General features: G+C 43.1%; 4 protein-coding genes and 1 long non-coding RNA gene across 10 annotated transcripts; 1 reads left to right on the forward strand and 4 right to left on the reverse strand.

Moving 5' to 3' along the window:
* Positions 1-459: 459 nt before the first annotated feature.
* SPEN (spen family transcriptional repressor) lies at positions 460-40,470 on the reverse strand. 5 transcript variants are annotated; one of them, XM_072155306.1, is made up of 15 exons: positions 40,182-40,470; positions 33,745-34,065; positions 30,287-30,760; positions 14,844-15,001; positions 14,531-14,731; positions 14,204-14,355; positions 13,530-13,655; positions 13,053-13,166; positions 12,332-12,445; positions 11,330-11,430; positions 3,032-10,760; positions 2,486-2,854; positions 2,132-2,326; positions 1,823-1,981; positions 460-1,661 (listed from the first exon to the last, which is right to left on the reverse strand). In XM_072155306.1, exons 1-15 carry the CDS (start codon positions 40,262-40,264, stop codon positions 1,530-1,532), a joined length of 10,428 nt encoding a protein of 3,475 aa, XP_072011407.1. In that variant the 5' UTR covers positions 40,265-40,470; the 3' UTR covers positions 460-1,529. The 5 variants fall into 5 exon arrangements, with proteins under 5 accessions (XP_072011407.1, XP_072011406.1, XP_072011410.1 ...); XM_072155305.1 differs by having other exon boundaries at positions 14,844-15,004; XM_072155309.1 differs by lacking the exon at positions 30,287-30,760 and having other exon boundaries at positions 14,844-15,004.
* A 14,465-nt stretch (positions 40,471-54,935) lies between these two features.
* On the forward strand, positions 54,936-106,413 carry LOC140134753 (uncharacterized). Of its 2 annotated transcripts, XR_011856399.1 has the most exons (5): positions 54,936-55,657; positions 87,536-87,618; positions 95,822-96,035; positions 105,120-105,195; positions 106,296-106,413. It is a non-coding gene; the product is annotated as an uncharacterized lncRNA (long non-coding RNA). The 2 variants fall into 2 exon arrangements; XR_011856398.1 differs by lacking the exons at positions 105,120-105,195; positions 106,296-106,413 and having other exon boundaries at positions 55,010-55,657; positions 95,822-97,247.
* FBLIM1 (filamin binding LIM protein 1) lies at positions 73,981-87,157 on the reverse strand. Its single transcript, XM_072155310.1, has 8 exons — positions 86,999-87,157; positions 83,118-83,322; positions 80,619-80,827; positions 80,145-80,274; positions 79,611-79,780; positions 77,262-77,440; positions 75,062-75,179; positions 73,981-74,938 (listed from the first exon to the last, which is right to left on the reverse strand). The coding sequence occupies exons 2-8, from the start codon at positions 83,317-83,319 to the stop codon at positions 74,828-74,830; spliced, it is 1,119 nt and encodes a 372-aa protein (XP_072011411.1). The 5' UTR covers positions 83,320-83,322; positions 86,999-87,157; the 3' UTR covers positions 73,981-74,827.
* TMEM82 (transmembrane protein 82) lies at positions 92,473-100,467 on the reverse strand. The gene is made up of 6 exons (XM_072155312.1): positions 100,181-100,467; positions 100,010-100,082; positions 97,558-97,732; positions 96,504-96,912; positions 95,809-95,996; positions 92,473-93,818 (listed from the first exon to the last, which is right to left on the reverse strand). Exons 1-6 carry the CDS (start codon positions 100,260-100,262, stop codon positions 93,738-93,740), a joined length of 1,008 nt encoding a protein of 335 aa, XP_072011413.1. The 5' UTR covers positions 100,263-100,467; the 3' UTR covers positions 92,473-93,737.
* A 2,425-nt stretch (positions 106,414-108,838) lies between the features above and the next one.
* Positions 108,839-117,338, reverse strand: SLC25A34 (solute carrier family 25 member 34). The gene is made up of 5 exons (XM_072155313.1): positions 116,692-117,338; positions 114,795-114,860; positions 110,920-111,072; positions 109,977-110,111; positions 108,839-109,896 (listed from the first exon to the last, which is right to left on the reverse strand). The coding sequence occupies exons 1-5, from the start codon at positions 117,091-117,093 to the stop codon at positions 109,720-109,722; spliced, it is 933 nt and encodes a 310-aa protein (XP_072011414.1). The 5' UTR covers positions 117,094-117,338; the 3' UTR covers positions 108,839-109,719.
* Between the last annotated feature and the right edge of the window lie 4,700 nt (positions 117,339-122,038).

Consider the following 122,038-nt stretch of genomic DNA (forward strand, 5'->3'; position numbering starts at 1 on the left):
ATCCTGCGCTTAACATGTGAGGGGGAAGTGCAGGCTATGTTATATATATATTGGGCACACTGCTCACTATAACGTTCTCCAATAGTCAACTGGAGGAAATTCTGGAGAACTTTCATACCAACAACCCGGTACAAAAGTTGTTAAATCCCCTAACCACATCCCCTTTTTCGGGAAGTTTCTCCCACTATGTCAGTCTACCTGTTACCGCACGTGTAAGTTTGAATCACTGATCTGAAATCAATCATACAGTCAGCACTGATAGAGCTGTGTGCATGACGTCTGCAGATGTCACCCTGCGCATTGCTAGATACTGTTGACTTGGTTCGGCTTCATGCACTTGCCTCGTTATTTACATACACATAATACATTATATAAACTATATACATTATATCACCCACATTATACTCTGAGTAGAGACTGGAGCAGAACTTTTTTTTTTTTTTTTTTTAATAAAGTTTGTAATCCAATGGACACACAAAAAAAAATCCAGGATGGGAAAAGGGAAGAAAATCCATAAATTAAGAGGTGTTTTGAAGGGAAGGGGGAAAAAAATAAACGAAAGAAGGATAACGTCGGGGGGAGAGGGGGTTGGTTAAAAAGTCTTTTTGCCCAAGTGTATAACACTTCCTCACAGATTGCAATGAGCGGAGAAATGTCTTAATGAAAAGCACTTACAAATGAGGGACAATACGTCTGAGTATGAAAATAAGATTCTTTCTGAAAACACATTTTTGGCACAGATTAAAAAAAACGTTATGTCGTGGGGGTCTGATTTCTCTAAAGTCAGTATTATATATATATTTATATATATAATATATATTATATATACTTATATACACACACCCATGGAGAGTCCTAGAATATCCGAGGAAAGGAAAATAGATCTCCCTTTTGTATGTTTTTTTTTCCCCATGTAAACTGTACATCCCAAATGAAAAGGAGTGAGAAGTCCTCGGAGCAGATCAGACCGGCTGCAAAAGACGGCGGCGACCGGCCGCCGCCATTCTCGTCTCTTTGTAAGAAAACGTCCCTTGCGCCTTTTTTTTTTTTTTTCCCGGTCACGAGTCCAAATATTCACAAGTTTCTGCTCCATTGTCCATTATTTTCCAGGCTTCTCTAGATCACAGCATGTCGCTCAAAATATGACACACGCAAAAGGGGTCGGGACGGGCAGGGAATGCTGTACAAAGGTCCATGTCACTAATTTAGTGCAAAGGCAGGTTCAGCTTTTTTTCTTTTAAAATTAAAAAAAAAAAAAAAAAGAAGAAAAGAAAAGAAACAAGCACACAAATCGTAACCATCATCTTGGAATTCTCCACATTTTCCGGGGGAACGTGGAATCCAACACCATCCTCCATAATGTTGCATCAGGCCACCTCTGTGTGCGTCAGCTTGTCCATAAGCGAAATGTAAACATCCTGGGAAGCAGCAACGCCAGCTCCATCCGGCGGGACGCGAATCCTCTGCAGCGGAGCGGGACGGAGCACTCAGTCAGCAACTGGTTTCCTTAACGGTGATGACGAAGAGTCTCATGCCGATGCAATGACGATCATTAGATGAGGAGAGATGTTGGAGATGCTGGCTAGTAAGTCCGGTGCGAGACGAGACAAGTGACTTTCTGAAAATTCACAAGGTGGGAAGATCTGCAGGACGTAGGCCGGCTGAAACATAAAATTTAGTTACGTGAAACACGGTGAATTCACCACATGCCGCTAAATTTAAAGTTGGAGATCTCACCACAGACTGACAATATGCAAAACCTGGATGTTCTGCATGTTCTACATTAATAGTGAAATAAATCAATGCTTTGATATTACTGTACCTGGTTGGACCCTGGGTTGGGTACATTAATGATGCCAGCAGCCTGCTTCGCCTGTAAGTAAGTGATGAATGCAGCTTTCAGCGATTCTGTCTGGTTTACTACATCCTCCTGGTCACGGCCACATGGAAGAGCAAGTAACAAGCAGTAGTCACTCTCCACCTGTGAACACAAAGAAGGAACGGATATCAATTAAAGAAATTCTATTGAGCAATAAGCAATAATTCCGATTCCCGAAATCAAACAACGAAGGAGTGTTCAGTCAGATGCAATACAAGGGACAATGATACTGCTTTTTATGTGATCTCTTACCATCATGCGGCGAGCTACCCCTTCCAGCTGAGTGGCCTCAAGTCGCATTCGCTGTGCGATCCTCAGTGGGGGTCCTCCCTCCGGGGCTGGGAGAGACCTGTGCGCCAACACATTATTACCAGAAACAAAGTGCAACTGTACCGCAGCCGTGTCATTCTTCAGCGCAAGGAGACCCTGCCATACAATTGGGTATTTCTGAAAGGAAATAAATATCTCTTAGGTGGGCACAATGTGATGCTTTTCAGTAACCTAAACTACAGAGCTGTGGAAAAGTCACAGTAGGGGCATGAACCCTGTGGTTCAATCAAACACAGTATCACTCATGCAAGTCCACAAAAAGTAAGGCATACTAACCGTCAGTAGCTGCACCATATCCACTGATCTTTGCGGAGGTTCTTGTTTTGGAAGAGACTGGACATCAGACCTTTGGAGAGCGCTGGCTGTAGAGGACATGTAGGTGCCCTGTTTCTGGGACTGGTGAGGGGAGGGCAGTTCTTGTTTTATATTAATAGTAACAGGAGATGGATAGGAATTCTGCGATGTATCTACGGATGCTCTCTGTAGGTGCGGAATATGAGACTCCATCTGACCGCTATGCCTGCTTAGTGCTGCGTGATGTACCTCACTGACAGACGACTGCGCCACCTTGGGGTCTGGACCTATTTGCGGAGTTTTACTTCGTCCAGGCGTGTTTGAGTGTGGATGTTCACCGTCAGGACCACCCTAGTGTAAAGAAAAAAAAAAAAAAACATGTAAAATTCTGCAGGCAAAATACACAGAAACACAAGACAATGAAATGTGGAACCAATCCTCAGCATCATGTTATTAGATGTGCAGAACTATGAGTGTTTATTCAGTATGGAAAACATGAATGCACAGTTCTTACAACATGTGACGTACCTGCGATGGGGTCATACTCCGTGACTGCAGGCCCATAGCTGATGCACTGGAGAACTGAGGGTGAGACAACTGAGCAGCAGGATGATAGTTTCGGATGTCTGTGTACACAGGTCTATAGTCATGAAATGAGCTCCCGGCAGGATGAATAAGAGGCACGCCGTGTGACACTACAACGGGCTGAGACAAGCCCAGGCCGCCGAGCATCGTTTGAGATAGTTTGACATCAGGTTGTTTGGCCAAGTCCTTCACAGGTTGTGGCGTTTTACTGGCAGGAGGAGTCTTTACCGGACCTTCAGGGGTTCTGGATCGTCTGGACTCTTGGTGCTGTTCGCCAACAGCAGAGATGTGAGAGTGCATCATCATGTGGGGCAATATAACATCTTGTGGAACGCTATAAGGATCCAGGCGCATCCCTGGGGTAGGCATGCGGTAATCGCGCTGCATGACCAGAACTTCAGACTGAACGTGAGCTGAACCTCGGCCCACAGGGTGGTGATAATGCATGTCCTCATCTGCAGAGTGCTGGGAAGACAAGGTAGGGAGTACCACTTCTCGAATAGCCGCTGGCTGTGGAGTGCTGGACTTCTGAGGCCTGACATCCATCTGAGGCTGCATAGCTGCTCGGGGAGAATGAAGTGCCTCGGGTCGTATACCATACTGCATTCCTGGAAGCGGTGGGGTATTGATTCTGACATCGCCTTGAGACAAGTGCCCTAGGGACACGGGCTGCGTTACGCTGTGAGGCGGCATAATGACAGTCTGCTCTGGGTGCATGCTTGGGATGTATGGAGGCACTGGTATTCCTGGGCCTAGCATAACAGAGGCATTGTTAGTTAAGGCAGGAGAAGCTGTAACACTGGGGTGACATGACCTGGCAAACGGAGATGGTGAATGTCCAGCATTACATGGTGAGTGAGGGTCCTGTTTAATATTTAGATGTGGAAGAGCCCGGTCTGTCGGTGTGTTGGATCCAGAAGCCACATGATTTGCCTCTGGTGGGATCTTGCTGGATAATGAATGATGGGGGCTCATATTAGTGGCTTGAAGCACTTTTGACTCCATCACTTCAGTCATCTTTTTACTAGCAGACACCATCTGACCAGGAAGCATCTGGCTGTGCATTAACACTGGAGATGCATTCTGGGTCAGTACTTTCACTGCTCCAGCTTGCGAGGAAGCATTAGAAACACTCATGTGACTTGGTTCAGATTTCTCCAACGATGACCGCTCTTGTTTGATGCTTGAGATGACTGGTGATGTGTTGTACTGTTGATAACCCGAGGGAGTCTGCGGGCCCTTTGGCAACATTGGAGATGGAGCAAGTGGCTCCTGTTTGATTTGAGACTTTGACACCGATTGCTGAATCTCAATATCAACAGCACTCGCAGGGGGGATCTGGCTGATTTTTGCGCTGATTCGCTGTGGCCCCTCTGTTTTCTGGCCTGAGTAAGTTAATAGCATTACTCCTTGTGAAGTGTTCACTCTCAGCCCAGGACTTGGCCCAGTCTCGGTGGGCCGTTCCTCTATGACGGTCATTGTGGGCTTTATACAGGCACGACTGTCATTAGCGTTCTGTCTCACCTTGATCTTCTGAGATGGGATACAAGGTGGGGCGGGCTGATGTTGTGCATGCTTGCCCGAAGTTATCCTCGGCAAATCGTCAGGGTCGTAGCTTGGAGGCAATCTACTAATAACGGAGGTCGGCTTATGGGCCACTATTGTGCCCTTCTCTTGAAAAGCTGGGGCTTCGGATGCGGGCAAGACAACCGTGTTGGTTTGAGGAACTGCAGATTTCTCTTCAGAGACTGGCTTTATAGCTTCCACTTGTGGATGAATGGGTTCTTCTACATGGGATGCAGGGACAGGTTCAGAGATAGATGCTGTAACAATAGTTGGGGTGTTGCTGGCCGATGACACATATTTTGGTTCCATTAATATTTTCCTTAAGGTGCTTGAGCTTGTATCAACATCAGAGGCCTTGGTATCAGGCGGTAATGCAGGAGGTGGAGTAGGAATGGAAGAATTCTCTTCATGCCTAACAATCCAGTCAGACATTATAGCTGGAGCTGAATGAGAAAGAGGCGATGCAGGGACAGCAGCTCCAGTTTTCCCTGGGGTAGCAGACAGAACTGTAGTCGTAGGTGCACTGGGTGGGGTAACTGGGGCACTTTCAGTACTTGAGCGTAGCTTAAAGCTGCTCTGACTAACGTCATCAATGTAGAGTGGTTGAGGAGAATCACTCAAATTTGTAGCACCTGACATCTCTTCCTCTTTTAATTCTTCATCTCCTTCCTTAGAAATAGTATCTGAAGAGGAATTCAAGCTTGTATCCATTGGTGGATTATCAGGGATGGAAGGAGCAGACTCGTCAGCAGGCTTTTCCTTGTGACCTTCGTCGGAGGAGACCTTCTCATTTTTTGGAGGAGATTTGCTTTGATTAGTTTCATGTACAAACACATTACTCTCAATGGTGTCGCGGCTCTTGCCACCCCTTCGCCTTTTCTTCTTCGCACGACCCTTTTGTTTTACAGGAAAGTCGCGTACAGCTTCGCATTCCTTGACAGGATTTGAAGACTCTGTAAAACGAATGTCCGACTCTTTGTTTTCTATAGTTTCTGGCTGCTCGGGTGCAGCAGGTGCCGGAGCTGCGTTGTCAGAGCTGGGAGTAGCATCAGGCTGTAAGATTAGATTTACCGCTTGGTCTGTCTCAGGCTGCAGCTCCTCAGTCGGAGGAGCAGCAGGGGCAGATGGAGTTTCAGAGGGAATTTCACCTTCTCTTTCTGCTGGATAAGTTGGAGCAGGAGTAAAACTTTCAGCGTCCCCAGAAATGTCGTAAATAATAGACCCGATAGCTGCTGCCAATTCTGTTTCGCTGGCCTGATGTGCAGGTTTATCCCCTTCCTCTTCTGGTGGAGCCTCTGATGCTTCCCCACTTTGAGCGTCTTTATAAGGTGGAACAACAGAAGTTTCAGTGATCTTCTCGATGTTTTCGACAGCTTGTTCCAATTCTATCTGTCGTGCCAGTTGTACGGCTTCAGATGAGATCTTTGTTTCCTTCACTGCATCTTTATCAGGAGTTTCAGAGAATACAGTTTCAGGTGGATTTGTAAAAGGTGGGGAAACATTATCTTCTTTCAGAGGACTTTTGATTTTGACAGGTGAAACAATTATTGACTCTGTATCATCATGTGGTCTCAAAGCATCCTTCACATCGGCAGCATTCAGGCGAATTTCTACCTTCTTCAAATGAGGAATATTTCTGGGGTTTTTGGGTCTTCCAACTTTGGATTTATTAGTTTTCTCCAGAGACTGTTTTTTGTCAGGCAACTCTGCTATAGTTTTCTCAGGAGATTTCTCTTGTTCCACATCTTTTAACTCTGTATTACCATCACCAACTTCTTCCTTGTCTAATCTGGTCTTGCAGACCTCTTCCATCTGTGGCTCGGTTGTCTCATTACCATCTTCACTTGTCTCTGCTGAACTCTCTTGTGTCTGTTGTGCCAAGTCACTTTTAGCTTTTTTACCCTGCTGACTACTAGACACAGGAGAATGAGACAATTTTTGAGATCTTGGAGACCGCCATCCCTCTACCGGTTTTGCATTTTCAATAGGTTCCTTCATTTCTGTATCCTCGTTCTCTTGTTTTAATGGCTCTGCTTTGATGGGAGATACATCTTTCTTGCGAACCTTTGGTGGCCGACCTCTTCTTGGGGTTGGAGGTGCAGTAACTGGGGCATCTGAAACATCTTTTTCTGATCTCTTTCTTGTAGATCGGGAAGTCTCTGTAGGTTCTTTGACTGAGGAAACTCCGTCATTATCGCCTGTGGTAGCATAAACAGATCTAACGTTTCTTCGAGTTCTAGGAAGAGCGGGCTCCGAGACATCAGGTTCGGTTACTGCACTTGGAGATTTTGCAGAGCTCCTGGAACCTCTTTCGTGCTCAGTTTTTACCTCGAGATGCTTTTGGGGCTCTCCACGAGGGGAGGATGACCTGTTGCGCTTCTCGCGGTCAATTCTCACACTTTTTCTGGTTGCTGGTTTATCTGAAGCATTTGATCTTTTGCCTTTCGGTGCCTTTTTGTTTTTCGCTGCATTAAGAGGTTCTACCTCCAATTCATTTTCAGTGATCACAGGTTCAACTTCATCTGGGACTGTGTCTGGTTTCTGGCACACATCTGTTTCGCTGCTTGTATTAACAGGTGTTTCTTCTTCAAAGGTTTCATCAGGTTCTTCTATCTTTCTGTCTGGCTTGGAAGGAGAAACTGCAGGTGAATCATTTTTGGGTTCAGGCACCGGTTCAGCATTGCTCTCAGAAAACGAGGCTCCCGGTGTTGGTGGCTTTGTATCCAAATAGGAAGGTTGCTCTGTATTTCTAATCTCTTCAACTACATGTGGGGTAATTGGTTGCGTCTCTGTTTCCAAAACAACTTCAGTAGCTTCTACTGGGGGAGGTGGTGGAGGGATTGGCGGAGGAATAGGTGGTGGGATCGATGCAGGGATAGGAATGACCAAGCAGGGTGGTTTAGGCTCTTCAACAACTGGTTCACTAGGTCCGGCCGGCTTCTCTTCGACTATCTCAAGAGAATGGGGTGGTGTTTTGTCAGTAGAGACTTTATCTGGGAGTGGTGTGATAGGCTCTGGTTGAGGAAGCGGTGCTGGTGTTGGCACAACAGAAACTGGCGATTTAATCTCTCGCTCTTTGCTCTCTGGGGCAGGTTCTGGAGTTTTTGGCCGAATCTCTTTTTCTTCTACTTTTTCTACTTCTTTCGGCTTCTGCTCTTTTTCTTTCTCTTTCTGCTGCATCTTTGTGAGCTCAACGAATCGACTGTGAAACAGGACCACAGGTTCTTGCACAAGGTCTGAAGCGTAACTGATTCCGTCAGAAGAAAGCTGTCGACCGTAAGGACGAAACACACCTATATCTGTGTCTTCCTCTTTCTTTTCCAGATGTTGGAGCCTTTTGGAGTCCTGTTCAAAGATTGAACTGTGGAGAAAACGAGAGGCAAACAGTTCTTGCTTTTCTTGCTCCTCCTCCTTGTGGTCCTCTTTTTTGTCATCCGATTTACCATCAGAATCTGTTCTGATTTTCTTTTTTTTCATGTACCATGATGGTATAGGTCTTGGAGCAGAGTCCACTTTCTCTTTGTCTTTATTACTTCGAAAATTTGCAAACCGGGAATCCCAGTCTAAAAAAGACCAATTTTCTTCACGGGAGGAAGACAGTGATTTTGCTCTCTCTAGTAAGGCTTTTGTATCTGGGGTGATCGTTTTATCTAATGCAAATGAGTAAAACTTATTTCTTTCTAATGAGCCAGATAGCCGATCTTCCTTGTCTCTTAACTTATCATCTCCATCCCTTAATAAAAAAGAAAACCTTGAACCGTCTAATATAGAAGAGACTTTAGGGGACACCGGTTTTTGATCACTTTCCTCATCTGAGTCTGATGGAACTTCTCCGGGTTCTAGATCTCTGGGACGCTTCCGAATGGCCTCCCTTTTGATAATGTTACTAGGAAAGCTAATGTCCACCCTGTTGCTTTCTTGTTTGATCTGATTATCCCATTTGCCATATTCCTCTTCAGGACTCAGAGCCATAATTTTACCTTTGGAAGGGTCAGTCGGGTTTTCCTTTTTGATGGATTCGTTGGGCATTAATTTATAGTGTTCATCTTTAAAAGCCACATTAGGAAACACAGTCTTTTCATCAACATGAGGTGACTCCTTAAATTCCTTAATAGGCATCAGCCCTGGTGAGGTAACTCTATATTCATCCTCAATGAATCCAAAAGGTCGGATGCCTGGAGAAGCCATCTTCTCAGACTCATCACTAATCTGGCGAGAGCTTCGATAGTGTCTTTCAGGTTTGGTGATTTCATAATCCAAATGATCGTTCTTTTTTTTTTTAGTTGGAGGGGAGTCATCGGTGACGTCTTGAGGAGGCTTCCCCACTTCATGTACCAGGCTGCGCCTTTCATATTCCTCTGCTTCTTTGTTAAGACTTCTGAATTTTTCAGACTTTATCATCTCCAATTCCATCTGCTGCTTCAGCTTGCGGTTTTGTTCCATCTGTTTCCTGTAGCTCTGAGTGTGATCTATGTCAATTGCAAGTTTTTCTTCGGCTTCTGATCTCTCCAAGCCCACAGTTTCTCTTGTAAGATGACCATAGATTTTCCTGTCATCTTTCGACGAGTTGTCAATATCTTCTGACAAGAGTGGATGCCTCTGAAGGTTTTTTACAAAGGACATCTTCTTAGAAGTTACTTCTGGAGATTCAAATTGATCATCTACCGATTCTCCTAAGCGAAACGGAACATCTGAATTAGAACGTCCAGAGACACCAACGGGCAACAAATCTTGGCCGTCCTTTGGGCTGTTGATGGTGAAAAGTCTTTCAGATTTGCTTTTTCTACTCTCTCTTTTCAAAAGATCTTTCCTAGAACCTTTTCTATCAAAATCGCCCTCCCGGGCAACAGCAAAGTCTCTTGAAGAGACAGGCTCTGGTGGTTTCCTTAAGCCCAAGCGGTTTTCCTCCTCTTCTTGGATACTCCTTCGAACATCAAGTTTTTGACGTTCACATTTTAGATTAGCATCAGCAAATCGTCTTTTACGGGCTTCTAACTTGTCTAGGTCAGCAGAAGTGGCGGGCTCTGCAGGCTGCTCCGGCTTTAAGTGCTTTTTAAGTTTCTGCTTGCCCTCTTTGTCCACGACTTCAATGTGGCTAGATAGTAGCTTCTCTTTTGGCAACTTAGTTCGTGTTGATTCAGCTTTCACTTGCTCAAATTTGGGTTGTTCAAGTCTTGAAATCTGAACTTTCTGATCGGATGAAGGCGACTTTATAGATTCACCATCTAGCTTGTTTTTTGAAGCCTTTTCTCCCCCAGGAGCATCATAGACTTTCCCTTCCTTTTCATTTACTCTTGTGAGAACCACACAAGGCATGAGGTCCAAGCGGTTTTTAGATGCACAGTCCTTATCATTTTTCTCTTTGGCCAGCTGCTTGGCACTTCCTTTTTGCTTCTCTAAACTGGGCTCCTTTTCATTATCTTGATCTGTTTCAGAGGACTGGGAACTTGTTGAATGATTTTTGGACTTTCGCTTTGACCTATCGGATTTGTCTTTTTCGCCTTTCTCAGCCTTTTCCTTGCGCAGGAGACGTTTTTCTTTATCAGATCGATCTGAATCAAAGGTCCGCTCCTTTTCTGTTTTGTCACTTTTTAAGTAACGATCAGTCCGTGCTTTGTCAAGTTTATCAAACCTTGAAGGGGAGACAGAACTGCAACTTCCGCTGCGGTCAGATGAGCGACTATAAATTCTACGTTCTGGGTCGCTGGTAATCCTTTCAGACTGCGATGGCGATGCAGCAGGACTCTGAGGTCGTCTTGAATGGGTTGGACTTTGGCTACGTTCTGTCTGTCTCCGCTCACTATCACGCTCACGATCGGTCTCAAAGCGTTCTCGTTCCCGTTCTCTTTCCCGTCTGTAACTATATTCCCGGATGTCCTGTTCGTATGGGTCTCTATAGTCTCTGTATTCTCTTGATTCATCATAATATCGCTGTTCATAATAATCGCCTTGGTAGGATTCCCAGTCTGGGTAGAATTCTCTGCTTCGAGCAGGGTACTCTCTTCTTGTTTCCTCTTGATATGTCCCCACAGTCCTGACAGTATCATAATAAGTCCGTTCTGTGGAAGTAAATTCATGGTATGATCCTCTTCGGGTTTCATCAGTTCTGGAAATAAGTAAAACAACAGGATGTTAGCGATTATGTACATTTTCCTCACCTGAATATGTTATTTAGCTAATAAAAATCATTAAACATTCATAGAAGTGGATGACATTACAAACATAGTATTACTTTAAATGACCCCTGTCAGCATTATTAAGCATGCAAAATTGCTGACAGCGCTAGGAAGGAGCCCTGGAGTGCTATTTAAGTAACCTATGTGGGTGGCTGTAGTAAGAGAATTACACTGAAAGAGATGATTTAATTTAGCACACACTGCTTTTGCAAGGTCCCAGAAGATAGGATTCAGCAGCACAAAGTATGGACGTTGTGGATCAACTCCCTGTAGGGAGCCCCTTCAACACATTGGCACAATTTAGGACATTTGCAGGGGCACCGCACTCGGCACTAAAAAGTCTCTGCTAAAGTAAGGCCAATACTACTCATTCAATGCTCACATAGGCATGTTAACAGTTCTACAGTGCTCCTACACAGGTTTTATCTGGGTCACCAGTCCTGACCAACTCCCTTTAGTAATAATCTTGTCCTATACTTATATTTATTGTTATTCTCACCTTCTTTCTGATATTATTTCATAGATATCCCGAATGTCCTGTCCGGAGGACTCCATTGATCCATAGAAAGCTAATTGGCTTTCTTGGTTTGCAAAATCCACCTTTAGAAAAAGAAAAATCATAAATTAGCTTGAACTGAAAGGAGGGGTGTGTGCCATGCAAATGTACTTATCTTTAACATGTCTTCTATCTATCTGGCATTTATACTCATGCTGAAGAAAATTTCAGGTTCAGATGCATGCTAGATTTTAGGTCCACAGTTTAATATTAGTTACTCTAAATATTATTATTTGTAAGCAGTGCAGTTTATTAAAAAATATTAGGCCATAAAAAATCCTAAAGTAATTATTTTTCTCATAACAGAAAACACCTGAGGTCACATGCAAGTGGCAAAATGCAAAAAAAAAAAAAAAAAAGTCTCCACATCACCAGTAAAGGCAGCAGGTACTATGATACCATGAGATCGCTACAAGAAGACATTACAGGAGGAAGGATAGAACTACAGGGAAAGTGGAAATGGGATGATATAGGCAGGGGTACTAGACACTGGTAGAATGTATTGTGGCAGTGTGAGCAAGCCTATACATTGTGTGGGGACTGCTACAAATTTTTAATTAAAAACAAAAAACTAAAACAGGTCACTGACCAAACACAAATGTTAAGAAAAAGAAAAAAGGTGCAATTCAGAAACTGAATCATCTCCCTCCATAATGATCAGGGTTACCTTTGTGTAGAGATATAACTGCTTACCAGTAACAAGAGAGATTTAAAGAAATGACAACATTGAGGTATTCAGAGACACAAGGCAAACGATCCGCTACTAAAAGCTTCACGTCAGCCTGTAAGCTCTGGGAAAGCTGTCATTATAGAATAGCTTTCCAATGTAATGTGAATCCCCCTGCCATGGGTTTAACACAAAAAAAAAAATAGAACTTGCTAGAAAAATCCTACTAATTTCAGGATTTTAATTTTGATGCACTTATTAAGGTGGTCTCTGCACACCTTAACGATATTCCCACCAATCTTCCTCCCCTTGGTCTCTTTTAGAGCTGCTTGGGCAAATTCAATCTCACTGTAGAGAATCAGGGCCATGCCTTTAAAGCGATCATACACCACCTGTCGGGAAGAAAAAAACAAAAACAAGGAAACGTAAGAGCTGCGTCCACTGGGGACTTGATAAAAGATCATCTTGGTTCATCTTGTTTCAATGAGGGATTTGATTTTATGACTTTCCTGTATCCCATGTAGTAAAATGGAATCCATTACTGACTAGATGAAAGGCCTAATCTGCTTATTTGTCTGCAGTTCTCAAGGTTTAATAATCGAGCTTTTTAAGAAATATATAATATGCTTAGCATTTATTGTTACTGGTAAGACAGCTGTTGTTTTGCAGAGAGGTATGAATGGGCGCGGCGAATACATGGATGTACAATGTATACTGCGTCCTCTCCACAAACTGCTGTCAGGGAATAGCGGAAGCTCACACATTACCGGCAGTACAGATGGGTGCAGGCTTTGATCCTATACGTGTACTATTACATGACTATTACAAATATAGTCAGACCTGGTTTATTACAACTCTGAATTTAGGTTCTCTTCCATTCCCAATTATTTGTGTCTGACAATATATGTAATTGTAATTAAAAGAATGAAAGGACAGGAAAGAATTTAAGAAGATGCAGGATTAATAAGTGCATCAGCTAAAACAGGTTGGATAACATACCTTAAGCACAGGCCCGTAACGGCTAAAATGGCGTGTTAAATACTGCTCTGTGACACTAGATGATAGGCCATCTATCCACACGCAGTTTGTAGGCATACTTTTCCCAAAGCCGAGCTGTAAATAACAAATATATTAACACGTAAGCTCACTAGTACAGACATGCAAAGTACTCTTTGGTATGGGGGAAGGTCACCAAATTCATAAGATTTTTATTCAGCATGGCCTCACACGAACTTAATGAATGAAAAATGCTGACTCTATACAAGGGAATCTAAAAAATGGCTGAATGTTAATTACATTTATAAACCTAACTAGAAGCGATTCTATTAGTGAATCATCTTGAAGACTGAAACACTTCAAGAAATTCAATGTATAATCAGAAAGAAAGCGATCTGCAAAGCAATTACACAGAAGTCAGGATTATTTCACTCTTTTTAAGAGAAGGGAAAAATGTCGATCAACACTAAAACCATATACCTTTAACCGGTTGTTTCCCAGATACTCTCCGTCCATCTTCTTAATGGCTTTACAGACGCTTGTAATATCACAGTACTGCAGAAACGCGTACTGAGGAACACCATTCACCTTCTTAACGTCAATATCCTGGGTAGCAAAGGAGATGAATACAGTGAGATCAATAGGGATGTGGAACAAAAACTGGACTGTGAATCATCTAACACAAATAGATCAAGAGTAAAGGAAAAGCCCAAAAATCAATGGATGAACTTTTAAAATTATTGTAATGAATAAACGGTTGGCTTCAGTATGATCACTTAGTGTACAATGCTAAAGTAAGGGCGCCAAATAAATTTAGATGCTGAATAATATTCTAAAGGATTTAAACAGATGAATCCCTATTTTAGAAAAGGTCAAAACCCGTCCATTGGTTGGTCGTACCACTTCTGCCCGGATTTCACAGACCGGCCACAATAAAAAGGATGGGGCTCCTTGTATCTTATATCACCATGATGCCGAGACCCGTCAGCATATGTAGGCAGTCCTTAAAATCGGCCATACAGAAATGTGGCATGCACCCATGGTTGTTTGAATAAGCCCAAAGGGTCACTAATACTTATAACGACAGCTCACAAATCAAGATGCTACCAAAATAAAATAAAGCTATCTTCAGAAGTGGGTAGAGCCTAACATACCACAATCTCTCCAAATCTCTGAAAAACATTGTGCAGATCTAGGTGGGTGGTGGTTTTTTCCAAATTGCCAATGAAGAGGGTCCTCGTGGCCTTGGGATGAAATTCATCTATCCGCTCATCAAGAGGGCGAAATTCATTTTCACTTTCCGTTTCTGGTAAGGAGAGAAAAAAAACAAAGGGGACATTCTTTCTAAATCACTGATAAAGATGGAAGGTATATATTCCATACACTGCAGGCAGCGGTGTTCATTCATAAATCTAGGACAGACTTCCAAAGGACCACCACAGTGCTAGGTTGCTTCCATGGAAACAGATGAGACAACATACCTGGTCCTACCCATGCTGTCACTTCTATCTGCATTCCAAAGAAAAGTTTGCCTTTTGAGGCATTAAGTGCTTTTTCCTGATCTTCTTGCTGCCTGAAAAAGACCAGACCATATCGCTCTTCCGATACACCATGTATCTGTACAGATGTGACTTTCCCATATTTCTTGAACTCGTGAAAAAGTCCATCTTTAAGGCTTGTATCTAGAGAGAAGAGAAAAACCTTCATGGAGCTTCATAACTTGACGGAAAAATTACTTGCGTCTGTTCCATTAAATCTTAATGTTCTGTGATTTTCTTTTAACGTGTATTTTACCTGTCGAGCGTACGGGGAGATTCTGAACTTTGATCCCAAAACTTTTTCGAGGTTCATCTTTATCCAAAGATAAGAGCGGCTGGGAAGGAGGTGCAGGGACTGCTGCGGACTGCACGGACCTTGCTGGAGATTCGTCACTAGAGGTGCTGCTGGAATCACTGCTGTAACAAAACAATTACTGTCAGATTTACCACAGTATGAGGAATACAGACTAGAAACCAGCCATTTTTGTTATACAACTGACATACTAAACAGACTTCGTACAGCACGTTGGGTGACATTATCTCCCAATCCAGCACTAAACAAAAGTGGAACACACCAGATATATTAACCAGTATATTAAAGACAGGTGGCTTATAAACTGTTGTTAAAAAACATAAGCTGGCCATTCACAATCATTAGTTGAAAACAGTTATTGCTACCAAACTCCCCAACAGACTTGGACCGACAGTGCAGGTAGGTTTTATAGCAGTGAAAGAGGGAATTGCAGCATCTCAGAAAACACACTCCCTACTAAATAACACACATGACAGATGGTTTGGGGAAACAATGATCTATTATATGGGCATCTTGAGTCTAGATCAGTAGTTCTCAACCTGTGGGTCGGGACCCCAGTGGGGGTCGAACGACCAAAACCGGGGGTCGCCTAAAGCCATCGTAGCCGAAATTTTACTGTGTTTTTACTGCGAGTTGCATAGTTTGGGGTCACCACAGCATGAGGAACTGTATTACGGGGTCACAGCATTAGAAAGGTTGAGAACCACTGGTCTAGATGAAGAATATTTTTATCATAATGAAAATTCTATGAAGCTTACTGCAAAAGCAGGGAAAAACATTTTGGGCACTGAGGCAACTACGCAAATAAGAAAAAATTCACATCTAAATCTGATAATAGAAATCCAATTACATTTGGGAAAACTGCAACAATTAGAAAATAAAGGAAAAAGAAAATAAACAAAACATACATATATATATATATCAATGAATCCTTAGACTAGAAGGGAAGAGTGCTTGATCCACAGGGGGGCGCCCTACATCCACAGCAAAGTGGTAGAATACAGCTCAAATGACTCATTCCCCATCAGAAAATTTAGCATTCCAGAATGTTACAGAGTTGCAAATATTACAGAAAGAAAAAACTCAAATGGCAGAGAAGAAAACATGCAAAATGTAATAAGCTACATTAACAGCACTGTCCGGACACACTTTTTTTTGAGGGGGGAGGGGCACAGAACAAGGAGAAACAAAAAAAGAGAACATCCATATCATTGACTGCAGTTCTATTAGAATGGGACTCCTCTCATTACAGGCTTACGATATGCTTTGCAACATTAAAAATTCCAACAACAATCTTAGGCAATGTTCGCATTCAACATGGGAATCCAAAGCACGGACCCAAAGCTCCTCTAAATTTCATATTGCAGATTTGCAGTTTGAAGTATCATAGAAATGCCCACAAATTTACTTGGGCAACAAATCCGCACTATGACTACGTCTATTAGCACCACATCTCTGCAGGGATGAAAATAAAGTCGACTTTATATATGGTTTATATATGTTAAAGGTATTTTTTTTGCCCCTTTAAAAAACGTTGTTAATACAATAATGCACAATTTAGGAAATCAAATTGTACAATGAGCCCATAATGTGCTGAAAACCAATGCATGGTGCAAAAATTTCACCCTTCAGAAAAATTGATTTTTAGCTACAGAATTATCAGCAAGAAGTTAGCGTAGTCATCCAATATTTATGTTTCTACAAGTTCACCTGGAGTATTGTAGGAAAGGACACCATGTGATCATTCCTGAAATACAGGCAATCATAAAAATATATGCCCGGAGAGGCTGGAGCAAATGTGAAGAGCAAGGGTAAGATGGATAGATATGTGTAATAAAGTGGCATTGAACAAAGCATGGGTGGATTTTGCACTGTACCAACACATATCACTCTGAAATAATAAGCCATTTTCTCCGGATCAATGCTGCTTGACAGCAAATCCAGCAGTCAGAGAGGGGGGGGGGGGAACATATCATTGACAACATCTTTTTTTGATGATACAATTCATTAATACCAGCTCTGCACTTAGAGATTTGCTGCTGACAGTAATGGGAGGGGAATGATCAAAAGAAACACACACACAAAAAAGCATATTATAATTGTCACATATAAATATAACAAAGGGAAAAAAAGACACTATACAAATGCTATAGCATGAACCAACACTGTCCATGTATCACAAAAAACTGGACTCCTAGTGAGGCCTGCAGTTCCACCTTCTCAGATAAAGCAAGTGCTCCTTTAGCGGGGGCACCTGAGGTCACAACCCCTAACCTGCTAGATTGCTCCATAGTCAGACATATATTCTCTAGGCCAGCACCACACACACACACCATTTCTATCTACTGTACTCTAAAACACAAAGGCAAATTCAAAAAACAAAAAAAAGTAAGCACTTTTGCTAACTTTATTTTCCAACTTCTTTTTCTTCATTAAGTCTTATAAGTTGTACACACACACACACACACACTATGGAGACGTACTGGTGCATTACCTCTGAAATCAACATATAGATATGTAGCTATTGTATATCGTAAGGCTCCCACAAGAAGCAGGTGATTGTCTTATACATGTATTATTCTACCTGCAAGTCCACAGAAGATATGGACCAGTAATCACCAAGTCCGTGTCATACGTTGCATGGACTATATTTATTTTACACTCCTGCACGGATCATGCGACTGTGGGACCATTTTGCAACATTTACCAAGGAGAGACAAGGTGTTGTACATAAGCCCATAATACATGGATAGTACCAAAAGATTTAGCTGTCAAATCCCAGCCTTGCTTTCTCAAAGAATCTATAAAAAATGGCCTGTTGTGACACAGATGAATCACCAAAGTATAGATATGTCATGGGGACCTTGTACTGAGGATGTGCAGGTAGAGGGGTGTAGTAGGAGGGGTAATCAGTCTTCACTCTACACTTTTAGAATTAAGTCCTTTAAAAGCAAGTACAACAAAAAAAAAATGGTATAAAAGGAAACCTATAGAATGTTTTCTTTCTATTCATTTTTTCACCAGAATGTTACCAAATACTCATCATTCAATGGATTTAGTGTGTCCAATCAATCATCTTCATAAATGTTCGAATGTTATTATTTTTTTTATTTTAGTAGTTTCTTCCAGGGTAACGCCTTCAATAAAAAAAAGCAGTTCCCATAGTTAGGTCATGAACTGGCTTCAAATATAAAATTGCCTTTAAGACACCATCCAATTTTAAAAGGGCAATATTTCTGGTATGGGAGTGCAGAAAACAGGTCATCCAATCGACGCTGAAAAATATCAAACCAGTCTGACTGGTTCAGCTGACACAATTTGCTAGTGATTTTCCCTAGATGCATAACACCAGAAAGATGTAGAAAAACCAGAGGAAAGGACGGCCATGCGCAGAGCACTGCTATCCCCGGGGATCACTGACTGATCTAAAATTCTAGGCAGCAAGCGAGCGGAGAATGCTGGGAAACAACAATACTGCCAGCCTGAGCTTCTCTCAATTAATACAACGCACGTTCACATATTGAGCACAGAGAAAAACTAGAGAATCTCGGCCCACCATCACATAAAACTAAAAATACCAGACAACAGAGAAGGTACAATGACAATACTAATAGCATTCTGGCCCTATGCAGTGTACAATGCATTTTTTGTGATAGTCACTCATTACGATGCTATTAACCCAGTACAGTCAGTCCCCGGGTTACATAAAAGATAGGTTCTGTAGGTTTGTTCTTAAGTTGAATTTGTATGCAAGTCAGAACTGTATATTTTATAATTGTAGCTCTAGACAAAATTTTTTTGGCCTGACAATTTAAAAATTGTTGTCATAAGAACCAGGATTACCAATAAAGCTTAATTGCAGAGATCTTTGTTAACTGTTATAGCTGTTTATTGTAGCCCAAAGTTAATGTACAGTGAATTCCCAACATCCAGAGGTCCGTTTGTAACTAGGGGTAAGTGGGATGTTCTTAAGTATGGGATCGCCTGTAAATACTTTGTAGGGGAAGACAAATCCGCATAAATCATTATCTGGAAAGCAGAACCTTAAAAGGGGTTTTCCCACAAAACATGTGTCCGACGTATACTCCATGCTCGGCGATCTCCAGTTCCATGGAGATGAATGGGGCAGCACAGACATGCGCTGCCGTCTGCATCACCCATCTAGGGGAGCGTCAAGGAGTCCGGCGGAAGTACCACGGACGCCATCAGATCCTCCGTTCTCATGATCTGTAGGGGTATCATCACTAACTTGTTTCGTGGGAAAACCCCTTTAACTTAAATCTACCTTAATCTACACTAGATTTTACCCAAACAATCTTGTGACATTGATATTCCTTGGGGTCCTCTTAGTTGGGTGGCTTCTAAGTGGCAACTTTGATGTTAGATAATATATGAGCTTTGTATCAGGATATCCGCACAAGCACACCTAGCCGCCCAGAGATTAACATTCATGTTGTGATTGAAGGAGGGGGACTCCAAAACGATTTGAGGGTTCAGAGGTTTTCCCGAATGTGTGCAAAATATTACAGCAAGGAGAACCATTTGTTTCTAGAATATATCCAACTAGAATTTTTTCTACCTCAGCAGAGAACAAAAGGAATATGACACCAGTCAGACCTTTTCATAAAACAAAACAGACGGGGACTCACAAGCATACGCTAAAAATCCCTTTACGGCGTTGAAACGCGTAGTCACAATTCCAATAAAAATAATCAACAATACACTTTGGATGTAGCGCGTCTCACTCTTTGACCCCGTTTTTTCTCTATCTCTACACAACACATTTTAAATATTTATATAAATAGATGTCTGGACATTACTCCACAGCTTAACATGCAGGAGGCCTTCGCTTCCACTGACCACAATTACCAACATCACAGGATAATGACCCATACAAAATTTGGCTTATTTAAGATGATGTCATTCAATGTAGCAAACTCTTCCATGTTTTTTGGAAAACCAGATTTGTGCTGGTGATTAAACAAGTCTGTAATCTCAACTTCAAAAATAACTTAAAAAAAAAAAAAAAAAATTAGGTGTGAAAAGAAATCCAAATGACGAAGCCCTGTGCCCTGAATAATGGTTTCGATTACGCGGTGACAGGACTATAAAACCTCTAAACCGCCAACATTACAAGTCACAGAAAGGAAACGATTCCAATGTGAATATGTTCCGATGTAAATCTATAAGGAGTCATTTGGACACTAGCCATCTAGTGTGTACGGCCAGCCTTACAGATGCCAGTTGTGTAGGTTTCTTCCATTCGCTGTGAAATAAGTCTGAGCGGATCACACCATGGCCGAGTCTGCTGCTCTCACTTAATCACATTACTGCCTTCATTAGCTAAGGTAAGGATGAGCACAGTCAATGGGATATAGGTTACTGGTTGTAATCCTGAAGCCTGACTAGACCCATGCAGAGAAATTAATCCCAGAAGACTTACTACATAATAAGATGTCATAAAACTGTGATGGGTGGGGGGGAAAGACGGCAGAGCCCCATGCTAGCCAAGAGGTGGTCATACACATTAGGCTTAAGAAAGGACATAAAATCTGGGGAGCTAAGCTACCCACAGAGGTGTCTGGCAGCATCTGACTGCCCTTTCCCAATTGAAAACGCATGGGACACAGTCAAACTGAGATTGCATTCCCATGAGAAGTCCATCGGCAATAGCCATCACTGAGTTGAGCTTTCAGAGTGCGTTCACATGTGGCGTTTACAAACCTAATGCAAACACGCGGGGGCAGGGAAACACGTGAGATCGGTAGCCAGCAGCCAATTTAGTACAAAATCCAAAACACTGTGGGGAGATTTATTAATGTGTCCACGACAGAATTTTGTCGTAGTTTGCACTAAAAAAACTGCCTGCACCACGTTTATAAAGTTTTCTGGCTCTCCTACGACTAGCTCAAAAAAAGGGGCTTGGTCTTCTGCCAAAAAAGTCTGTGCGTCAGAAATACTGCTAACCAGACAGAATTCAGTATTAGACCTGTCATGCATGGGATGACAAAGAGATCCTGTATGTGTGACAGGATCTCATAAGCTCTTACGATGTACAGCCCTGGGGCCCTGATTTGACCTCAGGGCTGCCATTGCAACGATCAACAAAGCAGAGGCATTCAAAAGGTTGAACACTTCAACGGCTGACATCGCTTGTTTCAAAGATGCCGGCTCAGCTCCGATGACAAGCTGAAGAGGCATCAGCTCAGCAACGGATTTATTCATAACTGAACAGCAATTGGGAAAGATATTTACAAATAGATCCACACAGAAAGCAGATGATATGTAACACAAAATGAACCTAAACACTTAAAGGAAATCTATCAAAATCAAGCATGATAAACCAGGGGAACTTACTCATAGGCATTGTACTGTGGTATTTTTCTTATATTTATTATCCATCGCCTCCATCCTTTTCAACTTAGAGGAACTAGGGTAGACCCTCGGACTCAACGTCATAATTTTAGAAGATGATTTTAGAAGGAAGGAGGCCAGGGATAACAATTAAAAAATAACCATAAGTGTAAGTGTCCCTGGTTTATCATGCTCGGTTCTGATGGTAGATTTCCTTTAAGAGAGACACTAGGGCACCTTTATAAATACAGGCAGTCCCCGGGTTACATACAAGATGGGGTCTGTAGGTTTGTTCTTAAGTTGAATTTGTATGCAAGTCGGAACTGTGTACTTTATCATTGTAACCCCCAGCCAAAATTTTTTTGGTCTCTGTGACAATTGCATTTTAAAAATGTTGGATTGTCATTAGAACCAGGATTAACAATAAATCTTAATTGCAGACACCTTTAATAACTGGTATAGCTGTTTATTGTAGCCTTAGGCTAAAGTACAGTAAATTACCAACATCCAGAGGTCCGTTTGTAACTAGGGGTCATATGTAAGTCAGGTGTTCTTATGTAGGGGACCGCCTGTACTGAACCAGATAAAATCAGATAAGCCTAAAATCAGTGAATTCCCTATTAAGCACACTGCTACATCATTTGGTAGAAGTGATCAGTAAAAGTAGCCTATTCCTGCTGTGGGCCCTTTATACATATTATCCCAGGAATTCTTACTTTAAAGACCACAAATATAACATCTTTACATTGATGTCTGCTCACTGCAGAGAATGACTATGCATAAACCAACTTGAGGGGATAGACACTGGGTATGTATGTGTGTCCATCTGCATTCAGCTCTGTAGGTTGATGCACACATTGCAAACCAGGAAATAAAGATGTGCAGGTAAACAGATATTTGAAGTAGTTGTGATACCCATTAACCAAGAAAAGCTGCACTATGACAACTGAACAAACAAATATCTAGTTAAGGTTGTTGCAAAGGGTTGAATGGGATTTTCAGGAATAAGTTGCTCTCTTAGTAATTTCCTGAGCTTCAAAAAACTTGGAGGACAAAAGTTCAGGCAGCCCCAGAGATATCACCCACACTCAGGAGGAACTAGGGCAAACAGGCTGACAGGCAGCAGGGAAGAATGGTAGGTGGGGACTGGTTTCTGGACAAATAAGGCCGGTCTTTCAGGTTTACACATTTGCATTTAATAGTCTGCGTGCTTATCACTGGTGATCTGTAATTGTTGAACAATGAAAAGCAAACTGTGCAGAGGTCAAATGTTTGCTAGGAGATTGTGTAATAAGATCCAGCCTAGCAGATGCAATACAACCGTTGTGTGTATACGCAGCTATGTACCCATGTTTCCCTGAAAATTAGACAGCGTCTTATATTAATTTTTGCTCCTAAAGAGGCACTAGGTCTTATTTTCATGGGATGTCTTATTTTTCCAAAAATAATTTCCAACAAGAATTCACATTTATAGTTGAACAAAAAACCAACTTCTCCAACATCCTCAAAACTCTGAATTTCATGCTGAATTTGTTATGACTCCATTTCTATTGGAATCATTGGCCCCCAATCTCTCATGTTTATCAACTGATTTTCCTTGAAACGCATGCATGAAAAACTCACCACACTGGGACTGTGTCCTAACGTCGTGCATTTTCAACTCAAAGTGACACACGTGCGGGCAATGCAATGAAAATGCTATGAAACAGCTGAAGAGAGATTTGCCTAATTGAATTGATGTTAACATTTGCGTTTACAAAATGCAACCATTAACGCACCTTAAAAGACGCAAACTTAACAATTATTTCATTAGGCAAATCTCTTCAGTCGTTTCATTGCATTTTGAAATTCAAGTGGTAAAAGCAACATGTGAATGCACCCTCACCCAATGGCTTCAGATCAGAGATGCGAAAGCTATGGGGTTTTTTTCTCCTAAAGGATCAGATAAAAAGACTAAGGCTGATGACAAACGTACCGCTTTGTCTGCGTTTGCAAACGCAAGCGCAGACAAAGCCGCACCCACTGGGGCGGGCCGCGGCCCGATCGCATTGGCGTTTCTATGGAGATGCCTGCGATCGGGAATGAACCACCGGTGTAACGCCGATGTGATCAGGCCGTGGCCCGCCCCGATGGCTGCAGCTTTGTCTATGTTTGCGTTTTCAAACGCAGACAATGCAGTGCGTGTGGCACCAGCCTAGGCTGTGTTCACACGATGCATTTTGGTTGGGTTTACATTGCGTTTTCAACAGCATTACAACAGCTGAGGAGAAGAGATTTGCCTAGTTGCATTTACAATACGATACAGTTAAAGAGGACCTGTCACCTGTAAAAACGGCACTGGAAGCTACAACAGATGCAGCAATGTTACACGGCAAGTGTTATCGGAAACCTCTGATAACGCTAGCAGACACTGCCACGATGTACACTACAAACGCTGCCTCATGGACAACATGGCTACATTTATGAGAAATTATCTTCACATGGGAACATATTTTTTAATAACATCAAATTGAAGAAATGTTCACATAGGAAAAATTAATTAAAATAAATGTGAATGCCCATATGGGAATAACCCTTGATTTTGATGTTAATGCATAAGATGATAATAGGTTAACAGTAGCATTTTGTAACACACTGTGTTATGCAAATGTTAACAGCATATTTAGGCAAACCTCCTCACCTCATCTGTTGAAATTGCATTTCAAAACGCAATGTAAGCGTGTACATAGCCTGAATAAAACAATGTGAACGTGCAAAGCACAACAGACTATCAATAAGTCACAGTTCTGTCCGAGTGCTTTTAGGCTCAAAAAACACAAACAATGGACACGTGCAACAACAGCGAGTGTGGTCCACTCAAGCGCCAATGACCACAGAAAGAACTGCCATAGACACAAAACTCAGAGCAGGTACTATTCCTGCCCGCCGCCAGGCCGCCATTGCTATCTATGGGACCGCATATACATCCCCACATGGGGCCATGGAAACCACAGCAGTATGTATGTGCCCTTAGAAATGCATGAGGGCTTAAATAGGACCTGTCACTCCAATTTGGGACCCTAAGGGTGGTGGCACACTTGCCATTTTGAGGCCATTTTTAAGCAGTCCGTTAAAAAACGTATGCGTTTTTGGCCGTTTTCCCAATAATCTTAAAACGGACAAACACGATCAAAAAGGCATGCAGTTTTTAACCGACTGAAAACGCATGCTTAAAAACGGATTCAAAACACCACATGTTACACCACGGTGCGCTGGAGAGGAGGAGGTGACCCCTCCCCCTTCCAAAAAAAAACAGCAGCGCACAGCCGCACACACGGCTTTTCCCGGTGTATGGTGTGGAATGGTGCCACAAGCGTGTGGCACCGTACCGCCGCCGGGCCGCCATTGCTGTCTATGGGACCGCATATACATCCCCACAAAGGGGCGTGTGAATGAGCCCTAAGGCCGGAGCCACACGTGGCGCTTTGTCTGCGCTTGCAAACACAGACAAAGTCGTGCCCACCGATCGGGAACGAGCCGCCGGTGTTTCGGGTTAACTCGAAACTCCAGCCTAAGGCTGCGGTCAGACGTTGTATTTTGTTTGCGTTTAATGCATGCTTTTTCAAACAGCTGAAGGAGATTTGCCTAATAACATTGGTGTCCACATCGCGTTTACGAATGTTTTGTTAATGCATGTGTTAACAATGTGTTAACACTTGTGTTTTGTAAACACAATGTTGACAACAATGTAATTAGTCAAATCTCCTCTTCAGCGGTTTGAAAACGCATGCATTAGATGCAAACAAAACGCCTAAGGGTGAAGACACACATGGCGTTTTTGGGCCGTTTTTACTAAGTGCGTTTTCAGATAGTTAAAAATGCATGCGTTTTTGTCCGGTTTTCCGAAATTGCGCAATTAAAAACCGCATGCGTTTTTAAAAACGGATGCGTTTTTAAAAACGGATGCGGTTTTTAACGATCTGAAAACGCACTTGGCCCAAAAACGGCCCAAAAACTCCATGTGTGTCTTCACCCTGAGGGTGAAGACACACTTGGCATTTTTAGGACGTTTGTGACAGGTTTGACCAATTATCTTAATTCAAAACGCATGCGTTTTTAACGATTTGAAAACGCGCTAACTAAAAACGGCCCAAAAACGCCACGTGTGTCTTCACCCTAAGGCCGGCGCCACACAGGGCGCTTTGTCTGCGCTTGCAAACGCAGACAAAGTCGCGCCCACCGGGGCGGGCCTCGGCCCGATCGCATCGGCGCAAATTAACGCAAAACACCGGCGGCTCGTTCTCGATCGCAGGCGTTTCCATAGAAACGCCGATGCGATCGGGCCGAGGCCCGCCCCGGTGGGCGTGACTTTGTCTGCGTTTGCAAGCGCAGACAAAGCGCCCTGTGTGGCGCCGGCCTAAGAGTGTGTCCACACGTTTATTTTTTTCAGATGCAGTTTTTGCCGTCTAGGAGCGGAGTGAAAAAAAGGAGCGGAGCAGCATCTCCCAATTAAGTGATTCTCACCCATAAGGCCGCGGTCACACGTACCGCTAGGCGTCCGTCATAAAGAGACGCTAACGCACAGGGGGAGGTCCTCGGCCCGAACGCACATGCGTTTCCAGGGAAATGCATGCGATTGTTAAGCCGATCGCATACGTTTCTCTGGAAACGCATGTGCGTTCGGGCCAAGGACCTCCCCCTGTGCGCTAGCGTCGCGTTATGAACGGACGTCTAGCGGTACGTGTGACCGCGGCCTTATGATCCACACCCGCGGATCATCAGACTTGCAGCCGTGCATTTAAGCCAGGGTGCACTACTCCGGCTTCATTCACAGCAGAACGCCGGCATAGGGTGAAGACACACATGGCGTTTTTGGGCCGTTTTTGGGCCGTTTTTACTAAGTGCGTTTTCAGATCGTTAAAAACGCATGCGTTAAAAAACGCATCCGTTTTTAAAAAACGTGTGCGTTTTTTGAAAACGCATGCGTTTTTGTCCGTTTTTCCGAAATTGCGCAATGAAAAACGGACAAAAACGCATGCGTTTTCAAAAACGCATGCGTTTTTAAAAAACTGATGCGTTTTTTAACGCATGCGTTTTTAACGATCTGAAAACGCACTTAGTAAAAACGGCCCAAAAACGCCATGTGTGTCTTCACCCATATGGAGCATGGGTGGGAAAGAAAGTATAAAAGTTAATTTTTTTTTTTATTGCGCCAACATATATCCGTATATAGCCCGTATATGTCCCCTCTGATTTGTAAAGCGCTAGGGAATTTGACACGATATAAAGAATATTATTTATTATTAAACCTCACATAACGATAGCAATAGCTAGTAAACAGTATAAAAAAAAACGCAGCACACAAAACAGATTCTGTATAGTTGAATATCAAGGGGTCATTGGAGGGGAGCATTGACTACAACAGATCTAGCACGGATGTTATATCTGCTGTAGGAGTGAAGAATTTGTCCACACAGCAAAAGCATCAACAGTGTGATGTGCTATGTAAATCCAGGGGGGGGGGGGGGAGTACACATTATAAATGACTAAGCATAATCCCCTCCCTGGGCTTTTTGTAACATATCCGGGTTAATTGCAAAGCAGTTCACACTTTGCATTAATGAGAGCTTCACCCTCCCCCATGCTCCATGCTGCCAGGATGAGGAAGTGCAATGTGCTCAGGCCTGGGAGGTGGCATTCAGCCAAATGAAACTGGATTATTCCAGTGCAGACTGGCTGCAGACATACAAACAAGGAGCCCCATCCTCCGCTCTGCGACCACCTCTCCCTCTCATTCCCAGTGGCTGCACACTAGACACTGGATACACAGTGCACACACTCTGGACCGCAGTTGTGGTTCATTCCCACGCACAGAGGACACACTTCACAGAGCCGATAGCAGAAAGCACACGCCTCCGGCTTCCTGCATTTTTTGTGGCTCAGGACAAGAAGAGGAACTAAAAATAATACGGCACGTTCTATCATTTTATCACACTTTGTATGTTACTGCACTAAAAGAACTTAATTTTCAAGGATCCCCACTGCATGCGGATACACAAAGAAACCTCGTCACGTAAAAGGAAATCTACCATCACAATCATAGATCCAGGGAATGTGACTGTGGTAATCTTATTATATTTGTCATCCATGGCCTTGTTAAGTCACAGAAGGGATATGGTAGCCCCTCAGACTCATTAGAGTCTGTTTTTTTGATTGTTAATATTCTTTTTCTTTTAAAGGGAACCAGTCATCAACATTTTCACTTAAAAAAATGTTTTAGAACATTCTAGTTTAACATTCCCTCTTGCGTTAACAATTATGTAACTACAACAAAGAAAAATGATCTACAATTATACATGCAAATATGCTGAAGACAGCCTTCTTTGCCTACAGATAAGCCTGGCCGAGAAGCTGGATGCGATGCATCACAAGATGTGTCGCTATCTTGGACCATACAGAACCTAGACACATGCTTCTGGCAACATTTTAAAGACAATATTATTAGCTTTCAACACACACTGGAGCCTCAGATTCAGCTGCGCTAAAGATAAAGGTCCAATTGCAGATTATGAAACTGTCCATAGCTCCAGTTCTACAACAGAAAATATTTTTGAAGAATCTTGAAAATGGCACCAAAAGCTTGGCCATAGAGACTATATAGCAGCATCTGCAGCATGGCTAATTCTGGACAACATGTGACTCTTCATCTCATGTGCATTGAATTTCTATTTGAAGGAAAATAGACATTTACATAAGAAAGGGAATGTTAAGGTTGACAGGTGATAAGGCCCATAACAGGTTCCTTTTGAATGAGCAGAAACATACTAATGCATTGAATCAGGTTAACCGACGGCCATATAGTCAAAAGGCTGAACAAAAATATTTTGCACATTTCACAATTGATCACTATAAGCAGACATATAAATTGTTACATACTAAGGGATCTTAATTTATTTAGCTTTAGTAAAACACCTATGGAAGACTACATCATGTGACAGATTGTTCAGCTAGATCGCATGCTATGGATAGGAGTAAACTTCTCAGAAAGAGACACTCCCAGGGGTTAGTTTTAGCGAACTAAACAGGAGCAATAAAATCAATTGCATTAGAGATCCTCAGAAATGATAAGTTCTGAATAAACATTTGCTGATCTTTTCCCAACCCCCATCATACTAACCAACAACACAGAAAATAAATGCAAAGTTTCCACAGAAAAAAAGAGAATCTCTGCCATTTCCAAGACATTCAGCGGCAACTGGAAAAACATTTCTCTTTGAGCAGCCCAACACGACGTGTATGAGAGCAGGTGTTGTGCAGCTTATGGTCGAGTGGGCCGCATTACATTCTGCCTTGTAGGATTACACTTTATAGATATCAGATCGTGCAGAATGCAAAGGGTCAGATGGTTTAAAGGGACAGCAGCGTTTGGACAAGCATTGTGGCCTTTTCACTTCTTTTCAAGCACACAGTCATAGACTATAGCAAGCAGCTGTGCTTAGTATAGCATCTCAGCCCCCTTCAATCCAACAGGACTGGGCTGCAAACAGACCACTAGGTGATTGGATGCGCACTGGTGCATCATAACCACGTAAGATATGGGATTTTATCTGGCTCAATGTCATCAAACACAGAGAATGACATGCATCAAGACAATTGTGCATTTCATCACTAACCGCAGAACTAGGGATAAACCAGTTTTAGCCACAGTATGTCTTTGAGCCTCCAAATCATCAATGCTCTATCCTCACCAATGGGGAGAAAAAGTTTAGGATGTTAAAAACCTGTAACTGTTTGCTTCTTGTACTTCTGGTTTACTTACACAGAGTGGAGTTGTTGCAGAAATGTCTGTAACCATCCAATTCATCCAAATAGAAGTCACTAAAACTGAAGCTTTAGTCTCATCGATTAATGCAACAACTTCACTTGCAGAACACAACAAGTTTTTGAAGAAAACCTGCACATAATCTCTGAATGGTAGAAAAATTATCAGATGATGTTCAATCTATCCACTCAAGATGCAACAGGAATTCCCATTGGGTTGCCAATAACGCGATAAAATATGTTCCAATTAAAAAGTTATTGAGAATGGCTTATCCAGTGGCAAATCTTTTCTGACTTTAAAGCCATTTCCACCCAAATTTATAAATGGCCATTAAATTAAGAGAACATACCAAAACTCACGTAGCTACATACTGCCCTGCAAATTTATTCATATTTATTCTTTTGCTTTATGTAGTATTTATTTAACTGGAATGTTTTACCTTTTTGACAGGAACAGTCCTGAAACAGTAAAGGTGGAGCCTTGAAGTTATCTGATTGAAATTACTGGACTTGGGTATCTACTGCAATGTCATTCGGTATTTAAATGAGTGGCAGAGGTAGCCGATTGCAATGCTCATTAATTTCTGACAAAATTGAATGGAGTAGCAGGACACTCATAGGGGTCCCTTTTCTTGAGATTGGTGGCATTCCAGCAGTTGGATACTCAACTTGCTATCTTGGTACAGTCCCGTTAAGTTTGGCTCTACTAGACATTTCAGAAAATAAAGCCCTTCAAACCACGGTAGGCCTGGCAAAGAGGTTCAAGAGGGGCCAGGACACATTTATTGAAAGCTGTACTCTTATGAGTTGTATATAACTAGAGACAGGACTTGGTAAGGATATTTTTTCTCTTAAAAGGGAGATCTGAAACCAGCTGCCTAGGAGATGGAACTGCCATCTTCTCCACAACCTAGCAGCATTGCAGACCTTTTCTTAACCCTATAGACTATAACTGTGGCAATGTACAAATATTTTCTAGACTCCTGTTGTCATTTTTCTACATCATAGGACATAAACAAAAACCTCTGCAAGAAAACCAAAAAGCTCTACATAATTAAAAATCCGGCCATCACACGAACATCTGATTTACCATTATATGGACATTTATCAGGTTTGGGTGGAAATTTGCTTTAAAACTTACTAAGTGACAAGATGAAAGGCCATTAAATCCAGTAATGAGATAAAATGCCAATGAAGTCGCTCTTTTCAAGCAGCACTGCAGTGAGACCTACCTGTCACTACTGGTACTACTGCTGCTGCTGAGAGAATCACTACTAGACGATCTACTCCGTGAGCCACTGCCGCTGGGTGACCTGGCGGGCCTAGAAGCTTGGCTGGCGAGCCTTTGTGGGGATTGGTTCCTTGACTGGGACGAGTGAGGTGAGCGACTCCTACTATGCTGGTAGTTCCGTTCAGGCCGTCTGCCTCGTACCTCCCTTGAAATATCATTTCTGTAAATATCCCTGTGCACTACACTGGGTAATGTAAACTGCTCCCGGGTCCTAGATTCATAACGTGGATCATGGGCATCAAAACGGCTTGGACTCCGTCGAGAATTATAGTATATTCCATGTTGTAAGGTCCGGTCACGTTGGTCTCTATAGTAATCCTGATCATAGTGTCGTGTCCGTTCGAACCCTCCAGTCCCACGTTCATGGTGTCCATAGGCACTATGTTCATAAGTACGCTCCCTTGTTTCAGAAGCCCTGTGATCAAAGGGAAAAATAAAAAAAGAGGGAGGAACCAATCAATCTCCCATCACAAGAAAAGCTTGAAAAAAAATAAAGCATTTCATGCATTCAAATACATAATGCCAACTACTAAAATACTAAGTCAATAATAGGGCCCATGTGTGGGAAGGCCCTGAGGCCAGTAAATTATCATCCAACATTTAGCTGAAGCACTATCCAAATATTATAATTACTACGCTAGTCTGAAGGTTTCGCTGTGTGTAAGCTAGCTGCTCACAAACCGCCTTTCTGTTTTGCATGTCTTTTGACCTTTGACTATACTAAGAATATAGTCTTGTGTCTTTTCCAAGCAGTTAGGCTATATTCACACTGCCGTTGCCCGCCCGTACCGTACCGTAGCGGGCAACGGCAGTGTACGGGGAGAGGAGGAGGAGGTGAGCGCAGCTCACCCCCGCCCCTCTCCATAGCGACCTATGGCACACGGCCCCGTATTACGGGAAAAGATAGGACAGGTCCTATCTTTTTCCCGGGAACGGAACGGTACGGTGCCGCACGTGTGCTGCACCGTACCGCTCCCGTAGGGTGCCGTGCGCCCATAGAAGTGTATGGGGGACGTATATCGGCCGTATATACGTCGGCCGTATATACGTCCCCCATACGTTCGTGTGAATGTAGCCTTAGTCTTACAGTGACTAAAATGTAGTAGTAGTAAAATTAACATTATTATTAAATTCATCTTAGTCCAGAAATCTCCCCAAAAAAAAAAAAAAGTTCTGCACATCTAAGAAGAGATGTTCAGGGTTTCCGTGGGATAAAATAAATTACAATCACCATATGACAAAGATCAGTGAGCAAATCGCTTTTTAACAGTTTGCGTCTCTACTACAGGACATTTCATTCTGCCACGTTATTTGCGGGCACTAAACTGCCTATAACGTTGCCTTCCTATCCCGCAGCGCCTAGATCTCCCTTTTGTCTCTTCTGTTCAAACATCTGGTAATTCTTCTATTTGTTGGTAAAAAAATAAATCAATCAATCATTGAACAATATGTAGTAAAAGAGATGGCTCTTCAATAATTATCTTGGTTAGATCAGCCTAACTTGCATCTCCTAACCTGGAAGGTTATAATCATATTAGAAATGTTGATTAAAGGATTCCCCATGGGTCTAGCACAATCCTACTATAAAACACATAATTTGTATACAGGCAAGTCCCCGGGTTACGTACAAGATAGGGTCCAGAATTTTGTTCTTAAGTTGAATTTGTATGCAAGTCGAAACTGTATATTTTATCATTGTAGATCCAGACAAAAAAAAATAAAAAATTTGGCCCCAGTGACAATTGGAGTTTAAACATTTTTTGCTATAATGGGACCAAGAATTATCCATAAAGCTTCATTACAGACACCTTACAGCTGATTATTGCAGTCTGGTACTATAGTAAAGCATTCAGAGAGCTTCACCAGAGGTCAGAGGGGTCTGTCTGTAACTATGGGTTGTCTGTAAGTCAGGTGTCCTTAAGTAGGGGACCGCCTGTAGTGGGTTGTCTTCAACACTGCACTGGTGAAAGGGCTTTGAGAAAATGAACGTGACAACATATTTTCAATGTAGAGCCTTGGGAAAAGCAGAACTTCTGATAAAAGTGCCATCACATAAAGCTCTAGATATGACAGACACATCAAAACAATTGCTAGGATAGTAATAGAGAAAAAGGAAGAAGAGGAGGAAGCAAAGTTGTAAGGCTCAGAAGTCTAAACACTAACAAGCTGTTGATGAATCTATTAGTGCTAAGTTCTAAAGGGGTTAGTGGAAATAAAAGGATGACTTTGGGTTAGGAGAGGGGCGGAATATATACAGGGCAGCACATACCAACCTTTTCCAAGTGAGGAAACACGACCTACAATCCCAATTAAATCTAGGGAGTGATTTGAGTACATAACTTCCCCAATTTGGTCCCTTTTTAGGGTACATCCACCTTCTTAATGAGGCAAAAGGGCATGGGTTTCAAGTGATACTTTTGATGAACCAAGCAAAAAAAAAAAAAAAGGCAAACCAAAAAAGAAAAAAAAGTAAAAAAAAAAATGTATGTATAAAAATAGGGAGCAATCCGCAGAGGAACGTGTCCAATTGGGGAGGGGAGGGATTATCCTTCTCCATCTCCCCGACTTGGATCAAAGTTATCCACTGTGGGTTTTTGAGTAAAAAAAAAAAAGGAGGGGAAAAAACATGTCCCATGGCAGCTGCTGTTTTCTGGGAAACTATATCCACTGAAGTCCAGGAAAGGTTGTAATTCATATGGGTACTATATAGACATCCATACTGGATATATCCTTGGGCCACATGTATATGGTTTCTTTTCTTGTTTCTTTTTGTTTCTCAAAATGCATTTTAGTATAACACCATCCACACTTCGACCATCTCTTTGGAGTCCAAAGTTCAGGAAGAATCCATCATATGCCAGATAACATTCCATGTAATGTAGTTTTGTATTGCCATGTAATGTAATAATTCCAAGCTTTATCCATGTAAATCCTGTGCGAGCAGTCTTCAGTCTTCTCAAACTATCTCCATTCAGATTAATACACAATCCAGAGTGGTTAGAAGATATGTCCCAGTGATTAACAATCCATGTCCAAGGTCAATTCCACCAGCTGAAAGATTTCACTGTACACCACACACCAGTGGACCTATGTAACTCCATGGATACATCCACACAGACAGCAGCACTATTCCCGTAGGGAGGGTAATCCATGGGAATAAACGCCATACTTCCGACTAACGAAAGTCAGGACATACATCCAGCCAGCTGCACGTAGACTCCCTTACAAATCCACCGGGTCCCAGCCATTAGGATAAGAATCACATATTTCCAAACCCAAGAGGTAGTATACAGATTTCCCAAAATTTTAAATCCATCAGGGGGAACCTAAGAGTTTTGTGTTTTTTTCTCTCACCATATTAAATACAAAATACCTGCCTAGAGAAACCTTACAACTTACCCATCAAGTCTCCGCTCATAACGTCCTTCCCGTGCATGAAGTGATTGTGGGGGTCCGTAAGTGGGCCCACCACCACCTCCTCTGAAAGCAGAAACCTCTCTACTACGAGATGTTATGGAAACTGTCTCATCCAAAACACGGGCAGCTCCCGGAATGGTGCCCGGTTCGTTATAATCCGTCCGTAGGTCTCGGTCCCCCATTTTGTTGACAGCATTGTGTGCTTTCTGAGCACTTTTAATATCCACAAAATCCACAAACGCTGCCACACCTCCATCAGATCCACGCTTAGGTAAAATTTTGACACTTTCAACTCGTCCATATCTGCAGAACAAGGAAAGAAAAGGAGAAAAATGGGGGAGAGGGGACATCAGAAAACGTTAGTCCATAACTATAAATAGAAGGCTTTTGCATGTTCCTATTTGTACATCACCCCATAATAACCTTTGCACACAAATAGCATTTTTATTATGCAGAAAGAGTCTTGGTACTGTCCCTAGATTTTAACAAATACACATTTGAAATGGACCAAGAGCTTCCCAATAATAAACCATGTTCTTTCTTCATGCAAGTCTTAACCTGCGCAGACGATAACCTCTATTGAAAAGGGAACATTTCAGCCTAAAGGCTTACTGGTAGCTAAAAACTTTCAGTAGTCGGTTCTTGCACCTGGCAAGTCAAACACCTTATGTAAGCAGGGTAGAAAACAAAAACCACACCCTGGTGTTTCGTGCCCAAACTTGCTAGAACTTATGAGAATGGGGCATTAAGTCTCAACAAATCAACTTCACCTAGATAGTAAGCAAGACGTTGCTTTTAGAGAATAATCAAGATGCCACTCCACATGATACAATCACTTACCAATGCCAGAAATGCTTGCAGATACAAACCTGCAGCGATTGCAAACAAGGCAAACACCCAGTTATGTACATATGGCCCCTATTGTGCAAGGAACAAAAGAAATAAGAACCCCAGCTAGAATCCTGAATGTCACATTACCATAGAACCGGGTTACAATACATGTACATTGTACAAAAGCTGATCTGACTAGGTCAGTGTGACTATCAATATCTTCCCTGGAAATCTACCAGGTATGAGCAGCAAGATGCATTTCTATAATACTCCTCGCATTCATCACACCAGGAATTTAAAGCAAAGTAAAAAGGATTTATATTTCAAAAGCAGCACAAGTGAATAAATCATCAGAAAAAATTAGCCACAATTGTGGCTTCCAACGTTCTACCTTTGTGCAAATCTCTATCTTGTTGAATTTTGGAGGGGGAAGCACGATTTATAGTCTAAGGTTATAACACAATGACAAATAACCACAGGGTACCGTGGACCCAGCCCCAGACTGAAACACTTACAAGGAGAAACAGAACAGAATGCATTGTCTAAATGAATCATTGACAAGGACGGACTACTTTTACTTAAAATGGAAATGCTGCCTCTCAGGCATTGAGAAATCTATTTCTAAGCAATAACGATTTGCCAGGGACAGGAAGGGGGTTGCCATGCGCTTTGTTCACATACATTTTGGAAATTGAAGTCTTCTTTTTGCCTATTATTTAGCATGCACAGAAAGATTTTACTGAGTGCTTTTTTTTTTTTTAAATAAGGTCCATGGCTGAGCCTTAAGATTGTTAATCGTCATAAATGAGTGATCCATGGGGGTCCAACCAATGGGAAGCCACTGATCAGGAGAACAGGTGTCCAGAATATATCTTGTATATCTATCGAGTATATCTTGCTGTACTCAGCTTCACACATTTCAGCATTACTACAAAGATGAATAGAGAGGAGATATGCCTCCCACACTGCAGTCCTTTACTACAAAAAGGGACTCACAGAAACTGGTTCTCATGATTAGGGGCTCCCCTCAGACTTTTGCCATGGAGAGGTCAAAAGTTATTCTGGGAAAACCCCTTTAGGGAATCCGTACTTCGAGTATTTTGGCATTAAAATATAAGGTTCTAAGCGTAAACAAATGTACAGTCAAAATAGTACAAGACAAGTTCAATGGTTTCATAAACTGAACATATTTTGCGATCAGGTAGTGTTCATGTAGAAAAAAAAACTATTTTATAAATACTACTTAAATATTTAGGCCTTTATCAATCAACAATGAAATTAAGTACAACACAAAAATACCTCTGATCAGAAAAAGAGAGTTAAAAGAGCAAAACAAACAAATAACTATGAGATAATAGAACCAGGAAAAAGTCTAAGGTCCTAATTGTAACACATTAAGCGATATAACGTAAAGAATACATGCAATAGGTCTTTGTAATAGCAACAATGTTGCTCTTTGTATCCAAATGCAGGAATCCAAAAAAAAAAAAGAAAAAAAAAGAAACCCTGCCCATTTCCAGTGTAAATCTATAACCACATCATGTGACATAACAAGCTAGACTGCCGATTTTAGAAAATCATGTTCTAGAATTTGTCCTTGAGTGACAACAGGCCAACAAAGGGGGTGAGTCACTAAACAGGCATGTGCACTTAAAACAACATACTTGCATAATTATTAACCAATAGCCCAGATAACCTGAGCCAGATAAAACTGACCTAAAGCAATGGCTAGAAAGAAGCTGGACGATGATGGTTAAATGGGGAAACCAACATGAAACCACACTGTGACCCCTACGTTCTGACAATCCTCCTATCGCTGTTATGTGCGTATGTCCAGTGACTTAAACATTAGTTACTCAGAAAACGATGGTTGCAAAATTAATGTCAGAGCAGCTCGATCAAGAAGCTCCATAAAACCAATTACTCAATATGCTTCCTCCAGCAAGCTGCAGTGTACGAGCGTGTCGGGCCAGCAGATTCTTTCCAGAATAATACACTGATGTTTATGCTGTGAGCTGCATTCAAAGATCCCGTTTGAATCTGCACTTGGTATTGTTCACACACACACACAATGCACGGGAATAGCTCCAGGATATACTGCACTTATTTTTAGCAGAGGATTTAAATGTAATGAACCAAAACTAGGAGTAACCAAACAGTGTATAGACAATACATCAGATGAAAAACTCGGAGTAGTATTTTAGGATTCATGGTTACATACTAGGCTTGAGCAGTAATAGTTGCTTTTCAAGCGCCAACAAATCAAATAGTTTTATTTCCCAAAGGGTATTTAACACGTGGGAAATAACAGTAAACATAGCATTGAAGCAATCAGGGAGCAATTCAGATGTAAAATATACAAGGGAAGGGCATTTACGCAACAAAAGGCTCAGTAACTGCAGATATTGGACAATAAAAGCCATTCCCACCCTATACAATAGCAAACTGCTGTTTACACATTCCCAAGGACAATGCAGATTTAAAAAAAAAAAAAAAAAAAAAACACCCGGATTTCTAAATGATAAGAAATCCCTGCATTTCACAGCACAAGGATGCACATGTCCCATGGAGAGCCAGTGCTCTCCAAAAGGGGATTTTATGTAAGCAAAGCCTCACATATCTACACCAGGGTGGGGGGATGGGTGGGAACATGGAGCATATATAACAAAAAAAACTAAATTCAGAATGGTAATAAGCTAAAAGACGTCTGGAGAAGTGTCTGCATCAGTTCTGTGGCTCAGATTTGTATTTTGGATGCAGGACACGATTCTCTACTCGGACTCAATGTAAAAATCACTACTATTAGAAATCACAGCCGCTCCATGGCGTATAAACACGGCAGATGCCCTGATCTACATAAGAGACGCTTATTGTGAATTTTGCCATCTAAATCCCTCCCTCGCTGCATCTCTTAGCAACATCTCCATGGTAACTTTGGGCACAATATTTAAAGCCCTTTTCTAGTCGCTGTGAAAATCCTAGCAACACAAGAGGCTTTATTTGCTCGATCCTGCCGAGTACAAAATGTCAGATTAATCTCAGGGGCTCCAAAAATAACCTGGGGCTGAAGGGGGCGAGAGGAGCCCTTCCTGGCATACAAATCTCACTGCAGAGACCGAGGGAGAGGCTGGGAAGGAATATGGCGTAGTAGAGGGAAGGTTCTGAGTACACAAACTTGTGCCCGGATCGTAGACACTCGGGGTCTTTGCTGTTTTCAGCAAGCCAAAAAAGGTGCCAGACGCCATTTTAAAGGAGATCCTGGGTCTGCAGAACCCATCACTGTGGATGTTATGGGTGGGAGCAGGGAGGTCACTGCTGGGAATTATCCATACAAGGCTACAGAGATCACAGCTTCCCTCCCCCACTGTACAACAAGACATTTGGTTATTGTTTTTGTCCGTGGGAGCAACAAGGGCACTGGTTATATTACTCTCCTCCCCCCGCACCCCCCCCCCCCAAATTATAGGGACTGCCTGTCTATTCCACAGACAGAGCTGAATACTAGCCTAAGGTTCCCACAAAATCTGGGACTATTCGCTATTGTGAATGGGGGAGCTCCCCTCCCCCTCCAAGGGAAGAAAATAAAATATTTAATAATTCAACAGTTCAAGAACTAAATCGCAAACAATACAAGCATCTGCATCCTCAGGATGGGGCACTATAGCTGCTACATAACTGTGATATTACATATACACTGAGGTTACACAAACCAAGACAAAAATGAGGCATAATGTCTGCAAAACTGAAACCAGCCAACACAGTGAGCAATGGATGTGCAAGACCAGGGACCTACAGATCCAGGAAACAAGAAAATTCTGCACGTGCCACAGATCCGTGCAGCCGTGCCGCCCATGTTCTCACACACAGGACGTAGCACAAAAATAGAAAGAGACCTCCAAGAGGAAAAATACATACAGCCAGCGTCATATCCATGAACATAGCATCTGGATCTCTCCCTGCAGCAATTCTACATACAGAAAGCAATAAACCATGAAAGGTGCGAGACGTTGGTGATGGAGCAGCGGCCCCCCGTGACAGGCATCACCACACTCATCAATGGGATTATTGGGTACAACTGAGTAGTCAAGGAAAGGCAGAGGAGACCGGTCAATAAACCCACGGAAAAGATGAGCAGGACAAGCCAGGCCACAAATGACAACCATGGGAACCAGCAGGAATGATGAGAACAACTCGCCACATAGCTGCCAGGGAGGAGATAGCTCAAAACCATTAATCCAAGTCATGTACAGGGTTTATAGCAAGGGGACCAGTCATGTAACACGAGAGAACAGCAAAGTAGGGTCCAGTTAGACATTGGGAAACATGCAGGATTTTAGGTCCAGTCACGCAAGCGCCACAGGCAGTACGGCAACGTCGGGTCCAGTCACGCAAGCGCCACAGGCAGTACGGCAACGTCGGGTCCAGTCACGCAAGCGCCACAGGCAGTACGGCAACGCCAGGTCCAGTCACGCAAGCGCCACAGGCAGTACGGCAACGTCGGGTCCAGTCACGCAAGCGCCACAGGCAGTACGGCAACGTCGGGTCCAGTCACGCAAGCGCCACAGGCAGTACGGCAACGTCGGGTCCAGTCACGCAAGCGCCACAGGCAGTACGGCAACGTCGGGTCCAGTCACGCAAGCGCCACAGGCAGTACGGCAACGTCGGGTCCAGTCACGCAAGCGCCACAGGCAGTACGGCAACGTCGGGTCCAGTCACGCAAGCGCCACAGGCAGTACGGCAACGTCGGGTCCAGTCACGCAAGCGCCACAGGCAGTACGGCAACGTCGGGTCCAGTCACGCAAGCGCCACAGGCAGTACGGCAACGTCGGGTCCAGTCACGCAAGCGCCACAGGCAGTACGGCAACGTCGGGTCCAGTCACGCAAGCGCCACAGGCAGTACGGCAACGTCGGGTCCAGTCACGCAAGCGCCACAGGCAGTACGGCAACGCCAGGTCCAGTCATGCAACCTCCACAGGCAGGGCAACGTCGGGTCCAGTCATGCAACCGCCACAAGGAGGGCGACATTGGGTCCAGTCACGCAACCACCACAGGCAGTAGGGCAACATCAGGTCCAGTCACAGGCAGACAAATAACCATCAGAAAAAAAAACAGGGAATTGAGTATCAACATGGGTCAAAGCCACAGAGACAGGGGAGAAGTTGAATCCCCTCCATGGTAAATATTCAGTACATCACAGACACCACGATGCGTCCTGTACAATGATGTGTGGACCAGCACTTCATCCAGAGCATCAATACCACCGCACAACCGGGGAACAGCAGGATATCCACCATAAATCCTATCCACACAATGGGCGCAGGTAGTGAGGTTTGGGGTCTGAGGTAATTGTTGCACATGAGGGGTACAGCCAGGCAATGGTGGTAGATCCTCTCAGCAGGGCTGTGTGGATGCAGTGCAGCACATAGGCGGTAAATCCTGGCAGGCAGTGCCGGTACATTCGGTGTAGCCCGGTATCTGAGGTAAATCCTGTCAGAGCTGCCGGTAGGGTCAGGCTACAGCCGGTAGGGCGCCCTCTCCAGCCTCGGCTGTGATCTCGGTGGATCCTCCGCCACGTCGCGGCCACTCACCGTTTGAAATGCTCGATAATCTTGTCATCTCGCACGTTCTCGGGTAAGTTCCCCACCCACAGGTGCCTGGTTTCCCGGACCATGCTGGCTCGGTGTCCCGGCTCATGCAGACGGAGGTAGGGGGAGTCGGGCCGCGGAGCCCAGCATTGGGGTGCAGGTTATGGCGATCGCTCCGAATTTGCTCGGTCTCTCTGCGCCGCGCGCTCGCGCTCTCTCTCTCTCCGCCGTGTCCCGGTCACACACGCACAACCAGCCCTTCGGCGCCGACACCAGTTCTGCGCATGCGCGGCGGCCACTGAGGTGAATGGGGAGCTGAGGGGGTGGCGGAGGGCGGGGCCGTTGTGCGCGTGCGCCAACGCTCAGTTTCCCAGTCTGCGCAGATGCCAGCGGCCGCTCTCGGCACTGCGCCTGCGCACTGACATTTGGCTGTGAAGTCTGGGAGGGGGGCAGCGCTGGGAAAATACGGGAGGGAGGGAGGAAGGGAGGGAGGAAGGAAGGGAGGGAGGAAGGGAGGGAGGGGGGGGGGGGTGAGAAAGAGGAGGAGGGGGACAAACAGGCTCCATTATATTACAGGGAGCTGTGTGCCTCATACAGGGCTGCGTGCAGTGGCGGGGCAGGGGGCTGGTTGTCCAGTATGGAACATGTTCTTTATAATAGCCATTCCCATGGCTATTATATTCAATCAGCCAGTGTCCCCTATATATTGTGCATGCAGTGTACACTATACAATAGAGTATGTGTCCCCTATATATTGTGCATGTAGTGTACACTATAAAAGAGAGTATATGTCCCCTATATATTGTGCATGCAGTGTACACTATAAAAGAGAGTATATGTCCCCTATATATTGTGCATGCAGTGTACACTATAAAAGAGAGTATATGTCCCCTATATATTGTGCATGCAGTGTACACTATACAAGAGAGTATGTGTCCCCTATATATTGTGCATGTAGTGTACACTATACAAGAGAGTATGTGTCCCCTATATATTGTGCATGTAGTGTACACTATAAAAGAGAGTATATGTCCCCTATATATTGTGCATGCAGTGTACACTATAAAAGAGAGTATATGTCCCCTATATATTGTGCATGCAGTGTACACTATAAAAGAGAGTATATGTCCCCTATATATTGTGCATGCAGTGTACACTATACAAGAGAGTATGTGTCCCCTATATATTGTGCATGTAGTGTACACTATACAAGAGAGTATGTGTCCCCTATATATTGTGCATGTAGTGTACACTATACAAGAGAGTATGTGTCCCCTATATATTGTGCATGTAGTGTACACTATACAAGAGAGTATGTGTCCCCTATATATGTAGTGTACACCAGGTCCGGTTTTAGCCAAAGAGGGGTCCCAAAATAAAACAATTTTATGGACAGTCACAGTCAGTAAGAGGCTCCTTTAGCCCTGCACAATAACGATCGATAATAGGAGATATATAGATAAATAGGCCGCATAGATAAATGGTTGGCATCACATGCTGCGGTGTTATACAGATAATGGGGACATATACAAAATACAACATTACAGAGCAATAACAGTGAGGTCCCTGCTGCTGTTCATGCCCGTCTACAACTATGATGTATATACATACAGTTTACACATGACTATATTTACAGTTTATGTCCCCTTTAAACTGTACACACCTCATATACACAGTACATAGCCCCTAAATATACAGTTGTGCTCAAAAGTTTACATACCCCTGCAGAAATTTACATTTCTTGACCTTTTTTCCGCTATTATGAATGATAACACAAAAACTTTTTTTTTTCCAACTCTTGGTAGTGGTTGGTTGAAGCCATTTATTGTCAAACTACTGTGTTTGAAAGCCAAAGTTCTGCAGGGGAATGTATGCACACTCCATATTTAGTGTATTCATCACTATACACAGCACAAGGGACTCTATCCATATAATAGGTGTATTTGTATTTATAGAGTTTACATGTTACTATACATTCAGTGCATACCTCTCTATACACCTACTGCACACATAATCATAATGATTTTATTCATCTTTATACAATGCAGGCAGCATCTTCCACAACACAACACAAATCATGGGTTACTTACAGACAAAACTAGTCAATACTACAATAGTAAAAAAAAAAATCTGAGTACAGACAATATAAGTGAGTGGCCCACTACGAAGAGCTCACAATCTATAAGGTGTATGTGTATTCTGAATGTAATTGTGCCTGCCATGCTTACACAGTTGCAGACATTGTAGCGTAGGTGCTGCTTTTTACAAAAAACAGTGTTCACACAGTGTGTAACAAGGTTGTACTGAGAGTCAATGGCTAAGGCCGGGGCAGGGCAGAAGTGGTGACAGTGGTTGCTGACGTGAGTCCCTTAGGGAGTACAGGCTGACAGGGGCCTGTTTTTGTTCTAGTAATGTGACTGGAGGGGGGATGGGGGGCTCCCTGCTTGTGGAAGAGGATCCCCTGGCCTGACCCTGCATGGGAAGAAGGAGTCTGACCTCTGGGGCCCTCGAAGGGTATAGATCTAAGGACGGCAGATATAAATGTATCTGTCTCTAGCATTACACATTATTATAGGCACCAAATGTAAAGGGACACAATGTAGCCCCTTACAATGTGTAGATTCTCATTATAAGCCTATACTCCTGTTCTCCTTTACTCGTTAGAAAAAATGCTCATTTATGTCTTCTCATGTGATACAGGGGCCTTTGTACTCGCCCAGGGATCTGTTACCCTGTACAACTGAGACCTCTGCAGCCCCTATAGCTACACCCCTACCAATCTATTTTACATGCACACTAACATATAGTAATACATCATGCTTCAGTAAGCATTTAAAGGGATGTCCGGGCTTCAAATGTCTTTTTTTAAGACTAGGGGGGGGGGGGGGGGGGGCTGTAAAAAGAAGAAAGAAGCCTCCATCCAGCGCTGCAGTCAGTGCTCCAGTCCAGTGCTGTCCCATCACTGCCAGTCTCTATGTGTATACAGAGGTGCAGCAGTGGGGTTGCGGTCCTGCGGTTGTGACATCCAAGCTACGAAAAAAAAAGTAAAGTTTTGTTTGCATCTGCATTAATAATAATTATCTATATTTATATAGCACCATCATATTCTGTGGCACTTTACAAATCATTGTACTTGATTTTTACTCCAATGGCGCCCAATGACTTTCCTTCCATTTCCCATGCACACACATTTGCTTCTCGGCCAAGTATGCATGTGTTCTCAGTAGGTAGAAGAGAATAAACTCTGGTGTCAACTTAGTTCTCTTGTGAACAAATAATAACGTTTTTTTAAAACTGAATTGCCTACTAGGAATAGTTAGGACTATTTATATTAACCCCATTCAAAATGTATTTGGCTACTTTAATAGAGGTAGACTACACTTCAGAAAGCCTCATTGTAATTCAGCGTGGCTTCAGAGCTGTAAATCTCTGTAAATCCCGCGTTAGCCAGTGCCTCCTGCGCTCTATTCTTACAGTGTTCTCCAGATATCCCATACATACTATAAATAGCAGGACGCAGCTGTCTAAGGGCAGTAATTGACCCTCACAAAGTAATGATCCAAGTCATTGTCCTGGCATGGAACCTGATACCACACAACTACTGCCCCCTCTGTCCTTACATAAAAGCCGAGCGCTTCCCATTACTGTGGATTATAAGAACTACTGTATCCAGCATAGCCGTGTCCTAAATCCATAATATATACTGTATAATGTCTGTGTATGAAGTCAATCATCCGTATGCCACCCCTCACCGTGGCACCCAGGAACATGGGAAAGCTGGGTGACAACCTCTGAAGACATATTTCAAGACATGACTGTTGTTACATTGGTTAAAAAAAAAAGTCTGAACTGAACTTGCATAGGACCACTCTGAAACTAAAATTTTACAAAAAAAAAAAAACGGGCTGGGGAAGTGACCGCTGCTCTTAAGTTAACACAGGAAGAAGCGGAAACATTGAACTACAGGAATAGATACATTCACGAGAAGTGGTTTTGTGTGGGTGATCATCACCTATAGGTGAATATAAATATATACATGTGCTGTCAGCTACAACCTGCCGACCCATTGGAAGACCCTGCAATTCTTAGAGGTGACCCTAGCCTGAACTTTCCATGACAAAATGCCCTTTCCGGGACCTTAAAACAAATCTACCACTAGGATGAGGGATTGTAAACCAAGAACACTGACATGCAGGTATGTGCCCCTTCTGCCAGGAGCTGCCCTTATTTAAGCTTCTTATGCCCTCATTTAAAATTATGCAAATGAGCCAGAGGGGCTCTGGCCTCCATAGGTGTTAATGGAACCCCTAAGGCTCATTTGCTTAATTTTTAGAACCTTTTTTTAAAAAAAAAAACCAATGGCATAAGAAGAGCAGATCCTGTCAGTATGTCAGTGTGGTTGGTTTACAATCCTTCATCCTGGTGGTAGATGTTCTTTAAGCTTGTATTCTTGAATAAGGTCCTGGATTGATCTTGGCCAGTTAAAGATCACATGACCCTCCATCCAGCCATTTTTTGGACATGAATGTCTGGCTGATGAGGTAAAAGACATTCATGGGCTTTACATGACATATCAAGAAATCAAAACTAATACTAGATGTATATATTGTAAATTTGCTAATCTCATGCCCCACGCACTTAGAGACACACATTACAAAAACTTGAAAACGGAAGCCAACCCCTTTAAGGTGCAAACACCCACACATAAATATAAATCACTGTAAAATTTATTATTTTTGCCACCATTTTTATGTACTAATAATTTGATTTTATTTTGCAAAGCAATGTCCATAATAATAACAATTATCTTTATTTACATATCGCCATCATATTCCGTAGCGCTTTACAAATCAAAGGGAAAAATTCAAATAAAATACCTCATTACAAAATACAAACAGTCATATGGCACAACAGGAGTGAGGGACCTGCTCACAAGAGCTTAAAAGTCTATGAGGATGAGGGGTGACACAAGAGCTTACAGTCTATGAGGATGAGGGGGTGACACAAGAGCTTACAGTCTATGAGGATGAGGGGGTGACACAAGAGCTTACAGTCTATGAGGATGAGGGGTGACACAAGAGCTTACAGTCTATGAGGATGAGGGGGTGACACAAGAGCTTACAGTCTATGAGGATGAGGGGGTGACACAAGAGCTTACAGTCTATGAGGATGAGGGGGTGACACAAGAGCTTACAATCTATGAGGATGAGGGGGTGACACAAGAGCTTACACTTTATGAGGATGAGGGGGTGACACAAGAGCTTACAGTCTAAGAGGATGAAGGGGTGACACAAGACTTGTATAATGGTCCAGCCATTCTTTATAAGGGAACAAATTATACATTGGATTAGATTAAAAGCTAGCAGGCCATATGATGGAAACCAATTAACACACAAAGCAAGATATTGACATAAAATACAGATAAAATTATTTATGTATCTTAATCATAACCTCGTCTCACACAAGTTTTGTTCTCATAAAACATGGTGCTTACTTTGTGTAAAGACGCTGATATCTCAGTTTTGTCTTCAATACTGTGCCCCCAAAAATGCTTGTGCTACACTGTAATATGAATAAAAAATAAGCCCCTGACCTAAAAATGTATTTCCTGAAAGCATCCAGTTTTTTTTCTGCATCTGGTTTAACACTTTAGACGATGGTATTAAAACACTTGTGTGTATATATGATCAATGTTTTTTATCTATCTATCTATATATATATATATATATATATATATATATAACATTGTATCTAAACCTATCATGTATCCAAGGCTGATGATAGTTGATACACCCTGGGGGAATCATTGTTTTCCTGAAACGTTCCTGACTTCAATGATAAACCAATTTTCCTGTGTTTCTCGCTTTATACTACAGACAGGCCGTTATAATGTTACTTGAAAATGTGGCATTTATGGGGTGTTCTCTGTCAGCAAACATTCATCTAGGTCCAAGGTCCAGGCTGTAAATAGTGAATTGTGTCCCTTTGCTGCTGGGATTCTACCGTTTACAGACGACCTTTGTATTGTGCACACACACGTTTGCCATAGGAAGTGCAGATTCCGAAAATAGTACTATTGGACATAGTCCCTGGTGTAATGACCCCCATAGGCAATGGGGGAGATTTATCAGAGGTGTCTAAGGTAAATCTGTTCTACTTACTAATGGAAACTATATATATTTATTTATATAGCACCATCATATTCTGCAGCGTTCAGCAGATCATGGGGGGGAGGGGGGCATATACAAACAAAATAAGATATTATAGAGTATAAGAATATTCAGATGAAAAATTCAGAATGGTCCAGACATTCTTTAAATGTTATATACCGCTGAGGGAAAATGATAGTCGAGCTCTGATTGGTTGCCAATTGGTAGCAACTAGAACATTTATGTACTCAAAGTATCAGTGTATCCTAACCTATTCCATGAAACTAGCAGCCCCTCAGGAAGGGTATGACATGTCCTTTCTAGAATTCCCAATTACCTATAAAAAAAAAAGTTACTTCCAAAGTCATCTGAAAATTAGAAGAGAAGAGTCATATTTCTCAGAGATGAGTACAGTGTCGAACTGGGGTGCCTGGGTCCAATAAGTAAAATTGATTCTGTGAAATTGATCTACTGATAGATGGGAATAGTAAAGGGAACCTATCAATGGCCTCATTGCTTCTAAACCAGCAAAAATACCTTATATGTGCGGTTAACTGCTTTCCAGCCATGTCTTTATAAATCGCGAGCGTTGCAGTTATCCGGAAAAATTGGAGTTGATATTGTAGCCGCTCATGTCTGTCTCATTTTGTGATCTCCTCTCATTTTCCTTCCCTTTTTGTGGCTCCTTTCCTCTTTGCAGTGTGATTAAAAATTTATAAACACCAGATACTCACCTCTCCACATTCCCCAGCAGCTCTCCTCTTCTCTTCATTCTGTGCAGATCTACAACATAATTGATTTCTATCTGTGTCCAGAAGAGACAGTCAAACCATGGATGAGTCCCTCTTAGAGGCTGAAGACACCTGAGATGCCACTGTCTACAGTTGTATAGCACCTACATGCTTTTTAGCATTTTAAAGATACCATAATAATCTCATTTGTAACACTGCATCAAAGTTTATGGTTATCTGATTTACATAACCTGAGAATTGGATCTTTATCTGCAACTTAAATATACAACTATATGGTGAGATTTCACATAAAAGAGACAATTACATAAAGGAATTTTCATACCCAACCTGAGGGGTTTACAATCTTCAGTTACTGTTGTTGCACTTATAACCATATTCTGTTGCTTTGGGCAGTAATTGCCCCTCATCCACTCAGTTATGGCCGCCTCACCTAAGCAGTGGCCATATTGTCAGGAAACACTTCACAGGACATTCAGACGGAAGATTTGAATAGGGAAAATGGCAGCTATCATTTCACCAGCTACAATTTCACCTCTATAAAAATAAAACCATAAAAAAACTGCTTTGAATAACGATTTGCATCAAGTTAACTTCACACATGGAAAAACTATTCATGCCAAACACCTATTATATAAACATAATACCATCACAATTGTCCATATATATATGGACAGTGCACAGTACCACTTCTCCTGTCCTGTATATATATGGACAGTGCACAGTACCACTTCTCCTGTATATATATGTACAGTGCGCAGTACCACTTCTCCTGTCCTGTATATATATGGACAGTGCACAGTACCACTTCTCCTCTCCTGTATATATATGGACAGTGCACAGTACCACTTCTCCTGTCCTGTATATATATATGGACAGTGCACAGTACCACTTCTCCTGTCCTGTATATATATGGACAGTGCACAGTATCACTTCTCCTCTCCTGTATATATATGGACAGTGCACAGTACCACTTCTCCTATCCTGTATATATATGGACAGTGCACAGTACCACTTCTCCTGTCCTGTATATATATGGACAGTGCACAGTACCACTTCTCCTGTCCTGTATATATATATGGACAGTGCACAGTACCACTTCTCCTGTCCTGTATATATATGGACAGTGCACAGTACCACTTCTCCTGTCCTGTATATATATGGACAGTGCACAGTACCACTTCTCCTGTCCTGTATATATATATATATATATATATATATATATATGGACAGTGCACAGTACCACTTCTCCTGTCCTGTATATATATATATGGACAGTGCACAGTACAACTTCTCCTCTCCTGTATATATATGGACAGTGCACAGTACCACTTCTCCTGTCCTGTATATATATGGACAGTGCACAGTACCACTTCTCCTGTCCTGTATATATATATATGGACAGTGCACAGTACCACTTCTCCTCTCCTGTATATATATGGACAGTGCACAGTACCACTTCTCCTGTCCTGTATATATATGGACAGTGCACAGTACCACTTCTCCTGTCCTGTATATATATGGACAGTGCACAGTACCACTTCTCCTGTCCTGTATATATATATGGACAGTGCACAGTACCACTTCTCCTGTCCTGTATATATATATGGACAGTGCACAGTACCACTTCTCCTGTCCTGTATATATATGGACAGTGCACAGTATCACTTCTCCTCTCCTGTATATATATGGACAGTGCACAGTACCACTTCTCCTATCCTGTATATATATGGACAGTGCACAGTACCACTTCTCCTGTCCTGTATATATATGGACAGTGCACAGTACCACTTCTCCTGTCCTGTATATATATATATGGACAGTGCACAGTACCACTTCTCCTGTCCTGTATATATATGGACAGTGCACAGTACCACTTCTCCTGTCCTGTATATATATGGACAGTGCACAGTACCACTTCTCCTGTCCTGTATATATATATGGACAGTGCACAGTACCACTTCTCCTGTCCTGTATATATATGGACAGTGCACAGTACCTCTTCTCCTGTCCTGTATATATATGGGCAGTGCACAGTACCACTTCTCCTGTCCTGTATATATATATACAGTGCACAGTACCACTTCTCCTGTCCTGTATATATATGGACAGTGCACAGTACCACTTCTCCTGTCCTGTATATATATGGACAGTGCACAGTACCACTTCTCCTGTCCTGTGTATATATGGACAGTGCACAGTACCACTTCTCCTGTCCTGTATATATATGGACAGTGCACAGTACCACTTCTCCTGTCCTGTATATATATTGGCAGTGCACAGTACCACTTCCCCTATCCTGTATATATATGGACAGTGCACAGTACCACTTCTCCTGTCCTGTATATATATGGACAGTGCACAGTACCACTTCTCCTGTCCTGTATATATATGGACAGTGCACAGTACCACTTCTCCTGTCCTGTATATATATGGACAGTGCACAGTACCACTTCTCCTGTCCTGTATATATATGGACAGTGCACAGTACCACTTCTCCTGTCCTGTATATATATGGACAGTGCACAGTACCACTTCTCCTGTCCTGTGTATATATGGACAGTGCACAGTACCACTTCTCCTGTCCTGTATATATATATGGACAGTGCACTTTACCACTTCTCCTGTCCTGTATATATATGGACAGTGCACAGTACCACTTCTCCTGTCCTGTATATATATGGACAGTGCAGAGTACCACTTCTCCTGTATATATGGACAGTGCACAGTACCACTTCTCCTGTCCTGTATATATATATGGACAGTGCACAGTACCACTTCTCCTGTCCTGTATATATATGGACAGTGCACAGTACCACTTCTCCTGTCCTGTATATATATGGACAGTGCACAGTACCACTTCTCCTGTCCTGTATATATATGGGCAGTGCACAGTACCACTTATCCTGTCCTGTATACATATATGGACAGTGCACAGTACCACTTCTCCTGTCCTGTGTATATATGGACAGTGCACAGTACCACTTCTCATGTCCTGTATATATAAGGACAGTGCACAGTACCACTTCTCCTGTCCTGTATATATATGGACAGTGCACAGTACCACTTCTCCTGTCCTGTATATATATGGACAGTGCACAGTACCACTTCTCCTGTCCTGTATATATATGGACAGTGCACAGTACCACTTCTCCTGTCCTGTATATATATATATGGACAGTGCACAGTACCACTTCTCCTGTCCTGTATATACATGGACAGTGCACAGTACCACTTCTCCTGTCCTGTATATATATGGACAGTGCACAGTACCACTTCTCCTGTCCTGTATATATATATGGGCAGTGCACAGTACCACTTCTCCTGTCCTGTGTATATATGGACAGTGCACAGTACCACTTCTCCTGTCCTGTATATATATGAACAGTGCACAGTACCACTTCTCCTGTCCTGTATATATATGGACAGTGCACAGTACCACTTCTTCTGTATATATGGACAGTGCACAGTACCACTTCTCCTGTCCTGTATATATATGGACAGTGCACAGTACCACTTCTCCTGTCCTGTATATATGGACAGTGCACAGTACCACTTCTCCTGTCCTGTATGTATATATGGACAGTGCACAGTACCACTTCTCCTGTCCTGTATATATATATATATATATATATATATATGGACAGTGCACAGTACCACTTCTCCTGTCCTGTATATATATGGACAGTGCACAGTACCACTTCCCCTATCCTGTGTATATATGGACAGTGCACAGTACCACTTCTCCTGTCCTGTATATATATATATGGACAGTGCACAGTACCACTTCTCCTGTCCTGTATATATATGGACAGTGCACAGTACCACTTCTCCTGTCCTGTATATATATGGACAGTGCAAAGTACCACCTCTCCTGTCCTGTATATATATGGACAGTACACAGTACCACTTCTCCTGTCCTGTATATATATGGACAGTGCACAGTACCACTTCTCCTGTCCTATATATATATGGACAGTGCATAGTACTTCTCCTGTCCTGTATATATATGGACAGTGCACAGTACCACTTCTCCTGTCCTGTATATATATGGACAGTGCACAGTACCACTTCTCCTGTCCTGTATATATATGGACAGTGCACCGTACAGTTTTCCTGTAGTATTTTGCATATTTCCATGTATAATGACCTGCCATTTCTCTGTAGTGCTATAAATCTCTTTTGCTTGTGTGCGGTCAGATGTCGGCTGAAGTCTGTGTTATCGGTTATTTGTTCCAGGCTCTTGAATCCCTTTGTCGCCATGGTTACTTAAAAATCTTTTGGTCGCCCACGATGACAGCCCCCTCCTCAGCAATCGCTCAGATCGCGTGATGGTCCTGTGTCCCAGGTAACAGTGCTAGGCAACAAGCGGCCGTGTCACTATGTAAAATGCGTCGCTGTGCAGAATAGGGGGGGTCAGAATGGTCACCGCTATGATATACAATTACGATAAGCCTTGGGGTTGAGCCGAAGAGATATAGTTTTTTTTTAATAAGATGATGATCTCCAGAATCACATCAGGAATATTATCATGGACACGTGGCTGCAGTGAAATGAGCCATCCAAGAAGCCAAGACCTTATGAAGAACCGGCTGCACATGTATCCGGAGGGACGTATTACGCCTGAATCTGTGCTGATGAAAACGGGTGTCCTGGTAATCGGCAGAGAAGGTCCAAAAGTCCCCTTGAGCATGGGGCATGGGTGCGCATATGTGAAAACGCCCTCTATTTACTTATAAAGGGCTGTCAAAGATCAGCACCAGTTAACAGAGTGGTGTTATGCTTGCGTACTGCTGCTCCATTTACATATTTGGGTCCTAGGGGTCGGACCCCCAGAGATTTGTAACTAATCCCCTACATTGTGGACAAGGGATGTGATTTTTGCCACTTAATGGCTTAATGGATTAATGGGCACTTTGGCTTCCATTTTGAAGTTTCCGCTTTAAAACTAATGATTAACGGATCCGCCCCCCTCCCCCATTGATTTTAATAGACTTGCAATGTTATGCTTTAGTATCCATTCTTTTACATCTTCCTTTATTTTAGTGTATAGTTGTGTTAAGGTAAACCTAGCTGATAGATCAAATCCATCAGATCAGTCATTTCTACTTGTCTTATTTTCCTAAAAGTACTGTAACAGAGAATACATTTTAAGATGGCGACGGCATTGTGGTCCGCACCTAAAACTTCGAGGCTGAGGAATTTCAGGAATTCACTATAGTGACGCAAGCGTGAGACAGCAGGGAAACTCTCCGATCTAGAGACTACACTATCTGGGAAGCCTGATATGTTATGCTTTGTATGCTCTTCCCTTTCTGCTTTTCTCCTGCTTTTCTATATAGACTTGTGAAACCAAATAAACTTGTGCAGTGCTGCTTTGCCCAGGGCAATGGTAGCATGAGTGAGACTTGAATCTGCAGTTGTCTGCATCATTCCTTGTGACGTGCACACATGCTTTTCACTGATTTGAAATACACAACCAACGCACCCTAAAAGAGGATATCATAAATCCTCCCCTAACAGTTGAAGTAGCCAAATATACTCACAAGAAAAATTAGCTCAAAAAGGGGGAAGTGAGTGCATACAATGTTAAAAAATAACTTTTAATAAATAATTAGTAAAATCAGAATATCAAGTGTCGCATACCTAATCCATGAATGAGACACCATGCGCAGAAGAAAATTACTCCAAGGTAGAACAATTGTGCACCGTCCAGTCAAGGCCACTTCAAAAAGGTAATGAGTAGTCTTATCGTGATTCGGACGTGAAGTGCATCATCCGGGCTGGAGACCGGGAATCCAAGGAAAGCTTGACAAAGGCTGGGATACAGCTGAAACGTTGCACAGGTTGGAATAAAACACCGTTTTTTCACTGAATTGGAGTGCTGCCATTTTCAAATTCTTATCTATCTATCTATCTATCTATCTATCTATCTATCTCATATCTATCTATCTATCTATCTATCATCTATCTCATATCTATCTATCTATCTCCTATCCATCCCTCTAATCTATTTATCTGTCTATATATCTATCTCTTAGATGTCAGTACATCGATATACAGCTTCTTTATCTATCTATCTATCTATCTATCTATCTATCTATCTATCTATCTGCCTCATGTCTATCTATCTCTCTATCTATCTATCCCTCTAATCTATTTATCTGTCTATATATCTATCTCTTAGATGTCAGTACATCGATCTACAGCTTCTTTATCTATCTATCTGCCTCATATCTATCTGCCTCATGTCTATCTATCTCTCTATCTATCCCTCTAATCTATTTATCTGTCTATATATCTATCTCTTAGATGTCAGTACATCGATATACAGCTTCTTTATCTATCTATCTATCTGCCTCATATCTATCTGCCTCATGTCTATCTATCTCTCTATCTATCCCTCTAATCTATTTATCTGTCTATATATCTATCTCTTAGATGTCAGTACATCGATATACAGCTTCTTTATCTATCTATCTGCCTCATATCTATCTATCTATCTATCTATCCCTCTAATCTATTTATCTGTCTATATATCTATCCCTTAGATGTCAGTACATCGATCTACAGCTTCTTTATCTATCTATCTATCTATCTATCTATCTATCTATCTATCTATCTATCTATCTATCTATCTATCCATGCCTCAAATCTATCTATTTATATATCTTTCCCTCATAGCTCTCATTTATAGATGTCTCTTCTCTACCTACCTATCGCTTTTCTATCTGCCTATTACTCTCTTATTTCTACCTACCTACCTTTTTCTATTCCTCACATTTATCTATAATCTATCTATATATTAACTATTTCTGTCTATATCTGTCTATTTCTTCATCTAAAAAAACTGCAAAAACAGACACTTACCATCCGTCCCCATAGGCCTCAATGTAAAAGATAACTTACTGTAATCCGATATGAATCAGGTTTTTTTTTTTTTTTAAGGTAAAAAGTAATTCAAGCTCGTTCATTTTTTTTCCATCCAAAAAAATGGAAAAACAACAGATGACTGTGTAAGAGATGACTACGGATGACATTGAAAATTGCATTGCTTTCAATGGGATAAATAATAATAATTCCTTTATTTATATAGCGCACACAGATTACGCAGCGCTGCACAGATCTTGTCACATCAGTCCCTGTCCCCAATGGGGCTCACAATCTAATCAGCCTACCAGTATGTTTTGGAGTGTGGGAGGAAACCGGAGGAACCGGATGAAAACCACGCAAACACGGGGAGAACATACAAACTTTTTGAGATTTATAACGGATCCCTACAATCTCTGGTTTTTTTACTTTCTTAAGCGGAAATCTGAACTGTAGTGTGAACTGAGCTTTACAATCCGATTTTTTTTTAAAGAAAATAGAAACAAGGGAATGCAAAGTGCAGATGGGAACTGGCCCCTAGTTTCCGTTCTTCTTCATTTTATAGCCATTTTTATTTTTTATTCATACTATCCACTGAAATAGAAGACGGTCTGGCGGAAGATGTGTAAACGGATACTAACGGACACCATTGCAAGCGAATTGAAAAAAAAATGGGAGAAAAACAGATCCCGCTATTTGTCCGTTTTAAGCGGAAATGACAAAACGCAGATGGGAACTGGCAATAAGATGGTAATTAGCGGCTTATTATGGCGATCGCTGCCACGCGAAAGTTAGCATGACCTCTGTAACAGTCACCAATAATTAGCATGATTGCGATTATTATTATTAGTTGCGATTTGACGTCATCCTCCATACAGCCACATTGAAGAATATCTCACACATTTCTGGTTTTGATGACAGACGCCCTGACATTGACAAACCTCAAGTTATGGTTTTATGCCTAGAAAACCAATTACCGGCAGTAGAATTCGACTGCGCATGCCCAGCTTCATCACACGCACCCATCATCTCCCCCCTAATCCGGTAACCTAGTGCGCTTGCGCGAAACTCCCCTCATCGGCACTACTGCGTATGCGCGTCTCTGCGGCATAGATCGCTGCGGATTAGCTGTGCGCATGCGCGCTGTACCGAGACCAGCTTGGGGGAGGGATGGGGCGGTGGAAGCTTCTGGAATAGCGGAGGCAGCGGCTGCGAGAGCGGAGAGTTCAGCGGCTACAAGACCGGGATGTAACTCTGTGGATTATTAATAAAATGTCGGGTGTTGAGGAGTCTGATGTGTGTTGTAATGAGGAGGTCCCCTGATGTAAAGTGGTCAGCGGCTGTGGAGCTAAACGATAATAACCCGGGGATATAACCGCTTCTCTGAACGGATATTCGCTGTCTGTTCCTCGTTGCGTAGGATTTATTTGCCTGGTTTCGCCTCAGTGTCTGGATTTGATTCTCGCCGCCATTTTGTGATCCGGGAGCGGGGGAACAGCCGCCATTTCGCGCATTGTGTGGCGAGGCGCATGCGCACAACACCACTGGTGATCCTGCTCGCTTTCCTGCAATTTTTTTTTCTCCTCAGAGTTGCTGAGCTTTGTAGTGCCACACATATTCAAGGCACCTAAGCAGTGTAAGGGCTCTCCGGTCCTCCTTGTAACCAGAAGTCATGCTGGGATGTCCTGTCATGTCTCTGGTCAGCTGTGAGGTGATTTCTCTGTCACAATGTGTGTTGTATTGTTCGATAAACACAAGATGGAGGACAATATGAGGGCGGGGGATACAGCCAGGGTGGAAATGTATATAAATATAAACTATATAGTCTATTTTACCTGAAGTAATATTAGGGGGCACTAGAAAACGCTGTGTATCTGCATTGTCTGAACACAACCTGAGCCGTGGGAGAGAACTGTGCTGTCCTTTTAAGTAGCGTTTTATTCCAATTTAGGGTTTCTCTGTGTGATTAATAATTGTATGCTTGATTGATTTATTTTTTTTTCATAAAAGCAGAAGCAAATTTATTTGATGCAATTTTTTTTTTCCGGCTTGTGACTTGGTAGTAGTAGTCGTGGCCATATCCCCTTTAGGCCGTGTTCACAAACCGCATATAGCACAGAGTAAATGCAGTTCACTTGCATTGACATAATGTAAAACTGAAGTGTAAATTTGTTGTAAGCACAACACAAGCGCAGCGTGAGATTACGGCCTCAGGGCGCCTTCCCATGTAGAGTTTTTCTCATGTTTTTAAACGCATCCAAAACAAAAGTAGGAGGGGGTCTGCCTGAAGCGCATGCAATTCATTGCAAATGCATATGCGTTTTGGCCAAACACCCCCTCCCCTCCAACTTTGTTTTGGATGTGAGAAAAACGCCACGTGGGAAGGCGCCCTCAGGCTGTATTCACACCATGAGCTTTGAAACGCATCAGGTGCAAGTCCTCTTTGTACTCATATGCTATTAGACCTATATGTTATGTAGTTTTTTTTGTTTTTTAAGGCCGCGGTCGCACGTACCGCTAGGCATCTGTTCATAACGCGACGCTAGCGCACAGGGGGGGGGGAGCGGTCCTCAGCCCCCGTTGCGTTTTATTTGCGTATTCATTGCGTTTTGAAACACTTTACCAACAGATGAGAGGTGATTTGCCTAATTACATTACTGTTTACATTTGTTAACACACAAACATTATGTTTACAATGTGTTATGTTAACGGTAATGTTAATGTAACGCTGTTGTAATGCGTTCCAAAATGCAACGTTTGAATGAGGCCCGAGGCCGTAGTTTTTAAGGGCGCCATCACAAGATTGCGCTTTGACGTTTTGAAATGGAAGCACAGTGCACAGGGTGGTCATGGCTGATCACATATGCGTTTCTATGGGAACCTGTGCAATTGTTAACCAGCCCCCCGAGTGTCTTGCTTTTAGACCATACAAGACACCAGATGCTGGTTGGCCGTGATGCGCAATCATTTGCTGCCTCCCTAAGCAGGTGTTTTTGCGTGTTTACCATGTGTTTGGCTGGTTCGAATCAGTTTTTATTTATTTCTAGAGGTGTAAGCAGCTGTGGAAATGTTAACACCGCTGCTTACACTTCCAGAAATGAAAAAAACTGATGCCAAATGCATAATTAAAAATGCAACATCGCGCCCCTACGCTAAACGCAGTGTAAACCTGTATTATAACAAGAGGCCAATGGGTTATTCCACGAATGCACCAAATATTACTTTATTATTTTTAGATCACCTGCTGCCCATAGTGTAAACAATGATGAGAGTAGGCATCCCTTTTGAATACAGTTGGGGGATTAAATTCCATCATTCCATTGCCTGGTTCTTAGTCCTTCCTCCTAGTAGAAGTGTTTGTAGTCTCTGGTTGGTTGTGTTTTCATTGTGTTTTGAAACGGATTACAACAGCTGAGGAGAGGCGATTTCATTACTATTAACATTCGCGTTTACAAAAATGCTAAATTTAACCAATTGTTATGCATATGTTAACATTTGCGTATACAAAACGCAATGTAAGCGAGATGTTAACTGTAATGTAATTGGGAGAATCTCCTCAGCTGTTGTAATGCATTTCAAAATGCAACTAAAACGCATCGCCTGACCGTGCCCGCAGAGGTTTTTGCTATAGTCTCATGCCCTTGCCCACCCTCCAACGTGACCGTGAGGGGCGGATAAAGCTGAACACTGGGGGAGATGCTCAGGCCTTGTGTGCCAGTTTTGTGTACAGCCAAGGTGGGAATAGCTCTTAAAATAAAAATAAAAAGTAATGTTTGAATATAACTTGAATAAACAAAATCTGAATTTGCTGCAATGAACCTAACATTTAACAAAACGCCACAGCTTCTAATATGTGTAACCTCACGGCGCCTGGGCATTGGAAAGTGCTTGCATCTGGCTTCATTAGGGCGTAGGGCGCCGCGAGCCCATTGCCGTCTATGGGGGCCGTATATATACGTCGGCTGTGTATACGTCCCCCTTGCGGTCGTGTGAATGCACCCTCAGTTAGTGGACGTCTGTGATATGTGGCTATAATAATCTCTTAGAATAATCTCAGAAAAATACCTTAATCACCTTCTTTGATGATAACGGTGAATACACTAAATGTCTAGGAATAGAAAAAATATATTTATTTCTTTTCCCGGGAAGCCAAGCTGTAGTCCTGCTGATGTCTGCACAGCAGTGGTATCGCTTACATCTACCATGAATAGTGTGAATGTTTCTCACGCGTTACGTCTTAGAATGAAGTGGAAACTTCCAGCATTGTTTTGCATGTCTGCTGCCGCTGCGGTTGAACTTTCTGCTTCTCAAGATGCACGTTCTGTGTATTCAGATTCCCCGGCTGAGGAGGCGAGTGAGCTCTAGGGAATAAGTATTGGTATTTGGGCCAAATCAGACTGTCCCGTTATATCGTAGGGAATTTTTTTTTTCTATAAATGCATTAGTGCGTGTATAAGTTGTAAGGTTATGCTGATGATTAGAGTTGTAGCCGCTGTTTTGCTCAGAAGAAGCGACTATGTACATTATATACAGTATCGTTATGATACATCCCACGAAGTCCTTGGTTGTGTTTGGTACGTGACATCCAGACAGCGACCTCTGTTGTGTCTTTCCAGACTAATTGTGCCGTGAGTTTGTGTTCACCATCGTCTACAGATGCGAAGGGAGTGTAAAGTACAATGTGGCAGGAGCAGAGGTAATGATGGAAGATCCGTACGGCATAAAATGGATTTACAGGGAAGGGTCGTCCCCGAGAATCTAATCAACTCGTCCACCACAATGGTCCCTGCAGTAAATGTCCGTGAGTGAGATTTACAGATAGTGATAAATCGCATTCAATGGCCGCACAATCGCTTTACTTGTAAACAGATAGATTATGACCGTAGTTGTCTGGAGTCTGGTTGGGGTTGCACATGTGTATAATGAATGCTGTACCAGAGATTACACTGATATGTATATTTCACCTGCAGCATATCCGTTTTCTGTCACAGATCCACTTCATCAGGTCAATCTCGGACCTGGAAATACAGAAATTTTGCAGGTTTTCTTGAATTGTCTTCCTCAGGACCAATCTCTATCCATGACCTAAACTATGTGGTGCTTGAGTGCATGGTGCATGTGTGGATCATAATGTGTAAGAACGGATCATTGAGAGGCAGTATTCCTGCTCTTTAACTCCACTCCTGGTTTGGACAGCAAAAACTGCATCTGAAAAACTGAATGTGTGAACATAGCCTAAACAGTAAAAGCCACGCCAATCACACATTGAATTGCTGCACAGAGTGGAAAATAAAATAATGATCACATTGCTATTCTAGAGCGTCTTTATAGCATTTTTACATTTTTTTTTTTACATTGAAAATGTAAATGAAAATTTGCCTTTTGCTTGAAATGATTTCAGATCCGGTGACATGAAGATTAAGAAAAAAATGTTTTCAGAAAATCTGGCAAAAACAGGGTGGTGGCACACATGGTGTTTTGAACCCGATTTTGGCCCGATTTTAAGCAGTCCATTAAAAAACGCATGCGTTTTTGACCATTTTTAATTGAGATAATTGGGAAAATTGGACCAAAACGGATGTGTTTTCAAAAAAGCATGTGTTTTTTAACGGACTTCTTAAAAACAGACCAAAAACGGGTTCAAAACCCCACGTGTTAAATTAACACGAAACACTGCCGGCTCGTTCCCGATCGCAGGCGTTTCCATAGAAACGCCGATGCGATCGGGCCGAGGCCCGTCCCGGTGGGCGCGACTTTGTCTGCGTTTGCAAGCGCAGACAAAAGCGCCACGTGTGGCGCCGGCCTTAGGCCTGTGCAACCTGTGTAGGTGTGGCGTATAGTGGCCCAATCAGGGGGGATGCATACAGTGCAATGGACGGGAGTCCCGTTCCCTCTGCCGGCTGAACGTGTTCGTGTGTAACAGGACTTGGGGTGAGTGGAGTTCAGTAGCAGAACAGTAGGGGGGAGGAGAGGTCTGACTTCCCGCACCTCCACCAGAGTCTACTGTGACCCAGTCTACTCTGTAGTGGCCATGCCTGGACACTGCAACCAACTCACACTCTTTATTGCATATTACAGCACCCTATTATGTATATACTTTATATAACTGCTCCGTCCCATTTATTTAGTCAAGTCTGCAGCCGCATGAACCAGTAGAGAACCAGAACCAGATTTTGCACAGGAAACATTGAGGGATTAACCCTATTCATTGTATGTATCCGCAGCACTTCTGTTGCAGAACTACGAGTGTCGGCTGTGATATGACTGCGGCTCTGGTAGTACATATACAATGTCAGATGTGCAATGTGTAGTTCCCCCTGTGTCTAGGGTCTGGCCGGCGGCTCTCCCGCAGCAATGTACGCTGCCAGCATTGTGCATGAGATGTAAACTAACGCTGTCCCCATGCTGTGACTACACTGCACACTGCGGCGTTTAGTGCAAAAGTTGTAATCTGTGGGGAGCCCCAAAGCAAAACCACCTGAGGGCGCTGTTCTTGGACCGTTTTGCATACGTTTTCAGTTCAAGAACACAACTTGTGGTCGCACCCTCAGGCTGGAAGCAGAGGACCATCCGATAACTGAACCCCACCACATTTGGGTGAGGACATCGGGGTCTTTCCCACCCAATATTCACACATCACTGTTTTGGACACTGATTTCTCCATGAGCCAAAACCAATTGCTGTTCCAAAGCACAGAAGAGATACAAATATATTTAGTTTTTCTTCTTTCTTATCTCTCTGACTCTCTGCTCCTGGATTTGGCTCACGATCACTGATGTGTAAATGAGGCGACAGGTTGGGAAGCAGGAGCGCGGGTGCAGCCCAGTCCCTTATTTTCCTGCGGAACAAAGGATTGGGAATAATGAACATCTCCGATCAGTCTCTTCCCAGGGAAGAGTCAGACTATGTTAGATTGTGGCCGGGTCCACATCATGTGATTGTTCTGTGCAGCTGTGTTCTGATCCGTGCCCACGTCTATCACATATTATAAGCAGATGGTGTCCTGTAGGAGAGGGATCCGTCTCGTGTGTATTTGCAGCTGTTTCCAGCATTATGCCGGGGCTCACAGGCTGCTGTATCCTTCTCCTTTGTCAAACACAATGACATATATTCTCTACGTGGCAACCTATGCCGGCCTAACGCTCTCTTGTTTCGCATGGCATAAGGTCGGTGTCCTCCAGAACCCCATTGTGCCCCCTTTGCTTTTATCTCCGTGGCGTCATGGCAGGGGAGACGTGGCGCAGCAGATAAGAGGATCTAAGAAAATCTGCTACAACGCATCCTCACTAATTACACACAGGAGATTAGATGATACAGGGCACAGCTCTGCCGTCACCCTCAGGGGGTCCATGTGTGAATTTCTCTTCACTCATTATGCTGGGAAAATGCGTTTCCCATGGTGCCCTTCTCCAGCACATATGCAGAGCCCTTCATTACGTGGCCCACAGCTCTTTTCCAGCCCGAATTCCAGCAAATTCAGATTCACAGATGACGCTGCACGGGGAGAGATGCAGCTCTGCAACTAATTACCCAAAGTGCTAAAAGAAGGGATGAGACTGTAATCATTTGCAGGGATCTGAAGGAGCCGCCCTCCTGCCCTGCCCTAGTTCAAAGGGATGTTATACAACAACACAAGGAATTAAGGCATTTTGTATCGGTTTGCATGTGTTTTCAAAGCATTCGGAATCGCAACAAAAACACCACGTGTGTCACCGGCCTAAAGGGAATAAAGTTTGTTCGAATGACATTTCCTGGTGGAATTTAGGGCCTGATGCCTGCTCATTTCTATCCCATCTTTTCCTGTTTATGAATTTAATTACTTTTAATTTGCATATACAGAATATATGGGATTTAACGTCGCCAAATTAAAAGTAATTAAACTCGTGAACAGAGGGAGGGATGAGATACAGACTACTTTTAGGGCCACAATTCACAGTAACATAAGGACATTCTGTGTTATGTATTATAATACTGTGTGGTATTTAATACAATAATATTCATTGTTTTTATAGCGCCATCATATTCTGTAACGCTTTACAAATCATAGGGAAAATATACAATAAAATACCTCCTTACAAAGTACAAACAGCCATATGGAACAATAGGAGTGAGGGCCCTGAGCACAAGAGCTTACAGTCTATAAGGTTCTCAAGCCGGATGACAGCTTCTCTGTGAAAGCTTCACTTCAGTGAATTTACTCAACGCTTTACTGCAGAAATCACAAGTTCTGGTTTGATCAGAGTATTTGATAATTTATCAGGTCTGTGGATGCTGGATGAGGAGATGTGCTGGATGTGTTATGTAATAGAGCTCAGTACATGCAGTGCTGTGCCACTGGCCTGTGCTCTCATCGCCATCTGCTGGTGTGAAGTGTGTACTACACCAAATACCTTCTTTAGATCTAGTCCTCCCTTAGTCTCTTCATACAGCTAGAAAGTTCATCCAAAAAAACTGAAATGTAGGGAGGGCTGTATAGGGCTGTGCACCTTATGCTGCCATATATATATACGTACAGTATCCAGAACCAGTGGGAGGTGCATTCTGTCAGACATCCATCATTTGTCGGCCCACTGTATTTTATACAAATATGGTGCCATATTGGTAAAAAAAAAACTTTCTGTATTTATGGACAAAATACAGCTGTATATACAGAACAGGAAAAAACATAGAGTTGTGCGGATGAGGCCTCAATGTTAACAATTGAAATCACCTGCTTTCACTAGAACACGCACAAAAAAAATCATTAACGTGTCGAAAATGGCAGATTTATCAAACTTTACAAAATACAAATTTGCCGGTGGATATATGTCCTGGCATCTTTGGCGCTCGGTACCTTAAACACAACATCTAAAAACATCAATAACCACAACGCGTCGTCTGAACGCACCCTCAGAGCGTCCGTGTGGCATTATTTGCTATGGAGAGGGGAGGGATGAGCAGCAGGTATACGTTTGTGTGAATGCAGCCTACAATCCCACGGGCTGCACACAGGAAGTATAATGCAGGGACGTTCCTTGTATTACCAATTACTGTATCATCTATTGAAGTTCCGGCATGGCTGTTCGGCTAGTGGAAGGAACGTCCCTGTATTATATTTCTATATAATGCAGGGACTCCCTCCCATTGCTCCATGTGCATCCCATGGGGTCATGCAACCATACCACACGTACACACATGCTGCATATATGTGTGTGAAACAGCCCTGATACAGGCTACAGACTTCTATTGCACCAACATGTTATCCTATATTATGCTATGTGCATCTTCCCAGCATGCCGCTCACTGTATACAGGGTCAGGTATGACAGGGGTATGATAATATCAATTAGACAGCTCAATCCTGTTGATGGCGCAGTGTGAATGAGCTCACGCTGCCACTGGAAGGGGAAGATCTCCGCTCCAGCCCACAGTCGCTGTAGAGTGGAGAGGTGCAGGGCGGCTGCTGTAGAACAGCAAAATATAGGGAATATTTTTCTGTGCACGGTCACGGTGCAGGTAGACGTTGGGGGTCATTTACTAAGGGCCTGATTCGCGTTTTTCCAGACGTGTTACCCGAATATTTCCGATTTGCGCCTATTTTCCCTGTATTGCCCCGGGTTTTTGTCGCACACGATCGGATTGTGGTGCATCAGCGCCAGCATGCACGCAACGGAAATCGGGGGTGTGGCCGAACAATAACCCAACGGATTCGGAGAACCCGCTGCATTTAAAAAAAAAAAAAGTGTCGCGGAACACGCGCTTACCTTCACCAAGTATAGGATGGTGCACTCCGGCGGGCTTCAGCGCAGCAGCGACACCTGGTGGACGTCGGAGCAACTGCCTTAGTGAATCGCCGGAAGACCCGAATCCACCGCACAGAACGCGCCGCTGGATTGCGAATGGACCGGGTAAGTAAATCTGCCCCTATGTGTGCTTAATGCACTGTGCCCAAGCGCCATAGGTGTCAATGGGGACCAATATCCGACCACAAACTTTGCGGCCAGATATCAGTCCCCCACACATTTCCGTGAATGGGACCTTATTAAATGGGGCGGGGGGAAGGGGGTGTTATATGGGTGGCAGCTACCACTATAGAGTGGGATGTGCTATAGAGAGCATGTCCCAGTGTTAGCAGTGGGGGTTGATGTGTTACAGACAGAGCATGTCCGTACGGGTGATGTGTTATAGAGAGAACAAGAAATGATGATACACAGAGGGCATGCTGCGGTATTAGTAGAGGAGTGATGTGTTATAGAGAAGGCATGCCATAGTGTTAGCAGGAGTGTGTGTTGCAGAGAGGGCTCCATAGTGATGTACAGGAGGCATGTGATACAGTATGATGCCAGTAGACATCTGGCCTTTGGCACTGTACCATCCCTCCTTTGCCCATCTCCTGAGGGCTTCCTCTAGAACAGCGATGGCGAACCTATGGCACGCGAAGCCGTTTCTGTTGGCACGCGTACCGTCGCCAGTAAGCCTCTGCCCGCTGCCCGTAAAAATTTGGTCTATGTGAGCGGCGGAACTACGCGGCAGAGTTTTTGCGCATGCGCGGTAACTTGGGAAGCGCTGAAAGTTTCAGTCGCTCCCATAGAAACCGCGCATGCGCATTAATTATCCCGGGCTTTTACCGTGCGCTCCAAATAACGCATCTACTTTATTCTTTGGTTTGTACGATCGCGGTGATACCAAATTTATATAGGTTTTATTGTGTTTTAATACATTTTCAAAAATTAAACGAATGTATACGAAAAAGAAAAAAATAAATGTCTCCATCTTCTGACGCTAATAACTTTTTCATACTTTGGTGCACGGAGCTGGGGGAGGGGTCATTTTTTGCAAAATGAGCTGACGTTTTCATTGCTACCAAGGTCTGTGCGACATTTTGATCACTTTTCATTACATTTTTTATGTCATGTAAAAAGGTGTAAAAGTCGCATTATGGATATTTGGGCGCCATTTCCCGCCTCGGAGGTCAACGCTGCTTATAACCGGTTTTATATTTTGATAGATCGGGCATTTTGGGATGCGGCAATACCTAATATGTATGTGATTTTTACGGTTTATTATATTTTATATCAGTTCTAGGGAAAATATTTTATAAATTTTTTACATTTTTTAAACATTTTTTTTCTTTTTTATTCACTATTTCTTATCACAGTATATGGAGCTTTTGCATGTCATTCATTACAATGAGCCACTGACTCATTGTAATGAATATGCAGAAACCATTCATCCTTGGGTCTGACAAAGGCCCGAGGCTGTCATGGCAACCGATCGCGCAACCCCCCCCCCCCCCCCCCCCGATGACGTTCGGGGGAACGACGATCGGAGGAAGCCCATGCGCCGCCATGTTTAAAGTGCCGCCGGCGATTTTGCCGGCTGCAAAGAAGAGGTTAAGACCCGTGATCGGTGCAAGCACTGACCACGGGTGTTAGCGATGAGTCTTTGCTGCAATATGCAGCAAAGCCCATCTCTGTATGTAGAGGGCTTAGCCTGTGAGCCCTCTTCATACACCCTAAATGACCTCATCCCTGAGACAAGCTGCTCTGCTCGTCTCAGGGAGCGATGAGGGATTCGATGGGGGTCCATCAGTCACCCCCCCCCCCCACGTTCTCATGAAAACAGAAACTAACTGACACTAGCAGAATGCAGAGTATCCTTTTATTTTTTAATGAACCAGTCAAAGGAAACTGCAGATGGGAACTTACATGACCAAACCATCTTGCTACTTCCCGCAATTCAGTTGCAACACGTGAAGCGAGTGTGAATGCCTGTAGCATTGTAGCTTTATTGTGGATATGCAGCATTGTAATTGTATATTGGAGTTAGGGTAAAGTGCATAAGGCACACGATGCGCAAAGTTATATGAGCCACAGGCAATGGTCCTGTATATCGGCTCACACGACAATCACAGTAATAAAAAAACATGTTCAGCATGAACAACAGGAAAGCATAAACGCTGAACATGACCATAGATATTTACTGGGAGCTGTAGGCATCCGTTTAGTCAATCCACACCACAATGTACAGTTACTAGGGGGGGCCCAAACTAAAGTTTGCTAGGGGACCCGATCAATTCTAGCTAGACCCCAGTGTACACGCCTTTCCGCATGAGCTCTTTGGTTATATTCACTCAAACTTGCCTATTTTTGTCCATTTCTTTTGTCCACAGAAAACCACGTTGTCTACAGAATCTGTTCATTTTGGAATAGATATACGTGTCGACTTTAATCCCGCATCATGTCATTTGGCTTTCTGAAAGTCCTGCTTGACGTTAAAGTCATGCTTGTACTGCCTTACAAGGTAGCAAAGAGGCAATGTTTTCTTTATCCCATCCTGGAAAACATATTTTCATATTACCGAGAATCCCCCAGTGAATCATCCATGGCAGTAAGTCTCCACATGACTGTTTTACTGTACACCATAGAAGTGCATTGTGCATGGCGCGGTAGGGTAAGCACAACATGTGTCAGCATACCGTGCCACAGCTGTAAAAAAGATAGAGCGTGTTCTATCTTTTGGCTGCACGGAGGAGCGCTCCCCCTCTGGCTCTCTGACATGTGCCGTGTTTATCTGCTGCTACATGACCTCACCCTGTGTATATCTTCTGCTACATGACCTCATCCTGTGTGTATCCGCTACTACATGACCTCGTCCTGTGTGTATCTGCTGCTACATGACCTCATCCTGTGTGTATCTGCTGCTACATGACCTCATCCTGTGTGTATCTGCTGCTACATGACCTTGTCCTGTGTGTATCTGCTGCTACATGACCTTGTCCTGTATGTATCTGCTGCTACATGACCTCGTTCTGTGTGTATCTGCTGCTACATGACCTCGTCCTGTGTGTATCCGCTACTACATGACCTCATCCTGTGTGTATCTTCTGCTACATGACCTCATCCTGTGTGTATCTTCTGCTACATGACCTCATCCTGTGTGTATCCGCTACTACATGACCTCATCCTGTGTGTATCTGCTGCTACATGACCTCATCCTGTGTGTATCTTATGCTACATGACCTCATCCTGTGTGTATCCGCTACTACATGACCTCATTCTGTGTGTATCCGCTACTACATGACCTCGTCCTGTGTGTATCTTCTGCTACATGACCTCGTCCTGTGTGTATCTGCTGCTACATGACCTCATCCTGTGTGTATCTGCTGTTACATGACCTCATCCTGTGTGTATCTGCTGCTACATGACCTCGTCCTGTGTGTATCTGCTGCTACATGACCTCATTCTGTGTGTATCCGCTACTACATGACCTCGTCCTGTGTGTATCTTCTGCTACATGACCTCGTCCTGTGTGTATCTGCTGCTACACGACCTCATCCTGTGTGTATCTGCTGTTACATGACCTCATCCTGTGTGTATCTGCTGCTACATGACCTCGTCCTGTGTGTATCTGCTGCTACATGACCTCATTCTGTGTGTATCCGCTACTACATGACCTCGTCCTGTGTGTATCTTCTGCTACATGACCTCGTCCTGTGTGTATCTGCTGCTACACGACCTCATCCTGTGTGTATCTGCTGTTACATGACCTCATCCTGTGTGTATCTGCTGCTACATGACCTCGTCCTGTGTGTATCTGCTGTTACATGACCTCATCCTGTGTGTATCTGCTGCTACATGACCTCGTCCTGTGTGTATCTTCTGCTACATGACCTCGTCCTGTGTGTATCTGCTGTTACATGACCTCATCCTGTGTGTATCTGCTGCTACATGACCTCGTCCTGTGTGTATCTGCTGTTACATGACCTCATCCTGTGTGTATCCGCTACTACATGACCTCGTCCTGTGTGTATCCGCTACTACATGACCTCATCCTGTGTGTATCTTCTGCTACATGACCTCATCCTGTGTGTATCCGCTACTATATGACCTCATCCTGTGTGTATCCGCTACTACATGACCTCGTCCTGTGTGTATCTGCTGCTACATGACCTCGTCCTGTGTGTATCTGCTGCTACATGACCTCATCCTGTGTGTATCTTCTGCTACATGACCTCATCCTGTGTGTATCTGCTGCTACATGACCTCATCCTGTGTGTATCTGCTGTTACATGACCTCATCCTGTGTGTATCTGCTGCTACATGACCTCGTCCTGTGTGTATCTGCTGCTACATGACCTCGTCCTGTGTGTATCTGCTGCTACATGACCTCATCCTGTGTGTATCTGCTGCTACATGACCTCATCCTGTGTGTATCTGCTGCTACATGACCTCGTCCTGTGTGTATCTGCTGCTACATGACCTCGTCCTGTGTGTATCTGCTGCTACATGACCTCGTCCTGTGTGTATCTGCTGCTACATGACCTCCTCCTGTGTGTATCTGCTGCTGTGACGTCATCTACTGTGTATCCGCTGCTTTATAAAACCTCCTCCTGTGTGTATCTGCTGCTACATGACCTCGTCCTGTGTGTATCTGCTGCTACATGACCTCGTCCTGTGTGTATCTGCTGCTACATGACCTCATCCTGTGTGTATCTGCTGCTGTGACGTCATCTACTGTGTATCCGCTGCTTTATAAAACATCCTCCTGTGTGTATCTGCTGCTACATGACCTCGAACTGTGTGTATCTGCTGCTACATGACCTCATCCTGTGTGTATCTGCTGCTGTGACGTTATCTACTGTGTATCCGCTGCTTTATAAAACCTCCTCCTGTGTGTATCTGCTGCTACATGACCTCGTCCTGTGTGTATCTGCTGCTACATGACCTCGTCCTGTGTGTATCTGCTGCTACATGACCTCGTCCTCTGTGTATCTGCTGCTACATGACCTCATCCTGTGTGTATCTGCTGCTACATGACCTCGTCCTGTGTGTATCTGCTGCTACATGACCTCGTCCTGTATGTATCCGCTACTACATGACCTCCTCCTGTGTGTATCTTCTGCTACATGACCTCATCCTGTGTGTATCCGCTACTACATGACCTCGTCATGTGTGTATCTGCTGCTACATGACCTCATCCTGTGTGTATCCGCTACTACATGACCTCGTCCTGTGTGTATCTGCTGCTACATGACCTCATCCTGTGTGTATCTGCTGCTACATGACCTCATCCTGTGTGTATCTGCTGCTACATGACCTCATCCTGTGTGTATCTGCTGCTACATGACCTCATCCTGTGTGTATCTGCTGCTACATGACCTCGTCCTGTGTATATCTGCTGCTACATGACCTCGTCCTGGGTGTACCCGCTACTACATGACCTCATCCTGTGTGTATCTTCTGCTACATGACCTCATCCTGTGTGTATCTGCTGCTGTGACGTCATCTACTGTGTATCCGCTGCTTTATAAAACCTCCTCCTTTGTGTATCTGCTGCTACATGACCTTGTCCTGTGTGTATCTGCTGCTACATGACCTCGTCCTGGGTGTATCTGCTGCTACATGACCTCATCCTGTGTGTATCTGCTGCTGTGACGTCATCTACTGTGTATCCGCTGCTTTATAAAACCTCCTCCTGTGTGTATCTGCTGCTACATGACCTCGTCCTGTGTGTATCTGCTGCTACATGACCTCATCCTGTGTGTACCTGCTGCTGTGACGTTATCTACTGTGTATCCGCTGCTTTATAAAACCTCCTCCTGTGTGTATCTGCTGCTACATGACCTCGTCCTGTGTGTATCTGCTGCTACATGACCTCGTCCTGTGTGTATCTGCTGCTACATGACCTCGTCCTGTGTGTATCTGCTGCTACATGACCTCGTCCTGTGTGTATCTGCTGCTACATGACCTCGTCCTCTGTGTATCTGCTGCTACATGACCTCATCCTGTGTGTATCTGCTGCTACACGACCTTGTCCTGTGTGTATCTGCTGCTACATGACCTCGTCCTGTGTGTATCCGCTACTACATGACCTCGTCCTGTGTGTATCTGCTGCTACATGACCTCATCCTGTGTGTATCCGCTACTACATGACCTCGTCCTGTGTGTATCTGCTGCTACATGACCTCATCCTGTGTGTATCTGCTGCTACATGACCTCATCCTGTGTGTATCTGCTGCTACATGACCTCATCCTGTGTGTATCTGCTGCTACATGACCTCATCCTGTGTGTATCTGCTGTTACATGACCTCATCCTGTGTGTATCTGCTGCTACATGACCTCGTCCTGTGTATATCTGCTGCTACATGACCTCGTCCTGTGTATATCTGCTGCTACATGACCTCGTCCTGGGTGTACCCGCTACTACATGACCTCATCCTGTGTGTATCTTCTGCTACATGACCTCATCCTGTGTGTATCTGCTGCTGTGACGTCATCTACTGTGTATCCGCTGCTTTATAAAACCTCCTCCTGTGTGTATCTGCTGTTACATGACCTTATCCTGTGTGTATCTGCTGCTACATGACCTCATCCTGTGTGTATCTGCTGCTACATGACCCCGTCCTGTGTGTATCTGCTGCTACATGACCTCGTCCTGTGTGTATCTGCTGCTACATGACCTCATCCTGTGTGTATCTGCTGCTACATGACCTCGTCCTGTGTGTATCTGCTGCTACATGACCTCGTCCTGTGTGTATCTGCTGCTACATGACCTCGTCCTGTGTGTATCTCCTGCTACATGACCTCGTCCTGTGTGTATCTGCTGCTACATGACCTCGTCCTGTGTGTATCTGCTGCTACATGACCTCGTCCTGTGTGTATCTGCTGCTACATGACCTCGTCCTGTGTGTATCCGCTGCTACATGACCTCGTCCTGTGTGTATCTGCTGTTACATGACCTCATCCTGTGTGTATCTGCGGCTACATGACCTCGTCCTGTGTGTATCTGCTGCTACATGACCTCGTCCTGTGTGTATCTGCTGCTACATGACCTCATCCTGTGTGTATCTGCTGTTACATGACCTCATCCTGTGTGTATCTGCTGCTACATGACCTCGTCCTGTGTATATCTGCTGCTACATGACCTCGTCCTGGGTGTACCCGCTACTACATGACCTCATCCTGTGTGTATCTTCTGCTACATGACCTCATCCTGTGTGTATCTGCTGCTGTGACGTCATCTACTGTGTATCCGCTGCTTTATAAAACCTCCTCCTGTGTGTATCTGCTGTTACATGACCTTATCCTGTGTGTATCTGCTGCTACATGACCTCATCCTGTGTGTATCTGCTGCTACATGACCCCGTCCTGTGTGTATCTGCTGCTACATGACCTCATCCTGTGTGTATCTGCTGCTACATGACCTCGTCCTGTGTGTATCTGCTGCTACATGACCTCGTCCTGTGTGTATCCGCTACTACATGACCTCGTCCTGTGTGTATCTGCTGCTACATGACCTCATCCTGTGTGTATCCGCTACTACATGACCTCGTCCTGTGTGTATCTGCTGCTACATGACCTCATCCTGTGTGTATCTGCTGCTACATGACCTCATCCTGTGTGTATCTGCTGCTACATGACCTCATCCTGTGTGTATCTGCTGCTACATGACCTCATCCTGTGTGTATCTGCTGCTACATGACCTCGTCCTGTGTATATCTGCTGCTACATGACCTCGTCCTGGGTGTACCCGCTACTACATGACCTCATCCTGTGTGTATCTTCTGCTACATGACCTCATCCTGTGTGTATCTGCTGCTGTGACGTCATCTACTGTGTATCCGCTGCTTTATAAAACCTCCTCCTGTGTGTATCTGCTGTTACATGACCTTATCCTGTGTGTATCTGCTGCTACATGACCTCATCCTGTGTGTATCTGCTGCTACATGACCCCGTCCTGTGTGTATCTGCTGCTACATGACCTCATCCTGTGTGTATCTGCTGCTACATGACCTCGTCCTGTGTGTATCCGCTACTACATGACCTCGTCCTGTGTGTATCTGCTACTACATGACCTCATCCTGTGTGTATCTGCTGCTACATGACCTCATCCTGTGTGTATCTGCTGCTACATGATTTCATCCTGTGTGTATCTGCTGCTACATGACCTCGTCCTGTGTGTATCTGCTGCTACATGATTTCATCCTGTGTGTATCTGCTGCTACATGACCTCGTCCTGTGTGTATCTGCTGCTACATGATTTCATCCTGTGTGTATCTGCTGCTTTATAAAACCTCCTCCTGTGTGTATCTGCTGTTACATGACCTTATCCTGTGTGTATCTGCTGCTACATGACCTCATCCTGTGTGTATCTGCTGCTACATGACCCCGTCCTGTGTGTATCTGCTGCTACATGACCTCATCCTGTGTGTATCTGCTGCTACATGACCTCGTCCTGTGTGTATCTGCTGCTACATGACCTCATCCTGTGTGTATCTGCTGCTACATGACCCCGTCCTGTGTGTATCTGCTGCTACATGACCTCATCCTGTGTGTATCTGCTGCTACATGACCTCATCCTGTGTGTATCCGCTACTACATGACCTCGTCCTGTGTGTATCCGCTGCTACATGACCTCGTCCTGTGTGTATCTGCTGTTACATGACCTCATCCTGTGTGTATCTGCGGCTACATGACCTCGTCCTGTGTGTATCTGCTGCTACATGACCTCGTCCTGTGTGTATCTGCTGCTACATGACCTCATCCTGTGTGTATCTGCTGTTACATGACCTCATCCTGTGTGTATCTGCTGCTACATGACCTCGTCCTGTGTATATCTGCTGCTACATGACCTCGTCCTGGGTGTACCCGCTACTACATGACCTCATCCTGTGTGTATCTTCTGCTACATGACCTCATCCTGTGTGTATCTGCTGCTGTGACGTCATCTACTGTGTATCCGCTGCTTTATAAAACCTCCTCCTGTGTGTATCTGCTGTTACATGACCTTATCCTGTGTGTATCTGCTGCTACATGACCTCATCCTGTGTGTATCTGCTGCTACATGACCCCGTCCTGTGTGTATCTGCTGCTACATGACCTCATCCTGTGTGTATCTGCTGCTACATGACCTCGTCCTGTGTGTATCTGCTGCTACATGACCTCGTCCTGTGTGTATCCGCTACTACATGACCTCGTCCTGTGTGTATCTGCTGCTACATGACCTCATCCTGTGTGTATCCGCTACTACATGACCTCGTCCTGTGTGTATCTTCTGCTACATGACCTCATCCTGTGTGTATCTGCTGCTACATGACCCCGTCCTGTGTGTATCTGCTGCTACATGACCTCATCCTGTGTGTATCTGCTGCTACATGACCTCGTCCTGTGTTTATCTGCTGCTACATGACCTCATCCTGTGTGTATCTGCTGCTACATGACCCCGTCCTGTGTGTATCTGCTGCTACATGACCTCATCCTGTGTGTATCTGCTGCTACATGACCTCATCCTGTGTGTATCCGCTACTACATGACCTCGTCCTGTGTGTATCTGCTGCTACATGACCTCATCCTGTGTGTATCTGCTGCTACATGACCTCATCCTGTGTGTATCTGCTGCTACATGACCTCGTCCTGTGTGTATCTGCTGCTACATGACCTCCTCCTGTGTGTATCTGCTGCTACATGATTTCATCCTGTGTGTATCTGCTGCTACATGACCTCATCCTGTGTGTATCTGCTGCTACATGATTTCATCCTGTGTGTATCTGCTGCTACATGACCTCGTCCTGTGTGTATCTGCTGCTACATGACCTCGTCCTGTGTGTATCTGCTGCTACATGACCTCATCCTGTGTGTATCTGCTGCTACATGATTTCATCCTGTGTGTATCTGCTGCTACATGATTTCATCCTGTGTGTATCTGCTGCTACATGACCTCATCCTGTGTGTATCTGCTGCTACATGATTTCATCCTGTGTGTATCTGCTGCTACATGACCTCGTCCTGTGTGTATCTGCTGCTACATGACCTCGTCCTGTGTGTATCTGCTGCTACATGACCTCGTCCTGTGTGTATCTGCTGCTACATGACCTCGTCCTGTGTGTATCTGCTGCTACATGATTTCATCCTGTGTGTATCTGCTGCTTTATAAAACCTCCTCCTGTGTGTTACCAGTTACTATAAAATATTGTATTTGTTTTTTTTTTTTCAGATATCTTAAATGTTTGTAAAAAAAAATGACATAAGAGTTTTCCAGATATCTAACACATATATTCTAAGCATAAATGATATACATACCCTGTTTCCCCGAAAATAAGACAGTGTCTTATATTAAATTTTGCTCCTAAAGAGGCACTAGGTCTTATTTTCAGGGGATGTCTTATTTTTCCATGAACAAGAATTTACATTTATCGTTGAACAAAAAAAATCAATTTCTCTTACATCCTTATGACTCTCCAAACTCTGAATTTCATGCTGTATTTCTTTTGGCTCCATTTCTATTAGAATCATTGCCCCCAATCTCTCATATTTAGTAAAAATTATTTCCGTAAATGACCCTTCTTATCCTTCATATCCCCATGTCACAACCTTCTGCAACATCTAAAAGATTTCCTAATACTAGTGTGTGACGTGGGGGGAGCCGCTGCAATGGTGGCCGCTAGGTCTTATTTTCAGGGGAGGCCTTATATTTCTAAGCCTGAACAAACTTGTACTAGGTCTTACTTTCGGGGGATGTCTTATTTTAGGGGAAACAGGGTAGTAACACGTCTGTGTTATCAGACTGATCCCAGGACAGAACACTGCCCCCTACGTGTGATAACACAACAATCCAGTCAGGTCACTTTGTATCTCTCACTGACACGTACAGGACGTGCGGACACATGAGATATGTGAAGAGACGCCGGCGCTCCATACAATCTGCACAGTCTATATTAAGGTGCGGGTGGATAAGGTCCAAATTCCATGAAATGTTTGGAAATGTGCCACATGGAGCCCCTTCCTTCCCATGTTACATCCATTACAGGGCTGCTTGTCTTCACCGGTTGCAAAAATGATGAAGAAGTCCGGACATCAGGATTTTGGGTGGATGTAGATGTAGATGTAGGTCACTGCTCGGGCTAGGACACCTCACTTTTCCATGACAGGTGACAGGACTTGCATAGTAAATGGTCATGGAAGGGGAAGCAGCCGCTGTCCGTGGGCTCCAGCGATAGCAGAACTTGGCATTTCTGGTATAAAATACAGGAGACTAGTGAGAAAGACCTGGAGCGCAGCACATACCCCCAAAACATCACAATGCAACCCAGCTTTCCCAGACTCTGCCAGTTACATGACCCCCTGAGAATACCCACCTCACAGCGATAGCAGTTCTCATGGTAGCTGTGCCCCATGCATTCAATCTTATAGGAATCCTGTCCGTTTTTAGGAATGATGGGTCCTTGACAAGAATAACAAATCGGTGCGTATTTCCTGTACGGAAAAATACAATGTATGTTTAATGTCACTATAATGTATGGCATATAACTGCAACAACCCTATAATGTATCATATATGAGCCAACTATTCATATACAATGTATAATTTATGCTTTATATAACCCCACTACCCAGCACACCATATAATGTATCCTATATACAATCCTACTACCCAGCACACCATATAATGTATCCTATATATAATCCTACTACCCAGCACACCATATAATGTATCCTACATACAATCCTACTACCCAGCACACCATATAATGTATCCTATATATAATCCTACTACCCAGCACACCATATAATGTATCCTATATACAATCCTACTACCCAGCACACCATATAATGTATCCTATATATAATCCTACTACCCAGCACACCATATAATGTATCCTACATACAATCCTACTACCCAGCACACCATATAATGTATCCTATATATAATCCTACTACCCAGCACACCATATAATGTATCCTACATACAATCCTACTACCCAGCACACCATATAATGTATTCTACATACAATCCTACTACCCAGCACACCATATAATGTATCCTATATACAATCCTACTACCCAGCACACCATATAATGTATTCTACATACAATCCTACTACCCAGCACACCATATAATGTATCCTACATACAATCCTACTACCCAGCACACCATATAATGTATCCTATCTGTAATCCTACTACCCAGCACACCATATAATGTATCCTATATACAATCCCACTACCCAGCACACCATATAATGTATCCTATATACAATCCTACTACCCAGCACACCATATAATGTATCCTACATACAATCCTACTACCCAGCACACCATATAATGTATTCTACATACAATCCTACTACCCAGCACACCATATAATGTATCCTATATACAATCCTACTACCCAGCACACCATATAATGTATCCTACATACAATCCCACTACCCAGCACACCATATAATGTATCCTATATATCAGTGATGGCTAACCTATGGCACTGGTGCCAGAGGTGGCACTCAGAGCCCTTTCTGTGGGCACTCAGGCCATCACCAGGGATCACTCCAGGTATCTTCCTGCAGTCCCAGACAGCCCAGGACTTACTGTGCACAGAGCTATTTTAAAGTGACAGCTGTACCTGGGACTATTTTCTGCTTTATTGGTGTCCTCAGGGGCTGGTATCAATGAAAACTGTGACAGAGAAGTGAGTATAAATCACAAATTACATTTCTGTGTTGGCACTTTGCGATAAATAAGCGGGTCTATGTTGTAGTTTGGGCACTCGGACTCTAAAAGGTTAGCCATCACTGCTATATAATCCTACTACCCAGCACACCATATAATGTATCCTGTATACAATCCTACTACCCAGCACACCATATAATGTATCCTATATATAATCCTACTACACAGCACACCATATAATGTATCCTATATACAATCCTACTACCTAGCACACCATATAATGTATCCTATATACAATCCCACTACCCAGCACACCATATAATGTATCCTGTATACAATCCTACTACCTAGCACACCATATAATGTATCCTGTATACAATCCTACTACCCAGCACACCATATAATGTATCCTATATACAATCCCACTACCCAGCACACCATATAATGTATCCTATATACAATCCCACTACCCAGCACACCATATAATGTATCCTATATACAATCCTACTACCCAGCACACCATATAATGTATCCTGTATACAATCCTACTACCCAGCACACCATATAATGTATCCTATATACAATCCTACTACCCAGCACACCATATAATGTATCCTATATACAATCCTACTACCCAGCACACCATATAATGTATCCTATATACAATCCTACTACCCAGCACACCATATAATGTATCCTATATACAATCCTACTACCCAGCACACCATATAATGTATCCTATATACAATCCCACTACCCAGCACATCATATGATGTATCCTATATACAATCCTACTACCCAGCACACCATATAATGTATCACATATATAATGTGTCCCAATACTCGGCACACCATATCTAATATAGTTTGCGTTCCCTGTAGCCCGTACTTGTAATAATCCTCTGCACAGTGGACGTCGTTGTACTCATCCACAGCGAAACTCTCATCAGCGATGGTCCGGTTACACACGACACAGGTGAAGCATTCGGGGTGGTACCCGTTACCCAGTGCACGGACTATGTGCTGCAGGATCAGGGTCTGACACTTGGCGCACTTCTCCAATGTTTCCTAGAAAGACACAAAACTAAATTTACTGCTTTCCTGTTTGGATCAATGCCCACTTCCCAGCACAGCTAAAATAAATAATCTACATTTCATTTGCTCCATTTATAGATTTTGTAACTTCCTTAAAGGACATCTATCACCAGATCAAGAATCGTAAACCAATATGTCTGTATGTTGTTGTGCTTGGTTTACAATCTTTCATCCCGTGATAAAATGGGTAAAAATCCCGATTTACTCAATTATCACAAATTTTTATATTAAAATGGAAAGAATACGAAGATGTACATGAGCTTTTTTTCTGCCTCATCCCTTTCCCCGGCTGTTTACATCCTTTCAATTACTCATTGTTTGGCAGACAAAAGATAAAATCCAGAGAAGACAATGGAAGTATCTGGAGTTTACACAACATGACAAACACACTAATCCTGCCGTACAAAAGACTGTGAGCGGGCATGACCGCGAGCGGTGACCTAGCACAGTGCCAGACAGTGTCACATCAAAGAGAGGAAAACGTGCTGATCATACAGTATTCAGTCCTGCCATGTGTGATACTGCTATATCACCGTATCCAAGCCTCTGGTGTGATATTAAACCTATGGTATCATATATTGTGTGTGAAACAAACTACTAAGCCATGTATCTAATCTTATTACATATGATACTGTCTGCTGTTCTACAGCAGCCACCGTTTGCTGCGGCAGCGTATCTAAAATTGCCTGGTATCTAAGCTTGTTAAGTGTAAAACCAACTTCTGAGCTCTATTATGTAATCCTCTCCTATGTGATACCGGCTACTGAGGCGCTGAATCTAAGCCTGCCGTGTGTGATACTGTCTTGAAAAGACAGCTGTATCTAATCCTATACTGCATAATACTCTCTATTGTGCCAATGTATCTAAGCCAGATATGTCTGATACTGAGTGATGTCATTGTACCTAAACCAGATGTCTGTGATACTGTTTGATATGTCATTGTATCTAAACCCGATATGTGTGATACTGTGTGATATGTCATTGTATCTAAACCCGATATGTGTGATACTGTGTGATATGTCATTGTATCTAAACCCGATATGTGTGATACTGTGTGATATGTCATTGTATCTAAACCCGATATGTGTGATACTGTGTGATATGTCATTGTATCTAAACCCGATATGTGTGATACTGTGTGATATGTCATTGTATCTAAACCTGATATGTGTGATACTGTGTGATATGTCATTGTATCTAAACCCGATATGTGTGATACTGTGTGATATGTCATTGTATCTAAACCCGATATGTGTGATACTGTGTGATATGTCATTGTATCTAAACCCGATATGTGTGATACTGTGTGATATGTCATTGTATCTAAACCTGATATGTGTGATACTGTGTGATATGTCATTGTATCTAAACCTGATATGTGTGATACTGTTTGATATGTCATTGTATCTAAACCCGATATGTGTGATACTGTGTGATATGTCATTGTATCTAAACCCGATATGTGTGATACTGTTTGATATGTCATTGTATTTAAACCCGATATGTGTGATACTGTTTGATATGTCATTGTATCTAAACCCGATATGTGTGATACTGTTTGATATGTCATTGTATCTAAACCCGATATGTGTGATACTGTTTGATATGTCATTGTATCTAAACCTGATGTGTGATACTGTTTTATATATCATTGTATCTAAACCTGATATGTGTGATACTGTTTTATATGTCATTGTATCTAAACCCGATATGTGTGATACTGTTTTACATGTCATTGTATCTAAACCCGATATGTGTGATACTGTTTTATATGTCATTGTATCTAAACCTGATATGTGTGATACTATTTTATATATTATTGTATCTAAACTTGATATGTGTGATACTGTTTGATATGTCATTGTATCTAAACCCGATATGAGTGATACTCTTTGATACTGTTTGATATATCATTGTATCTAAACTTTCCACATGTTTAAGCCTTTCAGGTGTAAAACTTTATCTAGTCCTATCCTGTATGATACTGTATCTAATCCTTTGTGATCTGCCGATGTGTAAAACGGTATCTTTATCATAATAAAAGCCTGTCAGGCCCGGACCAGTAATACCAAATACCTGGATGATATAAGACTGACTTCAGATAAAACCACAAAGTCTATTATAAAGTATTAGAGGACTGTACCTTATAGCAGTAGTCACAGATAGGCTTTCCATCTTTCTGATAGTACATCTGCCCGGCCAGGAGCCGGTGACACTTTCGGCAGGTGAAGCAGCTGGCGTGATACTGCTTCTTCATGGCCTCGATGGTGGCGACGTTGGGGAGGATGGTTTTATGGCAGAAGGCACAAATGTCTAAAGCAGAAAAGAAAAGAAACACAATGTAGAAGAAGGTCATGAGTTGAATTACCCTCAGTAACCCCAAGAATGGGGGTCCCACATCCTGTATTTGAACAGTCAGTGGTCCAACATCTAAAGACTCTACTCTTGGGGGGGGGGGGGTGCATGCATTCAAATGAGAGGAATAGGACCCGGACCATTTGTATAGGTGAGAAATATTTTTGTGTGCCAACCCCTTAATGTTAAAAATGGAATTAAGCCTTCTGATATAATGTCAGGCTGCCAGGCACAGCTGCCTCGGCTTGTCCCTCCTGGCGCTCCCTGCTTGAGGAAATTGCATTACGTTATAGGAATGTGCAGACAGATCTCACCACCGTACCTGGGCTCTCCTGCTTCCCTCTGTAGCCGTTCACATTTTGCTTCCCTGGAGCGGTTTCCTCTCTTTTTTGTTGTTTATTGGTCATGGATGGGGGTTTTACAGCCATGGGCGATTGAGGCGTCACTGGTTTCTGTATTTAACAAGAGTAAAAGTTGAGTAACTTGTACATATCTTATGTAATCTATATAGGACAGTGATCTCTCACTCAATATTTTGCATCAGGCATGGACAGCAATTGTGTATTGTCCATGGAGACAATGGACAGTTAATGAATCAGATTTATGACTTTAGGATCCATTTGCACCCAGAGCTGGAGGCCACAAGACTTCACATGTCCCTTCTGAACACTTATGGACAAAGTATGTTTTGTTGCGGTGCATTAAATGATGCTCTCCAAGTGTCAGCAGAATTGTGAATGCAGCTCTGAAGTCACCTGTAATAGGGTTACGACAATGCTAGTGGGCATGCAGTTACCTGGGAAGAAGGAGGTCGTGTAAGTTCCAGTTTCTGTAACTCCAAACTTAAAGAGTCCGGTATAGGAGCTGGGGCAGGATCTAAGGGGACACGTTTAGGAGACAGTGGCATAACTGGAGGTGGAGGGGGTGGAGGTGGAAGGTCTGGGCTGAGACAATCATCCGTGGCAGGGAATTCATCAATAAATGTTGGAGGAAATGCTGGGAGCTCTAAAGAGAAAAAGACAAATTGTTATTAAATATTTCACTTCTACTAGAAAGCCTCAGGCACATCCTGGTGTCAGGCCCCACCGTCATGACAAAGGCCCCAGGTATCTGCAATAGGTCATTAGGAGAGGCATGAGGTGGGCGAATGCTGAAAGAAAGTTGTTTAGTTACTGGAATTTCTGTAGAAGTGTTTGCATAGAGATCTTATCAGATGTGAGGAATGTGTGATGTAATATTCCTGACTATACTCCCTCTTGCAGGGTCCTGATCTAAGAAGGAGGGCAGTTCCAAGTAAGGCAAAAACCTACTGAGGTTCCTTCTCTGCAGCAGGTCCTCCAGTCTGCCCATTAATGTATTGAACTCAGTTTTCCAATGTATATGTACTTTAAAGAAAAGTACAATGAATACCCTTTGTGTGAAATATATACCTGCAGTGTATATACATCACTGTGAGCACTATATTGCACACATAAATATATATACACAGTGAATATACAGCGCACATAAATATATATCCCTGCCATCACTTTATACACACATAAATATGTACAGTAGCTGCAGTGAATATACAGAGCACATAAATATATATCCCTGCAGTCACTATACCGCACACATAAATATATACCTACATTATATATACAGAGCACATAAATATATATCCCTGCAGTCACTATAAACACATAAATATATACTCTCAGTATATATACAGAGTGCATACATATATATCCCTGCCATCACTATACGCACACATAAATATATACCTGCATTGAATATATAGAGCACATAAATATATCCTGCAGTCACTATACAGAACACAAAAATATATACCTACATTATATATACAGAGCACATAAATATGTATCCCTGCAGTCACTATACGCACACATAAATATATACCTACAGTGAATATACAGAGCACATAAATATATATCCCTGCAGTCACTATACACACAAATTAATATATACCCACATTGAATATACAGAACACATAAATATATATGTGAATTTCCCACGGGTGGGACTAATAAAGGATTATCTTATCTTATATCCCTGCCATCACTATACGCACACATAAATATATACCTGTAGTGAATTTACCGAGCACATAAATATATGTCCTTGCAGTCACTATACGCACACTTAAATGTATACCTGCACAATAAATATATATATTCCTGCATTCACTATATGCAAACATAATTGTATATCCCTGCCGTCACTATGCATGCAAATAAATATGAAACTGTAGTTGCTATATAATTTAGATAATTTTGTTTTTTCAATGTATACATATTTGTGAAGAATGTACAACGAATACCCCATGTGTGAATGCGGTCCATAGTATTTATCATACTACTGCTCCCAAAGCCTGACAATAAAATATATCTAGATAGAGGACATGAGTAGTGTACCACCGCCATATATTTTACTCCGAATAGGGAACCATTGTATTCTGTGCAGTTACGGCAAGAGCTCTACAAGCAGGACACCTCATTGTATGACATTGATAAGCAGACGAGGAGAAGATATTGATCTGCCGATTGACTGGTTACCTTGGGCTTTGCACCCCCTCCCCATTATATATTGTTGACAATCCAGGCAGCCCTGGGCCAGATGAAAGGAGGGGGGTAAATTCCTGGAATTTCTATGTGGGGTAGATACAATACAAATGTCTTGTTTATGTGGAGTTTGAAACAATTGGGACCACTGCTTGTCCTCCAGATGAATTTCACCCTCCCCGGACTGACCAGCACTACACTGATGTATAAGATTACTAAATCAAGGTACCCTGACTTACAGGGAGTTACTAGGATTAGTTACACATAGATATATATACAGGCAGTCCCCGGGTTACATACAATATAGGGTCTGTAGGTTTGTTCTTAAGTTGAATTTGTATGTAAGTCGGAACTGTATATTTTATCATTGTAATCCCAACCAGAACTTTTTTTTTGGTCTCTGTGACAATTGGATTTTTAAAATGTTGGGTTGTCATAAGAACCAGGATTAACAATAAAGCTTCATTACAGACACCTCTGATAACTGTTATAGCTGATTATTGTAGCCTAGGACTAAAGTACAATAAATTACCAATTTCCAGAGGTCCGTTTGTAACTAGGGGTTGTATGTAAGTCGAGTGTTCTTAAGTAGGGGGCCGTCTGTATATATATATATATATATATATATATATATATATATATATATATATACTGTAGGATCAGATAGGTTTATGAAAATCCTTTTACTTATCCCTGGCTGAATGTTATATCCTACAGAAATGAATGGACTTTACCTCCGTTCTGAAGATCCTCTTGGTCTGACCAAGGGTCATTATGATGAAGTCTGAGGCTTGGAACCACTTCAGGAGGAGACTCCGACCTCATCTGCTCCGGTTCCGTATTCTTGGGTTGGGTTTGGGTCTGTCTTGAAAGTTCTGCTCGCCATGGAGGAGCTAATGTGATCTGAACAGACGACACCATGCGCTTGCTGGACATCTCCTGCCAGGAAACAACATATAGCGCTGATTAAGATTCAACTGTATCATAAAACAAACCTCAAACACTTATATGGAATCTTCATGGTGTGATACATTGTAACAAGCCGTCAGGAGAGAGATTTGTGTTACTGAGGGATTTAGGTTCTGGAAATTGCTGAAGCAGGAGTGTTTCCATTCACTGACAGCTAGATGAGGTCTTGAAAAAAGTTCTGAATTGAAACACAAAGTCTATTAGAAAGTTTTATTCAAATAAAGATAAATATTTGTGCCTGAAGAGCATCTGTACCTACAGACAGCGGTGGTGGCCCCTGTGTGCCCCGCTCTGTGATCTTGGCACTGGTGTATATACTGCGGGGTGTGCCAGGGCGTGCGTTTGTTTATTGTGGGTGGAAACCACGACATCCCGCTTGTCACCACAACATATGACCTTTGCCTTGTGACACCTGTATTACTTCCACGGGGCCCCTCAGGTGTATGAGGGGCCCCAGTGCTGCCCATCCAGGCCATCATACACAATGCCTATTACAGGAGACTATAAGGGATTTCTTATAAGTTTCTTAAGAAGTTGAGCAAAGGTCCAAAATACAGCACCATTCCAATCACACCTCAGTCTTCAGATGGAAATACCCTGTATTTATACGAGCATCTTAGTTGAAAATATGGAACATGGTCACAAAATTAAGGATAGAACTGGGGGGGGGGGGTGTTATTAATCCTCTAATAATCCTCTATAGATGTACGGTACATCCTGGGTGTGTGCAATGGAGCATTCCCCTTTAAATAATTTATTAGAGTTATTGATCAGCTGAGGCAAGCGATAATGAAGGAGGAGAACCTTTGTTCCCTAAAAATGCTCTTTATATTTTGCAGCAAAATTGTTTTGAATTTTTAGGCCATAAAGTGGTGTAGGGGGTAACAATAACTTTCCCCTATGTGTCTCTGGCTTCTTCTCTTATCTATCGTGCACCTCATTATTCTGTATATATAGAAGGTATACACCAGCACCATAGATGACAATGTGAATGACATATAATATATATGTGAACCCCCTGGGCGGCCTGGAAACAATCACTGACATCCAAAAATTATAAACAGTCATCAAAGTGTCAGGAAGGAAACTCATTACCGTCTGGTTCCTTACCTCCAGGACCCGGCTAATTACCGTATCTGCCCCCACATACAGAACAATGATAATTATCTCATCCGAAGGAAAATATACAGAGGAGTCAGAGGTGTAAATATCCACACACCCTGTATACACAGTATATACTGCACAGTACCACAAGTGGGGTCCTTGGACCCACCAGATACATTTATTCCTGGGGCCAATCATCCATAAACCCCTAGTAAATTATTAGCCTTCAAATAAGATTATCTTCTCCTGGTTACCTGAAGCTGAGCTGCTGTATCTCATCCTGTATGTTCTGTATCACACCTGCTGCTGAGAGACCCTATGTATTTTAGGCTGGCTAAATATCTACGTCATGTTCTGTGAGTAACTGTGTATCTAATCCGATCATACCTCATGTTCTGTTAGGAGCTGTGTATCTAATCCCATCATACGTCATGTTCTGTTAGGAGCTGTGTATCTAATCCCATCATACCTCATGTTCTGTTAGGAGCTGTGTATCTAATCCCATCATTCGTCATGTTCTGTTAGGAGCTGTGTATCTAATCCCATCATACGTCATGTTCTGTGATTAGCTATGTACCTAATCGCATCATACATCATTTTCTGTGATTAGCTGTGTATCTAATCCCATCATATGTCATGTTCTGTGAGGAGCTGTGTATCTAATCCCATCACACAGCTAATCACATAACATGAGGTATGATGGGATTAGATACACAGCTCCTCACAGAACATGACATATGATGGGATTAGGTACATAGCTAATCACAGAACATGACGTATGATGGGATTAGATACACAGCTAATCACAGAACATGACGTATATCTAATCCCATCATACGTCATGTTCTTTTAGGAGCTGTGTATCTAATCCCATCATACATCATGTTCTGTGATAAAATGTGTATCTAATCCCATCATATGTCATGTTCTGTGAGGAGCTTTGTATCTAATCCCATCATACGTCATGTTCTGTGATTAGCTGTGTATCTAATCCCATCATACGTCATGTTCTGTGAGTAGATGTGTATCTAATCCCATCATATGTCATGTTCTGTGAGGAGCTGTGTATCTAATCACATCATATGTCATGTTCTATGAGGAGCTGTGTATCTAATCCCATCATACGTCATGTTCTGTTATAAACATGTTCTGTCATGTTATGTCAGGAGCTGTGTATCTAATCCCATCATATATCTTGCTCTATGAGGAGCTGTGTATCTAATCCCATCATATTTAATGTTCTGTGAGGAGCTGTGTATCTAATTCCATTGTATGTCATGCTCAGTGAGTAGCTATGTATCTAATCCCATCATATGTCACACTCAGTGAGTAGCTGTGTGTCTGATACCACCCAATATATGAATAGCTGTGTATCTCATCCCATCATATGTCATGCTGTCTGCTCTGTATCTAATGCTGTAAGGTATGGCACCTCCTGCTGAGATACCCCATATGTATTAGCTTCTACTGCCTGCTGAGCTATGTATTGCTACATTCTATAATAATAATAATCTTTATTTATATAGCACCATCATATTCTGTAGCGCTGTACAACATTCTGATACATTCTGCTGTTACACTGTAACACTGTTTGATTCTGTATCTGAGCCTGTCATGTGTGATACTGTCTTCTGAGCTGCTTTATCTAATCATATCAAGTCTAATACTGTCTTATTAGTTGCTGTATCTACTCCTATCATGTTATGTTATGTTACCTGCTATGTGTCTTATCCTGTTGTGAGTGATCCTGCCTACTGAGCGACCCCCTGTATCCCAACCTCACAATTACAGCTAATGTATCCAATCATATAAGCAGTGATACAGTCTACTGAGCTACTGTATCTAATACTGGTATGTGTGTTACTGTCTGTTGAGCTAACGTATCTAAAGGTCAGTTAGATACAGATAGATGAGACTTGTCTGACCCTCAGCCTATTCTCTATTGATGGCAGATGTCAGCGGAGACCATGATTGGGCATACTGGACTTTACTATGCCTAATCCTCATCATTCATTATTTATAAGATGTTTATCCCCCTCTCCACATTGTATGAGCTGAGTGTGCATGTGCAGGGCGAGTCAGGAGGAATAGATGTCAGGTTAGTGAGTGAGACCTGGGACTACAATGCCCATCATGTAATAGTTGCTTTGAGATGATGATATATTACATGTCCGGTTCTCTTCTCCTCTAGACACTTGTCCTGGGCTCCCTGGGCCTGGATTAGCGGAGCTCAGAGCCCCTGTTAAACATTGCTGGACATAGTCATGGATGGATGGGCACTGGTTAATGATCTCCTGCCACTACCCAGTCCATGGGTGTAATTATAAAGGACAGGGCATTGGTTGGCAAGGCATGCTGGGATTTGTGGTTCCTCTGTTATTGCTGCTTCGGCATATTGGGCACAAGTAGCTGAAAACACAATGTACCAGTGCTGAGCCGAAGAGCTGACAATTCATTTGTCCACAGTTAAAGTTAGCAATAGGATGTAAGCGTTGTTCATCAGAGTCTGATATAGTCAGATTATTGAGGGTAAAGATCCTACCTGGCTGCTGCGGGGTTGTTTGGGTGGATGAGGGTCCCTCTCCTCAGAACAATAGGCGCCCGGTGTCTGCCTCTCAGATCCTGCAGAGTATTGTACAGGGGTCAGTGCCTTCTACTGACATCACTCACCAGTCCCCCACACACTCCTCCCAATCCTGCCCCTATACCCTCCCAGTCCTGCCCTATACTCATCCCATTCCTGCCCTTGTTTCCCATATAAGGTGGAGGCAGGGTTGTCCTATACCTGCCTGCAGTGAGGGATATTATAATAGTGTGTGCTGTGCACTGTGTGTCCCTATGCAAATAGCCCCGCACACACGTCCTGGCTCCAATCCCTGCTGAGCCTAAGGGTGTGGAGGAGAATACACTGACCCCTTCCCTATATTACGTGTTCAGGGTGTTATAACATCTGGCTGGGCACTATTACTACTGCTAAGATTAGACTAGATCAGATCACCCTTTGCTCACTGTTATCAGTCAGAGATAAATTGGCAATAATGGACTAATGGGTTGTGAATTTTCCTTTTTTTTTTTGTAGGGAAGATGGAATGTAAATCCGCGGGTCCACTGAAGGAAAGTAAACCAAGATCATCCAGGACCACCAGAACTGGGGTTTCACAGGTCTTTATGTTTGGTTTGTTACATTATAAAATGTCCTGCAGCTTCTTTAATTTCTTATAGATGAGTACAACTTTTTATCGGGGAGTAAGAGTTCTGCATGTAGGCGTGTGGAGTCTTATAGCCATGGATGCTCCACTAGGGGGATTCTGGGAAAAATATGCAAAGTTTTCCCATGTTGGGGAGCGCTGCTCACCCCCACCCCTCTCGATGGGAATATATGGCGCACAGCGCCGTATTCCGGTGATAGATAGGACATGTCCTATCTTTCTACAGGGTACGGTGTCGCACGTGTGCAGCACCATACCACTCCCATTGTGCGGCGCGAGGCCATTGCGATGTATGGGGGACATATATATCGGCCGTATATACATCGGCTGTATATACGTCCCCCATACATTCGTGTGAATGTAGCCTTAACCTGACACCTATCCCTAGGAAAAGTGATCAATAAAGGAGGGCAGGAGTTTAACATCCAGCACCCACACCCATCAGTTTCTTGAAGAGTCTGCAAAGTTTGGATGAACATCGCAGCGCTATACATTGTGTAGTGGTTGCACTTAGTATTGCAGCTTTTACACGGGTAAAGGGATTAGATATACTTAAGGCCACGTGTGTGGTCTGGACCTATAGTGATACTATTAATTTACATACTTTGCATTGCATTGGGGGGGCTGCTTGAAAGTGTGTGCATTTTAGACTGAATGGTGTTTCAGGATTAGATAGTACTCATTATGCCAGAATACTGACAATGATGGCAGTAATATTAGCAGAAATAGGAGAGTGAGTGTATCGATGACTGGATGATTCAAAAAAATATAAATACTTTAGGGAGTGAACTCCACAAGTAATTGTAGATAGCAAGCCAGCAACCATTGCTGACCCATGAAGATAACCGCATGCTATAACGCATAGACTAGATAGCAAAAACTGTGCACATATCACCAAGCGCGTCTTGACTGCAACTCGGTGGTCAGCATCGTCAAAATACCCCCGAACAATAGGGGACAATTTGAGAGTGTGAAGTTACACTCACAATAGCATGCACCCATCCCGATGCAAATGCAGTCAAGAATAGCACATACATCTACTTAGTGAAGTCTGCAGCTGCATAGCAGAGAAGTGAAACAAGCACAGATAACTTCAATATCTATATACTTACCTGTGGGTTCCAAACTCCTTATACCGCATGAAAAACATAACCTCATCCGAGATCCCTCATCTCTCCCTTGTGCTTTCAAGACAAATCCTACATCTTCTCCCACCATTCCTATTTTTAACTAACCTTGTTTGTTCTTACACACTGGGATAACATCCCGTATGGTTTAAATATATTAATAAAAGTTAAATTTTAATAAAATAATCATTTTCCACTTTGGTCGAAGGACCTCTTTGCTTGCAGCAATGCAAAGTATGTAAATTAATAGTATTGCAGCTCATTCATTTGAACATGATCATCTGTGGGGATGCTGGATGTTGTTCCTGCTTTTGCTTTTATTGAACATCTGGATAGGTGATCATTAATAAGACAAAAATGTGAATTTTGATCTACAAATGTAAATCCAATGTCAAAGTTCTATCTTGGGGGAGGATATGAAGGTTTGTGCCTTCTACTAGAGGTAAGGATTGTTGCACAATGGCCTCCGAGTAGTCAATGTGCAGGATGTGAGCTCCTCGGTTACTCAGCTCAGAAATCCGCCTGACTCAGCTCCATCCGGGTGAAGACACTTTTCCCACACAACATTCCAGAGATGAGGGAACTGCCTGCGGGCACCATCCCTGCCAGCGCCTCCTGAGCCCTGATACAGCACTTTCTCTGCCAGAGATAGTGCCCAGGCATCCTCTGTGCAATTTAATTTATAATACCCCTATCATCCTTCCTCTAAATAATACCCCTATCATCCTCACAATCTGTCAACGTCATCCATCAATAATCCTATAATGCCCATAATTCTAACGAATCTAGAATATTGTTATCATCCTTCTTGACATGACAGATAAAGCTCACCGGTGTATCATTTTTATCAATATGGAACACCCCCATCATCCTCAACGATATTAACTAATACCCCATCCTTCGTATTGATGTATTATAGAGAATACCCAGCCTCTTCACAACGTATTGCAGATAATACCCCCATTGTTGTCAGAGAACATTGACATATGATACCCCCCATCGTTGTCAGAGAACTATAACATAATACCCCCATCGTTGTCAGAGAACTATAACATAATACCCCCATCATCCTCACACATAAATCACAACCAAAAAACCTGGTCTTCAGGTTTCCTCCCACACTCCAAAACATACTGGTAGGCTGATTAGATTGTGAGCCCCATTGGGGACAGGGGGACAAGCTCTGTGCAGCGCTGCGTAATCTGTGTGCGCTATATAAATAAAGGAATTATTGTCATTATTATGTGCTAGGATGTCCCACACTGTGGAGGGATTTATGGATGCTGTGATGAAGCTAGACTCCAGAGCTTACGCTCCTAGGGGAGGAGCTGCAGAAGCTATTCTGCATAAAGAACACACCCCCAGCATCTTTTTTCCCACTGTTAACTCTTTATTTTATAGAGATGTCTCCAGAAATATTTTACTATTTCCCAGCGAATGAATGATGCACTAATTTTTCCATTAGGGGGCGTAAGTCAAGAGATGTAAGGCATTACATATACATGTCCTTGATCATCCTTTCCCCTTTGCTCCCAGGTACCAGATACTTTGTATGCAGTTATGATAGTTTTGTATAGTCGATCACGGTGTGGACTCCTTTGTCATATTCCAGTGATTTCTTTTAGTAGAGTTTGATTCCAGTTTGCATTACCCTTCCTTTGCTGGTCTCACATCTGTGTTTTGTCGCCGTCCCCCCCCTTCAAGTGGTGTCATATATCCAGTTGGCCTCTCTACATCACCATTTCCTGCGGTGTGAGGTCACAGTCCTTGCAGGTTGATAATTAGCGCCAGATGTAAAACCGTCAGAAGGAATGAAGCCTGGCGCCCGGAAAGTGGAGGGGAGCTCAGCGTGGGGTGGTCATCCCCGGTCTAGTGTATATATAATGTATATACACAGATTGGGTTATAGAGGGGCACACTGTATGATGTAACCTATAGGCTGTGCCATGACATGCCGCCCAGACATCATCTCCCCAGTGATGGATCTAGTTTCTTCTAACGTTCCCTTAACCTCTTAATTTCTGGATAGTTATACAGGACGGCGATGCAGTACGAGGAGCCCAACAGCGGCAGAAATGGTTAATATAACAAATCAGTCATTTCCTTTGCTGGATTCCTGGCTGATTACTGAACCCCGGCTCTTGTGTGTGTTTTTTTTAACATATAGAAAAAAAATTCTTGTTCCCAGATGTGCGACGAGAAACAAGGTCTTCAGGGATTGTGAATATTTATAAAGCGAATGCTCTTTGTTCCTGTTTTATGTTCTGCATCGTGTATGTGTACCGCATACTGGCCGCTATATACAGTGATTTGTATAATCCTGCAGATATTACATGTAGATATGTTTTATCTTTTGTTCCACCACCATTTACAGTAATGTTCCCACCACCATTACACCGGGAAATTCTCGCCTGCAGAGAAAATCCGGACATTCCTGTCCATATGACTGAAAAGTTCACAGACCAACCCTATAAATATGTCTGAAGTCATGAGAGAATTGGATATAATGGCTCAGCACATAGTAGTATATAAGCAGTACAATACAGAGATACAGTATGTAGTTGATAAGACTAATCCATAGTACTAATGTGTTGATCCAGAGAAAGCAGAATTTCCTTATCCCCCATATTAAAGCGAATTAATGCGATTTGTAGCTGTTGACAGGTTCCATTAGCCAAAATGGCTTTATCAGCATTCTAATTAATTTAATTAGTTTACATAGGGTTAATTCACATTTCATGGCTCCCTGCCAGCAGCGTGTGGTGAGTCCCCAGGGTGGAGCAGCTGCAACCTGTGTGTTCCTGTGCACCACTATTCTCTTCCACACATAGTGTGGAGTAGAGGAGTAACGCATGAGACAGAGGCTGCAGCTACCGACCTCCCCCAGGACTCGCCACATGCTGCTGACAGGGAGCCAGTTAATGTGAAATAAACTTGTATAAACTACAGAAATGATTCAGACTGCCTCCTTTCCTCTAGATGTAGTAGATACCTCCTTTTCTTCCCCCGCCCCTTTGCCTTAATAGCAGCTGCCTGGCACCAGTCACTGAATTGTAGTGTACTGTCCTTCAATACCTCCTTAGTATTTTTCCATTGCAGTTTCACTTTTTAATACAAAATTCTACTTTTTGTTTTCCTGCGCCCAAATGCCTAATTTTACATTTCTCCATCCAAGTCTCAGGGCTTCCACAAATCCCTCTGTAATATTGTACCATTCTCCTCTGTATTAATTATTTTACAGAGCATAGTATCATCCGAAACTGCTGCAATTGTACTCTGCAGTACCAACCCCTATCCAGCGTTTTGTACCGATCGCGGGTGTAAACCATTTACCCGCTGCTGCCATCTTGGATCGGGTCATCACTCCCCATGAGGTCATTGGGGAGCGACGATCCGTTCCCATGATAGAGGTGTTATAGATTCGTAGCAAATTATCCATATACTGCAATAGCGTAGTATTGGAGTATATGCTAGGAAAGATCAGACCCCCCCCCCCCCCCAAGGTTAAAAGTCCCCCCTCCCATCTTTCCAGTAACCGGCGTGGAATGAATGAATAAAATATAGTCACTAGAAAGCACAAGCCCTCCCACAGCTCTGTTAACATGAAAATAAAAAAAGTTAAATGTTTTTTTAAACACGGGGAGTGAACAATGGAAACACAAAAATTATGTGATCCTTAAAAAAGGTTAAAGAAGAGAATCTCCACTTTGATATTGCATCAGGATTGTGCTACTAGGTGCCACAGATATTCACTGTTACAAAGTTACAGTCAGGAGCTGCACATAAAATAGCAACAGTGAATATCTCCATGGACAGATCTCCTGACAGTAAATCACACGGGTTCTCAGGTTCCTGATAGGCTCAGATACAGCATATTAGCAGACATCATCACACATAAGACTTAGATACAACAGTGCTTTTATTCTACATATGTATCTGTTTAACTTAAAGAGCAATGAAGCCAGGACAGCACATGGAGGGTCATGCTGCACTCCTGTGGTGTGACCTACACGTGTCTTACAGGCCTTTCACATGGGACAATTATTGGCTGCCAAACAGATCATTTGTTGCCACATCTGAACCAATCTGCCAATAAAACAATAAACCATAGTTGCACATTGATCACACGTGGACATTGAAGTCATTGCTTGTCAGCAGCACATCTACCTGGTCAGCGGGAAGCAGAAAAGGCACAACACCTTCATTTGAAGCCGCTTCCCATAGGACAGGGGACCGAATGTCCCAGAAGTTCCTCAATATGGAATTGAGACTTTATAGTGCAGTAATGCAATGCTTGTAAAATCAAATATCAAGATGACACAAACTAAGAAAACTATACATTAAACATGTTATTCTAAAAATAATAAAAAAGAAAAAAATTGCCAAATACTATTGGGTGAATCCACCGGACCAGATTCCTGCAATTGTCCTCATTCCCCAAAATGATACAAAAAGTTATCCTTTCTTTGTCAGAAACTTTTCAATTCTTCACCATATTCAGGAGCTCTGATTGCTGTCAACATAAACATTCTTGTCTGCATATAGAAGATGGATACTCAATTTGACCCAACTGGTGTGTTCGCAGCTGAGGATTTGGTACAATGCCTCTGTGGAGAAGTGTAACAAACACACAACTTCCATAAATCGTGTTAGGTGTGGATACATTTTCAGCCTATGGATGTTAAAAATGTGGCCTATTATGGCAGAGATCAGAGATTTTGGAAATAAAGACTAATTGTAATAAAGTCTGATACAGTAATTTGCTTTTACATTGCAGACGTCCACCAGGGACCTGCATATTACACTTGTTTCAGTCTCATAAATGAAGTCCCAGGGGGACTGTACCGTTGTGCCTTCATTGTCTACTATGGGGCTGCGGGGGTCGGGGGTCCCTTGGTTCATTCTTCATACACCGTCTAAATGATAAACACAGTTCTGATTGCTTCTATCCATCCAGGGCGGTCTCAGTCGTGAGTTTTCTGGGTATTGTAGTCCTTCTAGAGGTCGATACTCTGGCGGCATAATCCTATAGGGAAAAAAACAAAAAACAAAGATGGATGAAAAATCATCCAGAATACAAGAACACAGTTTCTGAATATTCCCATAAATAAGTGATTACTTGGGTCTCTGTCTTGTACTGACAACATACTCACTAGTTTTGAATAATGTGCAAATCACGGCTGAGTGCTGCCATCTAGAGTTCACAGTGTAAGTGACAACTAAAACTATCTGCCAATTTAAATCAATTGTCTGTATTGTATTCTATGCGGCTTTTCACATGTCCTTTTATGTATTTTTTTCAAAATTCTTTATTGGGAACAGTAGAAAAACATCAGAGAAATACAGCTTGGCGAGGAAGCATTTGTGTAGCACAGGGTCTGTTCCCCTTAGGTCGTCATAGCACGAGGATTACACACAGTTGAGATATATATAGTATGAACAGGGTCTGCAAATCTGTACAATGTAATAAGCACAGTAGTGCAACAAACAAGCTCATTCAAAAGCTATAAGGGTATAAGCAGAGACTGGGGGCAGGTGGGGGGGTCAGAGTTGTCCTTTTATTTTCACTGACCCACGATCAATTGCAGTATACATAGCTTATTCATGAGTGGGAGGCACAGCCACACCCCCAGAGCTTGACTGACAGCCTGTATAATGATGCGACACTCCTGGTGCTGGCTGCCATGCCCCCTGCAGAGAGTGTGTGTGTGTATCAGAGATACAACTGCTACAGGATGTAGCCCATGTGTATGAGAGGAGAGAGCATGTCGGGTACTTGTGTAGCTGATGTCTGTCAGATGCTTGTGAGAGACACAGACATCAGTGTACCTGACATGCTGTGTTCTCCTATGCACATGTGAGAGGCACAATCAGCTACACATGTGTATAGGAGGAGAGAGCATGTCCAGGACTTGTGCGCTTCTCTAACAGGTAGTGATGGCAGAATTATGTAGGTACAGAGACCTGATGACAGGTAATTGGCTGCGATTTTACATAAGAGGGAAACAGAATATGCAAACAAGTTTTCCCAGAAACAAAAAGAAACATTCTACCCCCAGAACTCCTGCTACATATCCCTCCTTGTGACTTCATGCTAAGAGGGGTTTTCCCATGAAAAGAAAATTCTCAAATTTCAATCCCCTAGTGATGTTAATACAATAAATATCATTTTTAAACCTTTACTTCACAATTTATTACTGTTTTAGTTCCTATCACTCAGTGATGGTCAGTGTAAAATCCCAGGTTGTGCGGCAGGGACTCTCTAAGCAGGCACTTCATGATCCATCTAGTTTTGCGAGCTGCAATGTGGTTAGGTTATCAGGGTACAGGATTTATATACACTTTCATCTGGCTTCTGAACATTGTACCTGACACAAAGAAAGAGAGATGATGCCTATTACACACAATGACAGTCAGCTGCTACATCCCTGCTATTCCACAACACACTAGATAGGCTTTGCCTTCCTGCTGTGCCTCCCCAGATAAATAACTTACCGTATCTGTCTGTAGCTTGTAGTTCTCCTTAAGCTGCTGCCACCCTGGACTGCAGTAATCTAACAGAAGCAGGAAGTGCAGAGGGAGGGGAGACCTGCTCTGCTCGTTGTAACAGCCTATGAAGCTATAGCACCAAGGGTCTCTGGTAACACCCACAAGAAGCCTCCAGGCTCATTAGCATAATTATACAAGTTGATTTTAGAAGAGAGGAGGCCATGGATAACATATATAAGAAGATTAACACAGTCACTGTGGTCGGATCAATGACCAAGCGTCCCTGGTTTATCATGATGGTAGATTTGCTTTAAAGGAAGCTACAATGTTCAATGGCTGTCCACAAATGATAGCTGTCCATAGCAAGTCAGTAGTTTTAGGTAAAAATTTGGTCCTCTATATGACCAGATTGAATGATCTATTGTAGCTCTTAATACTCCTTTAGACAGAAGGTGTATGGTTCCTAAAAATGCGGGGGAATTGTCATCATTGAAGTCTTACAGTAAATAGCACAATTGTCATCTTACCTCTTCTCTGCAGATGTCCAACATCGCCCCAGCATGGACCAGACACCACAGCTCTCCGACCAGCGAGATGAAGATGTGTAAAATATCTGCCCATCTCCCCACCGTCATCATCAGGATCAGGAGACCACCCATGCGGACAAACACGGTCTGAAAGGCCATCTGCTCTGTGGGGTTCTGGTGCTGCTCCTCTGCCAGACAAACATAGCTTATGCATAAAGATGACACAGGTAAAAGCATCCCCCCCTCCCCCCACAATCTCCACCCCAGATGCCCCCCTTACTATAACCCCCCCCCCCCCCCCATCATAAATGAAATGTCCACTCACCTCCGGTTTCGCACAGCGCATACACTATGACATCACGCAGCTGCGATACCGCTGCGTCACAGTGTATGCGCCCAGTCTGGAAGAGGAGAAGACAGAGCTGCGAGGCCGGGGAGAAGAAGCCGAAATGGCAGTATAGATTTTTATTTTTATTTTTTTAAGACTGATGGCGGAACTTCATATAGGGCCCGAGCATGGGCCCCTCACAAGACTATGGCCCCTCTTTTGATTAGAAAACAGGGCGCCCCTTGAACACAGTCCCACTAGACCCCCCCCACTATGGCGGCTCTGTTCAGGATTGCAGGAAAGCAAGATGCTTCATGTGCTCCTTCTGCGACTACGTGCAAGGATATGTGATCATGGTGGTCCTCACCTTGCATATAGATCACCAGGAGTGTGTAGCAGATGGTCAGTGGTGTCCAAAATCTCACAGCCTCTGCCGTGCTTAGGAAATCCCGGTTAATCACAGCCACGGCAGCCAGATCGGATACGAGGAATGCCACTTTCAGTGCTCGACACAGCTGGGCAGGAATGGCATGCCAGCAGGCCAGCAGAGATAGGCAAACCCCACAATATCTCTTACTGCTGTGCAGCTCGTACATGACTCCTACATGTCGGCACATCCTCCTAGTCTGCCACACAATCAGCCCGGATAATCCCACCGCCAGCAGCAGGTTCCAGGTCCGGTGAGGGGCCCCTTCATGCAAGTAATCCAAGCTGCAGGTGATCCCACATCCCAGGGAGAACTGGCAGAGGAGGAAAAGCTGCGAACTCTGGGTGCCCTGCAAAGACACAGACAAATATTCTGATAATTGATCAGAAGTTATACTCCAGTCACCTCCAGAGCTGCGACTCATTCAGTGCCCCACAGCAGCCTCGCCTTCCCCCAAAGTCACCAAGTGCCCCACAGCAGCCTCCATCCCGCCACCCGCTCCGACTTAGTGCCTCAGCAGCGGCCTCCCCCAGTAATATCTAGCTAGTTGGCTCCCACACATCAGATATATATATATGAAAAATAATAAACTCAGTGCTTACCTCCACAACTCCTCTTCTCTCTTGGGGCTCCTGTGTGGCAGCTCGGGTAGACACAGGTCCATGTGCTCTACCCGTGGACACACCATGAAGTCATCAGGTGGTGACACCACCACGTCATAATCTGTGCACAGGCAGAGCACATGGACCTGTATATACCTGCGTTACTACACAGGAAATCCAAGAGAAGAGGAGCCTTGGGGATTTCCAGAGGTAATACTTTTATTTTTGTATAAACTGAAGTATAAGCCCGGAAAGATTTGAGGAGCTGAGATCTAAGCAAGGTACCATAAAAGTATATATGTCTACATATGACATCAGCAGATGATGTTGTGTGAGGTCACTCTAACATGGGGGAATGTGACATCATCAACACACGTTGCTCTTTTACAAACCTTCTGTAGAGACAAGATCATAGAGACGGCACGCAGGGAGAACTCCAAAACCACCAGAGCACCGACCCGGGGTCCCAACAGGGAGTAAATAAAGGTGAGGAGCAGGAGGTGGAGGAGGTCACTGAGCCGAGGTGAGGAGCTGAGCTGGGTCGCCTTTTTCTGTCTCTCGGGGTCACTGGAGGAGAGAGAAAGAAGGTAGTGAGTACTGTACAGGAAATATAGCGCAGCCTGGGGTTTTTCTGCAATAAATTGAAGTCTATCAGAAATGGAAGAACTTACATCCACCAAACTGTTTTTATTTCACACTTATTTATACACTTTAAAACAGATAGTGTAACGGAAAACGCAGGTGTGAACTGGGCCCAAGTGGTCTCTCTCTGCACAGGCATAACTTAAAGCTACGGGACACCAATACAAAATCTGTACCAGCCCAAAACTGGTCAATAGTGAGTAAAGGTAGTCTCTACTAGTACACTTTGTAGTACAGTCTCTATACGAGTATGGGTATCGAAAAGCTAGGCACCCCTTCTTATATATCATTCAAAATAGTTTTATTAAAAGGCAAACAGTGTTCTCGTCTATAGGAGTGTCTACGAGTAGTAAGCAGTCTATAACAGTGTGCTTACAGGGTAAGAGTTGGAAGTCTCTATTATTATAGTTAGTGGTATTTAGCTGTTCCACCACTGCAGTTTGTGGTGAATAGTAGGTAGCAATTGTATTTAGTAACAAGTACTAATAGTCAGGTTCCGAACGTGTAATAAGCAGTTATTAGTATATTTATTAATATGTACTAGTATGCACATAGTCCAAGGGCTCTTTCACATTGGCCTTTATGTTCACCTTCCGTTGAGCATCCGTTCCGTTTTGTCTCTGTTGTGTCTCCGTTTTTCTTCTGTTTTATGTCCGTAATGCATAAGTTTTGTCTCCGTGTCGGCAAAAAAAAAAATATATATAGGTGTAACTTTGCTTTGAAAGCATCACACCTCGTTTTTCAGCCTCCACAGTGAAAAAGAAAACAGATGTTGCATCCGTGTTTTTTTTGCAGACCCATAGACTTCCATTGCCTTCCGTGATCCGAATCAATAAAAAAAAATCATAATTTTTTCCATGGAAAAAAAGAATCAGTGAAAATACAAGCCAGGTATCTGTGGAAATCACGGAACCACCAAAATGTGAAAAACAACGCCAATGTGTACGCCCATTAAATCAGTTTAGTTAGCAGTGACTGCAGTAAGCAGATCCCAACAGTGAAGTAACCAGCAAACGCTACATAACAGGTTTCATCAGTGTAATTAAGTCAGCACTAGTTAGCAGTATAAGGGCGCTGTCCCACGTTGCGTTTTGGCTGCATTTGCAAACCCAGAAAAAAAACGCAGTCACCGGGGCGGGCCGTGCCCCAATCGCATCAGCGTTTCTATGGAAATGCCTGCTATGGAGAACGAGCTGCCGGTGGTTTTCATTAAAGTAACGCAAAACACCGGCGGCTCGTTCCCGATCGCAGGCGTTTCCATAGAAACACCGATGCGATTTTGTTTGGGTGCGGTTTTGTTTGCGTTTGCAAACGCAGCCAATACGCAACGTGGGACAGTGCCCTAAGTGTAGTTAGCAGTGAGCACTAGTTAAGTGTTCCGAACCCGTTTTTGGGCCGTTTTTAAGCAGTCCGTTTTTGACAATGCATCCGTTTTTGACCCGGTTTAAGTAAGATAATTGGTAAAAACGTTCAAAAACGGATGCATTTTCAAAAACCGCATGCATTCTTTAACAGACTGCTTAAAAACAGCCCAAAAACGGGTTCAAAACTCCACGTGTGCCGCCAGCTTTATAGTTAGCAGTAGTTATCAGTTCCATCAGTGCAATATGCAGTGAGTGCTAGTTAGCCGTTTCCATCATTGTATTTAGTAACAAGTACTAATTGGTAGTATCTAGCAATGTAGTAAGAGTACCAGTAATCAATCATTATAGTTCTCAGGGTGATGCCACACATGGCGTTTTGAACTCGTTTTTGGTCCGTTTTTAGAAAACGCATCTGTTGTTGCCAGGTTTTACCAATCATCTTGATTAAAACGGGTCAAAAGCGGATGCGTTTTTTTAATGCAAGCATTTTTGGACGGACTATTTAAAAACGGGTTCAAAACGCCATGTGTGTCATCACCCTTAGTAGTGAATACTAGCTATTAGTCTCTTTTAGTGTAGCCAGTAGTAAGCGGTCTCCAATATAGTTACCATCACATACTAGATCACAGTCCCATCAGTGTAGTTAGTAGTTTACACTAGTTGCCAGTCTCCACCAATGTAGTTATTAGTAGGCACCAGTAAGCGGCAAGTACTAGTTAGCAGTATCCATCAGTAGGGGAGGTAGTGGATACTAATTAGCAGTATCCACCAGTGTAGTTAGCAGTGAATAAAGTGAGTGATGAGTACAGTAACTAGTTAGTATTCTGCGTTCTCTTACTTCACACATCTGATGTATAGATGAACCTTCATGAAGTTGTACAGAACAGACACAGCGCAGGCTCCGACCAGACCTGCGGGGGAAGAGAGAAAGCACCTTATACATGACACCCAGATTATAGATGAGACCTCTATATTACATAAGCCCAATAAGGGCTGGCAATGGTCTCACCTTGTAAGAAAGAGTCCACGCTGCCCCACAGGTTCCAGGGCACTCCGGGGAGGAAGGAGGCCACATAGGAGAGGAGCCCCATGGTCAGCCTGGATATGGGGAGGACACGCTGCAGCTCTTCCCTGTCTGCTGCTAGTGTGTGAGAGTAAAGGTCAGTCCAGTCCTGACAGCTGATAAACACTGTGCAAAGGGGCAGACATTAACCCCTGCAGGCCCAGGCTCCTCTATAAGAAACCTCTTGTCTGTGGCCCATATTGGCCCGGCCTGTGTCCTCCACACTCTCTGATAACTGTATACTGTTACTATAAGTGAAGGACAGCTGTAAACATGACACCAGCCAGTCAATAGATACCGCGCTTGAACGTGGGAGAGATGTGGCTGCCCTCCCAGTTCTAGCTATTTTCACAGTTTGTGACCACAGTACATTTGCACGTGTTTCATTGGAAACGCATATGCGTTTTGGCCAAATCCTCTCCCACTTTGCATTTTGGACACTTTTAAAATACGACCAAAACGCCACGTGGGAAAGCACCCTCACTGCGTTCACAGGTTTAGTTTTTTAGATGCACTTTTCAATATTCAAACCAGGTGAAAAAAAGAGGAGGAGCAGCTTCTCTCAGGGCGTATTCATACGATGCGTTGCTTTTTTTGATGCGTTTTTGGCGCATTCCGAGGGCCTCAGCCTTGATCACCTGCTGAGGTTACATTGCGTCTCCACTGCATCTGCTAAAACGCAATGTAACCTCAGCATGTGATAAACACATCAAAAAAATGCAACGCAACGTATCGTGTGAGAAGCGCCCTCAATGACCTGCTTTGGGCTTTGAAAGCTGCATCTAAAAAACTGAAGTGTGAACGCACCCTGAGCTTGACAGTACACATAGCGTTTTGTACCTGTTTTTGGGCCGCTTTTAAGCATCCGTTTTTTCCATTTTTCCCAATTATCGTAATTATCTTAATTGGGGGGAAAAACTGAAAAAAACTGATGCGTTTTCAAAAACTCCAGGCGTTTTTAACGGACTGCTTAAAAACGCTGATGGCGCTTTTTTGATGCATATTTGACACATCCCAAAGGCATCAGGGCGCATTCACACGATGCGTTGCGTCGCGTTGTTTTTTCGACGCATTTCACTGGCTTCAGCCTGGATTACATGCTAAGTTTACATTGCGTTTTAGCAGTTGCAGTGGAAACGCAATGTAACCTTAGCATGTAATCAAGGCTGAAACCAGTGGAATGCGGCAAAAACGCATCAAAAAATGCGGCGCAACTCATCGTGTGAATGCGCCCTGAGGGTCTGCAGACAAAGGCTGTTGGTTATTTTAGGGTTAATGCTGGGATTCGCAGGGCCTTGACCAGGTGAATGTAGAAGATACTTCTTGGGGGTTTGAATCAGGTAAATATTTGCTAGAGACAATCTATTGTCATGTTCTGAACAGAGTAACATTGACTTGTGTCTTTATTCAGTCTTTTGAGTCCAACCTATAATCCTACAGTGTTTCTCTAGAGGAAGAAAAAAAAAGAAAAGCTACTATAGGTGACCATGTGTAGTTTATTTTTGCTTAGTATTAATGGTAGATTTCCTGTAAGGCTACACGCACATGACTGTATGCACCCTGTGCGGGATCCTGGGCGAGTACATGGCTGGGTACAGAAGAGGGAAGGGGGAGAGCGCTCCTCACCCCTCCCTTCTGCATAGAAAGGCGAGCAGTCGCAAGGCGATAGCACAGGACTGTCATATATTTTGTGCCGGGGCCACACGGCCAGGTCTTGGTCAGTGAGTCACATTGGGGCTCATTTACTAAGGGTCCGCAGACGTTTTCCGATTAGCGCTGCATTTAACAAGGGTTTTTGGTGCACGTAATCAGATTTTAATGCATCGGCGCCGGCTTTCACGCGACACAAATCAGGGTGGCGGGCAATGCACAGGATTTAACATTGTAAATTTTGGCGCAATTTACGCGCACTTACAAGCATGGGGAAGAAGAAGGTGGACTCCGGCGGACCTCAGCGGGGGAAGCGACAGATGCAGGATCTCGGGTGCACTTTTACAATAGATGTAATTTTAAATGGAAGACCAGAGGGACAAAGATGAACATTATGTACAAAACTTACAAGAAACTTTTCAAAATTCTTATGAGAATGATAACTGATCACAAAAATGAACAAGCAATGGGCATACAAGTGCATAGTAGACCAGGGGTGTAGGGGAAGGACAAAACATTATGGGGAATATGGGGAAAAGAAAGCAGGAAAAACAGATAGAGAAAGAAAGAACTATTAATTTTCTTTAAGTTAAGGACCCATGTGAGATCCAGGTGTCAAAAGAATGGGAACTTCTGATATTCAAGCAGGCTGTCCATGTAGTATAGGACAATGTAACCTGCCCTCATCAGAAGCCCAGCCAGCTCTAGATGGGGGTACTGATGTCCGCCAGCATGGAGGAATAGCCTGACGGGCTGCAACGTGTCTCAGCAATTCCTTCTTGATTCTCGAGATGGGTCCTGGAAGAGAAAGCAAAGCCTGTTCCTGTGTAAGAACCGTACAGGAGTTAGTCAAAGACATTGGGGGTCATTTACTAAGGGCCCGATTCGCATTTTCCGCGTTACCCGAATATTTCCGATTTGCGACGATTTTCCCTGTATTGCCCCGGGATTTTGGCACACACGGTGCTGGCATGCACACGACGGAAATCAGGGGGCGTGGCCGAACAAAAACCTGACGGATTCGGAAAAACCGCCGCATTTTTAAAAAAAAATGTTGCGGAGCTTGCACTTACCTTCACTAGGAATAGGCCGGTGAACTTGAGTGCATTCCGAGGAACTTCAGCGCAGCAGCGCCACCTGGTGGACGTCGGAGGAGCTGCCTTAATGAATCCCGGCCGGACCCGAATCCAGCGCAGAGAACGCGGCGCTGGATCGCGAATGGACCGGGTAAGTAAATCTGCCCCATTATATAGTTGATTAATATCTTGCTAGAAAGGGGCAATGAGGGGGCAAATCCACCAGATATGTAGCATCGTACCTGTGTCGCCCTCACAGCGCCACGATTGATCCGAGGTTTTTGAATCCCCTGTCTCCTTTGCCAACAGTGTGTCACACAATAATGGGGTTCCTCAGAGTGGATGTGAGCTCTATTATGGGAGCTCATTCCCAGCCTGGACTCCCAGGGGGGAAATCTATAAGTTATTTTAATGTACAGTTTTTCTCCCCAACAACTTCTACAGAAGCAATCAATTCAGTTTAATCTGCAATTGATAAGAGAACACAGGCACAGAGATTACACGTAGCATAGTGTACTTAATGTCACAGTACAGGGATAATACACACAGCGATGTCACAGTACAGGGATAATACACACAGTGATGTCACAGTACAGGGATAATACACAGTGATGTCATAGTACAGGGATAATACACACAGTGATGTCACAGTACAGGGATAATACACAGTGATGTCACAGTACAGGGATAATACACACAGTAATGTCACAGCACAGGGATAATGCACACAGTGATGTCACAGTACAGGGATAATACACACAGTGATCTCACAGTACAGGGATAATACACACAGTAATGTCACAGTACAGGGATAATACACACAGTGATGTCACAGTACAGGGATAATACACACAGTGATGCCACAGTACAGGGATTATACACACAGTGATGTAGCAGTACAGGGATAATACACACAGTGATGTCACAGTACAAGGATAATACACACAGTGATGTCACAGTACAGGGATAATACACACAGTGATGTAGCAGTACAGTACAATACATACAGTTATTTCACAGTACGGTATAATACACACAGTAGAAGTACAGGGCACAGAATGCATGAGTAAAGGAATAATAGACACAGTGATGTCACAGTACACGTATAATGCACACAGTTATGTCAAAATATAGGGATAAAATGTGATGTTAGTACAGATATAATGCACACAATGATGCCACCGTAAAGAGATAAGGCACACAGTGATTCCACAGTACAGACATAATACACACAGTGATGCCACAGTACAGACATAATACACACAGTGATGCAACATTACAGACATAGGGGCAGATTTATCAAGCTGTCTGAAAGTCAGAATATTTCTAGTTGCCCATGGCAACCAATCACAGCTCAGCTTTCATTTTACCAATGCTCATGAATATTTCAAAGGGGAGCTGTGATTGGTTGCCATGGGCAACTAGAAATATTCTGACTTTCAGACAGCTTGATAAATCTGCCCCATAATGCACACAGTGATATCAAAATACAAGGATAATGCACATAGTGATGTCACAGTATGATGATAATGCAGACAGTGATGTTACAGTACAGGGATAAAAGACACAGTGATGTCACAGTACAGACATAATGCATATAGTGAGGTCACAGTATGGGGATGATACACTCAGTAATTTCACTGTATAATACACACAGATAATACACACAGTGATGTCACAATATAAGGAAAATACACAATGATGTTACAGTACAACGATGATGCACACACAGTGGTGTCACTGTACATAGATGTTGTACACAGTAATGCCACAGTACATGTATAATACACACATTGATGTCACAATACAGGAATTATATACATAGTGATGTCACACAGATGCAAACAGTGGTGTTGCCTCTAGTGGCAGCAGTAGCTTCCTCATACATCCACAAATACAGCAATCAGCAAAGCAAAATATTTTGGCCTACTTTTGTTTGAAAAAACAGGTTTTTGAAGCAAAACCAGGTATGGATGATAAACAAATGATCACATAAAGGATTGTTGGTCTTTCTATCATATTTCAAGCCACTTCCGTTTTCAGCATCAAAAACTGCATGAAAAAAAATACCAACTTTTTAAAAAAATTAAACCTCCTAGTATGTAATAAAACTGATGACATAACATGTATAATGTCCTATCCTGGCTCATATCTTACAGTGAGTGGTAGTGCCTTCTCCTCAACACCAGATGGCGCTGCTCAACCAAAGGAGAACTGGGGCTGGGGCTACACAAGGTAATACACTGAAAAAATCTCTGCAGCTGTGAATCACCTGAATCACATTTGTCTTTATTTAAAGGACATCTACCACCAGGATAAAGGATTGTAAACTAAGCACACTGAGATATTGGCGTGTGCCTCCAATAGCAGGATCTGCTCTTCTTTAGCTTCTTATGGCCTTGTTTTTAAGAAACATAGGGGGTCATTTACTAAGGGCCCGAATCGCGTTTTTCCAACGGGTTATCCGAAAATTTCCGATTTGCGACGATTTTCCTTGAATTGCCCCGGGATTTTGTCTCACGCGATCGGATTGTGGCGCATCGGCGCCGGCATGCACGCGACGGAAATCGGGGTGTGTGGCCGTACGAAGACCTGACAGATTTGGAAAAACCGCCGCATTTTAAAAAAAAGTGTCGCTTGACACGCGCTTACCTGCACCCATGATAGGACGGTAAACTTCAGTGCACTCCGATGAACTTCAGCGCAGCAGCGACACCTGGTGGACTTCGGAGGAACTACCTTAGTGAATTGCCGGAAGACCCGAATCCTCCACAGAAAACGCACCGCTGGATCACGATTGGACCGGGTAAGTAAATCTGCCCCATAGGTTTCGAAAAAAAATATATGCAAATGAGCCAAAGGGGCTCCAAGCTCCATCTTTGGATACTGGAACCCCTCAGCCTTTTTTTCTGTAAAAACCAAGGTGTAAGAAGCTAAAAGAAAAGCAGATCTTGCCAGAGGGGGCACAGACCGGTATGTAAGTGTACTTGGTTTACAATCCTTCATCCTGGCGGTAGATGCCCTTTAAGTCATTACTTTTGCTTCCTCCATGGAAAAAGTCATGTTTTGTTGGTTTTTATGCACCTCACTTCTATTTGTTGTCTGCATTTTTTCCATGAGTCACTAGAAAAATTAAGAGCAAGGGTCATATATCCAGCACCCACAACACCATAAAATCAAAAAGGGTGATGAAAGGGTGACTTTGGTTGCATGACTCAAAGATCACCAGGTCACATTGCAACATTGCAAGTAATGATTGTGCAAACAGTCTCTCTACTGCACAATTAAACGCAAACGATGCAAATATTTAGACATTTTTTCTCCTTTGTTCCAAGGTACAAGCTAATTTTCCAGCATAAAGATCTATGTAAGTTGTAAGATACCTGAGCAATGTGACAGCAATTTTGTATGTCTAGAAAGTATGAGAAATCCTAAATTCACAGGAAGATTAAAACATCAATGCAAAAGCAATAATATTACTAAACTTTATGGGTCGGCTGACCAAAGACACTGGGTAACCCAGTCTTATACTTTACAAAGCAAAATACTTGAATTGCATTCAGAAATGCAATTCAAGCGCAGCAAGGAGGAGCCATTCTTGAACACTGATGCGTATAGACCTAAATAATTGCAATCTGGAACTTCCAATAAGTGTTTTGCATTCTTTACCGGCAAAACACAGATTTCTAAATGCGATATGTCAACAAAGATCTATAGGATGAGACATCCTTTCCCCATATGCTTATAATAGATCTCCATTCACACTCGTCTCCCGGTGATGCACGTCCACCGCTGTTTACACCTGTAACCTCCCTGAGATCCTTCTTTCATGTAATCTGCAGGATCCTCGGTCTCAGAGACTCACATCTATTTTTAATCTGTGTTTACAAGTCCTGATTCCCTCGTGTCCTGCAGCTTCCAGCACCTGCGCAGCACGTGGGGCACAGGAGATCGCACTCTGTTTTTTTAATAGCCTGGGAATAGAACTGGATGTTGTCCACAAGGCGGAGGGGGAAGGGAGCAAATATCAGGACACTTTACTGATATGGAGGGAGTGACAGCCCAGGATAAAATGTACCACACTGCCCTAGCCTTCTTATACATCCATTATCAGAGACTCCAGAAGCCACCAGAAGACACTGCTCAAATCTTATAGCAACTTATACCTGTGTATTCACGTAGTACAGATAGGGTCGCTCAAAGGGAAACTGTCATCAGCTTTTGGCACTACTAAGCTAGGATATTGAATGTCCTTTCTAGAATTCCTTCTTTTAACTAAAAACTCACTGGTTTACCATAAAAAAAAGCCTCCTCCAAAGTCATGTGAAAATGAACCCAATAGAGACACTTTTTGCTTTTTGAGATGAACCATTTTTAGGGGCTGAAGGTGGAGCATCTATCTTGGCTTTATAGCAGTTCCAGTACCAATTCTCTTGTCCTCTATATATGGACAGTGCACAGTACCACTTCTCCTGTCCTGTATATATATGGACAGTGCACAGTACCACTTCTCCTGTCCTGTATATATATGGACAGTGCACAGTACCACTTCTCCTGTCCTGTATATATATGGACAGTGCACAGTACCACTTCTCCTGTCCTGTATATATATGGACAGTGCACAGTACCACTTCTCCTGTCCTGTTTATATATGGACAGTGCACAGTACCACTTCTCCTGTCCTGTATATATATGGACAGTGCACAGTACCACTTCTCCTGTCCTGTTTATATATGGACAGTGCACAGTACCACTTCTCCTGTCCTGTATATATATGGACAGTGCACAGTACCACTTCTCCTGTCCTGTATATATATGGACAGTGCACAGTACCACTTCTCCTGTCCTGTATATATATGGACAGTGCACAGTACCACTTCTCCTGTCCTGTATATATATTGACAGTGCACAGTACCACTTCTCCTGTATATATGTACAGTACACAGTACCACTTCTCCTGTCCTGTATATATATGGGCAGTGCACAGTACCACTTCTCCTGTCCTGTATATCTATATGGACAGTGCACAGTACCACTTCTCCTGTCCTGTATATATATGGACAGTGCACAGTACCACTTCTCCTGTCCTGTATATATATGGACAGTGCACAGTACCACTTCTCCTGTCCTGTATATATATGGACAGTGCACAGTACCACTTCTCCTGTCCTGTATATATATGGACAGTGCACAGTACCACTTCTCCTGTCCTGTATATATATGGACAGTGCACAGTACCACTTCTCCTGTCCTGTATATATATGGGCAGTGCACAGTACCACTTCTCCTGTCCTGTATATATATGGACAGTGCACAGTACCACTTCTCCTGTCCTGTATAGATATGGACAGTGCACAGTACCACTTCTCCTGTCCTGTATATATATGGACAGTGCACAGTACCACTTCTCCTATCCTGTATATATATGGACAGTGCACAGTACCACTTCTCCTGTCCTGTATATATATGGACAGTGCACAGTACCACTTCTCCTGTCCTGTATATATATGGACAGTGCACAGTACCACTTCTCCTGTCCTGTATATATATGGACAGTGCACAGTACCACTTCTCCTGTCCTGTATATATATGGACAGTGCACAGTACCACTTCTCCTGTCCTGTATATATATGGGCAGTGCACAGTACCACTTCTCCTGTCCTGTATATATATGGGCAGTGCACAGTACCACTTCTCCTGTCCTGTATATATATGGGCAGTGCACAGTACCACTTCTCCTGTCCTGTATATATATGGACAGTGCACAGTACCACTTCTCCTGTCCTGTATATATGGACAGTGCACAATATTAGCTCCCATATATATAACATTAGCTGAAGTTCATTTCATATATTAATTGAAAAATAAAATCCACCACTTTCTTTTGGGAAATAAGACTTTTATTTGTAACCCTCCAGCAGGTGGCGCAGTATACAAGGCACTTATATTGTATTATACCCCATCTGCAACGTGATAGGAACTTACAGATGCTGACTTGGCCTTAGCCATTACAATGTTTCTCAAAATGTTAAATCGGAGCAGCCACTAGAGGGAGCCACTTTAGACAGGGGTGTATAAAGTAGCCAGTATTTGGGTGTGGCAGAATCAATGTCTGTAATAAACACATGTCAGGACATTAACCTTTTAACAGACCATTTGGTAAGGACTCATGTGGCCGCTGTGAAACACCGTGGTCATATTCTAATTCATTTTTAAAATTGTAGGTTTGGGGTTGCACCTTTAACTATTGCAGCCGGAGGGTGGTAATAAATTGCTGTAATAACCAAGAAGGTGATGCAAATTTAATGTTGTCAGACCGAAAATGTGCAGGTCACATGATCAAGAAGCAGCATCTCATCAATGACATCTAATTTTAATATTGCATCCTAATAATCCCCTCCCCCCGTACGGGTATAAGAAAAGTACAATTGATGCAGATTCTAAAAAATCCAGCAGCAATCATGAGCACCCGAGAGGAAATATACATAGATTGTATATATGGACCCTGTAATCTGGGGGGAGGGTGGCAGGGCGCCTGCACCCCAAATATTAAAAAATAATGGCTAAGATAAGACTGTGAACCATATAAGAAGTTTCATCTCTCCACACAATATCATCTCCAAAGTTCACCCCCTTTTGGCACAACAGTATTGCTTCTTTTTGTCAGTCTCTTCTCACAGTCTCCTAATGAGCCCTGAGTTTTTATGGACCCCCCCCCCTTCTGGGGCCCCAGTGGTTAGGTCCATGTGGTCTCCACCATCAATGGTGCTGGTAGTAGTACGTCAGCTTCCTCAGCTCCTCCCAGAAGAGCAGGCTCAGGATGGTGTGTGGTCCCAGGCGGACATAAGCCGGGACAATTCCCTTGTAGAGCGCTAGGACACCTTCCTTGTGTGTGATCTTTAGGAAACAGTCCAGGAACCCCCGGTAGAGGCGGCCCTGAGGAACAAAAAGAGAAGAGTTAGGAGGCAAGAAGACCAAAGAAGCTACAAACAAGTGTCTATAGTAGCTTCGCTTACCCGACCCTCGCTGTCCACCGGCTGGTTATACAGTCGTGTGCTGACCACGTCAAATGGGGTCATTGCTACCGCAACCCCAACACTGCTGATCATCCCTCCAGCCAATGGCACCAGCCAGCTGTCATCCGGGAACCACTGTAACAAAACCCAATAATTACACCAAAACTTCAACAGAACCTGTTCTCTACGTCCCCCTTAGTAGCAGGACTGTCAAAAATGTATTTTTATATCAGACTTATATCACCCCGCTGTGTTCTTCACTCTGTGCAGTGAACTAGATTACAGCCCCACTTTTGTGCTCAGTGTGATAGCTGTAGTACCCAACTAGAAGCATACTACAGATTTTTTTTTTTTTTTGAGGAGCTGTAGGGCAGCAATGAAAGGACTAGCCTCAAGTGCTCTTGGTAGAGTTAAATTATTGGAATATTAATGCATTATTCAAAGCCCTGCTGCTACTAAACAACAAAGGCAAAAATCGTGTGTCAAAGTTACGTGAGAGACTAATTCAGTCTCTCCTACTGCTGTGAGTGATAGCTGTAGTATACAGTAAGGCTAAAGAGCAGCTCAAGGCAAAGAACACAGAGCACAGCAGTGTGAGGACACTTGGAGAGGCTACAATCCTTACATATAAAGGCATTTTTTACAGTCCTGCTGCTACCAAAACCACACATTAAGGTATGTCATCACACTGCTGTCTACTGAGCTCTGTGCATTTGACTAGTTCACAGCCATTTGTCACTTCAATAATACTACAGAGAGGAAGGGATCATTGTAGAAAAAACAGAGCACAGAAGTGTCAGAACATCTAGGCACAGTCCTAGATCATAAATGCATTTTTCACAGTCCTGCTGCTACTAACAACATACACAAAAGGCGCGATAACACAGATCTGGAGGTACAGTTACAACGGCTGGTGTAGAATTTGATGGTTTGTCTTAATTACCTTCCATTTCTTCACCCATTCTTTGGCATTAGCAAAAGTCGCCAACTGTACCGCAGATCCAACCATAACGCGCGGAACGGCGCCGTTCACACCGCGCCACAGTCCCAAGATCCCCTGCTTCTTGTAGATGGTCTCAAAGGCAGAACTGACACTCTAAGCAGGAGAAGAAGAAATGAAAATATTACACCACCTGCTCTGCAGAACATTACTCCCTCTACAATGCAACGGCCTGCAGCTCCTATAGGTGTAATGTATACATAGCCCAAAACTTTACCCCATACTTAGTATATGTAGGATATTGCACTGGTTTGCAGCGGACAGCCCTTCCCCAGCGTCCATGCCTGCTACCAGGTGATGTCACGTATTTTCCCTCTTACTATAGGACCTGTCAAGTGATCGCCTGATGAGGAGATAACGTGTTTTTCCTGTGTCACGCTTAGAAGGTTCAGGTCCTGAACTGGAACAAAGGTGAATAAGATAAGTTTTGAGCAATCACAGGCCTCTTCGAGGGTAACCCCATGTACCCTAACACCAGGGAAACAAACAATATAAATGCTGAATTGCCCATTTTACAGGGTCATGATATTTATGAACTATCCATAGGCAAGTTAATGAATATCTGATAGGTGGAGGGCCTGAGTGACCTATACATAGTCAGCAACAGATACTTCATTACTGCTGATAACCTGTCTGAGAGGTGGTCACAGCCCTGCCCCCTGCCTGTATATCATGTCTGAGAGGTGGTCACAGCCCCGCCCCCTGCCTGTATATCATGTGTTAGAGGTAGTCACAGCCCCGCCCCCTGCCTGTATATCATGTGTTAGAGGTAGTCACAGCCCCGCCCCCTGCCTGTATATCATGTGTTAGAGGTAGTCACAGCCCCGCCCCCTGCCTGTATATCATGTGTTAGAGGTAGTCACAGCCCCGCCCCCTGCCTGTATATCATGTGTTAGAGGTAGTCACAGCCCCGCCCCCTGCCTGTATCTCCTGTGTGAGAGGTTATCTGAACCCTGTCCCCTGTTATTGACTCTAATATTCTAAAATAGATTTATATTTAGACACGAGATCTGCCACATTTTATTTGCAGACTATAGACAGAATGGTTACTGAACTTCACAATAGTTTATACAGGTCCCATCTACAGGTATCAGAGGATGTGCCAAGAAAATATTCCCCACACTGTTACTTCACACAAATCAGACTGAACTGCTGGCGCCTTGTAGGAAGGGTTTAGTGATTAATGGCGCCGTGCAAACTTTTCACCCTCCCTTCAACATGCTCAAACAGAATTCTAGACCCATCTACCCAGGTCATGCCCAGGTGACGAACACCCGGTATTTTTCATGTACACACTGCCATACGGATAAGGAAAAGCATATGCAATTGGGCCAAGCCCCTCCCAATGTCATTTGCATTGCACTTCTATATGCAGTGCAAGGGCCGCATGTGACATTGGCCTTAAAGATTTAGTTTTAACCTAGACTGTTATTTAATTGCCTCCAAACTTAGACTACCGGCTTTGAAGTTGGCCCCTATGTCCTGCAAATACAGTATGGGAATATTATAGTACTACTACTCTTACCCTGCTTATATAGGCACAGCACAGTACTACTACTCTTACCCTGCTTATATAGGCACAGCACAGTACTACTACTCTTATCCTGCCTATATAGGCACAGCTAAGTACTACCACTCTTATCCTGCATATATAGGCACAGCTAAGTACTACCACTCTTATCCTGCATATATAGGCACAGCACAGTACTACTACTCTTATCCTGCATATATAGGCACAGCACTCCCACTCTTTTTCCGCATATATAGGCACAGCACGGCACACCTACTCATATCGTGTCTATATAGACAAAGCACAGTACTAGTACTCTTATCCTGCCTAAATAGGCACAGCTCAGTACTTCTACTCTTATCCTACACATATAGGCACAGCACACCACTACCACTCTTATCTTGGATACATAGGCACAGCTCAGTACTACTACTCTTAACCTGCCTATATAGGCACAGCTTGTTACTACTACTCCTATCCTGCCTATATAGGCACAGCTCGTTACTACTACTCTTATCCTACATATATAGGCACAGCACAGCACTACCACTCTTATCCTGGATATATAGGCACAGCACAGTACTACTACTCTTATCCTGCCTATATGGGCACAGCACAGTACTACTACTCTTATCCTGCCTAAATAGGCACAGCTCAGTATTCCTACTCTTATCCTGGATATATGGGCACAGCACAGTACTACCACTCCTATCCTGCATATATAGGCACAGCTCGGTACTACCACACTTATCCTGCATATATTAGCATAGCACAGTATTACTACTCTTATCCTGCATATATAAGCATAGCACAGTACTACTACTCTTATCCTGCATATATAAGCATAGCACAGTACTACTACACTTATCCTGCATATATAAGCATAGCACAGTACTACTACACTTATCCTGCATATATAAGCATAGCACAGTACTACTACTCTTATCCTGCATATATAAGCATAGCACAGTACTACTACTCTTATCCTGCATATATAAGCATAGCACAGTACTACTACTCTTATCCTGCATATATAAGCATAGCACAGTACTACTACTCTTATCCTGCATATATAAGCATAGCACAGTACTACTACTCTTATCCTGCATATATAGGCACAGCTCGGTACTACCACACTTATCCTGCATATATAAGCATAGCACAGTACTACCACTCTTGTATCTGCATATATAAACACAGCACGATACTACTGCTGTTTTCCGGAATATTTGGGAACCAAAATCAATCAATCAATTGTGTGGTTTTCAAACTCCTAGCCTTGTATACGCTGAGGACCAGGTCTTGATAGATTTCAGAATTTTTAGAGTCTAACGAACCCTAAAACAATGGTCAAAAGGCCAGTGTATAATAAAGCATCTTTCCTTAGTATATACAGTATTTTCGCTAAATATAGTTATTTACAGCGCAGATGTGTGGTCCTGGTGTCCAACTGGCCTTTATAATGATGTCAATCCAAGATTAGGATGAATCGGGATTAACTTTGTAATAATAAGAAGGAGCAATAGTCAAAAATAAGAGACGGAAACACCAGGAGATCTGCAGCCGTAGGTGAGGAACAGCTGCCGGGGGTGAGTTGTTAGATGTAAGATTTTCTGTAGGGTCTCATTCTGCTTCTGGGGCTCTTAATGGGATCACACCCAGAGCAGACAACAGATGGATAACATATAATGAACATGGTCCAGGGTCCATTCACTCCTTCAGTGGAAAAATAAATTCCTGGGGGCCGGATCTCACATATGACTACTTATTGGATGACGAGGAGTGTCCGGTGTCACAATTTGTAAACCACTGAGAGAGGGAGATACAGCACCCACCTCCAGTGGACTTTGTATCCTGACATTTGTATCCATTAACAACCAGTTACTGACTGTACACAGACACATATCGGAATCCCTAGTCCTGCTCAGAAGGTGCAATGTTCTGCAGATCTCTAGAGAGGACAGTGGTGTAATAAGCTGCAGAATAGATCACGCTGTATCGGCCGGAAGACAGGGATGTCAGAGCAATGTTCTGCAGATCTCTAGAGAGGCCATTGGTGTAATAATGTGCAGAATCATTTTGAGAATCGATTACATGATTCTTATGTATGTTCTTTTCATCCATGTGTTATCCATGTTTTTTTTTTTTGCGGTTGACACCCCGACACATTGACCCTGATATGAATGTGGGTTTTTTACTGACCCGTGGCAGGAGAAAACTTGGGCTTATTCCTGCTAGTGTTTGCGGCTCAACCCTTTCCCTAAAAGTCTAATGGAATGTGAAAAATCACATGGATGTCCATCCTTACCTGGTGATTGTGCTGATGTCCTACAGCAATGGCAGCCACCGTCTGCGCCTGGAGATGGGTCTTTACCTGCAGTAACAACGCAAAATTTTAGATGACAATTTGGGAACAAGACAAGATAATGACCGCTCTATGAAAAAAAGGAAATGATCAATCATGTTTGAGGATTGCGTTGGGGTACAGGTTGTCCATTCTAACACCAGGCCCTATAATGGTAGATTCTTATAACCCCATAATATTAGGATGTGGTTCTCCTCCTTCAATGTTCACCTTGGTGTCATGTTGTATGAGGCGTCCTCCAGCCTGGAATACTGACAGAGGACATAAGTAACAAGATACTTGGCTCACATGGTGCAGGGAGGAAGCATGGCGGACTAGGATTATTATTACAGAAACCCTTGGAAAGAAGGAAATTAATCTCAGTCTTTCGAGGAGGGATAGGGGTGTTATGACCCTCTCAGGTTTGGGTATGCTGGATTTGTACTGGAATGAACTGGGGCTGTGATATGAAGCACAATATCAGATCATAGGGGAAAAAAATCCAACTTTCTAATAGACTTTTAGACAATATTTTCCATTTCTCATCATTTACAAGATTTTTGCTTTCTGTCAGTGAATAGAAATATTCTTACCTCACTTCAATAGCTGGAAAAGGGTGTAGTGTGCAGGGAGTGGATACATTGTAGCAAACTTTCAGGTAAGTTACACTGCGGCTTCCAGGTAGTGTATCATTTATCAGGATCCCCCGCCCCCACCCTGTGACAGGAGCCTGGCAGAGCCAACGCCACCGGTGCCAGGGACCTGCAGATCTGGTTTGTGTCGCTACAATGGCGGCTTGTCATTCTAAACAAAGGCTTATGCGCAGATCCTGGTGCACGGAGCGGAGGTTTGGGGGTCATTCACTGCAGACTGTAACCTTAGTCTCCCCTACAGTCAAGGTGGTACAAATTCTGTATAGCAAAAATGTATATGCAGTCGATGCAGAAGCTTGGCATCATCTATATACCCTCCACAGGGTCATCACGCAACTTTCCTAGACTGCAAAATAGATGTAACATCTACTACATGATCTGTGTTATCTGTACTGTTACATAGGACTGCAGGTCACATCTTCTACATGATCTGTACTCAGAGAGATATCACTGCGTTATCTGTGCGGTTACATAGGACTGCATGTTACATCTTCTACATGATCTGTACATGGCATTACATAGGACTGCAGGCCACATCTACTATATTATCTGTACCCAGAGAGTTATCACTGTGTTATCTGTGGTGTTACATAGGACTGTAGATCACATCTACTACATGATCTGTATCCAGAAAGTTATCAGTGTGTTATCTGTGCTGTTACATAGGTCTGCAGGTCACATCTACTACATGATCTGTACCCAGAAAGTTATCAGTGTGTTATCTGTGGTGTTACATAGGACTGCAGGTCACATCTACTACATGATCTGTACCCAGAAAGTTATCAGTGTGTTATCTGTGCTGTTACATAGGACTGCAGGTCACATCTACTATATTATCTGTACCCAGAGAGTTATCCCTTGTGTTATCTGTGCTGTTACATAGGACTGCAGGTCACATCTACTACATGATCTGTACCCAGAAAGTTATCCCTTGTGTTATCTGTGCTGTTACATAGGACTGCAGGTCACATCTACTACATGATCTGTACCCAGAAAGTTATCAGTGTGTTATCTGTGCTGTTACATAGGACTGCAGGTCACATCTACTATATTATCTTTACCCAGAGAGTTATCCCCTGTATTATCTGTGGTGTTACATAGGACTGTGGGTCACATCTACTACATCTCAGATGTTACATAGGACAGCAGGTCACATCTACATGACAGTTTTCGTACTACTACATCTATGGTGTATAATGACCACTTACCAGATATGCCGGACTTCCCACTAATGCCCCCAGAGCTCCAGCGATCGCCCCCGCAGCCACGGTGCCACCCGGGCGTTCGGTGAGCCCCATGTCCTCAGCATGTGAGTACAGGTAGAAGCGCACTCCGTTCATCATCCCCTGATACAGCAGTCCTGCCGTTAGTCCCTTTTGTAGCCCTCGTAGTCCATCCGCTTGGCCAACAGCCACCATGGCTTGCAAGACCCCCCTGTAATGTCTTGTGTAAGACCCCCGGGCACGCAGTTCACCTTGTAGCTGTAGTCTTGTCTTCACCACTTCTAGAGGGTTAGTAAACACACATGCCATGCAGCAGGCGGACGCCCCCAGCACGAAGTCCACCGGTGGAGAGATGGACATAACCGAGCCAGGTGGTGGGGTCGCCATTGTTATGGGTAGCCAAATATTAGAAAGCAAAGGGTAGGAAGACAAAAAATGTCTTAACAGATGCAGCCGGTCATAAGAGAGACATCATGCCCTCCATCAGCACCGGCAGCAGAGGCTTCCTATCCATCGCTTGTGCTCTCTGGTGTCAGCCCAGCACAGGTGCATAAGTCTTGTATCTGGTATAAGGCTGCAGTCTCCTGTGTTCTGCAGCCATAGAGCTCCTGCACGCAAGCTCATCATCTCTGGGATCCTAACTCCCATCGTCCAGCCCTCCAGCCTACCCCCAACCAATCTGGGTGCTCTTATTCATACACACCTCCAGCACCCAGAGGAGGGAGCAGCGGGGATGGCCTTCCCAGCCGCTCATCACATGTAGGGGAAAGGTCACGGTTACTGCCCCTTCCCCTGCATTTCCTGGTTTGTGTCCTTGTTTTATGGCTGGTCCTTTAAATGGTGATGTATAGATGCTGAGCGCATCCCTGCAGGGTGATCATGATGCATTGTGCAGCTCGTTTTAGGGTTTGGATTGCAATCATTATATCAGCACGGAGAATAACAGCAAGAAATAAATAATAACAATTAGAAAAGCGACTTGTGTCATATAACATTACAGCCCGGAGGATTATAATTAGCAATAATAATGGTTACAATAAATCTATGTAATATCATCATATTCCGCAGAGAGGTACAGATCATGGAATATATATATAAACAAAATAAGTCATTACAAAGTAATCACAGGGTCATTTGAGGTCCCTGCTCACAAGAGCTTGCAATCTAATGATAGATATAGAAAGCAGATCTTAGTGCCGGGCTGCAGAACAGTAAACATGGACCGGTAGGAGGGGAAACCCAAATAGTGCCCAAGTTTAATCTGAGGCTGCGTTCACACGGTGCGTTTTGAAACACAATCCAAACGCTGATCACATCCAACTCACATCTTGTTTCCTGATCTCCTGTAATGTACAGCACCACAGGAATTAGTGGTGCTCTATAAATAATAATAAGGCGACATTGCGTTTCCAGCAAGGTTACTTCAACATGTGATGACGCCTTTGTATTGTGTCTCAAAGCGTAAACAAAACGCACCGTGTGAACACGGCCTAAGGGAATACTAAAGGCAGGACTAACAAAAAAGGTTGGATTCCGGCATGCGTCATTCCATCTTTTCTTGCATGAGATCCAGAAACATATCTACGCGTTTCGGACAATTGGCATTCATGAACAAGGACTGAATACCAATAATCCGAAACGTTCTGTTTCTGGATATCATATAAGATTTGACCATGCTTTTTTCACTTTATGCAATAAAATATATCGCTTTTAAAGATGGAATGACATGTGCCGGAATCCAACTTTTTTGTTTATCCTGTGAATTACCAAGTCATCCGACAGGACTGCCTGATTCCTTGCATCTGCATTAGAGCAACCCCATAAGTTACACCCCCATTACTAGTGAACATGAGGACTATATGGATACACTGGTCGCCTTATTTTGCCTTTGCAATTTTATACCATATTATCATTGTGTTGCCTTATCATTTGTTATAAGTCACCATGGGGTAATGTATTTCTGCTAGTTACATCGTAGACAGAGCAATGCAGAGGAAAGACAGGTGCCCCCTGCAGGAGCCAGGTGCTCCACTATGCCACCTGGTGGACTAATTTAGGATGAGTCTGTAAAAGCGGATTGTGAGAGATCAGGAGAGTGTGAAGATCTTTTAATACTGTGCATGATACCCCAATCCATCCCCTGAGTACACAGAGGACCTGCAGAACATCGCTCCACTCCTTCTACCTTCTCATGGATACAGTCATCTTGTGTCAGATCAGATCATTTCTAATAATAGAGAATTTATGAGAAATGCAACGTTCATGGAACAATGACTATAATATAAATATATTCATAATATAGGACAGGACATATATAGGTATTGTACAGCAGGAGGAGATAAGCTGTGACATCATCTATTGTCAGTAGTGATGTAATGATGGGTCAGTGTTATCTATATAGAGGTCATTGTACAGGGAGGGGGAGGAGATAAGCTGTGACATCATCTATTGTCAGTAGTGATGTAACGATGGGTCAGTGTTATCTATATAGAGGTCATTGTACAGGGAGGGGGAGGAGATAAGCTGTGACATCATCTATTGTCAGTAGTGATGTAATGATGGGTCAGTGTTATCTATATAGAGGTCATTGTACAGGGAGGGGGAGGAGATAAGCTGTGACATCATCTATTGTCAGTAGTGATGTAACGATGGGTCAGTGTTATCTATATAGAGGTCATTGTACAGGGAGGGGGAGGAGATAAGCTGTGACATCATCTATTGTCAGTAGTGATGTAATGATGGGTCAGTGTTACCTATATAGAGGTCATTGTACAGGGAGGGGGAGGAGATAAGCTGTGACATCATCTACTGTCAGTAATGATGTAATGATGGGTCAGTGTTATCTATATAGAGGTCATTGTACAGGGAGGGGGAGGAGAAAAGCTGTGACATCATCTATTGTCAGTAGTGATGTAATGATGGGTCAGTGCTATCTATATAGAGGTCATTGTACAGGGAGGGGGAGGAGATAAGCTGTGACATCATCTATTGTCAGTAGTGATGTAACGATGGGTCAGTGTTATCTATATAGAGGTCATTGTACAGGGAGGGGGAGGAGATAAGCTGTGACATCATCTATTGTCAGTAGTGATGTAATGATGGGTCAGTGTTATCTATATAGAGGTCATTGTACAGGGAGGGGGAGGAGATAAGCTGTGACATCATCTACTGTCAGTAATGATGTAATGATGGGTCAGTGTTATCTATATAGAGGTCATTGTACAGGGAGGGGGAGGAGATAAGCTGTGACATCATCTATTGTCAGTAGTGATGTAATGATGGGTCAGTGCTATCTATATAGAGGTCATTGTACAGGGAGGGGGAGGAGATAAGCTGTGACATCATCTATTGTCAGTAGTGATGTAACGATGGGTCAGTGTTATCTATATAGAGGTCATTGTACAGGGAGGGGGAGGAGATAAGCTGTGACATCATCTATTGTCAGTAGTGATGTAACGATGGGTCAGTGTTATCTATATAGAGGTCATTGTACAGGGAGGGGGAGGAGATAAGCTGTGACATCATCTATTGTCAGTAGTGATGTAATGATGGGTCAGTGTTATCTATATAGAGGTCATTGTACAGGGAGGGGGAGGAGATAAGCTGTGACATCCTCTATTGTCAGTAGTGATGTAATGATGGGTCAGTGTTATCTATATAGAGGTCATTGTACAGGGAGGGGGAGGAGATAAGCTGTGACATCATCTATTGTCAGTAGTGATGTAATGATGGGTCAGTGCTATCTATATAGAGGTCATTGTACAGGGAGGGGGAGGAGATAAGCTGTGACATCATCTATTGTCAGTAGTGATGTAATGATGTCAGTGTGATACAGTCATGGTGGTTCTTCTATAGGGTTTTTTTCTCTATTCATAAACAATCCTGCACCATTTAGCTTTTCAGGAAGGTGATAGAAACTTTTTTTTTAATCAAATATTTTTTTTTATTGATCTTCAACTGTTTTTACACAAAACACATATCCCCCTAAATCCTCCCCATCCCCCCTCCTCTAACGATAGAAACTCTTTAAGTATGGATGCTAAAAACTAGAGACTGTAAATAAAACACCAGGGTGTGACCCAGTGTAGTAGGAAATCAATGTGAAAAGACAAACCTGCATATGGGTGGACACTCACCCTGTATTGTTGTACCAATTACAGACACCTCTCTATAGTAATCTGTGTATGCCTTGACCTCGCTGCTCCAAGCTGGAAAGAATAGTCCTTACTTTTTCTAAGGGGGAGAAGAAGGACTTGAAGAAATCCTCATTCTTTTTGCCAGTAAAGTACATAGAGTTGGGTCCATAAACATCTGGACAGAGGCAACATTTGTCTAATTTTGGCTCTTGGCATTACAACAAGCCCATTGCAGCACATGAGGACATGTGCTAGCTGTCATTTTTTTATCGTGTACAGATAGCCTCAGTGTGGATACCCTCAAAATGAGTGAAAAAGTCTGAATTCCATGTCTGTGTCCATTATAGAACTATAACTTGGATAGGTTTCAGTAAACAGGTAGAAACACTGTAGGTAACTGAGAAGGTATCCACAGAGGATATTATTTAAGCACCATCCTGGCATCTTTGTAAGGGCCATTTCACATTACTCCATGATCAGTTGGCTCTGCTACATATCAGGGAAATAATACCTCTCATCCATCATATAGCAATATAATGCAGGGAGTTCAATCCCCAGCACAGCGATTAGTCTATGGCACAGCAATTGTACCGGCTCTGATCACAAAATAATGTGAAATGGACCTAAGGCAGTACTTTAATTGCATTCAATGGGGGAAATTTATTAGGACTGGCGCAATATAGGGCAGTTCAGGCCTAAGATCAGGTCCGATCCGTTGGAGATTTTTGCCACAATCGGTACAAAAAGTATTCAGACCGCTTTGAATTTTTCACGCTGTGTTTCTTTCCAGCCAATTGGCGAGGTCAAGTTATTTTTTCTTTGCCCATTAATGTGCACTCTACAAGAAAAGCTGAAATATCACATGGTCATAAGTATTCAGACCCTTTGCTGTGACACTATTATTTAACTCAAACGCTGTCCATTTCCTTCTGATCTTCCTTGAGATGATTCTACTCCTTTATTGGAGTCAAGTTGTGTTTAATTAAACTGATTGGACTTATATAGACAAGTGTGTGCCTTTTCTAATTAAGACCTCACAGCTCACAGTTAATGTCAGAGCATATGAGAATCATGAGGTTTAAGGAACTGCCCAAGGAGCTCAGAGACAGAATAGTGGCAAGGCACAGATCTGGTCAAGGTTAAAAAAAAAATTTCTGCAGCACTCAAGGTTCCTAAGAGCACATTGGGAGAAGAGC

Source organism: Engystomops pustulosus, chromosome 6 (assembly GCF_040894005.1).
Source record: "Engystomops pustulosus chromosome 6, aEngPut4.maternal, whole genome shotgun sequence".
Classification (NCBI taxonomy): domain Eukaryota; kingdom Metazoa; phylum Chordata; class Amphibia; order Anura; family Leptodactylidae; genus Engystomops; species Engystomops pustulosus.

What these genes read in the sequence shown, in the direction of transcription:
- TMEM82 (XM_072155312.1), bottom strand. Translation starts at nt 100,262, where the DNA reads ATGGGGCTCCTCTCCTATGTGGCCTCCTTCCTCCCCGGAGTGCCCTGG. An exon ending in CTATACATCAGATGTGTGAA is followed by an intron (nt 97,733 to 100,009) that starts GTAAGAGAACGC and finishes TCTCTCCTCCAG; the next exon opens with TGACCCCGAGAGACAGAAAA. An exon ending in TGATCTTGTCTCTACAGAAG is followed by an intron (nt 96,913 to 97,557) that starts GTTTGTAAAAGA and finishes GTGTCTTTGCAG; the next exon opens with GGCACCCAGAGTTCGCAGCT.
- SPEN (XM_072155305.1), bottom strand. Translation starts at nt 40,264, where the DNA reads ATGGTCCGGGAAACCAGGCACCTGTGGGTGGGGAACTTACCCGAGAAC. An exon ending in AGAGATTTGGAGAGATTGTG is followed by an intron (nt 13,656 to 14,203) that starts GTATGTTAGGCT and finishes TTTGCTACCCAG; the next exon opens with GATATTGACGTTAAGAAGGT. An exon ending in TTGGTGGGAATATCGTTAAG is followed by an intron (nt 11,431 to 12,331) that starts GTGTGCAGAGAC and finishes CTTTTTCTAAAG; the next exon opens with GTGGATTTTGCAAACCAAGA.
- SLC25A34 (XM_072155313.1), bottom strand. Translation starts at nt 117,093, where the DNA reads ATGGCGACCCCACCACCTGGCTCGGTTATGTCCATCTCTCCACCGGTG. An exon ending in GACATCAGCACAATCACCAG is followed by an intron (nt 111,073 to 114,794) that starts GTAAGGATGGAC and finishes TCTCCTGCTTAG; the next exon opens with AGTGTCAGTTCTGCCTTTGA. An exon ending in CGGTGGACAGCGAGGGTCGG is followed by an intron (nt 109,897 to 109,976) that starts GTAAGCGAAGCT and finishes TTTGTTCCTCAG; the next exon opens with GGCCGCCTCTACCGGGGGTT.
- FBLIM1 (XM_072155310.1), bottom strand. Translation starts at nt 83,319, where the DNA reads ATGTCCAGCAAGCGCATGGTGTCGTCTGTTCAGATCACATTAGCTCCT. An exon ending in CACGACCTCCTTCTTCCCAG is followed by an intron (nt 80,275 to 80,618) that starts GTAACTGCATGC and finishes TGTTAAATACAG; the next exon opens with AAACCAGTGACGCCTCAATC. An exon ending in AGAACTGCTATCGCTGTGAG is followed by an intron (nt 74,939 to 75,061) that starts GTGGGTATTCTC and finishes ATTTTATACCAG; the next exon opens with AAATGCCAAGTTCTGCTATC.